Raw genomic sequence first — 136,730 nt, forward strand, 5'->3', positions numbered from 1 at the left:
AGATGATATGCTGTCTATGGCTTCTTTGGCATAGAATGGTGCATGGTTGGATGGTAGGTAAAAAATCAAATATGGGTTTGGGGAACTCCTCGTTTTGGACCCAGAAAGCACAGTCAATAATACAAATTTATACAGACTCTTATCACTACAAAAATTGTCAAAAAAGGGAAATTCCAAATGTAATTTTATCTTCTTTATTCATTGTTCATTAGATTTATTTTTTCTTTTTGAAAAAATAAAATATTTCTGTGGGGAAAAATCTCAAAAGGAAGGGAAAAAGCAGGAAAAACTATGAAAGCTGGTAAAAAATCTGTAGCAAAAAAAAAAAAAAAGGAAGAATTTTGCCTTATTCTCTTCAGGTGCTGACTGAACAACCTACGGGTTTCTCAATGTTTTTCCAGTTTTTAACATTGTTCGATTAAATAATTGTCACAAATAATTCTTGGTCTGTAGATTGTGAGTAATTTGTGGGAGAATTCAATATTTGAAATTTGAACTGGTTTGGTTAGATTTGATTGGACACGTTGATTACATGGTATGCTATACTGTGATCGTGTGGTATGTTTCTGTTCCCTGGTTGGATGAGAGTAACTCTTAAGTCCTGCCTACTTTTCAGAAATTTACAAAAATATTTCATCCCATTCTAAAGCTGGTTATCCAGTAATATAGACAAGCTCTAGCAAAGGGATCCATATTTAAAACAGGTTTAGTTAAAACCACTTTTCAGCAAGCTAACTGAACCAGATCCAACTTCCAGAGCCTTGTGTACACTAGCCCTCCAACCGGTCCTAGAACAGGTCTGAATGTCTGTGTAATGTCAACCCAACTTTAGAGTCAGGTTTTCAGTGTGAATACTCAATTTACAAACTCAGAATTTCCTGTCCATGAACACTTTTGCTTAAAATTTGGTGTTGCCACAAACGTTTGTGCCAGTAAATTCACCCACTAAAATATTTACAGAAAGCAAATACAATAAGGGTATGAACATACTTAAAATTCACACATCTTCATTTTTAAATGAATGTCATATAAAGTTTAATGTAGTGGATATATGTGCAGCTCTACAACACATTTTTTTAGAATGTCCACTGTGACTTAAAAATATAGGGCCAGAGTTTCATTCGCACTAGGGCCCCTTTACACTACTCTAGAAGTGTAAAGGGGCCTAAAAGTGGGTATAAATTTGCACCAGATAGCCACTTTTAGGCTTCTTCATGCTGCCAGAGCAGCATAAAGGGGTCCCGGAGTGAATGGCCCATGAAGTATGGGCATTAATATGGCATACAGGAAGCTTTGTTTTGATTCTTTCAGCTACCTGTCCAGTTACTATCAGCACTTCTCTCTTGTGCTTTCTTTTCCCCAGGTGTCTTCTGCATCTTCCCTTTCTTATCCTCAACCTCCTCCCATCACCTTAGTGTATAAACCTCTCTCTCCATCCCCTTGCTCTCCACGTGTCTCTTTCTTCCCCCAATCCCTGATGGTCTCACATGTCTCTCTTCCATCTCCTACTCATTTCTGAACGTCTGTCTTCTTTCCCTCTATTTCTCTCTATATGAGTTGCTCTGTTTTAGAGCACATCTATGCTTGGGATTTTTGCACTGATGCTAGTGTGATGGCCTTGGCCACCATGTTGGTCAACAGCAGGAATTGAACCAAGGATCTTTAAAGCAGTGTGTCTACAGCTTGAGCTAAAGAGCCAGACTCTCTAGCTGAAAGCTGTAACAGACCCATAGTCTCTGTGGAGTGGGTACAGAGGGGGATGTGTAACACACACTGACCAGTGGGTTACAGCAGCACCTAGTATAGATGTGCTGCACACGTGTAAAAAATGGCTTGCATTGATGCAGCTCACCCTGGTTGCAAACCAGGGTAAACTACACCAGTGCAAACTACCTCTTACACTGGTGCAGCATGTTTACACTAAGGGTTTGCACTGGTGTAAGAGGTAGTCCCAAGTGCAGAGAAGCTCTTAGGGTGTGTCTGTAGTGCAGATAAAGAAGGGATGGTAGCCCAGGGAGGCATATCCGTGCTAGCTTCAATCTAAATCACCTAGGTAACAGCAGTGCAGATATGGTGGCCCCCATTTCAGCACAGGATCGCAGCCTGAGTACAAGTCCTCCAGGGACCCTGGGCACATATTCAGGTTGCTTGCCCATACTGAAGCCCACACTGCTATTGTTACCCATGCTAGCTAGGTTAAAGCTAGCACAGGTATGTGTACCCATGCTAAAATCTCACCTTTCGCTTGCAGTGCAGGCATATTCTTGGACTATATCTACGCTCCGAGCTAGCGTGCTGATTTCTCTGCTCATGTATGCATACACAGTAGCTGTCATCCAACTAGTGTGAGTGTAAGTACCAGTGTAGCCGTGGTAACATGGGTAGCAGCAGCAGAGGCCTGGCTTAGACGTGCCATGTACCCACCCAGTTTCAGGTGGGTTTGTACTCAGCACAGCTCAGTCATGGCTCGACTGCTGCTACCCATGCTACTGTAGCTACAATGCTATTTATACTCACACTAGCTCTCAGTGAGCAGCATCAGAGGACACTCAATCTTAGCCTCTCTGTGCTCCTCACAATACCACGTGTAACGCCGTTGACAGTCAACTGGCTGTTAGCTAAGGCTGTAGAGCAGACTCATTTTCTCTCTCTCTCTCTCTCTCTAAGTGGTCTCGGTGCCACTAGTGGGTTACACACACTCTCAGTCTCAGCACCACTAACAATTATTTTCAACTAGAAAGAATTGATTGTGCAATTCTAGTTAGTTTCAGATTAGTCACACCCACACACACACACGCCCCTGAGAGTACGCTACCGTGCAGAAGCACAGGCATGATTAGGTCGAGTGAGAAGTTCACAGGAGTCCGCTATTTTGATAAGCGGGCAAAATGTGGGGTTCCTGCCAACCTACAGCCAATTTAACTCCCCATATACAAGATTTTACATGGCACTTTGGGAGGTTTGGACAAAAGTTTTCAAAACATATTGGTTTATACTGTATGCAAGGAATTCACTTGGCATGCTGTCAGTGGTAGTTTAAAAGGCATATTGCTGTAGGTTGGTGTTTGTGTGTGTGTGTACTGTTGGAATTTACATAACATTGCTAACTGTGTATACATATATTGCTAGGTTTGTAGAGTAATTTACATGGCACGCTGTCACGGCTTTATCTCTTTAAAAAGTCCTTTGAGTCTTAGGAACAGCATATGGTACAGTCTGCAGAGTATGATGTGATACGGGCAGTTATAATCATACCTGAATAGGAAGCCAAAGTAAATTTGCTTGTAAAACTTATCATTTTCTGAAAATTCTGTCCTCAGACTCCAAGGGCTTTTTTTTAATAACTAATTTTAAAGGCTTTCTTCCCCCTTCCTCTCCCCCCCCCCATACAATTTATTGTATCATTAAAGTACAAAAAACTTCCCATTAAGGCAGCAACTCTGGCAAAGTGTTGTCTGAAATACAAAATAATGGAACAGCAAGAAAATTCATACTGAAAAGCCCCATTGTTCCACGGGGCAAAACATATGTTTAAAGAAAACTTTTCTCTCTCCTCCCCTCTAGAATTTCAGGCAGATTCTCTGTCAACTCCGCATGCTGGTTCTAAGTCAAAGGAATCAAAGTAAGGAGAGTATTTGGTAACATTTTTCAGTACAATTCAGTTAGGTTACAGTATATTTGTACAATACCTAGGCTAGTACTGTGAACATCTAACAACTGGAGATGTATAGTATGTCTTCGGCATCTACAATCTGGCAGGATTTGCTGTATCTGTGCTATTAATAATCTGGAAGTTACTTCTGTCTAAGTAATTGTCTCATAGCCCGCATCGCTTACTATATTAAAAAGAACATTGTCAACCTGTCCAGACATCAATATGATTGTTTCTTAAAGGAAAATGCATTCTGCAGAGCAGCTCTGGAAGTTGTGTGTGTATTTATATGATTTTATTTGACAAAATGTTTGTATAGTTTGGGTGAAACAATAGGCCAAATCCTCTGCTGGTGTAAATCAGCGCAGCTCCATTGTTCGCTTCATTGACTTCAGTGGAGCTATGCTTATTTACGTGATCTGAGGATCCGGCCCATATTTTAGGCCCTCCTCTATAAATGTTAGACCTATTTAATCTCAGAGAGAGGGGGAAATAACAGGGCTGTTTCAAAAGAAGGTACAATTTTGGCTCAGAACAAATTGGACCAAATTAATCTCTGGTGTACTTTACTTATCACTAAGGGTGAATGTGGCCCACTGATGTTATTCTTTTAACTATTAATATTTGAGCAATATTTTCCTATAGTAAAAAAGATGGGCCTGTACGCCTAAGGGTCTGTGTGTAACACTAGCCAAAATAGCAATAATAGTCTGTTTATAGAAAGAGCGTTTATTATATTGCTACATGTAGACACAGTGAAATGTCTCCTTCTGGGGTATCAACACAGATTGTAATTTACAACCTGGAAGAACTGAGGCATCATTCATTTCAAAATTCTGAAAAACTGGGAAAACAGTTCACTGTGATGGGTTGCTCCCCCCCCCCCTTCTGGGGAGCCACCTGATGTACTGGGGTACCACTGAGCCCGCCTGTTCCACCATCCTGGGCTTCCTCACCCTGTCCTGCTAAGCCAGACCCTCAAGCCTCCTCTAACGCACGCACACAGGTAGGGGGACACCCTGCTGCAGAAAGACAGACACTGAGATCAGTATTGCATGGGAAGGCTCTCAGCTAAGGAATTGCACTCAAGTGGAGAGTAAACCCAAAATTGTATTGTCCTACACTGCACAGAGAACTGTACAGTGTAAGCTAATTGAAATTTGCCCTCTCCCTCAATGTGGAGAGAGAGATGCACAGCTTTTTGCCCCCCTCCTCCCAGTTTTGAATTACACAAACTGGGTTTAAAACAAAAACAAGTTTATTAAGTACAAGAGGTAGATCTTAAGTGATTATAAGGGATAGCCAACAGATCAAAGCAGATTACCTTAGTAAATAAACAAAAACCACAAACTGAGCTTAACACACTAGATAGGTAGGATATAAATTAACAAATTCTCACAAGTTGCTTTGACTTTCCCAGATTTTCATACACAGGCTAATGGTCCTTCTAGCCTGCGACCATCATTTTTCACAGTTCAATCCTTGCCCCTCAGGTGTTTCCAGGTGTTTTGTTGCACAGAGAGTGAGGACCCCCCACTAGCCTGGGACTTAGAAGACTTGGGTGCAATTTCCTTCTCTGCAGCAGACTGTGTGTGACCCTGGGCACATTATTTCATTTCTCTGTGCTTCTGTGCCTCCTCTATAAGCTGAGAATGCTAGCACTTCCCTACCTCACAGGATGTTGTGAGGGCAAAAATGTTAAAAGATTGTGAGGCGCTCGGATACTACAGCAATGGGGCCATATAAGTAACTTAGATTGGTCATTCCTGTGGGGTTTTCATCAGTTAATATGTAAATTTCAATGTGTACAGTGCCCAGAATCTTTTAAAATTCTTAACCATAAGACATCTAATATGAAGGCAGTGATGTGTAACAGCCTCGCTGAATCACTAATGCTATGGGGGGAAAAATCCACTGGCTTTCTGCGGGTCACATTCAATCAGTCCCTGGTGGCACTTTGCTCAGCCTTGTTTCTCCTATGCAGGAGGATGCTCATAAAGACCTTGAACACCTTTAAATAACCATTTAGGAGGCAAACTAAATTAACTATCTATCTCACAGGGATGTCAGGTAGAGATGGCTGGATGGGAACCATGTCAGCTCTTTAACACTAGTTCAAAATGATTTCACTGATTGCCAGTCAATTTTAGGTGAAAAGAAAGTGCAGAAAATGACAGGCCAATCCCTCAAACCTCATTGGTTACTAATCATACTGAGGTCCAAGAGACCCACCTCCTTCTCCTCACCAATACACTCAGCCCCTGTGTCGGACTCTGGCACACACACAATGCAGAGTGAGTGCTATACTGAGAAGTGGAGCTGAGCTGCATGATCAGAAGATGAAATGAGCAGAGCATCAATCACTCCAAATTGAGGTTAGGCTTGATGAGCACATGCCAGTCATGCTTAGGTTAGAAATCCCCAGGGAACAGCAGTAATGAAAGTGTCAAGGCTGGAGGCTTGCTCTTATACACTGATCCCCACTAATATTTTTGGGTGCCTGAGGCTGATAGTTGCCCCCATGTTTTCATTCATTTTAAAGTGTGGCTTTCTTCTGAAAAATTCTGTGTGAAGTCAGCTGCCTCTTATGAAACAGATCTGTTGCCTTTGTGAGTCCAAAGTGACTGGTGATTGTGGGTGCCCACCTTGAGACACCTTAAAGGGGTCTGGCTTTCAGAAAGTGCAGCATCCCCACACACACACACATACACATACACATTGAAAATCAGGGCCCTTTAAGGTGTCTCAAGTTGGAGGCACCCAAAATCCAGCGGTGGCGAAAGGGGGTGGCTTGCACAGGTAATAGCCACCCCAAACTTTGCCTTGGCCTCCCAGTAGCCACCCTTCCCCGTGCAAAGGCCAAACATTATGCAGAAGTAAGGGTGTCATGGTATGGTATTGCCATCCTTACATCGCTGCTGCTGGCAGCGGCACTGTCTTCAGAGCTGGGCAGCTGGAGAGCGGCAGCTGCTGGCTGGGAGCCCAGCTGCGACGGCAACACCACCACCACCAGCAGCGCAGAACTGCAGAAGGCAGGGTGGCGTGTGCCCACAAGATGTATAGTGCAGCCCTCCCCCCTGCCCCAAAATTTTCTGTCTAGCCCACCTTAGCCCCGCCACTGGGAAGAGGCTGGCATCGCCGCTGCTGTAATCACTTGTCATTTCTGAAAAATTTGGCTTGTGCGTTACTTCAGTGAACATTTCTGATGCTTTTTCCACTCTGGTCACTAGTAGTGATGTAAAAGCCAGTCTGCTGTGGCCTCTTTGCAGAAAGTCTGTTGATGGATCTTCCGCCACTCACAGAAGAAGATGTGAGGTTGAGGATCTGGGGACCCAGACAGAATGGAGTTATTCAGACAAATCCCTGGCATCCATTGAGAATGGTGAGCTCATCAAACAGCAGCACCATATTTAACATCCAAAACACACTGCTTTCCAAAGAGTGCACTTTGGAAAAATGAAAGTCGGTTTGCTTTCAAAAATGGCTTTGTGGCATCAGGTAAAAAAATGCACAATTCTATTCAGCATGAACTTTGATGCATTTGAAGCATTTTGACAGGAGGATAAATGTCGCTCATTCCTGAGTTGCTAATGTGTGTTGCCCTCCTGTTATTCAGTGCAGTGCATCTACATTTGAACAGCTGGTTTTCTGCAGCCAGGTTTGTTTTGCCTTGTATTTTAGTAGGGTTGTATGCAAAGATTGGCTCAGGTAGCAGTGTTCAGATCCACCTCTAGCTTGGCATTAGACATAGGCTAGAGTTCAGATCTGAGGCTAAATCAGAGCCAGGGTTCCACTTGAGAACTGCTTGTGAGCAGCAGCAGCAGCAGTGCCTTGAGTCATAATGGCCCCCTGCATATAAAGTCAAATCCCCATAGGTTCGGAGAGCCTATTTGCAATGGGTCAAGGCCCCAGCACTGAGTAGGGCTCCCTGAGAGACCTCACAGGAGTCAGAAGGCAGGGTTGCAACAGAAGAAAGGCCTTAGTGGGAGTTGATCCTCGGGGTGCGTATGTGCTTAGCCAGACTGCTGTCAGTTTCACTGCCTCTGTTGGCTGATGGCTCCCTCATGTGGCCAGTCTGCAGGGGTGTGTGGAAACCTAGACAAAACCAACGAGGACACTTGGGATATGTCTACACTGCAATTAAAAACCTGCGGCTGGCCCAGGCCAGCTGCCTCAGGCTCACGGGGCTTGGGCTAAGGGGCTGTTTAATTGAGGTGTAGATGTTCTGGTGTGTGCTGGAGCCTGAGCTCTGGGACCCTCCCCCTTACAGGGACCTAGCGTCTGGGCTGCAGCCTGAGCCCGAACATCTACACTGCAATTAAACAGCCCCAGGAGCCCGAGTCTGCTGGCCTGGGCCAGCCCCGGGTGTCTAATTCCAGTATAGACATACCCTACAGCAGACCTTGCACCTAGAAACACTCTAGTTATGGGGAGCTCCTTTCTGCTCACATTCCCATCCTATCCCCATGACCATTACAGGTCTCTTCAGGCTAATGGGCCCCTTCTCCCTCACTGATAGCTCCTGCTTCATAATGGAGTTGTTGGCTGGGAAAGTTCACTTCATGTGTGAGTGCCTTAAAACTTCTACCATAATGGACTCTGTCAGCTGGTTCAAAAATGGCCCCACTGTTGTCTTGCAGAAGGAGGTGGTTTCTCCTGGATGCCTAGGAACAGGATAGGTCTCTGTGATGGTGTAAAATCACCTTTAAGGGCCTGCTTGTCCTCTTACACTAGTGTAACTCCAGTAGTTTCAGTGGAGTTACTCTGGGACACTGGTGAGAGAGCAAAATCAGGCCCTATGTATCTGCCTTTGAGAGGAATGGCCTCCCTCAAAGGAGGACATTCCCTCTTCTGTTGCAGAGCCTGGGAAAAAAATTCAGACTGCATCGGGCCCCAGCTGAGCGAGGTTGTCTGTCATGCCACTGGAAGCTGATGATGTAGTATTTTCATGGCTATATGACAGAAAATGCATTATCGCCAACCTATCACAGCCCACCTCTGAATCTATTAAATGCTTAGCAACAAAACAAAGGACATTAACTTATTAACGGTAGCTTTTGCCAAAGATGTGCAGGTTGTGCTTCGAAAATGTACGGGACCTCAGAACTGGGATTCATAGAATTATTATGCTCATTTCTCATAGTTTATTAATAATTTAAAACCAATCTTGGTGTTATTGATCTATCATTGAATCTGAGATTTATTTCATATCTCTAGTCACAGAAGCAGTAAATTTAATTTCCCTCCTACTTCCTAAGCTTACTTCATAACTAAAACATGATCTTTAAGCTATATCAGTAATCAGAGAGGAGAAGAGGAGCAGAGAAGATGTGGATGGCAAGGACAGTCCTGAGCCCATACCAAGTCAAGGTGAGGAGCGCTAAGGGTCAGATTCCGATACACTTTCTTATGTTCTGTCTTACTCCACAAATAGCCACAGTAAAGCCAATGTGATCACAGAGAGAGTAAAATGCTACTGAACAGGAGTAAGTATCAGAATTAGGGCCTAAGAACCAGACCCTCAAAGGCATTTAAGCACCTAACTCCTATTGATTTTCCTGGGATTTAGGTGTCTAAAGTACTCCTGGGAGCATTCTGTTCCAAAAAATTAAAAATTCTGTACACAATATTTTAAAATTCTGCAAATTTTATTTGTCAAAATAACACTACATAATCACGCCAGTTTCAATTATTTTGGTAATTTATTTCAAAATACCTGTCAGCAAGTATGTCTGTAACAATACAGACACACACAAAAAATCCCCCCAGGAGTAGAGTGTTAAAGAAACCCCATGACAACCCAGTTCCTGTTTCTCTGTGCCCTTCCCACTTCCCCAGAGCCCAGATGGGGGGGTCAAACACGCAAAACCCCTCCTCACAGAGCCCAGCCACATACACACACCCCAGCCAATACACCCAAACCCCCTTCTTCCCCCAGAGCCCAGCACAGTGATTTAAGTGAGGCCCAGGAAATCCAAAAGGACAGGTTCCTACAGCAATACTAAGGTGGCCATATTGCATATCCAGTGTATTTACTGTGTACATTTGACAACATAAGCAGCAATGTAGTAAGGACTACCTTCAATAATAAACCAGGGATAGACACTACCACTTAAGGTCATACTGGGTCAGACCCAGTATCCTGTCTTCTGACAGTGGCCAATGCCAGGTGCCCCAGAGGGAATAAACAGAACAGGTAATCATCAAGTGATCCATGTCGCCCATTCCCAGCTTCTGGCAAACAGAGGTTAGGGACACTTCAGAGCATGGTTTTCTATCCCTGCCCATCCTGGCTAATAGCCATTGATGGACCTATCCTCCATGAATTTATCTAGTTCTTTTTTGAACCCTGTTATAGTCTTGGCCTTCACAACATCCTCTGGCAAAGAGTTCCACAGGTTGACTGTGTGTTGTGTGAAGAAATACTTCCTTTTGTTTTAAACCTGCTGCCTATTAATTTCATTTGGTGACCTCTAGTTCTTGTGTTATGAGAAGGAGTAAATAACACTTTCTTATTTACTTTCTCCACACCAGTCATGATTTTATAGACCTCTATCATATCCCCCCCTTAGTCGTCTCTTTTCCAAGCTGAAAAGTCCCAGTCTTATTCAACTCTCCTCATATGGAGGCTGTTCCATACCCCTTATTATTTTTGTTGCCCTTTTCTGTACCTTTTCCAATTCCAATATATCTTTCTTGAGATGGGGCAATACGTGAGTATTCAAGATGTGGGCATACCATGGATTTATATAGAGGCAATATGATATTTCATGTCTCATTATCTATCCCTTTCCTAATGATTCCCAACATTCTGTTAGCTTTTTTGACTGCCACTGCACGTTGAGTGGATGTTTTCAGAGAACTATCCACGACTGCAAGATCTCTTTTTTGAGTGGTAACTAATTTAGACCACATCATTTTGTATGTATCCTGTAGCTGAGATTGTTTTCCAATGTGCATTATTTTGCATTTATCAACATCGAATTTCATCTGCCATTTCGTTGCCCACACACCCAGTTTTGGGACAGTTCCTCACATTTGTCACATAAAAAGAATGGCTCAGGTTTGGGAATCTGCCTCACATCCTCAGCCATAAAGACCAATACAAAGAATTCATTTAGTTTCTCCACAATGGCCTTCTCTTCCTTGAGTGCTCCTTTAGCATCTCAATCGTCCAGTGGCCCCACTGGTTGTTTAGCAGGCTTTCTGCTTCTGATGTACTTTAAAAAAAAAATTCTGTTACTTTTTGAGTCTTTGGCTAGCTGTTCTTCACATTCTTTTTTGGCCTAATTATATTTTTACACTTCATTTGCCCGAGTTTATGCTCCTTTCTATTTTCCTCACTAGGATTTAACTTCCACTTTTTAAAGGATGCTTTTTTGCCTCTCGCTGCTTCTTTTACTTTGTTGTTTAGCCACGGTGGCACTTTTTTGGTCCTTTAAATTTTTTTTTTAATTTGGGGCATACATTTAAATTGAGCCTCTATTGTGGTGTCTTTAACAAGTTTCCATGCAGCTTGCAGGGATTTCACTTTTGGCACCGTACCTTTTAATTTCTGTTTAAACAAACGTCCTCATTTTTGTGTAGATCCCCTTTCTGAAATTAAATGCTACCGTGGTGAGCTGCTTTAGTGCTTTTCTGTGCATAGGGATGTTACATTTTGTTATGTTATGGTCACTATTACCAAGCGGTTCCGCTAACACTTAACTATTTGTACAGTGCCTAGCACCATGGGGTCCTCGTCCAGGACTGAGGCCCTACTTGCTATGGCAATGCACATAACATGTATGATGAGGCCAAGTTAACACAGAAATGTCAGCATTTGGGGATGGATTCACCAGCAGGATCCAGCTGCTTTGCATCACCCTAACGCTACAAACTCAGTGTAACCAGCCGATGAAGCTGGGTTTATTACTGCTTTGCCTTTCTAGCATGGTGTAAAGCACTGGCGCATACCAGTGAATTTGGATAGCATGGAAAACATTCTGTGAGGTAAGTATAAAAAAACCTGTGAGCTTAGAACTAAAATGTCCAGAACTATAAATTGGTGATTCTTAATAAAATAAACTCTTTAAAAAATTTAATCTGGAACAAACAATGATTAAACACTGACATTTGTTAATCTCTTAGGGCATCAGAAATTTTAATCAATAACCCATCAGGAGGTAAAGCATGTGACAGGGTGTTGGATGGGCTAGTGGTTGGGGAGGTCCGGGACTAAAAACCAGAGGAATCCTAACTTATAAATCCAGCTCAACAGCGCTCTCGCTGTGGGACACTGATTCATAGATTATTATTTTTTAAGGCCAGAAGGGACCACTATGATCATCTAGTGTGACCTCCTGCAAAACACAGACCACTAAGTGGTTCCTGCATCAAGTCCATAACGTCTGGCTGAGCTGAAACCTGAGAAGGTCAGGTAATGACCAAATTTACCCGAGAGGGAAAACAACAGTAAATTCCCAGACACTGTAGCTTTCCCGGGTAAATAAATTTTACAACATAGAGTCCCTGGTTCATAGATCGTAGGCAGATGTTCAAAAATAGGTGCCTGTGAAACAGGTGTGCCTGCAAAATGGGTGACCACATGCACAAGAACCAGATGCCGTATACAAATGTATATCTGTATATAATGGACTCAGCTTAGGTGTCTATCTTTGAATATTTGGCCCATAATATTGTGTGTCCCAGAGCCCCCCAGAGATAAGTGCCAGATTGAAAAAAGGAAGCCTGTGTAGAGGGAGGGAAGGTTCTTATTAGCTGATCGACAGGCCATAAGGAATTCCTGTAACTCTTCATAGAGGGCAGTTCCGTCTTATTCCTATGACAGGTGCGTGCATGGCCCCCATGACCAGCATATCTGAGCACCTCTCACTCTTTAATGTATTTGTCCTCGCAGCACCCTTGGGCGATAGGGAAGGACTTTTATCCCCCTTTTGAAGATGAGGAACTGAGGCACACGGAGCCTAAGTGACTTGCCCAAGTTCACACAGGAAGTCTGTGTCATAACACACATTCTAAAACCTAGACTTAATTAACTAGATGCTCTCATGTCTTATAGAGCAAGGCTCGCCCAAAGTTCTTCTAGCGTTTTACAGCCAGGCTTGGCTGTGATCGCCCATTCGTGAGTCAAGATCCAGGGGGTCTATTAGCAGCCCCAGATATATCAGAACAATCCATTGTCCTTTTTCATAAGCAGGACACCCCCCTGCTGGTTGTTTTTTTCCTGTATACTCCTTACTTGTAGATTTCCCAATCTCTTAATCAGGGGCGGCTCTATGTATTTTGCCGCCCCAAGCACGGCAGTCAGCCGGTCCCCTGCTTTTGGCATACCCGCCACCGAAACCGCGGGACCGGTGGACCTCCCGCAGGCATGCCACCGAAGGCCCCTGACTGCCGCCCTCATGGCGACCAGCAGGTCACCCCCCACAGCTTGCCGCCCCAGGCATGCGCTGGGTGCGCTGGTGCCTGGAGCCGCCCCTGCTCTTAATCAGCGTGTGGCTCAATATGCAAATAGGCCTACATTATTATGAGCACAATACACAATGGCCAGACAGGGAAATAAGCGTCTGTTACCCACTGCCTCAAAAGGGACTGTCTGAGACATGTCACTGCTTGGTTACCTGCCTTAAGAACATAACTTTTAGTATAGAAGCATAACTCCTTAAATATTATCTGTACATACATTTTGCAATGATTATGGCAACCAGTCATTTATGGCAACCAATTATGAGCAACTGGCTCTCAGTAGAGACCTTACATGCCAAACTTTGGTGAATTAATATGCACCTATCCAAGCCAGGGGATCCCTGTAAAACTCTATGCACCGTCTCTGTCCTCTAACAGTTGGCACCAACAGGTGCCTGGGTCACAATCCGATTTTATACTAACAAAGCTACGTTATCCATTTTTATGCTTAGGGACATAAATGATCCCCAGCTGGGATTGGGAAGTAACTTCCACCCCATGGCATCTAATGATTCATGGTTACCCAGGCAGTGGTGCTGGGGGGTGCTGAAAGCCAGCTAACGAAACTGTAAACCACGTGTGTTCAAAAGCAATGTCAAAAAATGTGATTCCCGCTCACACCACACGGGTTCAGCACAGCTCCGGGATTCTCAAGAATCGCAAAATAATGCCAGCTCCATTCTGATAGCACCAGCAAACTTTTCACAGTGAAACTTGGGGATGCTGCCTGCAGCTCTAGTTCCTGAGCCTATGTTACCCAGGTACAATGTTGGGGATTTTCTCCTTCCCCTGAAGCACCCAATTAAAACATTTTTAGGGCTGGGAAACCAAACTAGATGGATCATCATCCTATTCCAATATAATGTTTCTGTGTGGGACAAGAGTTTTGGCCACACACCACATGAGTCTGGTTAAGGATTAGCCTCATTTAGTTCAGCACTGCCAGTGCACTATCAGACCAACTCAGAACACAAATCTGCTTTTATGTTTCAGGTGTTGTGGTGCTCTTTACTAACGTAGGTGAAGAAATTGAGACACAAGAGTCTGAAGAAGGAAGCGAAGAAAATAACCAAACAAAATCCAAAGACGAAGGTAGAGTGCGCTTGTGGAGACTCCATCATTGGCAATTTTTAAATCAAGATTGGATCTTTTTCTAAAAGAGAGGCTCTAGTTCAAAAGAAATTATGTTGGGGAAGTTCTATGGCCTGTGTTATACAGGAGGTCGGACTGGCCTGGGAATCTATGAATAATCCTGGTCACTGTAAATTAAAGTGGGGTTTTCAATGAGAGTTGGGCATCCAACACCCTTAAACTAGTCTCCTTTGAAAATCCCAGCTTTGTTGCTTTAGAGGAGAGATGGCTAACGCTCCGTAGTAATGGGGGATAAATCACCCTGTCCAGGAATATTGTCGAGGGCAGCAACCAAAGTGAGAGGGGGTTTGGCACCTTGGCAGGAGGGTTCTGGCTCATGGGTGGGGATTTGAATGAGGTAGGTGTTACTTTGGGCTTGCCCATTTGATGATGTAACATTTCGCCCTTTCCCTTCTGACCACGCAGTCATCTTTCAGCTTCCCTCATCTCCCATCTGTACCTGTCCCACCAGCCTCCAGACTCCCAGGCCTTTCCCACAATACAACCACATGAGATGCTCGATGGAATTCAAAGGATAACGTAAAATACTTTTAACTGGAAAGTATAAAGGAACCTATGGAATTCACTGCTGCAGAAGGCTATTGAGGCAACTAAAGTAGCAAGAGTCAAAATGTATTAGACCTTCCAGGCAGACCTGTCTCTGTGAGAAGCATCAAGAGGCACTGCATCCCTGCACAGCATGGACCACCTCTCCAGTCTGCTTGAGAGGGTCAGCCCATGGACAGCTGCTGTCCATTCACAGTCTCAGACTGTGGCTTCCATCTGGGCACTGGATCATGCCACCTCCCCTGATGCTGTTTGAATGTTTGAAGGAGGCAGCCTACCATGCCCTGCCCCAATCTCACCACGAAACACTTAGCAACATGTGGCCTCCCTCCCCAACTTCACCAGTGGGTCCCACATTCCCATCCCATGGGAGGGTGCGGGGGCCCTATTGGAGGGGTAGGACTCTGCAGTTGCCATGAAAGGTGAGAAAAAGCTTGGGCTTGGGGGGGGGGGAAGAAAAATGAAAAGGGGAACTGGGGGGGAGTCAGAGAGTGGACAATAAATCTGAGAGAAGGGGGATGAAAGAAAAACAGTGGGAAGGAAAGACTATGTGGAGAGGGAGGAGGAGGCATAGGACGTGGGGGGAAGAGAGAAAGGAGAATGAAAAGAGAGTAAGAGAAAGGGGGGAATGGTCAGAAGATGGGAAAGACTTGAAAGGGGGGAAATTAATTAGAGGTAAAATTGAGGAGAAAAGAAACAGGCAGCTAGCAAAGCAAACATAGGAAAGCAAAGAACGAGGCAAACAGGCATAGCAAGTTAATTTTTCTCATTGTTTCATAGAAAGTTTGGGACCAGAATGTTACATAAAGCCAAATACGGGTATATTTTTATATCTGTAGACCAGGATGACATCTGTCCCTAGCAGAGCAAGACAGGAGGAAGGCATGGGGTAGCAGCCTGCTTCCCTGTGTGGGGGTTTTCTTGCTTTTGTTCTGTATTGTGCTGATGCTGGTTTCTATATGTAGCTCTGTGGTTGTCAGGTAGGAAACACCCGCGTGAATCTAGGCCCTGGGGTTTTGATGTGCAGCCTTTCTTGGTACTTTAACAGAATGTACTTTGACAGTGGCAAACTATTGTAGGACAGAATTCCAGACAAACCCATCCCTGCGTAGCTTCTCTTCCGCCACCACCCTCCCCCAGACTCCATACACTTTAATAACTGAAATATGTTAGTCTTCAAAAATGGAAGGCATTGGACTCCAAAATTTTATGGAGGAAGCTCCGTAGAAACCTTGCTTAATTTTTTCCTCTCTCTCACCACAGAGTCCGCACTTTTGCTTGGTTGGAATTTATGTATATAGGATTAACATCTGCAATTGCACTATCTAGGTTGCAAATTACACAGGCTATCAATCTTGATGCTTCAGGGCATACAATGATTACCATCTGGGGTGGGGGTGTCAAAAATTAGTTTCTCCCATGCTATCGTATGGTATTGTCTGATTGACCAGCTGCATAAAGGAGAAGGAATGGGTTTGCCTTCATCAGGAGTATCAGTTATATGTCACTATCAGAGGCAAAGTACCTGACTGACTGAACCAATAGCCAGTTCCACTGTGACATTTCCTATGTCTCAGTTCAGTCTCCACAAGTCTAACACTTAAACCACTCCTGAATCTGGCCATATGACATGTAGGTCAGGTGACTACCATTGCCCAAGCAGGTTAGCCACTAAAACACGCCATGCTTGTTCTTTATCTGTAGTTGTGAGAGCTGAAAGTGATGCAGCAGGAGGAGAAGACAGGAAGTCAGATGATGAAGGTATGCCAGGATATGTGGCTATTTGGGCTGTCATGAGACAACTGTCCTCTCTATGCAGTTAAGAGACCAAATCAGGCATAAAAACTTGGAGTTCTTCATTACTGCTTTTCTGTAGAGATGTCCCAACCCTGACTAGTTACAGAGGCCAAATAACTGCTTTCTAATATGGCTGAAAGCCACAGGAAAAGTATGGGCCACATCCTGTAAACAGCTGAGTGCCTCTTGCAAGGAACTGAGACTCCTCTTGTGGTCAATGAGAGTTGGGGTGACCAGCACTTTGCAGGAGGCACTGAGCACTTTGCAAGATCGGGCCGTCAGTGGGAGGGGGCTCGTCATGGCAGGGCTGGAGGATACACGGGGGGGTTGGGTAATCTGGGGGCTAAGGATGCTTTTCATTGTGAGGGAGACAGAAAGCGTTGACAGTTGGGAGGGGGTGGTTTGAGGACAGGTCAGCAGTGGGCAGTGCAATATATTCCAGGGGTACCTCTGATTAAGGAAGGCTCTTAATCCCACAGGAGTTGAAAACAGCAGCCAGGCTGGGCCCGACAGAGATTTTCAGATCTACTGAGACCTCTGGTGGATCTAGTATCTCTATCCACAAAGGCCCAGGTGCATACCAGAAGCTGAGATGGAAAAGAGGGGCTTTGATGGGCAGGAAATGGAATGAGTCACTGGGTCCAGACAAGAGGTCACAGGCTGATGTCCAGCATGGAGGTTGGGGGTGGGGGTGATACTAAAGGACACCTGGCTAGTGGGTACTCACCCATAGTTTTTGACCCTTCCAAATGCTTGTGAATGAGGTCTGAGGTTCAGACAAGTTCTTATTTTCTGTGACCAAGTTTGCCTAGCCTCCGTTTTCAGAACATCTTGGCAGCAGATGATTATCTCAGTAGAATGGAAGCAAAAAGCAAAAACTGACAGAACTCCAAAATAAGAAACATAATTAGCAGCAAAACTTTTAATTTGCCATTCTGAACCATTTCTAAATGAGTTAGTGGCTTATTTATCGGACCTGGCTTGACATTTAGACAGTTCCTTTTAATGCTAATGGGCTTGATTACCGGTATGAATCCTACTGCTCTGCAGAAACTGCTGCTCAGTATTCAGAGCTGCCAAATTCTTCCCACACAATAACACCTTCCTTTCTTCACAGTAAATATGTATTATTCAGTGTACCCATATTACAATAAGGTGCTCACCGGTGTGAGGTGTTTGCTGAGATAATTAAAGCAGCAACCACCAGTTTGCTAGAAATCTAAATTGTGGAAAACACTAGGTACCAATTGTACTGCCTCTTGTCGTAGAGTTTTCTGGCCCTGGACTTCCCCAGTTTCTTTAAATGGCACCACGCACTTCTCCTGGCCCTTCCCCACTCCAGCTCACCCCTCTGCAACCTTAAGTTCAGCTGGGAGACTGAACCAAAGACCATTAAAATCAGTGGAAACCCTCCCCCCGCCCATTGAGTTCAGTGGGCTTGGAATCAGATCTTTGCAGGGTTATCATTATCATGAGTTTATACAACCCCTATCGCAAAGGGGCCTGACCTCGTTGTGACCCTAAGGTGCTATCAGAACAAAAGTGTTGAATAATTAATAATAAAATTCCCCCAGACGGTTAACACTGGCAGGGCTGGTTCAACAAAGGCTCTGATGGTGCATTGGTGACAGCCCATAGGCAGCTAACTGGGCCCTTGCATTTTAAGGTAAAAATTTAGTGTGTGATTTTTCCCTCCCTCACTTGCCCAAAACTGCTCTGCTTGCCAGGTGGGTGAGGAGTGGGGGAGACAACAGGGCTCGTGTCCAGTACTGGTGTTGAGAGGTTAGGGGACTTCTGGGTGGAAGCTTCTTTCTAGCCTAAAAGAGATGGAAACCCTGTGCTGTGTCTCAGTAAAAGCCAAGGAACCAGGGCAGGGCATGGGACTTGTGTTAGCATCTCAGCACTCTCAGTCAGCAGGGAGACGCTGTTACTCCATACCTAGAGTCCTACCAAATTCACGGCCATGAAAAATGCATCACAGACCATAAAAATCTGGTCTCCCCCTGTGAAATCTGGTCTTTTGTGTGCTTTCTATATGAGCTGAGGGGTGAAAACATTATCTACTACCTGATTGCCGTCTATGGCGAGATAACTGGCTCTGTGGATATGGGGAAAGCGGTGGACGTGATATATCTTGACTTTAGGAAAGCTTTTGATACGGTCTCCCACAGTATTCTTGCCAGCAAGTTAAAGAAATATGGATTGGATGAATGGACTATAAGGTGGATAGAAAGCTGGCTAGATTGTCGGGTTCAACGGGTAGTGATCAACGGCTTGATGTCTAGTTGGCAGCCGGTATCAAGTGGAGTGCCCCAGGGGTCTGTCCTGGGGCCGGTTTTGTTCAACATCTTCCATTTGGATGATGGAATAGATTGCACCCTCAGCAAGTTCGCGGATGACACTAAACTGGGGAGAGAGAGAGATACGCTGGAGGGTAGAGATAGGGTCCAGAGTGACCTAGACAAATTGGAGGATTGGGCTAAAAGAAATCTGATGAGGTTCAACAAGGACAAGTCCAGAGTCCATATTAGGTTGCATTAGTAGGAGCATTGCCAGCAGATCGAGGGAAGTGATTATTCCCTTCTATTTGACACTGGTGAGGCCACATCTGGAGTAATTGCATCCAGTTTTGGGCCATCCACTACAGAAAGAATGTGGACAAATTGGAGAGAGTCCAGTGGAAGGCAACAAAAATGATTAGGGGGCTGGGGCACATGACTTATGAGGAGAGGCTGAGGGAACTGGGCTTATTTAGTCTGCAGAAGAGACGAGTGAGGGGGGATTTGATAGCAGCCTTCAACTACCTGAAGGGGGATTCAAAGAGGATGGAGATAGGCTGTTCTCAGTGGTGGCAGATGACAGAACAAGAAGCAATGGTCTCAAGTTGCAATGTGGGAGGTCTAGGTTGGATATTAGGAAAAACTATTTCACTAGGAGGGTGGTGAAGCACTGGAATGGGTTACCTAGGGAGGTGGTGGAATCTCCTTCCTTAGAGGTTTTTTAAGGCCCGGCTTGACAAAGCCCTGGCTAGGATGATTTAGCTGGGGTTGGTCCTGCTTTGAGCAGGGGGTTTGACTATGACCTCCTGTGATCTCTTCCAACCCTAATCTTCTATGATTCTATACAGATTTCAGGGGGAAGACCAACCTTTCTCAAATTGGGGGTCCTGACCCAAAAGTGAGTTGCAGAGGGGTGACAAGGTTATTTTAAGAGGGTCACAGTATTGCCACCCTTACTTCTGCGCTGCCTTCAGAGCTGGGCAACTGGAGAGCGGCGACTATTGGCCAGGCACCCAGCTCTGAAGGCAGCGCCCCGCCAGCAGCAACTCAGAAGTAAGGGTAGCAGTACCGCAAACCTCCCTACAATAACCTTGCGACCACCCCACAACTTCTTTTTGGGTCAGGACCCCTACAATTACAACACCATGAACTTTCAGATTTAAATAGCTGAAATCATGAAATTTACAACTTTTAAACTCCTATGACCATGAAATGGACCATGAATTTGGTAGGGCCCTATCCATACCACATGGTGCTGGAGTATGAGGAGTAACCAGACCACTGGTATGTCAGTTTGGCTCTGCAGGCCTGGGAAGGAACCCCCCCAAGATTCATCAGTATTATGGATTATTAATTTAACAGTGATGCTTAGGAGCCTTTGTCATGGACCAGGACCCCATTGTGCTAGGCTCTGTACAAACACAGAACGAAAAAACTGGTCCCTGCCCTAAAGAGCCAATAATCAAGGTTTGTAGGGGGGTTGTTTGACTTTTGTGTGGGGGGGTTTATATTGCTTTAATCTTTGTCATCCCTTTCCTTCTTCTCTTTCACACCATATCTGAGTTGTATAGAAGGACAACACGTTGGGACAGCAGAATGGCTGTGGCACCTGGAGAGAGGGAGGGGGAAGGTTTGTAACTAACAAGGCATGTACCCAGCAGCACAGGACATCATCCCAGACACATTGTTTGAACTTTGTATATTGGTTTTCTCTGTCTTGTCTATTTGCATAGTAAGGTCTTCAGGAGAGACCCCTGTCTTCCTCTGCGATTATATAGCACCTAGCACACGGGAGACCTGATCTTGATTGGAGCCTTTGGGCTCTTCCATAATAGAAATAATTACTACTACTAATAATAATAATAATAGGTGCAGGAAGGGAAGATCCATTCTGTTTTTCACAAGTCACCACCTGTTTTTTCTCTGTATACGCATTATGCCCTGCAGAGATCCCTTCTTTATGGGATCAATCAGTCTTAAAGAGCACCTGATTCTCCTCCTGCATCCATGTAAATCAGCAGTAACTCCAGTGAAGTCCGTTCAGAATGGCACTGGTGCAAATAAGAACAGAATTGGGTCCCACATTCGTTACATTATTACATTTTTTTAAGATTAAAAATGATAGATTTTAGGAGATAAACGTGTCTGTTTTATAAACGTTGGTGCAAAATGCCAACTGAGGAAGTTCATGGGACCCAGAGAGCCTTATAAACTAGGACAGCCTGGTAAGCATTCTGAATGACAAGGACCTGACAAGCCATGCTGCTTTAACAAGCTTTCCTGATGGCTAACCGACCCCAATGAGATTATCATGATCCGTGGAACATAGATACATGGGCCCAGTAATTTCCCCAGGGGTGTGATTATCTTGTAATAGCCGGATCCCTGATGCTCATTTTTTATACCATGAAGAAAATGAGGTCTGAAGTAGGAATGCTAGTTTGTACCATTCAGATTGGCTACGCAGCCAAGACATTTGGTTTCAAACCAATTCTACAAAAAGAACACAGGTAAATAAGTACAGGTTCCTCCAGTGAAGAAGTTGAGGCTTTGTCCCAAAAGAGGTCCTTGCATGTTGGATGATTAGAGCCTCTCTGTGCATGTTTGTTTTCATTTACTAGCGGAAAAGCTGCTATGCGTAATACAGGTTCAGATAACCTAGTGACGCCAATTTTATTTATGTTCTTTCCGCCTCCTACGCCATCATTCATGTAACCATGAATAATAAGCTGATCAGGAGCCGGTTCTATCTGAATGCTACTTTGCAATGATGGTAAACAGGATGATATAAGCAAGGTTGAGGGCATACATCTTGATTTCCATAAAATGTGCTCATTCAGAAATACGGGCACTGCCAGGCCATGCATCCACTCACAAAGGATGTACATATTAAATGTCTGCATGTAGTGTAATGTGTATGCTCCTGGATTACCAGTAGGTGTGTTTCAGAGTTATTTTTCCTCTGATATAGGTATTTAGGGAGGCCACTGTTTCTGAGAGGGGGATTTGGCTTTTATGGATTTCCTCTGATCCCCTAGGTTTGTTTGAATACTGTCTTTTTAATGCATCACTTGCTGAAGCTACAGGGAGCATGCAGAACATACAGGAGTTTGACACTTTATTCAGAGGAACCAAAGTCTGCTCAGGGGCTCCCATTAATTACCATAGTATAAAAACACCACACTGTTGCCCTCCTCATCAGGGCCGGCTTTAGGCCAATTCAACCAATTCCCCTGAATCGGGCCCCGCCCCTAAGAGGGCCCCGCACCCAAGCCCCGGTACGGCGTACCGGCAAGAGCCGGTGCACCATACCAGGGTGGCCCAGCTTCCCCAGGGGGCTCCCAGGCCCTTTAAATTGCCACCAGAGCCCCACTGCTGGAGCCCTGGGGTAGAGCTGCAGGGCTCTGGGGGCTATTTAAAAAGTCCGGGGCTCCCGTTGCTTCTACCATCCCGGCCCTTTAAATAGACGCTGGAGCCCCGCCGCTTTCCCAGGGCTCCCGCGGCTATTGGAAGGGCTGGGGTGGTGGAAGCAGGGGAGCCCCGGGCCCTTTAAATAGCCCCCGAGCCCCGGGCTGCTGCTGCTACCCCGGTGGGGGAGGGAGGAGGAGGGGGCACTTACCGTACAGGGTGGGCTGTACCCGCACCCTCTGCTCACACCAGCCCCACACCCCCTGCCCTGCCCGCAGCCAGCCCCTGTCTCCAGCCAGCCCCGCACCCCCTGCCCTGCCCGCACCAGCCCCGCACCCCCTGCCCACAGCCAGCCCCTGCCGCGCCCCCTGCCCACAGCCAGCCCCTTGCTGCGCCCCACTGCGGCCCTGACCGAAGCCAGCCAGCCCCACACCCCTCCCGTCCGCACCAGCCCTGCACCCTCTGCCCTGCCTGCAGCCAGCCCCGCACCCCCTGCCCTGTCTCCAGCCAACCCCTGCTGCCCCCCCTGCCTGAAGCCAGCCAGTCCCGCACTCCTCTGTCTCCAGCCCTGCCAACCCATGCCGCACCCCCCTGCGGCCCTGCCTGAAGCCAGCCAGCCCCACACCTCCTTGTCTCCAGCCAGCCCCGCACTCCTTGCCCTGCCTGCAGCCAGACCCTACCTCTAGTCAGCCCCTGCCCTGCCTCCAGCCAGCCCCATGTCCACTGGTGCCCTGCAGTTCCCAGGGCAGTAACCCTGCACACCTGCTTCAATGTGGGGGGCAGGGAGCAGCTGGGACCCACACATGTGAAACGGAGCTCATTTCTAGTTCAGGCCCATCTTTTTAAAAAAGAACTTTAGGTAGGGTTAACATACATCCATATTTTCCCGGACATTTCAGGCTTTTTGGTTCTTAAATCGCCGTCCGGGAGGAATTTTTAAAATTTAAAAAATTCCTCCCGGGAAAATACGGACGTATGGTAACCCTATTGGTACAAAAAATACATACTGTGGCACATCCCTTAAATCAGAACTTTTTATAGGAAACCGGTTGCTAAGAAATGAAAGGCTTTTTTTAACATGGTTTTTTTTTAGTCATCCCTGCCGGGGCCCTGCCGAAAATGTTCGAATTGGGCCCCACACTTCCTAAAGCCGGCCCTGCTCCTCATCTTCAAGGTGTGGTCTCAACAGATTGCAGGGCCCAGTATGAAGTAGTGTACTGTGAGTAAGTGACGCTGTTCTATAGTGGCTGGCCTAGAGTGAAGCTAGGTGACATGTTGCCCATAGCAGTTCCCAGAGTTTTCCTTTGGTAGAGGCCTTTTGGGAGGAGTTAAAGGAAAACGAGTTCTAGTCCCAGCTTCCTCTGTGTCTGTGGGTGGGATGTGTCCATATCATCGTGTCCGCTGTCTCTACCTATGGATTCACTGCAATGGAACTCTCCATCTGGATCTGAGAAGCCATATTTCCTTGATCCGGGATGTTGTATTAAAGATGAAGGTGGTGATAGGCAGTAGTGGAGGGTTTCATGGGCCACACTTGAACTACTCTGCCTTAATGTGGGAAATTTTCTGTCTTGAAATTAGCTGAGAATGCATATAAAGTATCCACCCTCTCTCCAGTTTATAAAAACCTGGCAGAGGGGCACTAGTGAGTGACATTTGGATGTTATCGTAGCTATTTAATAATCTGGGTAAAGTTGCTTCTAACTTATTTTTGTTCTTGACACAGATTTTATAGATCTTATTTTTCTGTGCATCATCATGCTCTTAAAAATTATAATATATAGAAGTTTATAGCCTGCCATAATAAGACATTTGTATTATACTGTAATAACTCATTTTCATCAATTCTTGCAGTCTATTACTATGAAACACTTTTATAATCCCTCTTCTATACTATACACCGAAATTCAGAAGTGTATATAAATTATTACACCCTCTTTGCAAAGTTTCCTTATATGTTACTCGCCAAGGTCAAAATGTTCACACCTGGGTTCCTAAAATTAGGCTTCTAAATCCATGTAACAAGTGACTTTGTTAAGGTGGGGGAGGGATGATTTTTCAAAGGGAGGGTGTTCTCCGCTTTTTGAAAATCAGGCCCTGTTAACGTGCCTGGAATTGGACACCACAGCTGAAAACCTAAGCACTTACATTTAGGTGGCTACATATGGATTTAAATGGGCTGTGCCAAGCACCCACAGACTCTATAGAAATCAACAGAAGCTCCTCAGCACCACTGAAAGTTAAGCCGCTTATGCTGAGCTGCCTAAGAATAGATGTGGGGGCCTAACCGTAGGCAGTCAGGTTTGAAATTTTTGATTCCAGCACCTCTGTGAGTGAATTGACAATTGATGCAAATGTCAAAACATTTCTACACAGTGAGCGAAGGCTAATTCACGTCTTTGTCTTGTTCATACAAAAAGCCCCAGGGCCTGATTCAGAAGAGGCGATTTGTGATGACCTGAAAATAACTACCCTGTTCCTAGATGAGGTGAGGCCCATGGAGAAATTAAAATGAATACACCAGTCATTGATAAAGAGGAAGCTGCATGGCTCAAGGGAGTGGTACTGGACAGTGGAGCCTTTCGCCTGTAGGTCACCATTCCACACCCAACCTGTGCTGGTAGAGACTCACAGCCAACCGGTGTAAATTGGCGAGTTTTTTTCACAACATTTTCCCTGATGCTGTTTGGTGGCCTGTGTGAAGTGGGTGGGTGGATCTCAGTCCAGTCTGTGCTGGATACATGTTCACGTCAAAAAAGCCTCTCTCACTCGGGCAACTTTTTCATCAGTCTCAGCTCAGAGGGGAGCTGACAACTGAATGAGCATTAAAACTGAACGATCCCCTCCCACACAGAGGTTCTGTCCCTTCTGGTTAAGGTTGAGGCATGCTTATTTTTGCTTTCTTTTGTGGGTAGGCTTTGGGGGAAAGGTTGCAGTGTTGTTTGTGAATAAATGGTGTCCTGTGGGGCATCACTTCACCGCCTCTGACAAGTACTAAATTCTCTCAGAACAAAGAGGGACAAAGGAAGGCAGCTCCTCGATGAAAATCGGAGGGAAGCTCGTGGAAAGTTCCTTGCGCCTGACACATAGAAACAGAGGGCCAAATTCATCACTGGTATAACTCCATTGATCTCCATAGAGTTACACCAAAAGTGGGTCTAATCTAAGGACTCTTCAGTAACAGAGAGGATTTTAGTCAGGGCTTGTTTTCCCTGACCCTACTAATACCATGTGGTTATATTTCCAGTCAGGTAGTGTAAGATTTGTCAGGTCTGTGGTGAGATGCCTTTCAGAAAAGACATCTAGCTTCCAGAAAAGTGCTCTCTTGGGATGTTTTGACACTCCTGAAACTGAGAGTAGTGTCCAGGGGAAAGGAAGTTAGCTTTGCTTTCTTGACAATAGACCAAAAATTGCTGAAGAGGCGAATGCTATTCCCTTTAAGAGAGATTTACATTTGACCATCAAAACAACGGGAGTAGTTTGACAAGAAAAGGAAAGAGTAGATGTTACTGACTCAGACAGCAGCTGGCTCTCGAGCCATGGCGACCTAATGAAAAACATGTGGGTGTGTGATGTGTCGAATTGTCTTCCTTATCCTCCTGCTGGTTTTGCAGCTTCTCAAAATGAAGCCAAGTTTAAAAGGAGACCGATGTCAGACCCTCTGGTATTTCAGCCTCTCAAACTCAATCTTATTTTCCTCCTTTGCAGTGTCATGTGCTTAGCCATCACCCAGTTTAAAATAGACAAAAAAGAGGGCTATTTGGTTATCTCTCTGTTTCTACTTCCACCAGCATTTCAATTGGGGCTGGGGGGGGGGGTTGTAATAATAATATATGGAGATATACCTATCTCATAGAACTGGAAGGGACCCCAAAAGGTCATTGAGTCCAGCCCCCTGCCTTCACTAGCAGGACCAAGTACTAATTTTGCCCCAGATCCCTAAGTAGCCCCCTCAAGGATTGAACTCATAACCCTGGTTTAGCAGCCCAATCCTCAAGCCACTGAGCTATCCCTCCTCCTTAGATGGTTACATTGCTCTAGTTCAGAGGTGGCCGAGGAGGGAACCCGAGCAGGCCCACACAGTGCAAGGAAGCCTCATCATTAATATGGAGGTTCTGGTCTCAGCATGCAATGCTCCATCTTAAACAGTAGCCTCTGTGCTATGCAGTTTACTGTAGCTGTGGCCTTCACTCTTCTGTCAGCTTCCCGTTACAGCCCTCCGTTGGGCAAAGTTGGGCTCCCCTGCTGTAATGATAGTGATTCCTTCCAATTTGTGATCTATCAACTCTCTCTTCACCCCTTACATTCAGGATCTTATAGTTCTGACTTGGCTGTTAAAAAGAGCTGTTAGCTTAAAGCTAAACAAAGAAATACGCAGACCAAAAGGGAATGTCCATCTATGATGTGTGTATATATGAAAATCATTTTTGAAAGCTGTCTCCTGTTTATGGCAGTAACTTATTTCAACAAATATTTTGAAAAGATTTTATTACATGGATTTTGTTTGCCTGCAGAGCAGACACATTAGCATTATAGACCATAATGGCAATACTCTAATAATAATAATACTTCATTAACATATTCATCTAAATGTCAAGACTTGTATGATAGATGATGATAACTCTTCCAGAGCCCTGTACAGTCTGACTTGTCAGTTCTAATTTCTTGAAAGACTATTCTTTCTAGGAACAAAGAATGTAGACCATACTTACAGGATGGGGGACATGATCTTGGGAAGCAGTGACTCCGAAAAAGATTTGGGCATCGTTGTGGATAATCAGCTGAGCATGAGGTCCTAGTGTGATGCTGTAACTAAAAAGGCTAATGCACTCCTTGGATGTATAAGCAGAGGAATCTCAAGTAGGAATAGAGAGGTTAATTTACCTCTATATTTGGCACTGATGTGTCCACTGCTGGAATACCATATCCAGTTATGGTGTCCACAAATTCAAGAAGGATGTTGATAATTTGAAGAGGGTCAGAGAAGAGCCAGGAGAATGATAAACGGATTAGAAAACAAGTCTGATAGTGACAGATTCAATTAGCTCAATCTATTTAGCTTAACAAATAGAAGGTTAAAGGACTTGATCATAGTTTATAAGTACCTATAAAATATTTTGGGAACACATATTTAATAATGGGCTCTTCAATTTAGCAGAGAAAGGTATAATGTGATCCAATGGCTGGAAGATGAAGCTAGACAAATTCAGACTGGAAATAGGGTGTAAATTTTTAACAATGAAGGTAAGGAACCATTAGAACAATTTACCTAGTGTTGTGGTGGATTCTCCATCACTGACAATTTTTAAACCAAGACTGGATGTTTTTCTAAAAAAATCTGCTCTAGGAATTGTGTTGGGGAAGTTTTCTGGCCTGTGTCATCCAGGAGATCAGACTAGAGGATCACACTGGTCACTTCTGGTCTTGGAATCTAAGAATCTGTTCTTTGTAGAAATTGCCTTAAAAACTTCAGGAATTTTCTTTTTCTTTTTTTTTTTTTTAAATTTGTTTTTCATTTTTTTTCATCAAAACCTAAAAAAACAAGAAGAAACTTTTTTGAAAAAAAAACAAACAATTTTTTTTTCAAAATTTCCCATGAAACACAATTAACACTTTTCATCCAGCTTTGATGAAAGAGTAAAGATCAGCAATTCACTTGGGAATACAGATTGTCACACATAACCTAGAACTTCCTGCATAGCCTCATGACATCACCTTATTGATAGTGGTAGTTATGGAGAGGTGCAAACTTGACTCTTCTTAGATAAATGTGATTTTCTCATGTGAGCAGCTAGGCTTTAAGTACAATTAATATTTTTAAAAAAAGCTAATGCTCTTCACCATTTTCCTTTGTCCGCTGAGGAAAATCACTTCGCTGAAGTACATGAAAACTGTGAGTTTTGTAAGGCTGTTGCAAAGCCCATCCCAACAGTAGAAGACCTGGACACAGAACCACTGGAAACTGTGAGTAGCTGTGCTACTTAAACAATTAAGCTATCTTTTCCTGGTAATCTTCCAGCAGCAAAGCCAATACATTACCAGGCCCTCGCAGTTCCTGATAACTAGTACCAAACATACGTGATTAGGCCAGGACTGTGGAGGTGAGGGAACCGCTAGGTCTTTTGTAACATATTCAGGATTATACTTTGGTCAAGTAGTACCATGGAAGGAAGAAAATTTGGCATCCCAGCATCCCCAAGAATTCCTGCTGCCATCAGCAGTTGGACACAAGACAGGGTCACCCAAAAATCATTGTGAATTATACCAATGGAGGGAAAATCCACAACAAAAAATGGGAGCAGTTTGGTCCAATGACCAGGGTGCAAGGTCTGAGATTCAGGACTCTTGTGATTTGTTCCTATTTCTACTATGGACTTGAGGTGTGACCATAAGCAAGTCACCTTTTTAATCTGAGCCTGAGTATCCATAAATGTAGGATGATACATTATGGAAAGGGGAGGGAGACAAATGAAGAAAGCTCCTGCTATGTGCTGTAGTGATAATTGTTATGTGGGAAGCAGGGCAACGACCAGACATCAGAGTTGGGGAGGAAGGCAGAAGCAGGGCTAAGGGGGCAGTATGGAGAGGGTTGTGAGGAGCTGGATGACAAGCAGTTCGGAGTGGATAGGAAATTGGATTAAGAAGGCAAGGGGAAGAAAAGAGGAGCACCTTTGGGGCATGGGTGTTGAGGGGGAAATGGGAAGAGATCACTGAAGGAGTGGATGGTCAGAGAAGCAAAGTTGGAGGGAGACCATCTGGCTTCAGGAAGAGCTGTAGCTTGCGATACAGAAGCGTGGGGTTCTTGGAAATGGAGCGGTGGTGAGTCAACAGGCCAGATCCTCAGCTGATGCAATGGTGCTAAGCAGAGAACCTGGTTTACTGGCATTAATAAAGCCATATGAAGTGGGAAAATCCTGCATCACTCATGAGATGATCTTGCCTAATCTCAGACTGCTTGCCTGTTGGGAGGAATGTGAAGCCATGTGTGGAAAAGGTTACACTTTCTGCCAGTTCCCTGTAGGCTGGTCCCACTGTGTTCCCACATCTGGTGTATTTTGTAGCTTTTGTGCTGCAGGACGTACAAGGACGTGTTTGAGTGTGTGATCAAGGAGCTGATGAAAAGCACCTCATTTGATGAAGAGATTGACATTGCTCCTCATCCTCACCTTTCGCAAACAGTGCTAGAGAGTAAAACCAGAAAGAAACTTGAGCAACAGTAAGTGTCTCTGGGAGGGAGTGCATAGACCCCATGCTGATGAGGAAGGTGCCAGAGAGGCCCTAGCGACAGGGCTAGCCCGGCCTTGTCAATCATGTATGGTAGGGGAGAAGGCATTTAAAAAGGAGGAAACTGCAGTCAGCTCAGGATGGGGAGGAACAGGAGTGACCTAAGCAGGAGACTGCTGTGGGGACTCCTGAAGCCACAAAGAGAACCCCCATCTAGGAGATCTTCACCCCGACCCTACAGGGTGCAGCGAACAATCAGGGTAAGCCAGACAGACTAAGCCCGACACAGCAGCCCAGCCAGAGAGATTTCTCAAAACCCACTCTGCAGGTGCTGTATTGTTGGCTGCATTGTGGACTTCTCCCCCTCTCCCCCTCTAAGCCTGTGAGAGGCACTAGAAAGGGGGTACTACCGAGTGCATTGGGGCATTTAACTTTCCTTCTGATCCCCCATCAAAAGTCAGGGCCTCCTTGCAAGAAGTAAGGCACTGGGGTCTGTGCTGGAGCCATCCAGCGTAAATAACTCGGCATGGTCAGGTTCTCCTACCATCTGGGAGAAAAACCTCAGGTGACTCCTTTACCCTCTCTCATTATCCAGAACCCTTTGCAGGAATCAGGAATCCCTCTCCACTACGTTTCTTGATGAATACACTAGAGCATAACTGATGGAGCATTGCATGTAGAATTCCATGTTCTCCTCAGTTTCATATGTGGTCATATACATAGACAAGCAATAAAGCCTTTTCTTTTGGACCCAGAGACAGTGGCTCCTGGAGGGAGTAGAGGGGTCCCATAGTCCTGCTGGACCCCACCTCAGTGTTGCCTCTCAGAGAAGGCCCTGCTGGGCAGACAACAATGTTGGCATGACTTGGGGTGTTCAGGTGGAGTAATTATTTATATATGTAAATGTGCAGGTAGGACATCATGACCTAATGTCACATGTTTTTCTGAAATTGTTTAGGTTGTCGTTAGCCAAAAACAAGTGTGTGATTTTAAAATATATTGTTTGTTGTCCTTAGGTTGCAAGAGAGAGGTTTTGATAAATACAGGGAACTGTATGAGCGGTATATCAAGTTTGGTGCCTGTAAGTACGGTTACCATGGTACTGTTTTAGTCATTGTGTTTGATTTGAATCATATCGGACAGGGATGAAAGAGACCTATTAAGTCACATGTAATCCATCTTCTGGTCAGTGCAGGATTGTTCCCTACAGAACATTTGATAGCATATTGGCCATTTAGTTTAACTACCCTAAGCAATGGGGTTTTCCTCACTCCCGTTGGGAAACTCTCCCACAGGCTCATGGGGTATGTCTACACTGCACCTGGGAGTGCGTTCATAGACAGACTTGTGTTAGCAGGGCTCACCCCGGCATGCTAAACATTGCTGTACAGACACTGCAGCTCAGGCTGGCGCTCAGTCTCTCAGTGCCCGCCCTCCCCCCACGCTTGGAAGCCTGAGGTGCAACATCTACACAGCTATTTTTAGCGCACTAGCACAAGCTCCACTAGCACAAGTCGGTGGACCTGGTCTGGGAGGCTCACTCCCAGACACAGTGTAGACAGACCTATAGAGCTCATTGTCAGGTTTTTCATGATGTCTAGACTAAAGTTTCCTTCCAGTTGGTTTACCCTTAAACAGAAGCTCCACGATATCGATGAGATTAGGGCTAACTCTGAGCTTTGAGAGGCAGAGCTGTACTGAATTCCCTGAACACCTTCATTTTAAAATTGTTTCAGTGACCAAAATTTCATTTAAATTCTCGCAACCCGAAGAAGAGGTCCCAGTTGTTGGTCCAGTGCTGCCTCAGACTCTTGAAGACCTGGGTACAGAGTTCAGAGCAGAGCACTTAAAGGTGTGTGATGATAACCTGATGGCTGTATTGTCTTTTGATGCTAGTACCTATCACTCCACATAGGTAAGTTGTCTGAATGCTCACGAGATTTTGTCTATTCAGCAACATCTCTTGAAAGCGCTGTTATAAGGGCAGCGACACCTGTGACAGAAAATCTCAATGGGACTTAGAAAAGTGGGATGGTGACACGAAACCCTTCACTCAAACGGTGAGAAAAATATGCTGAGCCTCTGCTTTAAAGAGAACACCGCTCTCTGGGAGTTGGCACAACTGTCCAGCCCTCTCACCACTGTGTACTCCACTTTACGTATCTATTCAGGGGCTTGTCCCAGAGCTGGGCCGTAAGGTGAGTACACTGTGAAACCTGTAACTAGCATACAGAGCCCTCCTACCTGCGGAAAGGACAACCCCAAAAGAGAGATTCAGGAGGATGCAGTCTATTCTATGAACTGCCCAGAGACATGGTTTATTATTATTAATTTATTTGTGCTGTACTAGCCCTGAGCGGTCCCAACAGAAATCAGGCCTCCATTGTGCTAGATACTGTATAAACCCATTAAGAGAGAGTCCCTGCTCCGAAAGACCTTACAGTCAAAATAGACAGACAACAATTGGGAGAAAGGAATTATTATTATCCCCATTTTACAGAGTCACAGCAAAATTATGTAACTTGCCCCTGAGACAAGGTGGGTGAGGTAATATCTTCTATTGGCCAATTTCTGTTGGTGAGAGAGACAAGCTTTCAAGATACATAGAGCTCTTCTTCACCTAGACCTGAACAAGAGCTCTGTCCAGCTCGAAAGCTTTAGAGAGCCAACTTCAAATCCTAGCATCGCTCATCAGTGAGCATGGAACTAATGTCTGATTCTTGTCTCCAGTTCTACCCAGGAGGCTATTCACAATGTGACTCCAGTAGTGGTGTCTCTCACTAGCGATCCAGTCAGGGAATAGTATGGATGTTGCATATTAGGACTGAGAAGCACTGGCAGAGATGGATGGGAGGTGGATCAAAGCAGGCACAGTAACTGCTCTTAAGCAGTATGCTTGGTTCAGACCAGTGCTCTCATACTCCCTTCTGAATTCTCGAAATAGGTGGGAGGAGGGAGGGAACAATTTTACATGCAAAGTAGCTAGTTTTTCAGAGTTACAAAGGACTTTTTATTTTGTCCATCCATGGTAAGAGGCCCATCCATTTTACCAAGAGAGAGACAGGTAACAGAGCTCTTCATCTGGCTGGGACCAAATATGTGACATAGACCTTACACAAAACCACCACGGCCAAACAGCAGAGGCGGGAGCCAGAGATATGCAGGATCCATCCTTCAGCATCTCTCTGGTTTCTTGTAGACTGTTTCCCCGCCGTTTCACATTGCTGGTGTCAGTAATATAAACAGCGAGATAACAGCAGACCTGTCTGGACAGAGGTGAATTTGAAGCTGAATTGAGTGTGGTGCTTCATAAGCAGGCACAGCTGAAAGTTATGCAGGGAGCCAGTTCGTTTACACCAGGATGTGCCTCTGGACTGGGATGTGATTTGCTGGAAGTGTTCAACTGCTTTTATAACAGATGTATACTGTGTAGACATATGTATTAGCAAAGGCCAATGATTTACACTGGACTGGAAACCAGGTTATATACAGGAGGGCAGCAATGATATGTTGGCTTTACCCTCCTAACTCCACACCTCTGCTCCTTCATTCACTCCCTGAAAGGGTTTCTTCAGATCCATGTCTCTGAACTACAGCCAATAATCTAGGGCCTTGCTGCTCTTGAGTAGCCCCTTATTCTATGAGGAGTTTCAATCCTATTGTCTCCAGTACGTCACACTCCCTGTCAATACCCGGCCAGAGCTGGGGAAGCTAATGATCCTACCAGTGGACCAAATTCGGTGATGAATCTTGGTCACGTGCCACCTGAAGCACATTGCGCATACACGAAGAAGAAGTGGCAGTACCCAAAGAGTAAGTTACTACTCCATGGGCCTGAGGCTCTCCTGTGTGGTGTCAATCACCCGCAGCTCCCATGGAAGACAATGGGAATAGAAGGCGTTCAGCACCAAACCTGCATTGTGAACAAGGGCTGGGCTGTTATGTTGAAATCTCTCCTGCTTTCCAAAGCAGAAAATGTTACAGTGCCCATACATTTACATGAAAATTACCTTGATTTACATCACAAGCGGTGGGATTTTTTTTATTGTAGATCTAGAAATCCATTACACTACTTTCCCCTGTGAGCTATGTGCATGACAAAACCTCCTATCTCGAACCGTCTACTTTTGCGCTTCATAAAAAGTCTTTGAAAAATGGAAGCGAGAGCAACATTTATTTCTCCCTGCCCACCCCCTCACAACCAGGAGATCATTTTTAGCTAGTTTGCAGAGCCAAAATATACATCCTTGGGTTATAAATTAGGGCTCTTGTTATGGCCAGAATCAGTCACTTCACACAGGAGAAATGCATAAGCCTGGAAGCTACTGAGGTGGACCTCGAATCTCCTGGAGAGAGAGATGGCAGGGAAGGCCTCTTTCTGCATTTCCGAATTAGCTGTTGCTTTAATAATGCTAAAATGCTAGACTGTAAAGTTGCTCCCGCTGCCGCCCCCCCCCCCCCCCCCCCCACACACACACACAAAGCAAACTGTTCAGCATTCTTCTAGGAGAAGCAAATGGCTCTGCTGTTCATTCCTACAAGGAAGCATGGAGCTCAACCTCATGCAGTGCTTGGAGCCAACCCCTAAGTAAAGACATGTTTATATTTTCTCTGCAATCATCTGTCAGTACATTGCAGGGTAAATTAACTTGTGTGTCTGATGGAAAGAAAGCCTCTTGGCAAAATATTATCGGGGAAAGGCTACCAACATAAATTAAAGAGCCGAGCTTTGTATATAAGACGTGTAAAATATAAATATGGAGGGTGTCGTCTCCTGTGAAAGTTAGCAGACTTTTAATTAAAAACAAACAAAACAAACTTCAAGGGTAAAATGGGAGATACAGCATCTATAGATTTATATTATTGGGCCAAATCCTTTGGTCCCAGTTGGAGATGAGCAAATATTGGAGGCAAAATTGTTCGTGAATATCGTATTTGGAATCTAAGCCTCTCTGTCACATTGTTACGGATTTTTAGTTGGGGTGCATGTGCTGCATACACAATCACAAAAAATTCCTGATGGGTATTAGGCCTGGAACGCCTCCCCTCGACCCACGCTTTCTCTCTTCACTAAATCATTTTATTTCTACAGAATTGTCATGCTCGTGACCCTGTAAGAAGATATTATCCTGATGGGCAGAAATTCTTTCTTCTTTTTCCAGATGGGACAGGTCAGGTTTTGTATCCTGCAAAGTTGTATTCCTTTAAATAGTGGGGCCAAATTTCCGAATGATCTAATTGAAGATTTTTCTGGCTAGGAGTTTCCTCCTGTACGAACAGATAAACGATGTCTCAACGTTGTGAGCCAAATCCGCAGCTGGTGTAAAGTAGCTTAGCTTCAGTAAGTGCAGTGGTGTTTCGCTGATTCAAACCATCCAAGAATCTGATCCTTTGCATCTCCCGGGGGTGGTGTTCCACCGAAATCTGCCTTATTGCAGGAGCTGTGGGGGAGTGTGTGTTTGTTTTTGGGGGGAGGGTTTTCCTTAACTATTTCCCAGTTATCCATCAGGTAACATTGCCATCCTGATCGTGTATGTCAAGGAAGTACAGTTTATATACGTCATCCTAGAGGATCACACACACTCAGGGATTCGAGCATTCTTCACAAACCGCGGCTATGCCACATGCTACCATAGGAATGGGCTCATCTGGTGAGCACAAGTACTGTTAGACAGTCTTCCAGCCAGTACTAATGATTGCAGCCAGGAAGCCCGAGCCTAATGATCAGTGATTGGGGACACCACCTTGGCTTTTGGGGTAGTTAAGTCTCAGCGGTGAGGATAGCTAAGCAGGCAGGAGCGGCTGGAGATTTGGCACACTTCCACCAGCTGCAGTGGTGCCAACTCTCCTAGGGAAGGAGCTGAGCCACTTGCTAGCTGGTCATAGAGGAGGAGCGATGTGCCACTGGGACTTGGGGGAGCCCAGCTCTGAGGGTGAACAGGGGGTTGCAGAGTGACCTTTGGACTGCTCCCAGTGCATCCAATAGCTAAGAATGTGGAGGGTGAGTGTAGCTACGTTCTAAAACCTATGGGTGCTCATTTGGCCCGTCCAGCCTTGATTGATTATTGAGTATTGCAGCAGCACCTATGAGCCCCAATCACAGACTAGGGCCCTGTGCTAGGTGTTGTACAAACAGAGGACAAAAGGTGGCCCCTGTCCTGAGGAGCTTGCAATGTGTGCATATGACAGGAGCCAACAATTCATACAACAAACAGGGGAGCACAAGCTAACTCTGAGCCAAAACCGATCAGCATACTCCACTAAAGAGATAGCGACAGTGGACCAAAGGCAGCCCACTACCCTCAGATCTAATCCAGAGGTATGGTACTCCATTGTGAGCTGAGGCCAGGGCCGTTGAGCCCAAGACATGCTGGTATTTGTAGCGAGAGTGTCACACCCCTTCTTTAAAGAGGGCAGGAGCTGCTGTCTGCTCCGGTTTATATACATTAATTGTAGACCAAGGTCTTTGGGCCAGTTGCCAGTAATTCTGAGTGTTCAGCAGAGTTTGATTACCCCAGTTACACGTCTCAGTCTATTGCTACCCCCTTGCTATCAGTTGGCTTAAACCCAGTTATGCCAACATTCCTGGCTTTTACCTCCCAGTCTGTTTTGCCCAGGCTCTGTACATTAGTCTGTGCATCGGAATGGCAGTTGCAAGGGCCGGTATCGTTTGGCTTCATGGCAACCTTGCATTTGGTTTGTCTCTCATATCCAGTGAATGCTCCAGGCCATAAAGAATTACTCAGGTGACCAATTTCTTCCATAGACTAAACCCCAATATCTATAGATAGATTGTTTGCAACAGGAATCCCTGCTTTTTAAGTCATAACATCCTAATTTCCAACTCCCCGCCCCCAGAAAGTTTACCTTAAAAAGCCAGGGAATGAAAGACATCAATGCAGCATATAAATATCAGTTTTTCATTTTAATCTCTTACACTGAGAAGCAAGCGTGTGCTGATTTAAATTTTACAAGTCCTCCCTGTGTTGAAACTAATTATTGGATACATTAAATGTCTTACTGGATATTACAAATCATTGCAAATAGCTTTTGTAATAACACGTCCATAAAGGCCACTACACTCCCAGTATTTGCCTCCAGACACATTGCTCTTTCATCCATCATGAAGCAGGATGATTTTTACAACACTCTAACACAGCAATTCCTAGCAGCAGTAAAATACCACTGACCCCCTAGACTTGATCCTCTGTTTTCCACCTCTCTCTCCTGCTGGCTTTCCATTACTCTTCTTTGGCTCTCTGGTCTGGAAATGCCTGTGCATTTGTTTTAAGAACGCAATGGTGGCTCCTCTTGTTTTCAGAAGTATTCCAGCCGTTTGTTTCCCTTGTTTCATTCCTTCTCTCTGTCTACAGTTGTGATTATAGAACATGTTCCCTCATTTTTAATGTTTTCACCAACTGGAGTCAGATCACATCACCTACACTTGTTCGTATTCCGATGGCAATTGGGCCACGGCAGTACTCATGGAGCAGAAAGAGAAATATTATAGTGCAGCAGCAAATAGCAAATCCCAGAGAGAAGCAAGCATCATAGTCACAAGCCTATTTTCACCATGAGAATGAGTGTATGGAAATGCACTGCCGCTGAGTAATCTTAAAATTTAAGATTGCTTAACCATGTGCTTCTCATTCCATAATCACAACTTACAGTGGACTTAGTTGATCTGCCTCTGCCTTTCTTCAGTTCTTTGAGTTAACACACAATCACTCCAGGTTTCTTTTGGGATTGGTACAAGTTTTTTGGGGGGGAACATTAGGGCCAAGATCCTGAGCTGGTGTAGATGGTGTAGCTGGTTTACACTAGCCAAGGATCTGGTCCTTGATTCATAGCTGTACTGTTGTGAGAGGGGATAGCTTTGCTCGGTGCTTCATTGTAGAGAGAAATTAAGGGCTATATAGAATAAACTACTATTACGGTACATTTTTAAAAAACCCTTGGTTTCAAAATAAAACTAATCCACTTTTGTGCCATCTAATTTTAACATAGACCAGTTCAAACATGTCTTCAATTTGTGCTCCAGAGCAGCTTAGCTGGGGTGTATTATTGTTTTTGCATTTCTTTTAATACTTGACACACAACTTAACATGGCTACTGAGCCATTCACCGGCCATTGCTGTTCTGGTCAGTTTTGTGTAGCAGTGAGGTAAGAACCAATTTCTTTATATTTAAACTAGACAAAAATTCAGACTGACATATAGGCTGAATTATAAAAACTATCCGAACTCCTCATTGGGGGTCATTATCAGCTCTCAGAGCGATCTCCCCGCTTGTCTCTCTGCCCGTGTTGTATCTTGTGAATTTGTGCTGATTTTCTATTTCATTCAGCTCTCTTTATCCAGCAAGTCAGCTCTCTCTCACACACACAAAAATACAGAGAACATGTATTAAGTTTTAATTGAAATGCTGCACATGTATAAGGTACAAATACATACTGATTTGTTGTTTGGCAATGAAAGAGAAATGATCATAGATACAAATATGTAGGTGCTAACTTACGTGACTTGATTCTACAGCCACTCAGGTCAATAGCAGTGTTCCCACTGATTTCACTAGCTCAGGATCAGATCCTTTTAACATATGGGCAAAATTGTAATGAAAATATGAGGCCATCAACTGTTTCATTTATACAGAGGCAACCCTATAGCTGGAAGAGGGTGGGTGTTGCCAGTGGAAATGATGGCAGAGTTTGAGCCACAGCATCAACATTGAGCAAGGGACGTGAGTTACATTAAAGCAAGGAGCATCCAGCGGCACAGCCCCAATTCACATTCATTTCTCCTCGTCCAAGCTGCTGGGATACAGTGTTAGCTCCTCAGAGTGTAATTCTTCAGATATTTAATCTTCTAGGCCAGGGGTTTAATCCTCTCAAGGCCTAGTCTAGTTTCTTTTCCTAGAGGCAGCTGGAGTGAGCAATTGTGATGCTACTTTAATAGTTTTTTGTGGAGTAAGTGTGTGAGGTTGCCGCTCAGCTTTGGCATTTGCGATGTTCAGTTAAATAATCCCCTTTTGAGGCCACTGAAAATTATACTCAGGAAACAGATGTTGGAGAACAGCAGGTGAGAGATGGCCTTCTGCTTGGAAGTGGTTAATCTTATAGCCAGAAATGCTTCCGAGAGGCTATGTAGGGAGCATTCTTCTTCCACAGCTAGCCATAAGCACCCATTGGGAGCAGCACACCTGCACCTACCCTGCTCCAAATGCTTTTAGAAGTATTCCAGTTATCTCTGTTGCATTTTGGATACCAACATCCAGGAGTTCAATGGTGAGTGTGTATAGTGGGGGGCAAAGACTGCAGCCCAGCTCCGTGCCACTTTGTAAAAGAAAAATACCAAAGGGATACGTACCAATGGTGAGAGCTCCCTTCGCTCAGGAATATATATCAGAGGTGGGAAACACTTGTATGGTTTTAGCATCAAATACTTGCTCAGCAGTGGGAGATGCACCACACTGGCTTCCCCTTAATTTGACAGGCCACACTCATGAAGTGTCTGATGGCCGTAGAATAGCTATTTGCTAGGATGAAGCCAGTATGGTCCAAGTGAATCAAGTGGACATCAGCTAAGTTGGATCAGATGCAATGGGGTCAAAAAAAGCTCATCAGCCACAGTCTGGGGCCTATTTTCAAGAACTCGACTCCCATTCAGGTAGCAGATGAAGAGCCCCGCAGGTTGAGCACTGAACTTTTTTTAAAACCTGGCCATAAGTATTATCACAGGAGTCTTTTGAAACTCTGGCCGCAACTGTGGGATAGAGCCCTTGAAAATCTGTTTCCTAGAGCCCCCTCCACCTTCCCCACTTTCCCTTCATTATGGAAACTGTGATAAGTAGGGCTGGTCAGGAACATACCAAAACTGTTTGAGGGAATAGGTCATTTTCAACAAATTTCTGGGTTCAAAATTTTTTTTGAAAATTTGCTTTGAAATTGTCTAAACATCCCATTTTGACATTTCCAAACAAATGTCCATTTTGTTTTCAATCTGAACCAACCTCTCCTTTAGAAATTTAAGCTAATTATACTAACAATTTTAATAAAAAAGTCAAAGTTGAAACCAAACATCACGATTGACCTGACCAGATTTGATTTATTCTTTTTTTGATTGTCAGTTCACAAGAACTTTTGAGCGTGGCTTTTCATCCTGGTTGGCACCGGGAACATTTTTTCAAAAAGCTCAAAAATGTTCCTGGGATGAGAAAACCATTTCCTACTCAGCTCTGCTTACAAGCGCATCCATCACTTGATAGGGTGTAAATGAAGCTTTTGTGTTTGGCTGAGTTCACAAACAAAACATGCTGGGCATGATTCTGATCGCATTCATACTGCAGAACATCAGGAGAAATTACGCTGATGGCAACAATTACACCAGTGAGAGGAGAATGAGTCCTAAGAGGCCAAAGAGAGCCGTTCTTCATTATTTATATTCCCCAGGCAGTGTGCACTTTGTCTTCTGCATGCCTTAACTCAGACTCTTTCTCTAGGCTGAATCTGGATCGCCTCACTGGCTCCTACTTTGATAAGAAAGGAAGAAGACAGAAGCATTGGAGTTGGCATGACTTCAGCCATCATGTTCATGCACCTCCTTTCCAGCCCATCTGCATGAAACTAAACATTTATATCAGGATTAAAATTGTGGCTCAGGAGCAAATTTACTTATCATTTACTAAACAACAAAACTGCATCCATTTCAACATGGGGGCTAGGCTAAAGGTAAGTTCTCAGGACTAAGCATCAGCACTACATATCCATTTCCTATTTACCAATTAATAGGACTAAATTGTCCCAATGGACAGGGCATTAACTTCTTCATAGAAATGGCTCGACTGAGATGTGACATTTTCTGGAGTTCTGTTAGTGTCCTTTGTTAAAAATCCTGACTATTTAGTAAGTTTATTCCACATCTGCAATTGCTGCTGAACAAAGTAAACTGAAAATTGTACACTGGAGCGTTTTTCTCTCAGAAAATGCTGTTTTGGCAAAATTGAAACTTCCTACAGGCCTGATTCTGATGAAATTTCAATTCAGAAAAGAAATAAAAAGCATTTTGATAAGGTTAAAACATTCCATTTTAACATTTTCAGAACAGAATGTTTTGATTTTTTTTTGTTTCAAAATTACTTTTCATTTTGAAATGTATTATAGAAAATAAGTTAATTGAAACAAAAGTTTTGATTTTCTCTAAACAAAATGTTTCAATTAACCTAAAACTAATCCCCCTCCTCCCCCCCCCAGAAATCCTGTTTTGCAGGAAACTTAAAATGGTTTTTGTTGCAATTCAGAACTAATCCTATGAAATGGAAATTCTGGTTCCTGCCCAGCTAGCTCTCCTGCTGAACTTGGCTTAATAATAGGGTAGTGAACTTACAGGCATACATGTGTATACCAGTGCCCTCTGCTGGATGAAAACGAAACTACTCAGCTCTTTACCATTGTTCCTATATTGCTAGCAGCTATGGAAATCTCTTCGCTAAAGTGGCGGGGGTCCCACGGCTTTGAAGTGGGAAGATCCAAGTTCACACCCATAAACAGTAAGCTGGAGACCACAAGTCCCAAGACTTTTCTTCAGCTGCTCTATTGATTACTGCACAGCTGAAAGTCCCACTACACCATCTCCCCACACATCTTATTAAAAATTTAGCTTGTGGGAGAAAGACAAATTGGAGACGGAGGGATTAGTTCCACCTGTGTTCACTCAACTTTACTCAGTTCCTGTTTGAAGGACCCAGGGACACTGTTGGTCCTTCCTTAGACTTTTAATGAGGGTTTGCTTGGCTTTGTAGAAATTACTCCAGAATGTGACATCAAATAAAATCAAAATGCGTTTCTTGTGCATGCCCTGATAACAGGGGTGTCTCAGAACAATGCATTGTGGGATTATTTTCAGTGAACAAAGGATGCACCAGGAGGATCTCACAGTAAACAGGTGTGAAGAGTTTAATTTACTTTCTGTGGCAAATAACCCCTATCTCACTTGGGCTACTAGAGACACAGCTTCAAGGTGTATTTAACTATTTTAGGTTTTTCAGTTTACAGGTGAAGATTTAATATGGTTTAAATAAAAGCTCACTGTAAACACATTGCATGAGACTGATAGTGCAGCATTTTCTGATATTCTGCAATGGGACTCTAAGTATTAATCATGTGGCCTTTTCGGTTGGCTCGGAAGATTAAGTTCTCTTTACATTGACTATTTTGCAGTTGAAAGACACAGCCACACTCCACTTACCTAAACCAACAGAAAGCCAACTGGGGCTACTCCTGCACTCCAAAAGCATTCAGATCAACAACCTCCTAGCCAAAATGAAGAAAGTATTACGAGACTTGCAGCGCACACCATTAAACAAAATTCAGGCATTGCCTCTTGTTCTAGCACAACTGCGTAAACTGCTGCAATGGAGACGTAGAAAGACTCTTACCCAGTAGACACTCTGGGTGTTAGATTTCTCTCTAGTCAAGTAAGATTACATGAGCAGCTCATGGTGAAAACAATAAAACTCATTTTCAAGCATGTCATAAGTGTTTAGCTGTATTCCAATGTAGAGCATCTATGGCACTAAACAGCACATTTGAAAATATGCAGTGGATTGTATATTCCTACGGATAGACCAGTATATGTGCACTAGTTTGATAGAATGAGAAGGTGGCTCTTATAAGTAGGAGAAAGGACAATGGGGTAACCTTAAGTTTGGTGGTAGCCTATGTCAAACAGTACCTGTTGCGTGACCCAGTGAGCATGCCTTGCCCAGCATTTCAGCCCAGAAATTCATTGTGGGATGAATAAGCAGCATGTGTATAGTGCAACAAAACACCCCTCTTGGTTACTAAAGGGGAAGGGTATGAATATGAATGAAAGTAAAAGATTGTGGATGAAGAGCCTTGTGTGGTATGAACTCTCTCCAATTCTTATCACAGTGATCATCCAGGGGGTTAACAGTGAAGTAGCCTGAGCGACAAGGGTCGGTGTTGAACAAGCTGGCTGGTGTGTTTTTATTTGAAGCCTCCACCTGTGTCCTTCAGTGAGACAGGGTGAAGAGAACGGGGCTCTGCCACAGATCCTAACCGAAACTACAAGTTAATCAAAGAAATGGAGCTAAGAATTTTTTTCCTCTGTGAACTGGTTTTCTTAAATGAAACAGTTGAGCACCACTATTATTTCAGTCTGTCCTTGTAAGTCACTCTGTCCAGTCTTCAGGATTCTTTTGCTCTTCTCTGAAAGGCCTTCAGTTTGTCTACAATTTTCTTGAAGTGCCCAGACCTGAATGGAGTATATTCTAGGAGTGGTCTGACTGGTACTGAATGAAAAGGGACTATAAGTTCACTGCTCTCCATAACATATGGTCTCTGTGCATCTAGCCTAAGCTTTTTTCCCCCCTACCATTTCACAGTACCAGCTCATACCTAATTCACTATTATCAAACTTGGCCTCTTTATGTTACTGCATGCCAGATTTCTCTCCCCTTGAATACCTGGGTTTCATATTTCCCCCAGCTACAGTAGCTTGCATTTTAACAGGTTCAGATTCATTTTATTATTTCCTGACAATATTTCTACCTCTCTAGGTCCCTTTATTAGTCATCACTACTTTCTTTAGTCTTCCAGTTAGCTTTCCATCCACATGGCAGCACTCATAACCAAATCAATTTCAATTAGTTTTTCCAACTAAAATTTCAAGATGCTATCAAATGATGTACCAGAATTCAGATCTTAGATGTACTTCATTCACTAGTTCAGTAAATGTATTGAAAGGTGATCATGTTCATGTGGCATGACGTTCTTTATAAACTCATTCTACTTATTCTTTATGGCTGTTTTAATGTTTACATCCAGTGTACCTAGGAAGGCATGACATGTTACAGAATTTTATAAACTTAGAAAAAAAATTACTTATCTAATAAATATTCCTTCCATAAACTGAGTGTGTTTTATGTTGTCCCCACATCATTCCTCCTGTTTGAAACTTCTTGGCTTGGACAAAAAGGGTGCCCCTATGATTTTCACTATTGTATTAGCAATTGGGATGGATGTGGAAACTGGACCGAGACTCAATACAAATAAATAATAGTGTCCAAAAGACTTCTTTGGGTGCCACTTAGTTATTCACTCAATTTAGTTTTGTATGGTATAATTCAAACAGGTGTTAGGACCCTGCCTCTTCATTATGTTTTGTGTGTCCAGGAGAATGATCAAGAAGCAACTGCTATGAGGCACCACTGCGTGACAATTAAACCACTTGAATTCTACAAATGAGATTAGGGAAAACAGGATTTTTTTAAAAATAGTTAATTCAAATGCCACTGTCAAAGCCAAGGGATAAATGGGAAGTTTATATTGCATTTACAAGGAAAAAACCACAACAGTCTGGAAGGAACATTCCTACAGGACTGAACACCAGAAGAACAATACATTCAATACGTAATGACAAAGGACAGACAGATGAGCCAGCAAGTAGCTAGGCAACAAGAAAAGCCATCATATAAAACAAGGGCTGAATAATACTTGTGCGTTCTGCCATCAGCTCCCAAGTTTACTCTTAGCAAAAGCCAATTAGTTAAAATATTACAACCTTGGCTTCTTCCCTATAATAAAATTGCAGTGAAGAGACCATTTAGTCACACAAGATCCTTCATGAGTAAAGAAAATACAAATTTACTTTTATTATGACTATAAAGAGATGAATTTAACACAATTAGCTGCACACTCAGTACTCAGTGATACATCTGTCTGTGCCAGATAAAGTCAGTGCTCTTACTGCTAACAACAAAATAGATCTTGTCTTTCTTAATGAAGCATCGTACATGCCTGCAGGATATTTATTGGTTTGCCATTACAGTTATCTTGTCAGACAAGTCTCAAATACACACAAAGCTTTACTCAGGGACCAAAATAGGAAGCAAAATTTTTATTTTAAAAAAAACATTAAAAACAGCAAATGTCTAGTCAGATCATATAAAGCACTTTAAATTAATCTTTTGAAATTATTTACACTATTGTATACGTAAATATCTGAAACTGTACATGTTTAAACAAATCTTCATTTACCAAACAGGCTGAATAAACTGATTGCTCTTGTCATCTTTTAAATCAGCTGTGCTAGAGCTCTCTGAGTATTTTAGAAGTGAAAAGATTCAAAACACAAGACTAACATAATATTTTACCCTTCAGACCATTTCTGTACAATTAATTCAGTCATAACTCTGTACAGCAATCATGCACTCTTTTGTAAAACACTATAAAAAGACCAAATGTACAAATATTACAAGGCATTGGACATTATTTTACAGCCTATGTTCTTGAACCGGTAAAGGGAAGAGGTATGTTCTCTTCCTTGTTAGTTCCTTAGTTAATTTCAAAAAGTTACATGAGATCCTGTAAGTACCATTTCCGTACCCCAGAGTGTCTGCTATAATGCTGCTCATGGTGGCTTTAAAACTTGCCATTTTAGTATCCAGTCAGCTGATCGGTAACAGCAAAACTGTTAAATCAAGTTACCAAAAATATGTAAAATTTCTACAACATGCAAGCTAGAGAATAAGTAAAAATCTGCCATTTAAATTGCTATCTTGCCTTCCACATAGCTATACAATAAGGTCACTAAAGACACTCTAAAGCCATTTTCAGTGTTTCATCCCGTTTATGGACAAGTGTTTAAGCACTTGACCTTCTGAAATGGAACATAGCAATGTTGTGTATCAATCATTCATTGCACGCTGACCATAATCAGATGTTACACACATATGCATAGTTTACTGATCAGCAGGTACTTCTTTCATGACCCTAACTTACAAAGGTGCTTTTGTATTCACTCACCATCACTTCTCCTTTACACATCTTTACTCCACCGCACCAGTACTGCACAAGTTCCATAGTCACAGCTTTGTCACCAGGAGCTGCTCTTTGAGCCCCTTTCCCTGGCCTACAGCATCTTAGCACTCACTTCTGACAATGCGGCTGCACTGCTCAACCTTAAATCAGAAAAAATAAAAACCCTTAACCTGAAACCTTAAGTACTTAAAAACTTTAATGCTAAGCCTTACCTTTGCCATAAAGCCTTTAGTACATGGGTAGTTCCCCCTCACAAACATTAACAATTATATTGCACAGCTTTCCACTGCAAAAAACCCCATATATTCATTTCATGGTCAGAACTCTAATTTAAAGATTCTTCACTTAGAACACTCCAGAATATCAAAGTACAGGTGTCAGTGCTCACTGCTACTAATCATTACAGGCACCCAAAATACATGGCATCAAATATTGCAGGACATTCTGAAATTCAAGGGAAACAAGACAGTTTTCACAAACTAATATACTTTGAACTATGTTCTTCAAATGTATTGTGGACTAAGAAGATTCTTCAGAGGGTTGAGAAAAATGAGTGTGCCTGTCAAAACGAAGCTGCAGCGACATTTGACACTCAGGTCACCATCCCATTCAAATACAGTGCACACTGATTTTTTTCAACTTTGATTTCCTGTCATTTATCTTCAGTGTGTCCCAGGAAATTACTAGTTCTTTTACTGCAAACACATCTTCTCCATAAAAGGAAAAGACGTAAGGTCTTAAATATATTTAAGTCTTAGCATTTCAATCTCAGACGTGTTTACAGCTGATGGCAAGGCAGAAACTGAGCTTGGATAAAAATCTTCAGCGAGTTTGTTCCCTTAAGTTTTAGGAAAGAAAAAACTGCGGTACTTGAAACAATTTGTAGAACTCAATTCTTCTGTAAATCAGTATTAAGCAGCCCGGGGAGTATTAAAGCTGATGCCTTGACGGATCCCAGGGTAAATCCTTTATTTACTTCTGGCAAATGACTTCATGTCCCCTTCGCTGCCTGGCATACCACTGAAATTTACCTCAAACGGCCTGACTGTTGGGCTATTTAGACATTGACAAAAGTAGGTTCACCTGAAAGGCAAAATGAAAGTATATGTTAGCTATTGTGTTGTTACCATCATCCAAGGTCAGGAGCAGACTTATGCTGGTTGAGCATCTAAACAAACATTCTACAAATCTCCAAGGATTTAGAGGAACCAAGAGAACAATTATAAGAATATTGGTCAAAAAGTGCAATCACCAGTTCTAGCTAACTTACAGACTCCTACTATGCAATCGATGACTTGACAAACTAGCTCTTCCAGCTGTTACAATCTATTGTGTCAACACGGCTTCTAATAAATCTGAGGGGAGGGATAGCTCAGTGGTTTGAGCATTGGCCTGCTAAACCCAGGGTTATGAGCTCAATCCTTGAGGCGGCCATTTAGGGATCTGGGGCAAAAATCTGTCTGGGGATTGGTCCTGCTTTGAGCAGAGGGTTGGACTAGATGACCTCCTGAGGTCCCTTCCAACCCTGATATTCTATGATCTGCATGCAATTTTAAAAGAAAGTTATGTGCAGTAGCCATTTGATAGACAATTAAGTAAATTTAAAATACCCAAGAGGGGTATCTGAATCATTTACATTAGTAATAACCCAGAAAACTTTAGCTTACATAAACCAGAAGGGGAGGAATAAAAGAGATCCAAAAGACTGGTACATCATTGTCCATCACTGAAAAGACAGAAATCTCACTACTGTGAGGAAAAAATCCACCTTATCCCAGTAGATTATTCCTGCTCCATCTTCAGAGGAAGTTAATATTCTTCTCCCCACTTCATGTTCCCTGTCAAAATACCCTGTGGGGAAATTCCTCCTGTCCACATATTTGATTAACAGTTTAACACTGTGTGAACAAGAATCACCAGTTGATCCCCTATACCCAAGATACCACTGATGTCCAATACATTTTTTTTTTTTTTAAAGCTATGGGATCGCTAAGAGAGTGGCTTATGCAGGGCCTCCTGATGCAGAGAGTTTCTTACACTGATTATCTTTGCGGATAAAAGCCCTCCTTAAACCTGAAATTCTGTTTAAGTTTCCATGATTAGCCACATTTTTCCAGTTGTTCTTGAGTTCAAACAGATCCTTGCAATTCCTTCAGAATTTTTACACACCTAGCACATCTGATCACTTCTCCAAAGAGGAAAGGTGCCCGAAGTGGGTGTAGTTCACCAGAACAGTCCTTGCCATGACCTTGTACAATAAAATCCCAACGCTGCATGTCTTAATCACTAATCTCAGTTTTAAAACAGTTTAATAGATATTGGTAAAAACTAAACAATTGCATTTGCTCAGGGTTTAGAGTTCAAATTAATTCTGGATTTTCAAAGAATCAGAAAAGAGGAATATGAATAAAAATTAGGCAAAATGGAAAATCAGGTTAATTTAAAAATGTGAGCTAGTCATGTGAAAATGAGTAATCTGTAAAATAAAGAGCTTCACTTTATACCTGTTCCATTGAAGGACAAGCTATGATCTGGAGATCTTCATTGCTAAATTCTTCCTTTAACAAAGCATGGAGTTTCTGGAACACTTGCTGAATATTATTCTTTATAAAGGAAAGAAAAACATTTAGTGTTGGAATATCACAAGATCTGTCTCAAATATGAAACAAACTGAACATCCTGTGTATCAAACAGCCTCTGAAGTGAATGGAGAAGTGTGTGTGATAGAACTCTGTGCTCTTAAAAGTGGTTCTCCTCTAAAAAGTAACTCTAAAAATGGCATAGAGAGGTTTCCTTGTCTATTGTGTGACTACTCCAGATCATATGTGCTCCAGATCAAAGATGGGGGGGGGGGGGGTTCTTAACACTTAGCCCTGTACACTAAACCTGGCATCTAAGAACCATGCTGGGTTTTCTAGTGTGTGCACATTCACCAGTAACAGGCCCTCTGTTAAACCTGGGCAACCCTCATTGCCTTGATCGGTCTGCACAGGTATAACTTGACTGGACTTACCAAAGGTTGGTGATATACAAGAAGAAAGAATCCAGCAACTCTCTCAATATAGTGTTTGCTGTGCACACTGGCTAGGAGTAAAAGCAATATACACCTCTACCCCAATATAACGCTGTCCTCGGGAGCCAAAAAATCTTACTGCGTTATAGGTGAAACCGCGTTATATCGAACTTGCTTTGATCCGCCGGAGTGCACAGCCCCGTCCCCCCAGAGCACTGCTTTACCGCGTTATATCCAAATTCGTGTTATATTGGGTTGCGTTATATCGGGGTAGAGGTGTACATTTATTTTCTTTACTCTGAACACTTACATCAGGTCTGTGAAATAAGGTTCCATTTTTACACGGTCCCTTTTATGATACACTAGACTGCTTACTTATTACATGCATGATGTCTTTCATATGATTACTGTCTGGATTTCTAATGTACAATAACTCACATAGAAGAGTATGTAACGGACAAGAGCAACAGAAATTCAGAAAATCTTGTCAAAGTTAACAAGAAAAATAAATAATCATCTGATAAAGAAACTTAGAAACAGCTACATTAATTCATTCCTACAAAAAATAAATGAGCTTACAAAGCACACTTTCAGAATCTATTTAACTACGTTAAGGTTGGCCAATCTATGGAAAGTATGCTGATGTATACACTAACAATACTTACCCTAATCGGCTTAAACAAAATGAATTCAGTATCCTTATTGGCCAAGTATAATGACATGCTTCGTAACATTGATGGCAGCTTTGTTTTTATTGTCTTATAAGTGGAAGACACTAAATCATTGACCTTTGCTGGAAATAAAATTCAAAATTATTAGACACAAATATTTGCTCCTGCTGGTTGAAAGTTTATGTTCCAAATGATCCCCTCTATTTTTTCCCTACTTTATGCACATCACCACCCCACACCCTTCTGAACCCCCAAAGTCACAGTCACCACCCTTCAGTGGTAAAAAGCCTCGACAAGACTCCTCCCTTCGAGGTTCCTTATTTAGTTGGAGACAGGGCCGGCTCTAGGATTTTTGCCGCCCAAAGCAAAAACAATTTTGGCTGCCCCCCCCTGTTTTTTAATTACCCCACCCCGGCCCTGCCTCAACTCCGCCCCTTCCCCAAATCCCCAGCACTGCCTCCTCCCCCCAGGCTCTCAAGCCTAGGAGGGAGGGAGGGAGGGGGAGAAGCGGCGCCCGCCGCAGCCACTTGGGATCTCCCCCTCCCTCCCAGGTTTGAGAGCCTGGGAGGGAGGACGAGTAGCAGCGCGCGAATCAGCTGTTTCGCGCGCCGTGGCAGCAGCAGCGGAGGTGAGCTAGGGCGGCCAGGGCACATTTTTAGGGGCGGCATTCTGGCGCCGGCCATGCCGCCCCTAAAAATGTGCCGCCCCAAGCACCAGCTTGTTTTGCTGGTGCCTAGAGCCGGCCCTGGTTGGAGATGTGACTGTTGGGCAATACTCAGACCAAGAAAAGAAAATAGTACTTTGCAAGATTTCCTTAAAGCACTCAGGCCCGGTCTTCATGGAACCAGACAGAGCACCTAGCACTAACCATATGCCTGAGACGGCTATGCAGCCTGCCATCACAGGAATGCTGTGCTGGATTGAAACATGCTTTCTATATTGTTGCTACATATTTTTAATGCCATTTTCAAAGAGGCTTGAAAAAAACATGGGGAAATATTCACAAACTTTGGGGGGAAAAGGGTTACATCCTTTATTTTTTTACTCTTGCAGCTTTTGTATTTTCCTTTCCCTTCTCCAGCCTCCGAGAAATCTGACAGCATGGCAAATAGTATGTAGGACAGTCCCAATGAGCTAAGTGCTTCTTGAAATTTCATTTAAGAGAAACAGGTTCTCATTTGCACACATGCTATGTTCACATTTGCATTTATGTACAGAATCACAAAGCAAAAGACATAAGCTAGAAACTATAGCCAAGAGTTCCAATTAGCAGCAAGATTGTCTGACCTGCAATGAGGCAGCACTGAATTATAAACAAACGTGTCAGGCTTTGCATTTGAGGAACTTAGTGCAACTAAAGGTTCAGATCTATGACACAAAGATTCAGATTTCTAGATCTACTTGTTGTAAATATCACAAAATATTAACTGCTCAAACCCAACAAAGGATCCTAGGAAGTGTTCTCATTTGAGCTCTTAATATGAAGGAATTGGTAGTTGGCTTCCCACTTTGCATATTCTCAAGAGTTGAAAATGTAATGTATTTACAAAACTATAAACAATAAGCCTCAAAGTAATATTCAGTGATCCCTTTGATATAGAAGCAGGAGCTTTACCTTAATCTAATCAAGGTAACTTTCAAGTACACTTTGCATTAAATGGTCATCACATGAAAAGCGCATTTCAACAGTCACATCTTCAACACTGTTTAATGCACCCATGCACTGCACAAATTAAACTCATGTTTTCAAGTTTTTCAGACATTGAAAGTCACCTACAGGATATGGAAGATGAAGCTCTCTGGTATTAGATACTGAAACTAACACAATTGTTGAAAATACTTTGACCAAGATTTTCAAAAACTAAAGCAACCGAGAGCTGTTGTGTGCTTGGCACTTTGAAAATCAGAAAAGTTCCTAAATACGGATTAAGGAACCTAACATTTTAGGCTAATTTTGAAAGTCATGGCCTAGGAGTACAGAAAACAAATTACTTCCTGAAATGGTCTAGCCCAGAATGCGTTTTGTATTGCTTTAATGTTCTCAAAAGTCATAACTAGAAAGGTTGTTTGGGTAAGTGGAATAGTTTTCAAAACAAGTTCTAGAAAAGTGGGAACTAATACAAACTGTCCTTTATCAGCCAATATACTACCCTACAAGAGCCTCAATAAAATGAAAATTGTAAAGCAAAGGAATACCTGGTTGTGCCCAAGGCTGCTGTGAAAGGTTGTATTTGGGACCTCCCTGACTGGCCATTGCTTTCAATGCAGCAACCTAAAACAATTAGATTGAAAGAATGCGAAATTTTTGTTTCCATTGGTATCAAAAAGTGAAATCATATCAAACAAGCCAGTAACATTTAAATAAAGGTCTTAAAATTTCTAGTCTGAGACCGTTTTTTTTCCTTTCTTGTATATTTTGATTGAGGATATAAACAGAAGGAAAGTCAAGTCATGACAAATGCAATTCCAAAAACAGTAGTGTAAGATTTCTGTTCCATATTTATTTATACAATTAATAGGAGGCTAATTTAATCTTGATAATACTTATGCCTGCCATAAATGAAAAGGGAAGCAAAACGAGATACATTAACTATTTCACAAGACTCTGTAGCTACATAAAAGATAACAGAGTAAGCCCTTAAAAGGAAAAGTGTACCTAGCCAATCTTGGCCAAAAAAAATGCAAATGCAGCAGTCAAACCCATGTAGGCATCTTAACATGCTGAGTTGTCAGACTGTCATACTGTACAATATAACAACTCTTCTCACAACTGAAATTAGAAATGGGGCCAGATTTACAAATATATTTAGACGCCTATAGATAGGCACTTTTGTATATCCCACTGGGGGCTTAAGTAAGCTAGGTGCGTAAATTCTATTGAAAATCATAGGAATTACGCACCTAACTCACTTAGGCACGTTTGTAAATCTCACTAGGCACCTACCTCCATCTTTAGGCATCTAAATATTTCATCTAGTCCATGAACCAAGGTAAGATAGGCACTTTTTTAAAAGTAAATTCACTGTTGTAATTTTCTGAACTCCCAAAGGCAAGGAAACAGGATAACTTTGGTGTCACTGCAACCACCAGTCTTGAGGTGTCACGATCCTCATGATAAACCTGTTTATATGCAGTTATACTAAAGAGGTTACAAATATGAGGACTCGTAACAATGCTCAGCATGTCCAATGCTTTTCCTCTTCAAAGCACTTTACAAACATCATTTCTATTGTATGATCTTTCCACACTGACCTTGCAAATAAACAGATAACTTCCAGAGAACAAACTCAGCATTAATACTGGTTCAGAGATGTACACTGAACAGAAAAGAAGCTTTTCTGCATCCTACTTCAAACAGACACATTTACTGCTTAAAGTCTACCGTACAGAAAGTGTTACTATAAAAAAGTCTGAGAAAAGTTACCTTCATGGATCTCTTGCCTCCATCTCAACAGTATACATCAGGAGAAAAAAAGTTATTTAATATAGACTACTTCTATCTGCCAGGCTAAGAACACTATTCTTCCATGAAAAATACTGCCCTAAATGCACTGTGTTACAATCTCTCACACTGCAAATAAAGCTTGTATTGCCATTTTAAGCAAGACTATTATGGTTTATTCCCAGGTATGTTTGCTTGGTTGGTTTTAGTTCGTGTTCATAACTTAAAATGTGACATGGTAATTCTGTTCTTAAAGCTTTCAATACCATATTCATAAAAATTGTGCAAAAACTATGTTAAGAAAATAAAACTGTTGCAAAGTCAATCATGTAGGAGTTAGGAAATTACAAACTATCGTAATGCATTTGAACATGTAACCTTAATTCTGGCATTTCCTTAACTTTTCAGTGCTTGACTTTATACATAAACTGCTAAATGAACATTATGATGTCTGCAATTTCCTGGGTTTTTAAAAAGCAAACTGAAAATAAATCCCATCATGTGGCATCATATTAACACCCACATGGTTCATCAGCAGGGTCGGAACCTTAATATCCACTGCACAGATCTTTGCCACTTGAACTAAGAATAACTGGCAGCAATAGTAGATTGTCATCCTCCATGTGGACAAACACTAGAGGGGGATGAGACCTATTTGCTAGTGTACAGTTACTGACAGCAGAAGAATGGCCAAACTTAAGAATCTTGGGTTCCATTCCAAGTTAGTGGTTACAGACCCTTCTGCCCCAGTCTCCCCACCCTACCACCCCGTTCATCCGAATCCTGTCTCTTCCTCTCCTCCTGTGCCAGGAGCAGCACTTGCAAGGAAAAGTCCTGCTCACCCCACATGTTCACGGGCTTGGGCATTCCGAATACTGACAGAATCTTTCGAGAATGTAACTAATTTAATTAACTGCCACACTCTAAGCCTCTAAGCACATGACATCTGTGATTTTTCAAGAGCTTATACACTCAGTAAAATTTGGCTGGCTTTTCATGAAACAGCAAAACAAAAATCCCCGGCACCAAGGGCACCCCCTTCCCCCCGGCTAAATTTCAAGTCCCTGCTCCAAAGCACTGAATTATGGCCCTGCTCTAAAGCACTGAAGCAATGCAGCTTCTCAATGAAACAGCATGAGAATTATGTTTCCCTAATCTCATTCTCAGCAATGGCGGAATAATTTCTGCTGAGGTTATAAGCAACTGAAAACGGAGTCTTATCATGGGAAGTGTCAGGCAGCCTTAAGTATAGGCTGCTCTACCAGCGCTGTCTATTATAAAATGAACATTAAACAAATTTAAATACAAATTAATCCTGCCATTTCAGGAAAAAATATTTCAGTCAACACAGCGAATACATAGCCTCTTTGTACCTTTGACATGAACTCCTCCGGCTGCTCTATAAACTGTTTGGTTTGCTGCTGAATAAACTGCTCACAAGCTGATTTCAGGTGGTGGTCTACATCTTTCTTAGAGTCAATATAATGTTCTCTGATCTCTGGAGTACCCTTGAACATAAGACAATTATCTTCTTTTTATTTGCCCAGAAATCACCACACATTTAAACGAAATGAGATTTTTTTCCTACGCGGAGTTAATAAAAAGACTCCATATTACCTCCAATAAGAACTGTATCAGTGCGTTGTTGCTGTTTAGCCTAAAAAATCTTGGAACAGTCCTTGGGTTCAGGATTTTAAATGCTGCATCTGTGAAGCAGAAAGTCGACCAGACTGTAAATGTGCAGGATTCAGCCAGAGTAATTTAAACAGAAATACTTCATTTCTTCATTACAATGGCATGGCATGATTACTACTATTTGTTATTAAAGTAACACCCAAGGACCCAATCAGACGAGCGTCCCTCGTACTAGCCCCAATACAACTTCAAAATAAGAGAGTCCACACACTGGGGAGCTTACAATGTCCTCATTGCACATTAAGCAGTGGTGCCCTTTGTTTGGTTTGTCAGAGAAGGTGTGTTGCCCCTTTAAGGATTAGAGAGCCAGCGAGATACGTGCTAAGTAGAGGCTTCTCCAGGTCAGGTCAGCATGGGGATTCAGACTCATTTCCCTCCCCTCCCCAGGTGATCGGAAGAGAAGGGGACTATTTACACCCATATTTGTGCAGTACAAACCCTCTTTTTCACTTGGACCAGGCTGAGCAGCACCCACCCTCCCATCCATGGCAATAGTTGAAATACCAGATTTCATCATGATCTGTGGTGGGCATTACGCTAGTCAAGCCTTTCTTGGGGGGCGGGGAGGGAAGGAGGAGGGCACGGCTGGGAAGGAATTTTTCCCTCACCTCCAGATTGAGGAAAAAGAGGTGGTTATTTTTACCTTCCCCCAACAACTTGGGGGCTTAGTAGGATGAACAAATGAAAGGGGGGTTAGCCTATGATGTCACAACTCATGATTTAAGCTTGGTGCAGATGTCCACTGCAGCTCTTTTGTAGGGAAGGGATACGGTGATCAGATAAAATGGATTGGGAAATTATTTAAAGGAGGTATTCTTTAAAGGAGTAGAAACTGGGGGCTTGGGGCTCCAATGACTGGTATGGAAGGGAGTCAACCCCCCTCCTTTATAGCCCCTTTTAATACTCATTCAAGGTGGGGAGGTTCCAGCAGCAGGTTGGCTGAGGACTAAGATAGGAAAGGGGGAGGGCTGCCAGCAGCCCCCTGGGTATATGTAAGGAATTATGGAAGTACCTGCACTGTACACTTATCTGCCAGCTACTCTCAGACATTTAGGAATAAAATTGCGGGCTAATTAAACCACATCCAGAGTCTCCTGTCCTCTTTCTGGTATAGCCAGATAACCTAACATTTGTTAGTGCCAGCAATGTAAATGGTGCTGTACAAGACAAAACCTGTTCTTATGAAGGTACACTTCAAATAGACAAATACTATACACCAAAATGTACTCAGCCATGCAGAGAATGGTGATAGTTTAGGGACCATCCTGCAAACCCCGATTTATGTGTGAGTAGTCCTACCGACGTCAGTGGGATTATTCACAGAACTAGGGAGTTAGTCACCTGAGTAAAGGTTTATAGCATTAGACCCACACAGCATCCCAAACCAGTTGACTGATGTGTAGGATGCATGGTGTCTGTGTGTTTTTTAATAAGGGGAAGGTGACAAAATTTCAGTACTGACGTGGATTTGTGTTTATGAGGTTTGTGGAAGTAGTGAGAAGAAAAGTAGTAATACTGATACCTGCAGTAAGTGTACCAACATATAAGTGCCAAAGAAAATGAACCCATTTCCAAAGGGGTGTGAGAGATTAAAGGGATACCATCAGCCTGAAATACAGTCAATTTTAAAAAAAATTAATTGGAAATAGTTTCAGGTACTGCCTGTGTCCCAGGGTCCATTTGCCAATTTGTTGTTTTGTATACCCGTATCTTCCTTTTCTTTTTAAAAAGTGTTTCTCTCCTGTGTTGCTGTAAAAAAGGTCCACACAAACAGGAGAAACTGACTATTGCAAGACTAGCTATCTTGGAAGTGCTGTTAAATGCACAAAATAAACAAAAAATATCATATTCCCCTCCATCTCTTTCAGTTATAATAATCTTAGTGTTATAAGTAATACTTATAAGTACCTCTTTTTCAGACTGGAGCATGATTTTTAAGTTGATGATGTCTCGAACTTTAAATCCACATTTGATTTAAGTCAAGTCAATATGCAGAAAGCTTGGTCCAACCGAACCTCTTTTCCTGTTACTTACCACCTTTGTAAGGCACTGGCTGGTACAAAAATTTATTCATTTAAAAAAAAGATACAGAACAAACTTTTATGTCAGCCAGGACAAGACACCATAAGGACATATTTACCCTTTAACCTCCAGCCAACTAGAAACTACTTAATAGGAAGGAGGTCTCATTGATGTTCAAATGCAATAGATGTAATTGTTAGTAACAAGATTCAGTAACTTCAAAGCAAAGGTAACAGTGTATTAGATGACAGAGAAGAAAGGTTATTTCTTCAACTTACTCTTCTGTAATGGAAAGAGATGTTCCAGCTCCTTTTTCTCAGGCTTATCAACAGCACTGAGTCTCTCTCACCCTTCCCTTTTTTCCTTAAGATTTTTTTCCTCTGTGCTTCACAATGCACTCTCAGGAAAACATTAATAACTACTGCCTCTTCTGGATGGCCTCTGCTCTTTATTTTTCCTCCTTACTAGATGTATGTATGCTTCACGAAACAACTCTCACCACGATAAATAGAAAAGTATTGACTAACTTTACAGTATAAGGAATATTTCTCTCGTCAAACTTCTACAGAAAAGACTGGGGCAATTTTAATTTTGGCCTAGGCAAGTAAGTTTCATGTTGTTAAAATCAATCTGCTAAGTAGCAGAAACAAGAAACTGCTCTGTAGAGTACAGCTAAGGATGAAAGATATTTCAGCACAATACAAATGTGAAGTTTATTTAGCAATAGTTTTTTGTTATTGTTGTTTTAAACAGCATGTATGAATTGGACAGGTCAGTGGCTAAAGCACAGATACCGCACTTAATATAAATCAAAAGTATAGTAGAGTTTGTTAGAAGCATTCTGAGCTGCTCTTCTTAGTAGGTAAAACCTGTATTAGAAAGGATTAGAACAAAGCAAGACAATGTAGCAAGCATGCAGATCATTGCAGGTGAACATAAAATAAACCCACAACCTTTGCTAGCATATCAGGGGAGGGCAAGCCCACCCAGCTCTGTCTGCCAGCACTGTGAAGTACCTCTAGTTTTCTTAAGGTCCAGGGAAATTTCCTTAATGGTGAATTCAGTGTGGAAAGGAGCAATTTGTTCACGAAGAATCAAAAGGTGTTTTATTAAGAAAAGCTGTCCATCAACCTGGGTCTAAATTACAATGAGAAAAAGAATGTCAAAAACTTAAAGAAAAATATTAATATAAGAGCATAATAAGTTCTCCCAACTATTTCAGTTACTTGCTTTAATTAATGCTAAAGCCCTAGTTTTGTTTACAAGCCACTCTAGATTCATAGCACCAATAATTATGACCAGTGTCTGACATGCTACATTTCTATATTATTTCTGATAACTCATTCAAAGAAACAGACCATTTGTATGCTCCTTAAAAAACCTTGATTACATGCTTTCTGCATTAGTGTGCAAAGCAAGCATAACTCCCACAATCTGACAAAGGCAGCCCACGCTCTTACATAGAGGATCTTTTGTTTCACATTTTATTATATTCCAAAGACATTGAGTATGTCTATAGCCGTGCAGCTGTAGCGCCATAGGGTAAACACTTCCCACACAAGCAGAAGGGCTTTTTCCGTTGATATAGTTAATCCACCTCTCCAATAGGTGGTAGCTAGGTTGAAGGGAAAATTCTTCCATCAACCTAGCTGCATCTACACTGGGGTTCGGTCAACTTAACTACAGCACTCAAGGCACAAAACTTTTCATAGCCCTGAACAACATAGCTGGCTCGATCTACTTTTTCATTGTAGACCAGGCCTAACATATCGTTTAAAAAAATAAGGAAGTGCAAAGAGTTAAACACAAATACTAGTCTGACAGAGCTATTGCTATTCTGTTTTTATTAGGGCTGTCAAAGTGATTAAAAAAATTAACCGTGATTAATCACGCTGTTAAACAATAATAGAATACCATTTATTTAAATATTTTTGGATGTTTTCTACATTTTCAAATATATTGATTTCAATTACAACACAATACAAAGTGTACAGTGCTCACTCTATATTTATTTTTGATTACAAATACTTGCACCATAAAAAACGAAAGAAATAGTATTTTTCAATTCACTTAATACAAGTACTGTAGTGCAATCTCTATCATGAAAGTTGAACTTACAAATGTAGAATTATGTACAAAAAATAACTGCATTCAAAAATACAACAATGTAAAACTTTAGAGCCTACAAGTCCACTCAGTTTTCCTTCTTGTTCAGCCAATCGGGAAGACAAATAAGTTTGGTTAGAATTTGCAGGAGATAATGCTGCCCACTTCTTGTTTACAATGTCACCTGAAAGTGAGAACAGGCGTTCTCCTGGCACTGTTGTAGCCAGCATCGTAAGATATTTATGTGCCAGATGCGCTAAAGATTCATGTGCCCCTTCACGCTTCAACCACGACTCCAGAGGACATGAGTGCACACTGATGACTGCTTCTGCTTGATAATGATCCAAAGCAGAGTGGACCAACACACGTTCATTTTCATCATCTGAGTCAGATGCCACCAGCAGAAGGTTGATTTTATTTTTTGATGGTTCGGGTTCTGTAGTTTCCACATTGAAGTGTGGCTATTTTAAGACTTCTGAAAGCATGCTCCACACCTCGTCCCTCTCAGATTTTCGATGGCACTTCAGATTCTTAAAGCTTTGCTCGAGTGCTGTACCTATTTTTAGAAATATCACATTGGTACCTTCTTTGCCTTTTGTCAAATCTGAAGTGAAAGTGTTCTTAGAATGAACATGTGCTGTGTCATCATCCGAGACTGCTATTACATGAAATATATGGCAAAATGCGAGTAAAACAGAACAGGAGACATACAATTCTCCCCCAAGGAGTTCAGTCACAAATTTAATTAATGCATTATTTTTTTAATGAGCATCATCAGCATGGAAGCATGTCCTCTGGAATGGGGGCCAAAGCATGAAGGGGCATACGAATGTTTAACATAACTGGCACGTAAATACTTTGCAACACCGGCTACAAAAGTGCCATACGAACGCCTGTTCTCATTTTCAGGTGATATATTAAAGGAGAAGCAGGCAGCATTATCTTCCGTAAATGTAAACAAACTTGTTTGTCTTAGCAATTGGCTGAACAAGAAATAGGCCTGAGTAGACTTGTAGGCTCTACAGTTTTACATTGTTGTGTTTTACGTACCAAAAAAACTCTACATTTCTAAGTTACACTTTCATGATAAAGAGATGGCACTATAGTACTTGTATGAGGTGAATTGAAAAATACTATTTCTTTTATCACTTTTACACTGCAAATATTTGTAATCAAAAACAATATAAAGTGAGCACTGTACACTTTGTATTCTGTGTTGTAATAGAAATCAATATATTTGAAACTGCAGAAAAGCATCCAAAAATATTTAATAAATTTCAATTGGTATTCTATTAACAGTGTGATTAATCACGATTAATTTTTTTAAGCACAATTAATTTTTTTGAGTTAATCGCATGAGTTAACTGCGATTGACAGCCCTAGTTTTTATCATTACATGTAAAGCTTAGTTAATTTCTAAGCAGTAAAACAAAGATACAGAGAGTACAAGGCCAGAGTTCACTATACTGTAGGAACTTTAACTCTTGCATTCTTTGTTATTTCAGCTGTGCACTTTTAATGCTGCATACATTTTTAAATCTTGAAGCTCATGCCTTATTAAGGTAAAGGAAATGGGACCCAGATTACACCTCTGCTGTTGCTATTGCTAGGTGGGAGAGATTTTTCGCCAAGATTAAGTTAAAGCAGCAACATTTGTTTACACTGCAGGCTGTACTTTGGCATTAAAAAAAGAAAATATTTTAAAAGAAAAAACAAACAATGATCAAAACTGGTGAAAAGTAAATCAGATGAACATTTTTAATAAACCAAGACTTTACTAACAATACAGTATAGGAATTTGCTTTTTTTTTTTTTTTTTTTTTTTAAATTAATGCATGACTTAATCTGACAGTGCTCTAGTGAGTGTTAAATTAGCATGCCCCAGGAGTGATGTGCCTTAAACCCCGATAGCAGGAAGCAGCGTGCCTGCACAGAACTCACTGCAGGATCAAGGCCTCAGTCTCTACAACACTTTCTATCAAGGCTGATCCAATATTGTCAGAATACCAAATAACTGCAGAACTCTGAACAAGCTGCATATGGAAAGATAAATTTATAGAAATTTTAAGGAAACTTTTCCCATATCATTGGATTCCCCTAAATCTATCAATAATTTTCATGAATTATGCTTTTAAAATGACACTCGAAAAAAAGTAGGTGTATTTCAAACCAATTCCTGATCTGTGCAATTACCACCAGCTTAGGTAACTGAAACAAAGGGACATTTTTTTTTTTTTTTTTTTTTTTTTTTAAATAAATTCTAAATACTTCTGCCATTTATACAATCCACTAAATTTGGTCTATTATTATAGCCCACAGAATTTTATTTTTGTTTGTAGCAATTTATCTTTCTGGGTTTTATGAATTAGCAACAACGCTCCAATATTTGTGTTCAATAAACTTCAGAGAAACATTTACATTAAAACATATTTTCAGTGAAATTTAAGAAAAAATGTTCACAAATATTTTTATTATATAGAACACCAACTAAACTGATAGCATCCCATTAAAAAGGAATGATAGATAAGAGCACCTCCTTTGATCATACAGACTAATATTTGCAAGGAACAGTCTTATCAACTAGCCCACTTGGGAACTTAATACTCAGTATAACACATGCAAGTCCAGTAAACAAGATATAAGACACACAGAAATATTAGGTGCAGAGATAATTAGAGGAATCCTACTTTAGTCTATTGTTTCGCTGAGTCATACGAGTTACACTAGTCTATAACCTTTATCTCTACGATTTTTAAGTTTAGTTTTTCAGCATGGTTTGTGTATGCATCATTTTCTCTGCTTTACCACATCTTATATCACACTGAAATGCAAGCAATTCTTACGGATCTCTGGGGACAGAGATAGACAATGTATTTTGATGAGATTTCAACAGAATTCTGGACAACTCTTTAAGGGCCTTCATTATATATGAAAGAATCTTTCTTTCCTAATGAACACTACTACATTCTAGAAAGATAACTTTGTCTGACCTTATTTTTGGAAATTGAATCCGCAGCTCCCAGCAGTGAGTGAATACAGGCAGATAAAGCCTCTTGTGATAATCCTTGGAACACTGCCCTCTGGAGGGAGGAAAAAAATGTTTGCCAACCTTCTACGTAGCTTAAAGAACATACAGGACTTCTGATTCTGAAGTCAATGGTTCCGCTCACAATGCATAAAGTTAAGCACATACATAAGTGTACAGGGTTGGAGCCACATTAGCAGGGAACCCACAAATATAAAAGATTTTCATAACAAGTAAACAGACTGGATATGGTGGGTGCACAATTAAGAAACTAAAATAAGGAATATACTACATATACTACAAATTTTAACAGAGTCTGTAACCAGTTAGTGACATGACTGCTCTGAATATGGTTTGTGTCCTTATACACCACATGGTTAATACTCTATTAGTAACCATGGCACCTAAACAGTGTTTTGCCCCTGCCAGTTGCCTAGGCTAGAACATGCCTGTCTTCCTGTAACTATTCAGCACACTACTTTTGCAGTGTAGATGTCACCACCTGATTGAGCTGGAAAACCAATTTGGCTAGTCCTCCTTTCTCACAGCTCTCTTGGGTAGTAGGGCATCTCATATTGCATTGCTCCACATGCTGATGGTGCCACTCTGTGTGCATACCTCCGTGCACTCTACCCCTGCTTAGGTAATATAGGATAGTTACCCAGATTTTCCCAGAATACACTGATACAGAGTAAGGTGTGGACACACAAGACACTCCGTTGTGTCATGGAAAAAAGTTGTGTGAACTTGGCTCCACTGTGTTTGCTGTAAACAGTTAAATGAGAGTGTCACAAAAACTGGTTACAACACCACTTTTGTAGATGTAGCATAGCCAGGGCTTTAGATACTCAACAATATATGTAAAGCGTTAGATTTTCAAAAGGTTCACTTAAAACTTCAGTCTGTTTCAGTTTTCAGTCTGTATGCTGATCAATGATCCCTGCTTCTTCATACACACACTCCCTTATAATTGGGCTATGTAAATAATTCCAAACTGCATTTTCTTTCTTTCAAACAGAGGGCTCCAACCAAAAACATTACTATTTTTACTGAGATTAACATCAAAATGTTAAATTAATTAATTATTATATTTTTCCATATTCCATTTGACACCTCCCACACTTTCACAAGTTATGCCTCTCAAATAAGAACTTCTTCAAAAGTGTTAAGGTAGCCCTTTTGCTGTGTCTCCTATCAACTGAGTAAAAACAAAAATCAACATACAGCAAAAATGCACGTGTTCCCTGGGTTTCTCAGAGATTTACCAGCCTTTTCGTAGTTATGTTAAATGGCAATCTAATTATGGAACTTTCCCTTTAAGAGTAGGTTATATGAATAAGTGTTATTTGAATCTCTATGAACAGGGTGTTTATTGTATCTGCTGTTATTAGCTGTGTTTTACACAGATTCATGCTACCGTATACTTTCATATACTTTAAGGCAGGGGTTCTCAGGAAAAAAATTTGGTGGCCGCTCTCACACTTTTTCCTAAAATACTTAATTATTTAGGAAAAACAAATAAATATGCACATAAACACATCCAAATCATTGTAATTTATTTATTGCTAACTAGTAAGTCTGTTGTGAAAAGTGATATTAACAAATGTACAAGTATCACTTTTCACAGCAGACTTACTCAGCCCTGCCAAGCCTGGGGACAAATGAAGCCCTGGATGGGGGCTCAGGGGAGGCAGCAGGGAGCTGTAGCCTGAAGCCCCACAGCTGGAACCTGGGCCCTGCCGCTGAGCAGCTACAGCCCGGGGCTGGAGCCCGAAGCCCCCTGCCAGAGCCTGCTGCCCCGCCACTCCAGGGCTGAAGCCCAAAGCCTGAGCCCCACTGCCCCAGGGAAGGTGGGGAATTCACTGGCTGCCTGCTCCTTCAACATTGTACCCCAGGTGTTTCCAGAGGGGGGCAGGGCCCAACCGCTGCTGGCGGCCCCAGCAATCAACACCAAGGCAGTGCATCCAGGAGCAACAGGGAGTCAGAGGGGCTGCTATATTGCGCCCTCCCCCCCACCCCCAATCACAACCCAGGAGGCCATGACCATAAGAAAAGCCCCTGGTGGCCGCATTTGAGAAACGCTGCTTAAAGTAGTCTTATTTTATGTAAATTTGTCAGTTTCTTGCAGTTGTACTTTTAAAGTTACTAAAAATGTGGTGCAAAAGATTAAAAACATTTTCTACGGTAACTATAGATTATTCAATTTTAAGGCCAGAAGGGACCATTAGGATCATCTAGTCTGATCGTATGCATATCACAGGCCACAGAATTTCACCCAATAATTTCTACATCAATCCCATAACTTCATTGAGCTGGAGCATTTTTTGGGGGGGGGTCTGTGAGGTATGTGACTTTTTAAACATCACCTGTTGAAAAATCTTAGTAAGATGGAAAATGAAATTTTGGACCTGATTTGGTGCTTCATTTCTAAATTTACATGTGCAAAATCACTTGTCTTTGAACAATCTGCAATTTGCCAATTCACATATTTTATATGAAGAGACCAGCAAAAAAGGCAACAGATAACAAAAGATAAATATCAATGTTTTCCAGTTATTTTTAGACAAAAATATCTAGAATTTGTAGTATATTCTTTTTTTTCTATTTTAACTTAAAACGGTACAGTAAGATAAAAGAAGAGGTGAAGTTTGTGCATACATCTATACATCTGTACAGTTTAGAGAGACACACTAGAGTCCTTCTGACTGTGGGATACCACATTCCATGTAGATCTGCTGGTGAAATCATAGTCTGCGGTCTGGGATTAAGGGATTCTGCTGTACCTATTTAAAGGTAGAAAACACACATTAAAAAGTTATTACTCTTTCCTTCCATCTGAAAACAATACGTAGTGAGTGTTATTTAATGCTGACCTCCATAGGAATGTTACACATTACAAAATTACTTTGTTTTCAACCTCCTCAGAGGGAAGAAACCTGACTTCCAGTATATACATGCACAGAGTATGTGGGCAGCTGGGTAGCGTTTGAATTCATCTTGAAAATGTACTGGGTAATCTTGAATTGGTGTATATACTCTGAAACATGTATTTAAGGAGAGGGCATACGTGGTTATCAGAAAAACAAAACACTAGCCTGCCCTCCTAAATTAAAAAATTGCTAAAAGACATTTGAAAATAACTTTGCTACCACACTCATTCTTCAGGCCATCGGGTCCAGTCAGTGACCCATCCCTGAGACTGCATATCTTCCTTCACCCAATGACAACCATCTAATCCTTCACCCCTGGCCGATTTAACATGTACTGACTGCCCAAAGGAGATCTAGTTCATCCTTTGTTAAATGTATTACTTTTATATGCATTTCTCTGGAAGTCACTGTAGTATCCTACCTGCTAAAAGGATGTGATGCATAACTACTGAAGAGAGTTATGGGGGAGAAAAGAGTGGAGAAAATATAGGAGGGTTGCCCACAGGGCTTTAACAGGAACCCAAAGGCCACCCAGAGGGAGGGGAGAAAAGGAACAATATTGAATGAGTTTACTTTGCTATTCTTTCCTTGCTATACAGTAGATAACCTGAGGAGATTTAGCACAGTTGAAATATAGAACCCATGTTAATATGACAACATTGTCAGCTGTTAGGACAGAGAACAATGATTTTGTCATGTGGATTTTATTAGAAGTCACAGCCCTGTTACAAGAGCACCCTTCATGACAGAGGAGGTGCAAATTCCTAATAATTGGTGGTGGAGAGCCTCACAGAACTCATCTTTCCCCTAGATTTTGGGGCAACTACTAGTTAACCTCAGTGACAACCATTTTAAAAAATAAAAACTAAAGGAAGTCAACAGAACCAGTCATGGAACAAAAGGCTGCAATGTCCTGGTGTGGGGATAGTCTAACAATCTCTTACATTTGTGTAGTTCCTACCATTCGTTCAAATCTAGACTTGTGTGTTCTAGCTGGTTCTAGTCTAGGTCTTTGGTGTGTCAGCCTGGTATGTCCACAGTAGGAAACCATGATAAATCCATGGAATAGTGAAGACAACTGCCAGAGCTAGAAAGATACAACTGGGAAGCAGAATATTAATAAGTGAGTAAACTGTAGTAAGATGGAGGGGAAAAAAGTCATCCAGGGATTCCAGGCACATTTAAAGGCATGTAAGCAGAACTCAGGTGGCGTTCTGGTGTTAACAAAATCAAATCTCATGGAATTAATTACTTTATAAATGTATAAAAACATGGATCCCAAAATGAGGTTTTAAAATTCATAGACTAAATAATGAATTATTGCAATAACTAGACTACAAGTTATTGAAATCAGTTAAGAAAAACATTAAAAAGGATGCAATCACTGCCTGAGTCTATGTTTTGAACAGGAAAACATTCTTGAACTACAACTTCCAAAGCACTCACGTAACACACATGCCAGAATCATATAAAACCCATTCTTCTCCTGTGAGCTCAGCTCTTTATTATACTTCATATAAAAAAATGCTACGCCCCTTGACAACAGGAGTAAATATTTCACAGAATGAATGCGTCTGTAGTACAGACGTGCCACAAATCACCACCACAGGATTAAGGCAGGTAATAAACACACTGAAAATCCAGTTCCTGAGGTTTTCTGGGAAGACAATTTTTAAAAGTTTAAATAAAAATTCTTGAGTCAAAGTTCCTTTTATGCAAGCTCTTCCCAAAATTCTCCAAATACTTTAAAATATTTTTTTATTAAAGTAAATATAATGTTCTCATTATTTGCTTATCTTAATGCCCATTATGTCTATGTTACTACTTCATTTGATAATATAAAATATATTCCCAGGCATACCAGATTTAATTAGGGTGCAGGACTCTGGATCTTCTAGCCGCACATCTGAAAATGAAGCATCAGAAGGCAACTTCTTCTGTTCATCTTTTAAACTTTGTGCAATTTGCTGCAGGGGAAGATATGGCATGCAACTATTACATTAAACAGATTTTTTTTTTTGTAAGAAGAATCTGTAACTTATGTTTCCAATGTAGAAAAAAGTTGTATTAATATGCCCAGCCTACCTGGATTTTCATGGCAAAACCAGATAACTGAACAAATGTTGCTGCTGCTAAATGGAGCTGGTCAGGAATTTTTTCCACAAAACTTTTTTTTTTTTTGGGTCAGAAAATGCCAATCCATCAAAACCTAAACTGTTTGTGGGAAAGGGCTGATTCTAAATTTTCCATTTTGAAAAAAATTTGAAAATTCAGAGACGTGCTCAGCAAATGGAGTAACTTTGATTTAACACTATTATATAAGGACTGCAAGATATTCATTTTTTCTGCTGCTATTTGCTGTGCTGGGTTCAGCTGCAACCTTAAAACAGAGATCAAGATTGTCTAAATGTGTCATTTTGACACTTTCCAAATGAAAAAGTTCTTTTGTAAGTCTAAACGATTTTTCATGTCAAAATCTAAGTTAACAACAAATGTTTTTAAAAAAAATTTAAAAGGTCAAAATCTAACTGAAGTGTTAGATTTTGGGCTCGTGAAAATCTGAGTCTGGCTTTTTGTCTTGATTCAGGACGAGAAAATTTTTCTAAATCTCAAAAATTCTACCACAATGGGAAAACTATTTCCCACCTGGCACATCTGTTCATACAGGAACAGAGAAATGTTTAGTACTGAGATCAGATTCAGAAACTTTACACCAAATTTCGTGGGTAAGAACCTCACTTCTTCAGACTTGCATCTGAAGAAGTGAGGTTCTTACCCACGAAAGCTTATGCTCCCAATACTTCTGTTAGTCTCAAAGGTGCCACAGGACCCTCTGTTGCTTTTTACAGATTCAGACTAACACGGCTACCCCTCTGATACTTTACACCGAATGGCTCTACTCAAAAAAAGTGACTAATAAAACCTAACAATGGGGTTCCAAAGTTCATCTGTCTCAACTCTGTATGAAAAGATTCTCATAAAAGTCTTGTTACTTATAAGCTGCCTGCCAGACCTACAAACTAAACCTAGACTCAGTCAAGCTGGATTTGTTTCTTCTCACACTCCACCACCAGTAATCAAGGTTCTGTAGGTCAGTTTAGGCCCTCTGTTACACCTGGGGAGCACTAAAGCCTTCTAATATTGGCTCAGTGACCCCTGTGTAATCTTATTGCCTTTAAACGGTTTGCACCAGTGTAAACAATTGAATCCCAAGTAAACAGCTCTGCTGATGAGCCAGAAGGAACAGACATTGGGCTCACTTTGTTAGCTGTGTTACCTTTGTTAGGGCTAACAGAAGTAAAAGGCAAAGATATGTCCCTAAAGTGAATATAATTACATACAAACGCATAACAGTTCTATCCAGTAAAGAGGTGCCATTTTGACAGTCACTTGCCACATTTTAAGTCATTTTTCCTTGATTTAATAAAAACAGCATCTCCAGTGTGTAAAAAATACTCAAATTAATACCAAAAAGACAGTAGTCAATGTAAAGTGATACATGTTTTAATATGAGGGTGGTTTCGTTAAGCAAAGTTACCGTAATTGTTACTGTTGGGCCAAAATACATAAATATATTCATGTACCGCAAAATAAACATTCTTTATATTTTTAAAATGTGAAAAGCAACACAACAACATGGAGAATGAAAAATCTATTCATAAACGCGTTGGGCAAATAGAGTAACTCTGACTTAACATTGTATTAAATGAAGATTGTGAGATATACATTTTTTCCACTGCTGTTTACTGTGCTGGATTCAGGTAGGACCTTAAAATAGAGATTAACATTTACATTTAACAGACTGCAAGTTCTGAGGTGTGGAGAATCTATTTGTTTACATTGTCTGGAAGGTGCCACAGAATCATAGAAATATAGCGCTGAAAGGGACCCCGAGAAGTCATCTAGTCCATCCCCTGGCAGAGACAGGGCCTATTATACATAGACCTTCCCTGACAGGCTTGTCTAATCTGTTCTTAAAAACCTCCACTGACAGGGATTCTACAACCTCCCTTTGTAACATGTTTCAGTGCTTAACTAGTCTTATAGTTAGAAAGCTTTTCCTAATATCCAACCTAAATCTCCTTTGCTGCAGATCAGGCTAATCACTTCTTGTCCTACCTTCAGTGGACATGGAGAACAATTGATCATGGTCCTCTCTATAACAGTCTAATGTATCTGAAGACTTATCGGGTACCCCTTAGTCTTTTCTTCTCAAGACTGAACATCCCCAGTTTTTTAACCTTTCCTCATAGGTCAGGCTTTCTAAGACTTTTATAATTTTTGTTACTCTACTCTTGACTTTCAATTTGTCCATATCTTTCTTAAAGTGTGCCTAGGGTGACCAGATGTCCCGATTTTATAGGGACAGTCCCGATATTTGGGGCTTTTTCTTATATAGGCTCCTATTATCTCCTACCCCCATCCCGATTTTTCACACTTGCTGTCTGGTCACCCTAAGTGTGCCATCCAAAAGTGGACACAATACTCCAGCTTAGGCCTCACCAGTAGAGCAGAACAAATACCTCCAGGTCTTACATACAACACTCCTGTTAATACACTCCAGAATGATATTTGTCTTTTCTTGTAACAGAATCACATTGTTGGCTCATATTCAATTTGTGATCCATCATAACAGACACTCACCCCCAATCCTTTTATGCAGTACTACTACCTTCCAGTTACTCCTCACCTTGTATTTGGATGTTTTATTTTTCCTTTTTAAGTGTAGAACTTTGCACTTGTCTATATTGAATTTTACCGCATTGATTTCAGACCAAGTCTCTAATTTATCAATTTTGAATTCTCATCTTGTCCTCCAAAGTGCTTGCAAGCCCTCTCAGCTTGATGTCATGTGCAGATTTTATATGCATACTCTCCATCCCATTATTCAAGTCATTCATGAAAATGTTGAATAGTACTGGAAACGGGACAGACTCCACCGGGACCCCATTACACATACCCTCCCACCATGATAGTGAACCATTAATAACTACTGAGTATGTTTTTTCAAACAGTTGTGCATGCATTTTATAGTAATTTCATCTAGACCACATGTCCCTACTTTGCTTATGAGAATGTCATATGGACTGTGTCCTTACTGCTTCTTGTAACCCTATTAGCCTGTAGGTGCTTATAAATTAATTGTTTGATGATTTGTTCCAGTATCTTTCCAGGTATCTACACTAGGCTGACTGGTCTATAATTTCCCAGGTTCTCTTTGTTTCTCTTTTTAAAGATAAGTACTATACTTCCCCTTCTCAAGTCCTCTGGGACCTCGCCGTCCTCCATGAGTTCTCGAAAATAATCCCTAATGCCTAATGGTTCCAAGATTGCTTCATCTAGCTCCTTAAGAACCCTAGGGTGAACTTCATGAAGTCCTGCCAACATGAATACAAATAACTTATCTAAATATTCTTTAACCTATTTTGGCTTGTGTTTCTTCACCCCTTCTGTTAAAATTAATTGTGTTAAGCAGAACTCTGGTACTGTAGAAAAATATATCATTAATGATACAGTGTCAACTAAAAATGGAGGTTGTGGAGAACGAAGTAAGTGAAACTTTTTTTTTATTTAAGCCTTCAGATTTGTACGTGGAAAAAGGGCAAAAGTGAGGATAGCAAAACTTGATTTTTGTTTAGCATTTTTTAACTAAATAAATTTTTTTAAGGTGCTTTGTTTATCAATATTTTAACTGAACACTTTCCAGTTTGCCAATATTCACCCATTACAGAGATTTGGACAATTGGCCCACTTAGGAACCAGCTGTTCAAATTTGACCCATGGAACCTGATTCAACATTTCAATAGATTCCATGCAGATCACAATTTATGGGATGGGTTTGTTCTGCTTTAGTTAAGTTTGGGCACTGCTTTCTGTTTAAAGGTGGACAATTCTCAGTACTCTAAAATCCACATGCTGATTTGGATTGTTTACTCCTATAAATGTTATCAGCGGGTGGCATCAGAGAAGTATCTTTAGCTCATTCTTCACAAGAATTCAGCAAAAGACTCTCCAGACTCTGCTTAGCACTTTGAAGTCATGTTACAGTGCTGCACGTTAGCACTTCAAACTATTTGTCAGACTGGCAGCAGCCATTTGAAAATGGAAAGAGGACGTTTGAGCAAAGAGCTTAAAACATGCTCTTTCACTGCGTTACATTTGAATAATTCGTTTACTCAGACTTAACCATTGCTCTCCAAATATTCAAAGTTTGAGGTTTAAAAGTGATCAGAATCACAATGACAAACACATCAGGACATGTAAGAAGTGGAAACTTTATACTATCAGTGGAATTAAGTGTAAACCTCTTCTTCTCTATAAATGATCAGCCACGGAATCTTAATTAGCGTATTATCAGTAAGACAGACCTTGGCTACACTAGAAAGTTGTCCTGTTTTAGTTATACTGCTATAGTTAGAGTGGTAAAAATAGCCTCCCTGCCAAGCGTGAGGGCAGTCATATCAATATAAAGGTATTTTATACAGGTATAGCTATCCATGAATAGGAAGAGAAATAACTATATTGGTTTAAAAGTCACCTTTATTCCTGCATACCTTTATAAGTGCATCCACTAGGGTTTACAGTATAATAATTTCGGTTAAAAAAAAAGACAGCTAACTGAAATCATTATATCGGTAAAACTTGAGTGTAGATTAGGCTTGAATGGATGCATCACATTTAACAATGGTTTTTTAAAAAAGACATTATACTTTATGGGAAGGCATGATGATACTACATGTATAAGGCTAATATATTCACAAATATGAATATCGTAACTACTTTTATACAATCCTGGGCATTTTGTGTTTACTACTTATGCTTGAACAATAATATTGTAAGAAGTTTTATACTAGTGAGAAAACATTCAAGATTATAGGAACACGGATAGGGCATTGAACAGGACACTTCTTATAAAGCTTTGTCAGTTTCAAGGACAGAATTGTAAAAAAAATTACATACAGTTTTAATAAATTTATTTCTCCTGTCCAAGGCAAGCATTTGTACAACTTAAACCTACAGCAACATGCGCCAACCCAGTGATTACAAAAAACTGCCTCTTTGAGGATGTTTCAGTAGCAGTAAGTCTGACAATGCCATCTGTGCTGTTCGGTCAGTTGGAAAATAAAATGGACTAAAAGTTACAATCTTACAAACACAATGGCCAAGTAAGGCAAGGTTCCAGTCAAATCCTTTAACATTCTGAGCTCTCATTGCCAAATTAGCATTAGCAATCACTCTTTTTACTATGATTACCCCTTTCATGAAATATCAGTTTTTAATATGCCTTAAATTATGTATTAAGTTCACTGTTTTCTTTATATCCAAAAGATTTTTTTAAATCCTTCTTTGACAAAATATTGACACTATGAGTCATTTACCTGAGATCTTGTATTAATTATACTAATTTATTTTAAATTATAAGTATAATTATCTTTTTAATTCTTTCCAGCAGGACTAGTATGAAGAGCATGAACTTATCCTGCAGGGAGCTGGGAATGGCTGTTATGAATAGCTAGAGAAAGTAGCTACTTGAAAGAGAAAGTTATTGGGAACTACTACTGACCTAACAACTTCATCTTTGAAGCTTTTTTTTTAAGCCAGTATCTTGACCAGCAACTTTGAAAACAAAATATCAGCCAACTGTGTTCGTCCATAGAATTTATCCTACAATTCAGTACATTTAACTCCAACTTTCCATTGACAAAAACAAAAATCAAGAACATTAAAATAAACAAACAACAGAAATTGTTTAAAGAGGAGAAAGTCAGAAGCACCACAATGCACACTAACGCGGTGGTGAAAACTGTGGCCAGATTCACTTAACTTGATCTACGATATATTATACTATCTGATTTCAGAGCCAAAGATTAATCAATAGATGCCACCCTGATGGTGTCAATGCTTTTAAATACACATATAAACAGAAAAATCCTGTTTGCCGTGCTCTTCATTATATAATTGCATATGATGTATAACTAGGAAAACAAATTAAACAAACAGATACTATACCTCCATCATTTCCAATTTATCCGGATATGCAAGATCCCCAGGAGCAGGCTTGTAGCCTATGATGTCTGTCTGAATGTAGATGAATGTCCTGTAGACAAGACGTTCTTGTACATCCTCTAACATCTGCTGGACACCAGCAGCAAATGCACCCAGTTGTTCTGCTGACAAAAGAACATCAATACAATTGCTCATTAATTACATCTAGAAAAGTAATGTTTAAAAAGAACTTTTGAGTTTCATACTTCGTCACAAATTAATTTACTTGCTGCAAAGAAAGCCAGGCCCAAATAACATTTGAAGAGCTGCATGCTGAGTGGTTTGTTACAAACCATGAATTCTTGTGCTCTTAACTACAGCGCTGCCAGTGACTTGCTATGTGGTGTGGGGCCAGTCACTTTCAGCTCTCTCTGCCTAAGATTTCCCCATACACAAACTGGGAATACGACAGAACATAACATACCATATTATAGTTTAAGTATGCTGATGTTTTGGGAGATGCTAAAAATATGTCAAAATGAAGTTTTTGCCTATATACTAAGAATTTGCCCTAGAGTAGTTTTGTCATATACACAGTAAAGTATTACCACGTGGACTGAAAAGTCATACTGCAGGACAAAGAGCTACATGTAATTTAGCCTACCTACCTCAATAAGACATTTGTATGTACTTAATGATCCAAGTAGAAGCAGCTTAAATCAAAATATCAGCTCTATGTTTAAATGGTAAAACCAGTAAGTAAAAGTTAGCCCAGAGGCTACTCTGCAAAGTTATTGTGTTTTGGTGTTTTGTTTTAGATAGTGTGAGGGATCAGGGTCACAATTATGCTCTTAGGAAAGTAAATTAACTTATCTTCACAACCCCAGAGATGGATAGCCACTCTGCTTTATATACCAAGGATCAAAAGGATCAAATCTTTCATGGAGTTATTGCTAGAGACATGAGAGTTACTCTAATGAAAGGTTACATAACACTTTAGAAATGCTTAAGATGTCCTACAAAGGGGGAAGGGAGGGCATTGAACTTGTGCCCTTTTTGCTTGCACATAAAGAAGGCCAGTCAAAAGGCATTTCCCTTTATACTTTTTTTTTTTTTTTTTTTTTTTTTTTTTTTTTTAACATTAGAAATAAAAATATTTCTACCCCGGAAGATACTATGGTGACTGGAAAATTAGCAAAATTAAGAAAATTCAAGATACGGAAAGCTGACCAATTGAACTAGGAAGGATTTCTTAGTCTGTTTAAACTGTACTTAATTTGTGCTGTAGTGAAAAAAAAAATCTATTACAGATTCAACACCTGCCCTTTCAGCATAGGTGAGACAGCTCACAATACACACATCTAAGGTTCCCAAATCAGGAAAAAAACGGATTTGACATTACTGATATTTCTAAGGTAAAACAGTCAGATGAGCTGAAATGTCTGCATTTTTTTCATATGCAATTATATGCTACAAGGCAATGGAAATCTGAAAAGGTCCTGAAGGCATATGACTAGATTTCATAAGTTTCACAGTGAGCCACAAATGAAGAACTAGTCCCTAACAGGAATGGCTTGATATTTACCAGAGGTGGTTTTTACCAGGTAAAATCATGATTTTTACCACCCCAATTTAAGGCATTTTCTATTCTGAAAACGGTTTCATTATTTCACACCTAAAACAAAGTGTAAATTACATAAGACAATAGGATTCATAGCTTAATTTAGGATTATACAAATAAAAAGTAAAACTGCAGTGGGTGTAATACTAATATATATATAAAATTATAATGCTGAGCATCAGAATGTCTGTACACATTTTGGGCTCAGTATCTTCTCAAGGAAGCTATACATGTCATGATTCATTTCAGTTTTCAATATTACACAAAAGTCAAAAACATTCCATTATATGAAAACAACAACAATGCAGAGTTCTAGGCTTGAAGCATTAAGCAATCACAAGCATGCAGAGTTGCAGACTACCAGTCCAGGTCCATCTGACCTTGCAGCAGCCTACAGCAGAAGACCAACTTTGATGTTGTGGATAGATTGAGCCCATTCCTCAGTTTTGAATGGATATATCCAAAGTTGAAAAGATTCATTCTATGCTTGCTGGACATCGATGCAATTATTTTTCCCAGTTTAAACTGGGTTTAAGTGGAATTTACCAGCACCGTGTCCTAATCTAGCTTTTTTCCCCAGGAAATTGCCAACCCTGGTTCCTACATGAATAAGAAGACTTAAAAAAAAAAAAAAAAAAAAAACTGGAATCCCTGACTAGATATAAAGTATAACGTACACCATTCCTTTCATTGCACTCTATGGCACTAGTCCTGTACCCCACAAGTGCACAAATTCATTGATCTGCGTAATTCCATTGACATCAACATGGTTAGTTGTGAGAGTAAAGTTATACACATGTATAAGCATTTGCAGGATCAAGGCCTGTTAGTAAAATCAAAATGTAGCAAGAATCTCTAGAATACCCCTTGTATACTCATTTCAATGAAGAAATGTTTTTAAATAAATTGTTTACCATAATGTAACCAAAAAAAGGACAAAGTTCATTTAAAATAATCATGTGTCACCTTTGACATGTTTTGCACATAAGAAACATCTACATCCGGTCTCCTATGAAGTTTAGTAGTTTCTAACACTGATTAACACCACAATCACTCATTTCCACCTATGTATTACCATTGTTCTGTACATGGTCTTCAAGCATCTCATTTTTGAGAATTCCACAGAGTTCAGACAAAGTTTCTAAGTGAATAACATGGATGATCAATGGCCTGAAGACATCATATAATGAGACACACAATTTCTCCAAAAGTTCACTAGAAGAAAGATAAAATGTATATTATAAAAAACATTTCCAGGATACCGAAATACGACACTAAGATCATGTTACAGAAAGGACTAGTTCCTGTATCCCAGCACCAATAAACTGTTTTCAGCATAACATATCCCAATTTTAATCCAACTGAAGTTACCATTCATAACAGAATTATATAAAATCTACATTGAAGATAGCTAATCTCAGACCCAATTTACAACAGTCTGGCGTCCCTTCTCCTTAGAACTGATGTGTTGCTATTGAGAGCACAGTTCTATAATTAACCCCTACTTAAAGAGTATTGCATTGTAGCAAACTAGGAAATACTAATATTTAGGCTAAAATAAGTTTACATTGTCATTTTTCAGTGCTCCCTCTCCTATCATAGAAGATTTGTGTTTTAACAAGAGCTGTCTCACTCTCTCAGATGAGCTTCTCCTAGATTTCAGTGAAGTCCCAGTAATGTACTTATGAAAAGCAGAACATTTAAATCATGCCTGCTAATGAATAGAAAATAAATTAAAGAAGATTTAAAGTATTCACTTTCATATCTTTGCAAGTTTACTCCAATATGAAAGTCCTCCTAAACTAAGTAAACCATGTTTTTTGAGGCGGAATTACTGACAATTGTAGTAGGCATCTTGAATTTTTTTCATAAGACTGTGACCAAGAAACTGAATAGCTGATGAAAATGTATTTTTAAAATGTACATATTTTGGTATGGGTACCTTTAGTCATCCTGTAAGAGCTCTCAAAATATAACAGCATAATCAGGGCCACTTGCCAAGGTAAATTAAGAGCGGAAACTGAGAAAAGGGGAGAAATTTCAAAAGCCCACCACCACACAAAAAATCTAACAGCAAAAATTCAGGCCAAAAATGTCAAGCCTGGGTGCCTAAAGGAAGGTTTATAAATCCATATTCAGGCACCAAAATGAGTGACTCTCAGAGAATCAGCATCTTTGGGAAATAGGGCCACTTTTATTAGATGCCCGAATATAGATTGTTGGGCATCTAAAGACTCGAATATTTACCTAAGAATTATACAATTTGTAGGGAACATAGGAACCAGGGAGGAAAGTCTCTTATCACTAATGAGCAATACCTGCCTTTCATCCAGATTCAAAACTACAATTGTGAAAAAATGTAATTAGATTTTTGGACTATGTATAGTGTTGGTTTGAGTTTCTGAACTGTAACTTAAGGGCTTGCCTAAATACAGTTTTTTGCACTGAATTAATCATGAACATCCACATTAGAGTTTGTGGTGATTTAACTAAATCAGTTTTTAAACCAATTTAGTTAAGTCAGTGCAAATCTGTGAGACCACCAGACCTAAGCATTCAACTTAGCGCAAAGTGACCCTCAAACAACTGTTCTTTAAGATGAAAAAGAAAAGAATAAGCATCTTAATTGTAGTGTTCCTAATCTGAATAGTCAATATTTGCATATTCCCAATGATGCCTGGGGTTGAACTGAAGGGCAAATGAGACAGGTGTACTGGTACTCTTCCTGGCTCTGTCCACTCAAGATGTGAAAATTGGGCAATACTCAGCAGATGTTCAAAATACGATCATTTGTGCTCTGCTGGGCTTCATAACTTGGCTCCTCCTTTATGGGGATTAGATATCCCTGGGACCCTCCTCACTGGACCATGGATCCCCAATTAGGCTCCAAAGGGCTCCTTGGGTATAGTATCCCAAGTGAGACTCAGATGCGCTGCTGGCCTTTGGGAGCTTGGCTTCCCTTTAATAGGACTCTGATGCCCTCTGCTTCTCCCCTCTAGCTTTTGGCTTCAAGGGGCCGACTGGAAAAAATGAATGGAAGTATTTCCCTCAAGCTCCACCCACCCACAACGTGACACTAAAATGATGTCAGTCAAAGTAGATTGTGTAGATTTTCATAATATCAATGTCCCTCTTTCACATGTGCTTTGATTATCACTGACTTAGTTAATTTTGACATTTAAATAATTACTGTTACGCATCAGTGTTAACTCCTCAATGAGAGGAATCAGAGACAGTTTATGCCCAAGTGCACAGACACTACAATGATAGGCACAATATAAGAACCTGAAATAAAGTAGAATAACGACTTCTAGACGGGAACTCTTTCAAATCACATGCATCAGTTCACACTAGGTTCAAGAGTTTAAGACTATCTTCAGAATCATAAGGGCTAGAGACTTCAAAACAATTAAATTAAAGCTTTGATTCTGGAGCACAAAACAGGAACCATCAGGAAAAAGTATTAGTCTATGCAAACCACCTAAACACTGCCTAATCTGACCTCTGATGATACTTAATGTATAACACTACATTAAGCATGGTATGCAATTAAATAAGAACAGTATGTACTACCTACTCCAATTTTGGTGTTGGTTTTGTGAAAAATTCATTGTAAAGCTGGTGTTCGTCCTGGCACACATGGACCATAAAGGCACAGCCACTTCGTACCTGCATTTAATAAATACAAATACTTAATTAACAAATTGTATCTTTCTTGCATTTACATTGAAAGGGATGTTAGTGATTGCTGCTACAGATAAGACTAATTTGGAGTTAACTCTCTCAGCTGTTCAAAATTACACTATGTTGAAAAGGAGGTACTAGATCTCTAACACAGATTTTGCCAAACAAGTGAAAGCTCCTTTGGAAACTTTTTGTTTCTGCATGCACTGGGCAAAGTTTAAAAGAGAATCACTTTTTGTCACTGTCGCTTTGTGAGGAGCAGCACAGATTTTACAAGGGAAAAAAACCCCATAAACTTTACTGAAAACTGGACAAAGTTTCACACTAATAAAATTTCTGGAAATCTGTCATTTTAGCCAAGACTGGTTGGATCTGGAAAGGAATTTGAGTTTTGCTAAAGAAATCTGAAAACATACCAAAAAAAGCCACCACTAAGAGTCTTACCAGCGCACAATGATCTCTGTTGTTCTGACTGGTTAATTCCGTTACAGTACTAGTAATACTAGGGCCTAGCAAGTGTTCCCGCTGAGCAAGGTAACACTGATGGATTTCATTCAGAAGTTGCTGGTACCTAGACAAAAACAAAAACAAAAAACCCCCCAAAGAACTGTGTACAAGAGATTTAGATTTCCAGGTCACCATTGCCACTATTCTAACTTTTCTGCTACATAGTTTCAAAACAAAACAAAGTTATTAGTTGTTTGTTTGTTTTTCCAAAAGCAGTATTTATTTAACTCAATATTTTAAACTGAGGTAAAATATTCCAAGCTTCCAGAATTTCAAACACTTGAAAATATATGTATTACATTATACTCACTCTGGCATCTTCTCAGATCTTTGCTCTATCTGCTCAATAAGAGTCTATATTGAAAAAGAAGGGGGGAAAACCATGAACTCCAAGCATATTAAAGGTGGATAAAAATTATTTTTTAATTAAAAAAAATCATTCTTAAATTTAAGCATTTTTCTTTTAAAAAATACATCTATTTAAAATTACTTTTGAAATTATGACAACCTACATTAAGGCTTAAGATCACTATAACCTATTAAAATCAATTAAATAAAAAATATTAGAGCAATATGTTTGTTGCTGAAGTTTTAAAGAAAGTCAAACCACTGAACTGGTGGAAGACACTGGCTAAGCACTTGGAACAAGAGTTTGTTGAAGTGCTAAACCAGCTTTTGACACAGCAGTAGGCTCTTCTGCAGATGGAGAGAGAATATTTTCTTCCTTCTGGTTTATTCAACTCATTGGTTTCAATATTTAGTTTGTTCAAAGTTGAGAAAAATTAAGAATTGGAAAAACAAAAACAGGAAAGCTTGTTTCCCTCTCCAAATCTATTGAAAATGAGGTGAGAGGTTGAGATCCACTAATTCTAAAGTCTTGAAAGATGTGGTGACCAGAAAAAATCAGATTAATTCACTAGCTACTAATCATATTTCCCTTGTTTAATAATTCAGTTTTAAATGCAAAACATGCTTTGATACTTTGATACACAAGAAAAAAAAGTATCAGAACATTAAAAGATGATTTTATTTAACTAATAACAAACAATTTTAAAATGCTGTTGGTATATTTTTAATTTAATTCCAATTTCCATCCAAAACACAGCTTGACACAAATAATGGATAAAAAATTAATGTTCATCATCTAGTAAATAAGAAATGCATCATTCACCATTTTCTAACATAGGAAGGTAGATCTGAACACTATCCTTAAAACAGAAATAAACTGCAGTCCACATATTAACATTAACAATGAATTTAAAACTCATTTTATGGCTTCACTATCAGCTATTAATTACCAAGCTACTTACTCTAACTTTGGGAGCAGCAGCTCTGAATTTTACGTAAAATAGTGTGAAGGCATTGTCAGAATTTGGCACAGATGAAGGATCCTGAAAAGAGAAAAAACAAATTGATAAATAAGATTCCTCTATATTTAGCTCATGGTATTAACTGGTTGAGACATTTAAGCTTTTGAGGAACTGTTTTGTGAAATTTTTGCACTTTTATGACCTTTTTATGCTTTTCTATTCAGTGTGCCAAAGGCTGGCACTCTCTCAAAGCTCAGATAAACCCAGTTGGGAGAACAATATTCAAGACCAGAGCAGCAAGGGTTAGAATATTTATTGCACACTTTCATTTTTACTTCTCTCCCTTCTTCTCCACTAAAAAACAGTCACAATGCCATTTCCTCTGAAACCTGCCAATGCTGTTCCACTGATTAACCAGCAATGATAAATGGAAACCTAACGTCTATCCTGGAAAACCTGGAACTGAAAGGTTGAGTTAACATTCAACTCCCTCCCACCCAAGCCTGAACTGGGCTGCCAGAGTCTCAGGCATTTGCCTGGCCCTCCATGGCTCAGCTCAGTGCAGAGCAAGAGCTTTTACCTGCTCTAGTAATAGACCAGAATGGAGAGCAGAACAAATGGCGAGCAGAAAAAAGAGCCTGGCACTTTTGAATACCTTCTGGATAATTTAGGCACCAGCTCACCTCCCTCTCCTCCTCTCAGGCCACTCCACACGCGTGGAGCAGCATTCGGCCTGTGACATGGAGAGGGCAAAAAGTATCCCCACCTCTAACTCTTCTTTACCCATCCCCTGGAGCACAATGGCTGCGCTCCCACAAATAGAGACCACCACACTGGTTCCATGTCCCAGTCCCATTGGGAGGCAGAGAGAAGACTTTCAGAAGGAAAGCAGAAGAGACTACAAATAGCAGGCTAGCCCCCAATAAATTTCTTCTCATAGAAACATATGAATTGCCTTACTGGATTGGACCTGTGGTCCATCTAATCTACTATCCTATCTCAGAAGCCAACACTAGATGCTTCAGAGGAAAGTGCAAAAAAACCCCACTGTAGAAGGATATAGGGTAATCTGCCCTCTCCTCCCCCATGAAGGTCTCATTCATAATCCCCAGTAGCTAGAGATTGGCTTAAACCTTGAAACACGAAGTTTTGCCTCTCTTCCAGTACCCTTTTTGTTAGCATTAACTAGTATAACTCTGAACATTCTTGTTATTCATATAACTGTCCAATCCCTCTTTTAATCTAGCTAAATCCTTAGACTTGCAGGGTCCCAGAGTCCAAGCGCCAGCCCAAGCCTGAACACCTACCCTGCAATTTTACAGCCCCACAGCTCACCAGGCCAGCCATGGGTGCTGTACTGTGGTGTAGATGTATCCTTAGGGTACGTCTATGCTGCTAAAAAAAGGCCCACAGCAGTGAGTCTCAGAGCCCAGATAAACCAACTCGGGCTCACTGAGCTCACGTTACAGGGCTAAAAACAAGTGTCGACATTCAGGCTCGGGCTGGAGCCCGGGCTCTGAAACCCAACAAGGGAGGTTGGTCTCAGAGCCTGGGTTCCAGCCTGAGGGCAGGCTCCAAGACCCACACCCCCGATGGGTTTCAGAGCCCAGGCTCCAGCCCAACCGTCTACACTGCTGTTTTTAGCCCCACAGCACAAGCCCAACTCAGTTGACCCAGGCTGTGAGACTCACTGCATGGGTCTGGGGTTGTTTTTGCATTGTAGACAGATCCTTAGTTTGCAGGGGATATAGGAGGGAGAGACTGCAGAGAGAGATTAGGAAAGCAGTGAGACTGAGGAAGTGGGGAACAAGAGAAATTCTTGGGATGCAGAGATGAGAAAGGAAGAAGCTGGAAAAATTGGGGAAAAAGGGAGACAGAGCAATGCAGCCAAAGAGAGAAAGTGAAAGAAAATGGAGACACTGAAAGGAAGACAACAGAAGGAAATGAAAAAGGAAAGCATGTAAAATAAAAGCAATGGAGACATAGTAAGTTACCTCTGTAAATGGATACAGTGTAACAGAAGTCTGAATGGCAATATGTTAGTGTGCACACATTCAAGTTCTGAGAAGGGATATGGACTCATTTCCCCTACCTCTAAATCTTCTGACTCGTGCTACAAAACTCTCACAGGAATTATTTATTCCCACCAGATTTCAGCCAAAGATACATAGTCAAATATGTAATCTTCCTACTCAGATTTTATCATCTCTGCAAGCTTTTTAGGGGAGATTTGCATAGGCAAAGGGTAGTTAGGTGTTCAACTCCCATTGAAAGTCAATGGAAGCTGGTCACCTAACTCCCCTTTGTTCCTTTTAAAAATTCATCTTTATAGCCTATTGACAAGATATCGCTTCGATTACTTGCACCTGTCATTGCAGCTCTGCAGCTATCCCAGAGCAGTGTAAACTAATGTGCTCTACAAACTAATCAAAAGAAAGTACACCTCTACCCCGATATAACGCGACTCGATATAACACGAATTCGGCTATAAAGTGGTAAAGCAGTGCTCGGGGGGAGGGGGGAATAACTGCGCACTCCAGTGGATCAAAGCAAGTTCGATATAACCGGGTTTCACCTATAACGCGGTAAGATTTTTTTTGCTCCCGAGGACAGCGTTATATCGAGGTAGAGGTGTATTTAAAATCACCAAAAAATGCTTGTCTAATACAACAGTGTAATATTAACATCAGTCAAATTAATATTAAAAGAAGTTGCAGGTATTTTTGGTTCTGTCTAGGGCACTGGTTCTCAAACTTTTGCATTGGTGACCCCTTTCACACAGCAAGCCTATGAGTGCGACCCCCTTAGAAGTTAAAAAAAAACACTTTTTTTTAATATTTAACACTATTATAAATGCTGGAGGCGAAACGGGGCTTGGGGTGGAGGCTGCAGCTCTCAACCCCCCCCCGCCCCAAGTAATAACTTTGTGACCCCCGAGGAGTCACAACCCCCAGTTTGAGATCCCCTGGTCTAGGGTTACTAGAAATACATCAGACTAATCAAGTCAGTACCTGCTTACCCAACTTACCCTTTTTATCAACTGGCTTGTGAGGTTCTGTAGTGTGTTCACAGTGTACGTTTTCATAAGGTGCATAGCTTTAGAAAGACATTGTTTAAACTTAACCAAATACACGGGATAATCTTTAAAATTAGGCTGCAAAGAACAAAGAAAAGCATTTTAAATGTGGCAGTAATGGTAGACATAAAAACAATACTTTTAAAAGAAAAAAGTAATAGGTAAAAAGTATCCAATGCAAGCTAACTGTTGTAGGTTTATAAACTTAAGCATAAGTAGACTAAATGTATGCAGATGAGATACATTTTAAGGAGCAGAGAGTGTCATCCCTTGCCTTTTTTCCCCTCTGTAAAAATAAACACATTTATAAAAATCCAAAATAACTAGAATATGTATCTCTAAAGTGTTAAGATTTAATTAAAAAATACAAAATGTTAAGTTACTTACATGTGATGAAATATATGTAATACAATCATCAAGCTTAGCCAGCATAGGTATAAATCCTTCACTGTTCACAGACAACGTGGGGGAATTTAATTTCTTTAAAAAATAAAACACATCAATCAGAAGAAATAACTAATTTTGGTCACAGAACTGAGTTGATTAATATTGTCTACTTGACTTTCTAAGATTATAAGAAATAAAACAACACTTACTGTGTTAATATTTTCTAGTTCATTAAAATAAGAGAGTTTCTGTTGGATATTTTCAGCCAGGTCAACGAGTTCTGACTGTTCAAACAGAGCACATAAAAGATTGTAAGTAACTTAATGAACAAGTTAGGTTTCAAATAAGACATGTTTAAAAAATTAGATCAGATTTTGCTAGCTACATAACAGACCACAGAAAAATTTGCAAAAGGCAGAAATCTTGTCATGTTCTAAACTCTGAATTAAAGAAAGAAATGTTACCACTAAACACTGTTCTCAAGTGTATTGTCTTTACAGACGCACAATCTAGGGGTCTTGCAGTATTCTGAAGGAGCCCTAGAATCTTTTCAAGTAGTAAAGCTATTATACGCTATTCTGAAGCACTTCAGGATCCCAACATTCTTTAAAAATATACCATGCATACATTCCTAACTTCAGTTCCTTTATCCCTCAAAAGCATCCAAAAAAAAAAGACTCAGAAGAAGTCATTGTAGATCGGCAGAAGCAGTAGATTTGGAGAATATCATTTACTTTTATATAATCTTGCTTCCTTCAATATCAGAATTGTTTACTGATTTCCAAACAGTTGCACTTGTGCAAAGCCACAGAATGCAATGGGGTGTTTACACAAGGGTCACTGAGGGCATAAATTTGAACAATGGGTGGATGGTGCTCATTGAGAGCATATTTTGCTCTGCAGAACCCTATTACTGGTGGTGATGTGGGATAAGGAATGAAAGCAGTTTGACTAACATCTCAGACTTAGTTTGCAGTGCTGACAAAAAAAAAATTGTATACAGTGTTGTTGCAGCAGTGGTGTAGCCATGTTGGCGGGTGAGGTAATATCTTTTATTGGACCAACTTCTGCTGGTGAGACAGACTGTTTTTCAAAGTCTGTGTAAGCTTAAAAGCTTGTCTCTCTCACCAACAGAAGTTGGTCCAATAAAAGATATTACCTGACCCCGTCTCTTTAAATATTATATATGTTTACTCTTATACTGAGCACTTGCTCTTGAAGTCAGCTGGATATCAAACAAACACGGAACCCCTCATAATGCTGTTTATGTAGCATCACTTTTCAGAGTAGTATCAGTTTAGCTATAACAACCTTTGACAATTTTGGTTAATGTTTCATGACCATTTTGTCTGAGAGGAACATGGTGTAAGACGAGAATCAGCTATAACAGCCTACAACTCATTTAGTTTTCTGGCTGCTTTCAAACAGAGAAAGTTTAAGCAACATTTCCAGAAATGGTCAAACAGTAATTTCATCAGTCTGCAGACAACTAAATTGAAACTTGAATGACTTGTGGGTTTATGAATAAGCGAGAACAGTTTACGAGACCTTTTAAAAATCTTTTACTAAAGGGGTGCAAAAAAAAAAAAAAAAGGCAGCCCCCAGCTGGGAAATGGTAGGCAGAAATAGCTGCTAAATAAACCTGTATAAATGACAAACCTTAAGCCACATTTTTCACAGGTAAAACAATCCAAAAAAGAGGAATGAAAAAAGTATTAGGTGGCTACTGAAGAAAATATTTCCACATTAAAACATATGACTTTCTAGTGAATGGTTTACTCAATTCCAACATGATCTTTCTAATTTCAGAAAAGTGTTTTCACTAGGGACTCTCGTCTACAACTCCCAGGGATCATAGTGAAGAGACTAGAGAACGCTGCTCCTGTTCTGTTTCTTCCTCTGAACCAAGGACCCCCTGAAAAAGCCCCCCACACTCATCCCCCCTGCCGAGCCCCATCCCTCACTCCCACACTCCCCTCCGCTGAGCCCTAACCACCTTCAACTGGACCCCTCTGCAGAGTCCCATTGCCCCTGCACCCAGAACTGCCCCAACAAGACCCTGTACATCCACATGCCCCCACACCCAGGCCCTCTCCTCCCCCCTCCCTCTCTTTTCCCCTCCCTCCCCCCCCGCTCCCCCCCACTGAGCCACCTGAACCTAGATTGCCCCACACAGAACCCTCTCACCACACACCTGGATCCACCCTCACTAAGCCCCTCCATACTTGGATCCTGCTGGGCTGAGCCTGCCTACCCACACCTGGTGTACCTGGTCTGGAAAGGTAGAGCCCTGGTGTGTTTCTGAGGCAGGTCTGACCCTTGTGATGTGTCAGGGTCGGGTGCAGCCTCACCACCGAGTCTGTGTCCCAGGGTAAGGGGGGGCTGTAGGGTGATCTTCCACCTCCATGCAGCCAGTGGGCTGTGCTCCCCACTGCTATGCTGGAGCCTCTACAATTCCCTCAGGAGTAAATCATGCACTGCCATTACTGCCCACAAGATGCCTGGTCTGTAAACAGAGGACTTTATTTTTTGGTAGGGTACCTTTAAATTTAAAAATCTTCAGTAACTACCGTATCACAAATTACCTGCTCTTTCAAAAGCTGCTCACAGGCTTCATGCAGTGTTCCTGTCTTGGTGGACACAAAGAGATACTGTTTCTGCAAAGACTCCAAATGTTGAAGAGCACTGTTCACGTCATTCAGTATAGCATCACATTGCTCCTGAAATCCAGACAAATAATCCCTCATCTGTCTAGAAAAGAGAACCACAATGAAAAAGGGTAATGCTTTTCTTTATATATTTAAATACATAACCAATACATAGCACTATTTACTCCATTTTCCTGAGGACACAGAAACCTCGCTAGAAAAGAGTAGATCACTTGCAGGAAGTAAATGTATAGAACAAAAAACAATGTATAATAAAATCTTAAATCACAAACTGACCTGATATTTAAGCTCACGGGTCATAGATTCTATTTTAAAACCGATAAAGACATCAATTTTCAAGCACTATTAAGCATACATTTAAACAATGTTAAGTGTCCAATTTAAATCAAAAAGGAACTTCAAAATTAATGATTCTTGGGCCTCAACTATTGTGCTCTATTTTAGCACATATACAACAGTATGTAAAATCACAAACTCTCCTCAGACTCCTGTAATCCCCAGAATAGTAAGGGCAGAGAACTAATTAACACTCTTCTCTAGACTTCTCCAACTAAAACAGACACAGCATAGCCATCTAATAGACCACTTTTCCATCTGTGAGCTACAAACACTACTGCCAGGCATCAGAAACACATCGTAAGAGAGAGAACAGGGGCGCTACTCTCCAACTTTGCAACAGGTTCACAGGGATGGGCTCCGAATAAGCCCAAGCCTTACCATTTTCCGGATACAACACAAAACTCTTCCCACAATAAAGGCCAGAGAACAAGCAGACAAAAAAACCCCAAGAGACAGGGAAAAGAGCAGGTTACTTTATAGTAAAATTTAAGGCATGCTCTTAATTTTGGATGTGACAACTCAACATTGTGGCACTAGCCACAGTAGAAATATCTAAGTCCATGAGCCACTCAGAAGTGTTCAGACACAACTCCTTATGAATAGTTGATAAACAGCTAAAGTCAGTTGAAAGTAGTCCTTCCTAGACTGAAGAAAGAAAGTCAGTCAGGTGAATATAGATACAAATTAAACGTAACTGGGAAAAGTGTCATAGGATGCTGAAAAATTAGACGCATGTATATTAGTGGACAGGATAAAATCTTACATATCATATGCTGCAATATGTCTAAGGGGGAAATAATACATACATAAAAGCAAAATTGCACTTCTAGTTTAAAAGCTGTTGCTGGATGCAGAGGATAAAAATATACAGTGATAAAATTCAACAAATGGAAGGAGGATCATACCTGTACTTAGCACCTTCATCTTGATCCATCTGGGCCTGCAGCTGAGCAAACCATGAGAAGAACTAGAACAAAGATATTTAGATTGTCAACAACCCAGACATTACAAGGAACCAATAAGAGAAACCATCATATCTGCAGTTCCAGAGCAATCAACAGGATACAGATGATGAATTGCATCACAACATGAGCATCTTTCATTATTAAAGGAAAAAAACCCTTAAATACTCAACAATGATTCAGATAGTCCAGAATCTAGCAGAGCACAATTCTACCACCTAACTAAAAGAAAAAGGTAGAATGCCATCTCCATGAGTTTCTAGGAGCACAACATTAGCACTGTCTATCTCATTGCAAACATTATGGGGTTGACATGCGACATTCTGCAGGCAGCACCACTACTCTTTGGAGATGCTTTAGCCTCTCAATACAGGGAAAAATCTACTATTGCACAACCAAGATGTTAAAGTTTTTTTTCTTCAATTTTTTTGAATGTCTCTTAAATGCTAACAAAAGAATTTTCTAAAAACATAAGAAAGGCACACAGTACTAAAAGCTGCACAAATTCACTGGGAAGAATTTTAGCACTGAAGAGATGCCTCTAGGATTGTAAAGCAATTTGGTGTGATTTACCTGCTGTGCAGTTTCAATTCTTTCATCTTCCATTGCCAAAGTGGTGAAGCCTTTCAAGAGGATATCCTCTGTTGATTCAGGTATTGCTGCGGCCAACGCGACACTTAGTGACTGTGATGTTAAACTGCATAAATCTTCAATTGGAAGCTGTACATAAAAATCCCATCAGTTTAAATTACTTTTTAAAAATTAATGTTTAATTTTAAATTAATATGCAATAGTGTAAACAATATCTCAGTCACACCAAACTTATTTCTTAAGTTCCCATTTGTTTAATTTTGAAGGACTAATCAGTGTGGACATTTTATAAATTATTTCAATAATACAATTAAACAGCAGAGTATCAATATTCAAAAATATTTAAAATATTCACTTAATTATCACAGGACAAAAAAATTAAATGAATACTTTCTACTAAACAAGAAAAACTGAAAATGAATTAATACAACCCTCTTGGATATGATCTCCTATACTACTGAAAAACTTTACAAATCTCCAGTTTAACTAGCTAAACAGCAAGACAAATTAATATTTGTGGACTTAATATCAGAAGACATGGGGCAGGTCTACACTATGGGGAAAAGTCGATCTAAGCTATGCAATTTGAGTTACGTTAGTAGCTCAAGTAACTCAAGTCGACGCAGCTTATATCTACTTACCGCGGGGTACGCATAGCGCTGGGTCGACAGGAGAAACTCTCCCGTCAACTCCCTTTACTCTTCTCGTTCTGGTGGAGTACCGGAGTCGATAGGAGAGCGATCAGCAGTCGATTTAGCAGGTCTTCACTAGACCCACTAAATCGATCCCCGGTGGATGGACAACTCAACCTTGTGGCACTAACATCATGTAGCCCATGATGATTCATATTTCCAAGTGCAAGGCAAAATAACAAAGGTCTGCAGTATCTGCACAGCACAAAAACCTTTTGATTGGCATACAAGCTAAACAAAGGTTTCAGAGTAGCAGCCGTGTTAGTCTGTATCCGCAAAAAGAACAGGAGTACTTGTGGCACCTTAGAGACTAACAAATTTATTAGAGCATAAGCTTTCGTGGGCTACAGCCCACTTCTTCGGATGCATATAGAATGGAACATATATTGAGGAGATATATATACACACATAGAGAGAGCATGAACAGGTGGGAGTTGTCTTACCAACTCTGAGAAGCTAACTTTCATTAGATTTTTCTGCCATATGACCAAAGGAAATTCCAAACCCAGTATTGCCACAACCTGAAATTCCAATAATTTCAGAATAACGTTTTAAATAATACTTCCAAATAGATACTCCAGATGATTATACAGGAAGATTTCTTTAGAAGATCATTCTTCTTTTTCAGAATTTCAGCTTATTAAATATATTTTACTAAACATAAAAAAATCAAAGTAATTTGGAACAATTTAATTTAAGTATTTTTAGACTGGAGACTGCCTTGAAATTAGATGCTGTATGTTATCCTTGAATAAAATTTTACAGCTAACGAGGATGTTCTCACTATTCTAACATAACATCCTCTTCTTTGACACATTTGCACAATTAAAGCTTACAACAACCAAGAACATAACAAAAGAGCACTGTACACAATTAAAAAAAATCATATTACAACTCTACACAGAACAAGGTATCTGTGCCAACAAAAGTCACTGTCTGAAAATATTAACCAGGTAAAAAGCCCGGTCTAGGTTTTAAAAGTCTGATAACTAATGAATTCAACAGAACTTCATATCTTTTTGATTTTTGTTAGGGTTTTTTGAGGGGTTTTTTTGCAAGAAGCAGTTTTAGTAGTCATAAAAGTAGAGACTGATAATGCCACATTCCTCAGACAGCTTTGTCAATGCACCTTAATTTTGACATTCAACACCCCTACTATCTAGCGGTCTTAGCAGGACCTGCCCGACCTGCCCAGAGCCCAAGAGGGTTGAGTCATTTTCAGACCTGATCGCAACACTGCCACTCCGAACCTTTGTCAGCACGCCACTGCTTGGGGCTCAGCCTGGTGGGTGCTCCCCATAACGAATGCCCATAATCCATCTCCAGCCACCTCCTACCTGTGGGGTTGGCACAGTGGCAGCTGTATGGCCCGCTCCTGCCGGTTACCACCAGCTGTTGCACTGTGGATTGAAAGGCACTGCAACCCATTGACACAAACACACCTCAGCACATACAGTCCAACAAGGTTGTGGTGGCTGGTAGGAGCAGGGCCCGCAGCTGATGAGGACCCCCCAAACAAGACACAGTGAACAGGGACAACCCGACCAAACAGATTCAGGTTGTTTTCTGATCCGACATAAACCTGACCTTTGTAGTGGGGTCTCGTAGGGATTGGGTCAGGTCTCTGCCACCATTTAATCCTAATCCTTGCTTGGGCAGGGTTTGCCATGCCTCCTAAACAATCTGGTAGTTTTGTTATATGGACAAACTCGGTTTAAGGATGGGGAAGCCATTGACTTGAGGTGGAATTTTAACTTAGATTTCCAGAAGTGAAAGGCTAGTGGATAGGACACAGGACTGAGAGCTAAGGACCTGACTTCTATTCTGACTAGCTGCGTGACCTCAAGCAAGTCAGCTAGAGCCCAATTTTCAGAGATGTTGAAGACCCACAATTCCAATTTATTTCAATGGGAGCTAAGAGTGCTCAGCATTTGTGAAAATCAAGCCTATTACTTCTCTGCTCCTCAGTTTTCCCACCTTCTTTTGTAAGACAAATTTAGATCTATGATAGAACAGCATTATAAAAGTGCTAAGTATTATCATGTGCAGAAACTCTTTCGGTCACTATGCTGTCCAAGAATGAGCAACCCTTCAATAAACATCTGGACTATTAGTCTGCTGACAGCTTATTGCGTTTCAATTAAATACAACTTAAGGAATAGGGAAGTTGGTCATTCATAAATAAGAATTTGTTGTAAAATTCAGCTAGAACATAATGGAGCTAGATGGAAATACTTCAATTAACTCACCTAGCATTTCTGAGTAGCATTTTTGTTCCCTTTTTAAATTCACTATTTTCTTCATAGATCTGTCCATACAATAGCATTAAAAAAATACTAGGATTTGTAACCGGTACTATGATTCTATTCAACTATAAAATCTTCTCTCATTCAAAGGGGAAATTTGAAGAGAGTAACAACATGTTGTTCAGTTTCTAGCTACTTCATGTATACCCAAATTGCCCATCTTAAATATATTAAGGAAACTCCACTAGCACATATCTGCTATGTATGTTTTTCCTTCTAGCAAACAAATGAGAAAACTGATTGTGAGACTCCGATTTTCACACAAAGAAATTAAATATGCTCAGGGTGTTGAATAAACTGACCTATACTAACAACAGCTATTGACAAGATACAGACAGGCCTGTCTTCTTAGCAGAAATATGTATTCGGAATGCTAACAACACTATTTATCAAAGTAATCTTAACAGCTTCAAACAATTATATGCAACGAGCAGTATTACAATTTGCAGGTAAGACAAACAAGAGTGATATTGTGCAGAGCTACTAAAACGAAAACCAATACTACCCTAATGTGTTATTGACTACCTTCTGGTTAAAATAATTTAATTCCATTGCTTCGTGTCAAAAATCAATAGGGCATAAACTTTTATGAAGGTAAAAAATGGAAATACTTCATTTTTTAACTGATAGGCTCTACACCAGCACATTTGCTGTCTAAATAATGCGTTCATAACTCAAGTATTCCATATTTGTTGCAGTTCACAACTCCTCAGACATCACATGAGAGCAGAATCAACTTATGTTTTATTAGCGTTTAACATTTTGTGACATTATGGAAGGTTGAGTTCACATAGTTGTATTTTAATGAATATTCTCCCTTTCAGTGCTGATTTTAAATTATGTGGCAAAAAAGCATCCTAAAGCCCTTTACAAAATGAAAGCCATACGCAAAGTTTGTATCTGTTTGGATTATTATATTGAAAACATTGGGTTTATTTAGGAGAAAAGAATACCAAGGAGGAACATAATCTTCAAGAACAGAAAAGACTTATCAAGAGGAGGGTGATAAACTGTTCTTATCCACTGAGAAAGGACAAGCAGTAATGGGCTTAAATTGCAGCAAGGGTGATTTAGGTTTTCATGAGGAAAATCTTCTAACTGTAAGAGTAGTTAAGCAGTGGAACAAATTAGCTAGAAGGTTATGGAATGTCCATCGTTAAAGAATTTTAAGAACAGGTTACACAAACACCTTTCAGGGATGGGCTAGATTCAGGGGTGGCCAAACTTTCAGATCCTCTGAGTTGCATATGATAACCTTCAGAAGTTTGAGAGTCAGGCACACCTGTCAGTGCTCGGGACTTCAGCAAGAGCGGGGCTGACGTCCTGAGTCCCGGCAAGTGTCTCCCATGGGGCAGAAGCCCCTAACCCCACCACTCCTCTGCACTGCAGAAGCCCCAAGCTTCCCTCCCTCCCCCCCATCTGGTAGGAGGAGAATGGTGTGGCTTCACGAGCCACACTTTAACTGTAAAAGAGACGCATGTGGCTCGCGATCAGCAGTTTGGCCATCCCTAGAAGATAATAGTTAGTCCTGCCTCAGTGCAAGGGACTGGACTAGATGACCTATTGAGGTCCCTATGATTCTAGAATTACTAGAATGGAGCCATCTCTGAGATGGAACAGCGCCCTGCATCATTTTAGTACAGGAAGTGGATAGTGAATCCAGGTAAAACCAGAGCAGCACATTAAGGTAGCTGAAATGTAGTTATTTGCATCGAGAATAGGGCAGGTACTGGAGCTCACTCTTAGGGAAGATGCCAGAGAGGCCCTCTTAACCACATAACTCCTCAAGACTTCGCTCATTTCATCTCCAGGACAGCACTGCGAGCTAGGCTGCGCTGCCTCACCAGTGCCCTGCGGGCCCCCTCCTGTACCACCAGCGAGGTCCCTGCCTGCCAAACCCGGGTCCTCCTCCCACCGGGGGGCAGCTCCGCACAGGATCGATGCGCCCTGGGGCAAAGCACCACCCAGACCAAGGGCTCGTCCTGGGCAGCAGGAGGTGGCCCGATACGCTCCCAGCGGGCCCCGGGTAGCAGCCTCCAGCCAGCCCAGACCAGTGCCGTAACAAGGGCAAGGCAAGTAAGGCACTTGCCTCGGGCGCACAAAGCTGAGGGGCACAGAAAAAGACAAATTACGTTTTTTAATTATTATTTTATGAAAAATTATAATTACATAATATGCACACTGCATCATGACAAATGTACAATGTAAATGGAAAATAAATAGAATACACCCAACAGTAATTATAAATCATTGGTTCTCAAACTGGGGGTCGCAACCCGGTTATGTAAGGGGGAGCGAGCCCCGACCCCGGCGCACGGCTGCAAGTTGCGAGCCCCGACCGAGACGCATGGCTGCGAGCCCTGACCACTGTGTGGAGCTGCGGGGCTACGAGCCCCGACCGCTGCGCCGGGCTGTGAGCTCCGACCCCGACAGGGACGCGCGGCTGCGAGCCCCGACCCCTGCGCCGGGCTGTGAGCCCCGACCCTGGTGTGCAGCTGCGAGCCCCGACCCCGGGCTGTGAGCCCCGACCCCTGCGCCGGGCTGTGAGCCCCGACCCCGACCCTAGTGTGCAGCTGCGAGCCCCGACCCCGACCCCTGCACCGGGCTGCGAGCCCCGACCCCTGCACCGGGCTGCGAGCCCCGACCCCTGCGAATAGCTGCAAGCCCTGACCCCGACCCCATCGTGCGGCTGTGAGCCCCGACACCTGCACCGGGCTGTGAGCCCCGACCCGGACCCCAGTGTGCGGCTGCGAGGCGAGCCCCGACCCGGACCGTTCATGATGCACTATGATACACACCTTATATGCATGAGTTGATTTTGTACGCAGATCTTATGATTAAAATAAATAAATGTTCTATTATCATTATTATTCTTGTTATTTACATTTGTTTTTTTTACAAAGTAACTACTATGACATTATATGGAGGGGGGAGGGCGCAATTTTATATTCTTGCCTCGGGCCCAGACCACGATTCCCAGCCTGGCTACGTGGCAGCTGCTCCCGTCAAGGGAACGGGGAGGTCCCAGCGTCCGCCAGACGCCCCCCGACCTCCGGCCCCGCCACAGTCTCCGGCCTCGGCCGCTCCGCGCCACCTGCTGCCCCTCCCCGCTCACCTCGGCCGGGACGGGCGGGTTCTCGGCCGCCGCTTTGAGCTCCAGCACCGAGTCCGTCTGTCGGTCGGTGAGAGGCGCCATGGGCCGGGGCCTGCGGTCCCACAGGCCGAGCCTGTCGCGGATCTCCCTGTCGCCCAGCTCCGGGGGCGGCTCCGCCATCCTCACGGCCAGCAGCAGCCGGAGCGGGCAGGAGGGGCCACTTCCGGGATCCGGGAGCGTCCGACGCAGCGAGGGGCAGAGAGAGGAGCGGAACCATCTGAACCCGGAAACGCTTCCGGAGGGAACGAGGCACGCGGGAGGGTTCCACGCGCACACAACCAAGGGGAGGAGCTGATCGGGGACGGCAACTTCCGGTGCAGGGAAGGGACTCTTCGAATCCGATAGGGCGGAAGCGCGTTCGCCCCCATGACGTCATTGCGATGCGTAGATGGGCACGGGGCGGGGCCTGCTTGCCCGGCCCGTTATGACCAATGAGCGCAGCAGTCTGCAGCTGTTGCCCGTGAGAAAAGGCGGGAGCGGGAGCAGCGCCGCTTGCCGGCTCCAGGCACCGCAGCCCGCTGCTCAGCTGGGCTGGGAGCCCCGAGCGCTAATCCCGCTCTGTAATAACAACACTGCAGCCGGGTCAGTGGCACTGCTTGGCCAATTGTGTTCGTCCCCGCAATCCTCCTGCAGCAAAAGGCCCTGGAAGCTACAACCCAAGCACCGCACTGACTTAAAAATAAAGCTTAGTTCTACCCTGATGACAATTAAAACGATGAATCATGAAGTGAATGTAACTATGGCCAAGGCATATGCCCGAGTCTTCAGCCAGCCTGGAACAAGAGTGCTGATTGGCCAGAGACTGAGCACTCAGACCCATCTAGTCAGCTTCAAGGGGTATTAACTCTAAAACCAGCTAATGAGGGAAAACGGGGGCACCATCACTACCCCAACTGAGGCCACTGGGTGGGACCCCTTCATGGCTAGGGCACGTGATACCTGCAGGTGTCCTCACACAATTGTGTAGGACCTGCCTCTTCCCTTCACTCAGATAAGGAGGAAGGTATTTGAATCATCATGCTTTGACACCTAGAATTATGTATCTTCTCTTGGAAATTAAAATTGGTTGTCTTTATTCATTGTATAGTCTCTCAAGGAGCCCTGCAATATTTGTTTTTCCTCAATTTGGTTTATTCACTATTGGACCTTACTATTCAATATTGCCACAAGGCACATTAAACTCCATCATCTTTACTTGTATTTACACTTCTCATAGAATCATAGAATATCAGGGTTGGAAGGGACCTCAGGAGGTCATCTAGTCCAACCCCCTGCTCAAAGCAGGACCTAATTCCCAACTAAATCATCCCAGCCAGGGCTTTGTCAAGGCTGACCTTAAAAACCTCTAAGGAAGGAGATTCCACCACCTTCCTAGGTAACCCTTCCAGTGCTTCACCACCCTCCAAGTGAAAAAGTTTTTCCTAATAGCCAACCTAAACCTCCCCCACTGCAACTTGAGACCTTTACTCCTGGTTCTATCACAGGGGTCGGCAACCTTTCAGAAGTGGTGTGCCGAGTCTTCATTTATTCACTCTGATTTAAAGTTTTGCGTGCCAGTAATACATTTTAACGTTTTTAGAAGGTCTCTTTCTATAAGTCTATAATATATAACTAAACTATTGTTGTATGTAAAGTAAATAAAGTTTTTTAAATGTTTAAGAAGCGTCATTTAAAATTAAATTAAAATGCAGAGCCCCCCGGACCGGTGGCCAGGACCCAGGCAGTGTGAGTGCCACTGAAAATGAGCTTGTGTGCTGCCTTCGGCACACGTGCCATAGGTTGCCTACCCTGTTCTATCATCTGGTACCACTGAGAACAGTCTAGATCCATCCTCTTTGGAACCCCCGTTCAGGTAATTGAAAGCAGCTATCAAATCCCCGCTCACTCCTCTCTTCTGTAGACTAAATAATCCCAGTTCCCTCAGCCTCTCCTCATAAATCATGTGCTCCAGCCCCCTAATCATTTTTATTGCCCTCCGCTGGACTCTCCAATTTTTCCAAATCCTTCTTGTAGTTTGGGGCCCAAAACTGGACACAGTACTCCAGATGAGGCCTCACCAATGCCGAATAGAGGGGAATGATCACGTCCCTCGATCTGCTGACAATGCCCCTACTTATACAGCCCAAAATGCCGTTAGCCTTCTTGGCAACAACACACTGTTGACTCATATCCAACTTCTCGTCCACCGTAACCCCTAGGTCCTTTTCTACAGAACTGCTGCCTAGCCACTCGGTCCCTAGTCTGTAGCAGTGCATGGGATTCTTCCTTCCTAAGTGCAGGACTCTGCACTTGTCCTTGTTGAACCTCATCAGATTTCTTTTGGCCCAATCCTCTAATTTGTCTAGGTCCCTCTGTATCTTGTATCACCTCCTCCCATACTGTGCTGCCCAGTGCAGTAGTCTGGGAGCTGACCTTGTTTGTGAAGACAGGCGAAAAAAGCATTGAGTACATTAGCTTTTTCCACATCCTCTGTCACTAGGTTGCCTCCCCCATTCAGTAAGGGGCCCACAATTTCCCTGACCTTCTTCCTGTTGCTAACATACCTGTAGAAACTGTTCCTGTTACTCTTAACATCCCTTGCTAGCTGCAACTCCAAGTGTGATTTGGCCTTCCTGATTTCACTCCTGCATGCCTGAACAATATTTTTATACTCCTCCCTGGTCATTTGTCCGATCTTCCACGTCTTGTAAGCTTCTTTTTTGTGTTTTAGATCAGCAAGGATTTCACTGTTAAGCCAAGCTGGTCACCTGCCATATTTACTATTCTTTCTACACATTGGGATGGTTTGTTCCTGCAACCTCAATAAGGATTCTTTAAAATACAGCCAGCTCTCCTGGACTCCTTTCCCCCTCATGTTATTCTCCCAGGGGATCCCGCCCATCAGTTCCCTGAGGGAGTCAGTCTGGTTTTCTGAAGTCCAGGGTCCGTATTCTGCTGCTCTCCTTTCTTCCTTGTGTCAGGATCCTGAACTCGACCAGCTCATGATCACTGCCTCCTAGATTCCCATCCACTTTTGCTTCCCCTACTAATTCTTCCCTGTTTGTGAGCAGCAAGTCGAGAACTTCTCTGCCCCTAGTTGGTTCCTCCAGCACTTGCACCAGGAAATTGTCCCCTACACTTTCCAAAAACCTCCTGGATTGTCTGTGCACCGCTGTATTGCTCTCCCAGCAGATATCAGGGTGATTGAAGTCCGCCATGAGAACCAGGGCCTGTGATCTAGTAACTTCTGTTAGTTGCCTGAAGAAAGTCTCATCCACCTCCCCCTGGTCTGGTGGTCTATAGTAGATTCCCACCACAACAACACCCTTGTTGCTCACACTTCTACACGTAATCCAGAGACTCAGGTTTTTCTGCAGTTTCACTAATGGAAGAGCTTCAGACTTGCTCTATGTTAATTGTAGCTTTATTTGCTTGTGCAGTAATAAAAGATGCTACATTTTGAACATTAAAACCAACATGAAACAATCTTGCAATTATTTCCCAGTTTATCTTTCAGCTTTGAAACTAGCCTCCTAACTCATTTTTATAGTACTTTTTATACTAAGCACCTTTCTTGCATTAAAAATTGACTTTTTAATTTTACTTTTCTATATTACTTTATGAAGAAAATAGACCACTTATCCAGTTAGTTGATTAATTTGGACTTTCTGAAAAGTCAGTGTAACGCATGTGCCTAATAGGGAGATAGCTCTTTAAGAGACCCTTTGTGGGGGAGGTAGGAGTGAGTTGTGTCTGTATCATTGTTGCTAGGCAGATTAATCACTCCACATCCCAAAGCTTCTGGAATTGGGAGTGGTAGTTTTGGGTATGCTCCAATAGGTTCCCTGTTGCCGGGGTCAGACTCCATGAGGGCAAGCAGTCAGGCAGCTGCTTTTCAGAGGGCCATGTGTGCTGTGTGAGTTAGGAGCTGAGCCCAGAAGCATTGTGCAGCAGGATTTTCTTTAACCAATCATTCAGTTAAGTGTATAGATTTAATCAGTTAGCTGACTGGCAAGTAGTGATTTCAGCAGAGGAAGAGTCTGCATAGATTCCAACTGAAGATTCCTACAAGCAAGTGGAGGGAAAATGTTATTTTAGAATCAGCAGACTATAGATTTGCTGATCAAAGACTAACTGACTTAGGTGAACAAAACCTAAGCTTTTGGGAACTTTTTCTTCTATGTTTCTGTGAGGAGTGAACTCTTCAGATTTTAATTTGTTTGTTTTTTTATGTTTATGTATAACTGAAGGTAATGGCTGTGGATTATAAAACAGCCATGTCATGTTGCTACACCTGCACATATTACTGCAAGCAGTACAAAAAGCTATGTAACACTTCAGTGTAATGGCAATTATAACTACAGCTAACTATAAACATAAGATCTTGATATAAAAAGGCATGGTTAGTACTGTTTTAGAAAACAAATTATACTTTAAATTTCATCTCTAAGTAATGTATTTCAAAATGATCAAGTCTCTAAACATTCCTAAATTGTTTGAGATGTGGTGCTGTGATCAAATTTAATCCAGATTGAAAACTGAAGAGGCTTTTTAAAAATACTAATTATTATCTGTAATAAATCACACTATACTCAGGCTTTGTCTACTTCTATTGTGATGGAATATGCTGCAGAATTGACTCCTTGGTATGGAGTTGTACTCCATTATCTGAGCTCTTGCTCTTAAAAAAGAAATGTTTCTAGCCCTTGTAGGTATAGAGATAACCTTGAAAATGTAACCCCAGTACAAACTGATGCAGTGGTGCCTGCCAGAGCCTGGAAAGAACTTGAAAATAAGTGAGGTGGATCTGCATTATCTATCATAAGAGGCTCTGCACTCTGATTCCACAGCTAGAGTTGGACTTTTCTAAAATACAGACTTGGCATTTTTGCTATGGCATTCACCATTTTGCAGTAGCTGGGCACACTATAATTGTTTTTTGCCTTTCCTGTCCTGCATCTTGTGCTCTAGCTTTCCCTACAAGGTGTGGTTAATCTGATTACAGTGCATACTTCCTCCTGCTCTTTTCCATGGAACCAAGCAACAAAGGTGCAGGGAATGGGAGCTAGAGTTTAGTTTGCAGCCAGGGAGCAACAGGAACCAGAAGTGCAGGCTGGCAGTTTAGGCTGTCTGAAGGAGATACTTCTTTGGAATATACAATAGGAATGAGGTTCTGGGGCCAGTTGCTTGGACAGTGTCCAAGGAGTATGGCAAAAAACCCTCATCTTCAAAGATGGTCCAAAAATTTGCTACATTTTACACTCCACTAAGAGTGACAGCTGTGTGGAGGTGCAAAATTCATGATAGAATTAACATTGCTACAGAATGTGCTCTGATTGTGCCTGACCTCTAGGTGCTTAAAAAGGTAGTATTTCAGACAGATGCTGGATGAAGTATTTTATTACAGCTTGAGTCCCTCAAGCACAATGCAAGTTGCTACTAGTCCCTAACTTTTGATTTTGCCCACCTGCCCCAACTTTGAGAGCCCAATTTATAAATATCCCAAATAACTGGCATTTGATACCTTAGGGCAGTGATTTTCAAACTTTTTTCTGGCAACCCAGTTGAAGAATATTGTTGATGCCCGTGACCCAACAGAGCTGGGGATGAGGGGCTCAGGGCTAGGGCAGAGGGTTGAGCTGCAGGGTGTGGGAGGGGGCTCTGGGGTGGGGTGCAGGCTCTGGGGTGGAGCCAGGGATGTGGGTTTTGGCATGCAAAGGGGGTTTGGGGGAGCTGAGGCAGGGGATTAGGGCACAGGGTTGGGGTGTGGGCTCACCTCAGGGGACTCATAGTCAGCAGTGCAGTGGGGGTGATAAGGCAGCCTTCCTGCCTGTCCTGGCACCGCAGACCACATTGTGCCCAAGAAGCAGCCAGCAACAGGTCCGGCTCCTAGCAGAGGCATGGCCCTCCTACCCCCAGCTCCCACGGGCCAGGAGTGCGGCCAATGTGAGTGCGGAGCTGGTGCTCAGAGCCCCATAGCCTGCTCACCTAGGAGCTGGACTTTCTGCTGGCCGCTTCTGGGGCACAGCGCGGTGTCAGAACAGGTAGGGACTTTTAACGCCCCGGTTGGTGGTGCTGATCAGAGCCATCGCGACCCAGTGCCTTACATTCCATGACCCAGTACTGGGTCGTGACCCGCAGTTTGAAAACCACTGCCTTAGGGGGAAGAAAGGAACATGCTGTGCCACTGAAGAGAAGCCAGCTCAGGGCAGTTCTAGAGCTACAAGAATAGGCTTCTCTTACTGAACTCCTTCAGAATTGACATCAAGCCTCTCAGGTCACATCCCCTTTCTCTACCACCCTAATTGGTAGGTCTCTGCTCCCCTCAAAGTCTGCAGCAGGTTTGTGGTCCTCCCAGCCTCTCCAAAATATGGGAGGAAGGAGACAAAGATGGCATTTACCTTCAGCTGCTGGAGCCTCCCAGCAAAGGAGGGGGGATACTAAAGTCCAGCTTTTTAAAGGTATTTAGGTGCCTAAATATGCAGATTGGCATCCAAGTACATTTAAAAATATGGCCCTACATGCCTTTCTTCTGTCTCAGCCAGTACAGCAGCATCTCCCTACTTCAAGCAGAGTTAGGGCATTTAAAAAAAAAAAAAACTAAGACCAAAAAAATGGTTAAACTTTCACGATATTAGTAGGTTGGCAGAATTAAATCACCGTGTTTTACTTAGATCTAGGGGTGAAGAGGATTTACAAACAGTCTTGATTGTTAATTGGGCAATAAGCATTGTTGAAATGGGAAAATCAAGTCGAGTGAGTTTAGAAAATTTATTTTAGCTCCCCACAGGCCAAAGCATCTTACATTCTCCCCCCACATGTATTTATTATTTAATAAGACACGTTTTCCCATGCAGATAAGGCATGTGAATACAAAGCATAAAAACATTCAGTTTCCCTGTAACATTCCATATGAATAAATAACTTCACTAGCACAATAAATCTATGAGCAGCAGTAACATATTGGGCTGAATGAAACATATGTTCAATATTTCAGAACACACTGATATGATCTAATATGAAAACAAAGTGATGCAATTCTATAAGTCGATGATTTTGGGCACAATAAAGATAGTTGCTTTGGTGATTTTCTTAATATTTGCATATCCCTTTCAATGTGATAAGTTGCAGCATGAAGGGTTAGTAATGTCATTTGACAGGTGGTGCATATTACTGCAAATGAGACAATATACTTGCATATACACTGCCCACAAACTCAACTTTATGGTATAGTGGATTGGGGTAACCTGCCCATTCTGCATATCAAGCAGCATTGAGAATTCAGTCATACCAGAAAAATAACAGAACATTTCTGCAAGAGGCTCATACTATTAATACGAATGTGTAGGTGAAAGTACAATTACAACTGATAATTTCAAACATTTAACTTAGCTTAAATGTCTTTTTTCCCCCCAGACTTTTCCTTAAGAGAAGTTGTTTAAGAGCCCTGGCACTGCTGGGCAAGGCTATTTTGATGCCTTCATGCCATTAGGATTGTAAGCTAGTGTTTTCAATATCTGTGGCATGGGATCTCACTCTGGGAAATTGCAAACATTCCTTTTCTCTATAGTTAGATGAGAATGTGGTCCCAAGACTTTTCTGTTGTAACATGGAGTCATGGTTTGGAAAAGGTTGGGGAACACTAATTCTTCCTTAACATCAGGGCAGCATAAGAGACACTGAGAACTGTGAGGACTTCTAAACACTTGTAGTTACGGTCAGGATTTCCATTTTACCCACAGCAACCCTTTGCAAACAAAGGCATTCCAATTGGGATCAAAGATTCTGGTGTTAAGCAGCGGGGGGTACCGAACATCCAAAGGACAGTCTGACCCTTTCTACCATCATGGAGCCCTTGGGTCTACAAGCCTGTCAAACTGGAAGTGAATTAGCTCGTCAGACTTCCCACATGATTTTTGTTACTATTAGCCTATTGAGACTGTCTGAAATGTACATTTTTAGTTACAGGAACCCCATTTTAATGTAGCTAAATGATGAATTACAACATACAGTTTGCAGTACCAGCAGAAAATTCTCTGACCATCCTAATTACACTCTAACCAAATGCCTCAGAACGATCCCTAGGTTCCATTTGTAAGCAAATGTCCCTCAACATAGCAACAATGCATTTTACTCATTCTAAAAACTGTTTAAGTTCTAAAAAGTTTAAATGATATATCCTTAATTTTGTTTTACATTCTGTACAAAAAATATTTTACAAAGATTTCTACACAAAAGTAGAAGAATTGCAGTAATACAGACAGCACACACGACCATACCTATGCATCATAATTTTTGCCTTAAAAATATTCAAACACTTTGAAAAGTAATGCTTTTACCTTAACGCTTGGTATTTTCAGAAGAAAAGTGCCTTGTGCATTTAAAAAATACCTACTTTGTGCATCTTGAAACCAACCATTTAAACACTGAAATATTAAGAGTTAAATCCACACTAGAACATGAACTGGTTTAAGTGGAATGTATGAATATGCAGGTATTGTAACGAATGTTTCAAGATGGAATCTCCATACACCACAACTAACTGTACACTTAATAATCCTACACTGCAAGCCGCAGTGGATCCAGAATAGGCATTCACTCCCATACTTTTGTAACTGAATAAATTGCATTCATACAGTAATCCTGATACTAATTTTCTTTAGTTTATGGCAGAAAGTTTTGTTGCACAATTCAAAGAAAAAGTAGAACCTACACAGAATTCGACTCATACTGCTCTTAAAAGAAGTTCTATTAAAGTAACTTCAACTGAACTCATTTTGCTAAATGAAAGTATCAACATTGATGAGCACAATTCTCCTAGAATTCTTGTTTAGCAAGGTAGCAATACATTAGATTGCCTCTTTTGGATGTATGCTCTCTGTATGTAAACATCTGCATTTATTGAGCTTTCAGTGGTTCAACAGCCTCAATGTGTAGCATGCATCTTTCAGGTGATGTGTGACAGCCACTAACTGCTTAAAGCAGATCCTCTTCATAAGAATCAAACAAGTATTGAAAAATTAATTCCCTCTTGCACAGGAGGCAGATAGGAGAGTGAATGCTCTATTTTTACTACATTTTTAAAAGTCTATAGATATTAATTTCTTGATGAAACATGTTAGAATCCCTTCTATTGAAGACCAAGAATAAGGTATTTTAAAAAATGCCAGACTTTTCTCAAACATGCAAAATGGTGACAGTAACAAGTTACGTTAAACTGAAGCTTCATTGCTCCCAGCGCAAGTTACATATACATTTAAATGATAGAAGGCAACAGAAATGTGCTCTGAATCCAGAAGTTCATTTAACAAATACTTTTACAAAGACCTGGAGTCACTAGGAATAAAATTTTCCGTGTCTGCTCTTGAACTCCAAGGCATCGAAAATTTCAGAACTATTTATGACCACATTAATATATCAAGTTTCATGAGCATGGACGAAAGAGTGAGGCTCTTCCATAACCTACTTACCTCTGGACAAACAGATGTAGCTCTTTTCCTATTAAAATTTCATCCAGAAGTACAACATTTCAGCAGAAAAACCTTTGGAGTTGTACCATACATTATGTCTAACAGCATTTAAACAGTTGATAGAGGAGTATTGCCAACTTTAGGTTCTATTTCAATAATTGGTGCATAGCATTTGGCATATCAGTTAAGCATCCTCAGTTCTGAGATCATTTTATGTATAGTCTTGATTTACAATGTTCTTCTGATGCTCTTACTGCATTTTGCCAGCAAGTCCTATGCTCCGATGAGAAAACACTGAAGAGCATTTTTAAAAAGATGCCTTGAGTTCAAATACCATGTCAGCACAGTTTACTGATTTATTACACAATCTAGCATCTTTCAGAAATCCAATTTCTTCAGCTGTTCATATGTCAAAAAGAACTGGTGCAATTAGTCAAGGAAAACAATTGCAGATATCTGCATTTTTTGTTTTAACACATTTGTGATGCATAATACCTACCACATTCATTTAACTACCGACTGCAGGCCTATGGAACTTTGGTCTCCCATTAAATGCCTCCTAACACAACCACCAGTCCACCACAAGACAAGTCACTCCTCTCCATCAGTTGCTATAATGTTCCCTATAGTCCTGGGCACAGAGAACTCTAGGGAACATTGTAGCAAACTGCTAATGGGGAAACTTGTTTCAGTGCATGTTACTCTCATCAACAGGATCCTCCTCCTAGTACAGCCTAATCCTTCCCCAGATTCTATCCCAAGCACCTTAAATATGCAAGTTAGAATTGGGGAAAGGTCAAAGAGGCCATAATAGGAAAGGAACCCAGAGTCTTTTTGCCTCTTATCTTCTTAGTGGGTGAAACTATGAAGGTGTGTAGATTCTTGTTTGTGGGAAGAGAGAAAGGAATATTACAGCTGCCTCTTAGCGTCTCACAAAACAATGAGAACTTAAGGATAAATAGATGGCAAATGGTCTACTGTACAAGTTGCATAATAGGGTAGAAAATGGTGGGTGAAAAGATCTTGTGACCATCTGCAAACAGTTTTTTTAATGCAGAAAATAAACTCAAACAGCAAAACCCCCCAAATTGTTAATTGACCTGGTCACTAGTATGTCAACTAAACACTGCAATCTAAAAACAAACAAATGGGAAATTGGGAGCTAAAGGAAAATGTGTTTTGAAAAAAAGATTATATTCAGAGGTTCAACTTTGTATAAATCTTATGGAATATTAATACAATAGGTGCTGGTAATACTCCATTTATAAAGAGATGGAGAATAAATTTACTTTTATGCTGACAAGTTACACCAAATGTTTTATATGAAGCACAATTCACTAGTCAATTGTCTCTCTACTCAATGCCCACTGCTCATCACAAAAAAGAGTTTAATAAAAATTTTCAAACACTTCTGAAAAGGATACGATAATATTCCAAGGACCGAGTCTCAACCAGTTTGGCCAGAATCCTTTATATAAAGCAAAAAAGCCTTCATACCTCCATGTCTGAAACAAATATTTTAAAACCACATATGAATGAGAAAAGAGTGACAACTTTCATTGAAAGATTATAGCCAAAGAACAGCTAATACTTAACATAATGAACGCCATTACAAAGTGCTCTGTGCTACCACAGGAGGAAGACACTTGGTTCAATTCACAGTAATAGTCTCTTACCTCATAGCAACTCAGACTGGGAATGTTGCAGAATTACTGCCCATCCAGTTTTTGGACAAAGACAAGAATCATGACTACCTCTCCAAAACCTTTCAGGGGGAGTTTGGCATTTAAATCTGCTGATCAGTGACCTTCTTGTGGAATCAGCAATAGGACAGCAGGAGTTTCCAACATCAGACTGAGTAAGTTAAGATCTTACTTTAACCACAACAATTTTCACTGCTCTATATTTAAATTAAATAATCCACATTGACAGCAATATTATAGAACTAATTTAACTTTACTAGTAAAGAGGTATTACAAACTAAATTTAAGCCCAGTGAGGGTTATTTTTATCCAGTAACGGAACATGAAATATTAGACATAATATTAAGAATCAGACCTAGTCAAAAAAAGTTTAAGATTGTTTTTTGAAAATCTTCCCCCACATTTTTGAAGTTTTAAAAGTTTCAGCTGCTCTCAAGTAACGTTTAACATATAACTTTCATTTCAACTCAAACAGAGCAGATTAATATGGGACTATAGGCAAAAACTCGAGTCTCCTTGAAGAAATAATTTCCATTTTCAAAGACAATTTTATGTCGTGTTATTTTAAAAAGGGATCTTTCATTTACACTGGGCCCACAATTTTCCCTTCCCAGTCATCCACTACATACAAAGAATATTAGGTTTTATGAATTATGGGGAAAGATTAGTATATTTTTAAAACAGCTTGCATTGCAAAGTTTTTGGAGGGAGATTTAACTTCCCATGCGGCATTGTGAACCCAAACAGCAAGTTGGTTCCCCATTGCTCTGTTTAAACTTCCTCAGTGAAGATTAGGAAACCCACACCTGAAATCTGTGACACAGGGTATGTCCACACCACAAATTAAGGACTAAATGTAGCAGGGCTAGGCATACCCACACTGGCTTTGATTTAGCTAGTGAGGGTAACAGTTAAGATGTGACAGTATGGGCTAGCCATCCCAACACAAGCCCACTGCGGATCCTAGGTATGTACTCCAGCAGCTAGCCCGCACCAAGGTCCGTGCTACCATATCTTCATTGCCACTGTTACCAGTACTAAATTAAAGTTATAGCATAGATAGGCATACCAACACTCATTGCCCCTTAATTTGCAGCACAAACATATCCATGTTTCCTGTTGCTATTTGGGCTACATAAAGGTGATTTTTTTTTTTAGCATGAACCTTTACAAATACATTTTAAAAACACAAAGCAACATGTAATGACAAGACATCAGACCCTAAGAACAGCCATATTTACTCAGAGCAATGGCCCATCCAACCAAGCATCCTGTCTCTGACAATGGCCAGTGCTAGACTCTTCAGAAGGAATGAAGACAACAGGGCAATTTTAAGTGATCCAGCCTGTAGTTCAGTCCCAGGCTCTGGCAGTTGCATGCTTAGGGACACCCAGAGCATGTGGTTACATCCCTGATCATCTTGGCTAACAGCCATTGATGGACCTACCTTCCATGACCTTATCTAATTCTTTTTGAACCCACTTTTACTTTTAGCCTTCACAACATCCTCTGGCAACGAGTTCCACAGGTTGACTGTGCATTGTGTGAAGTACTTATGTTTGTTTTAATTCTGCTGCCTATGAATTTCATTGGGAGACCCCTAGTTTTTGTTTTATGTGAAGGGGTAAATCACACTTCCCTATTCACTTTCTCCATATCATTCATGATTTTAGACCTCTATCATAGCCCCCTTAGTTGTCTCTTTTCTAAGCTGAACAGTCCCAGTCTTTTTAAGGTCTCCTTGTATGGAAAAACCGTTCCATACTCCTAATTATTTTTATTACATTATAATTGGAAGCGGTGTGGCGAAAAGAATCTTTTTGAAGTACTGTAACACAACCAGACCTGTATGCAATACTCAGTGTGGACATACTATGCATTTATATAGTGGCATTCTGGATATTTTCTGTCTTCTTATCCCTTTCTTAAAAGTTCCTAACATTGTTAGCTTTTTTTGACTGTTGCTGTATATTAAGCAGGTGTTTTCAGGGAACTATCCACTAGGACTCCAAGATCTCTTCCTTGAATGGTTAACAGCTAATTTAATGTGCATCATTGTGTGTGGACAATTGGGATTTTTTTTTTCAATGTGTATTACTTTGCAGTTATCAACATTGAATTATATCTGCCATTTTGTTTCCCAGTCACTCAATTCAGTGAGATACCTTTGTAATTCTTAGTCAGCTTTAGACTTTACTATCTTGAGTAATTTTATATTATCTGTAAATTTTGCCACCTCGCTGTTTACCCCTTTTTTCAGATCAGTTATGAATATGTTGAATAGGACTGGTCTCAGTACAGACTCCTGGGGGACACTGCTATTTACCTCTCTCCATTCTGAAAATTTACCATTTATTCCCACCCTTTGTTTCTTATTTTTTAACCAGTTACTGATCCATGAAAGTACCTTCCCTCTTATCCCATGACTCCTTACACTTTGCTTAAAAGCCTTTGGTGAGGAAAAAGTCCAAGTATATATCATATCTTTCGAATCACCATTATCCACATGCTTGTTGATCCCCTCAAAGTATTCTAATAGATTGGTGAGGCATGACTTCCCTTTACAAAAGCCATGTTGATTCTTCTCCAACATATTTTGTTCATTTGTGTGTCTGATAATTTTGTTCTTTCCTAGCTGCAACCAATTTGCCTGGTACTGAAGTTAGGCTTACCAGCCTGTAATTCCCCAAGATCACCTCTGAAGTCTTTATATATATATAAAAAAAAAAATAGGCATTACATTTGCTGCCCTCTTGTCTGGTAGAGAGGCTGATTTAAGCAATAGGTTATATAGCACAGTAGTAGTTATGCAATTTCATATTTGAGTTCTTTCAGGACTCTTGGCATCTGACAATGTAACTTGGCTGGAATTGTTAGGTAAATTTAAGGATTTCCTACAGTCCACAGTTAGGAGTGTTTCTGAAGCATGGATATCAGTCTCCTTCCACAATTTCACTTTGCTTTTTGGCTAAACATTCTATTTCTAACTTTAAATAATTCAGAGGTATCAAAAGTTTGAACTAGTGTCTCAAATCCTAGGTTCTGTTCCTCGTTAATGAAAGGCAGGGGTGTGCTTGATCTGTGACAGAAAGGAGCTCTCTATCAGACCTATCTAATATGCTGAGATATTACAATGAGTAACATTTAGCCCTATGCTGCTTCCTCTACGCTGGCATGTCAGATACAGAGGGGCCAGGGTTCTGATTTTGTCTCTAACAGTGATTTAGCCACAGGTGGGAGTTACCTAAAAACCTGCAACTGAAACAAATGGCCAAGTTGTATTTACTTCATGTTAGTTTCCAAGACAGCCTCCCCAAGAGACCTTGCAGGAGGTAATGACCCATAATCCTCTTACAGCAAAATAGTGTTCAGCACCTTTAGCCACCAATCACCAAAATCAGTCTTTTCTACTGGCCCTAGCAGCTTCTTCTGGTACCATTTCCCTCCTTCACCAGCAGGTGGCCCTGTGTTAAATATTTTCCCCAAGTAGCCTGTAAGACAGTGGTCTCCAATCTTTTCACACACAAGATCACTTTTTAAATTTAAGATCAACTGACGATCTACCCCACCCCTTCCCCGAGGCCCTGCCCTGCTCACTCCATTCCCCGCTCTCAGCGCTCGCTCTTCCCCACCCTCACTCACTTTCACCAGGCTGGGGTAGGGGGTTGGGAGGGGGTGCAGGCTCTGGGCTGGAGCCAAGGGGTTCAGAGTGTGGGAGGGGGCTCCAGGCTGGTGCAGGGGCCGTAGAGACATGCCAGCAGCCAGCTGCTTCCGGGAGCAATGTGGGGCCATGGCAGGCAAGCAGGCCTGCCTGAGCCCTGCTTCACCACTGGACTTTTAGCAGCCCGGAGATTGTGATCAACTGGCAGAGGCTCCAGGATCGACCAGTCTATCACGATCGACAGGTTAGTGACCACTGCTGTAAGAAGTGGGTTAAGAAGATACAGTAGCCACCGCAGGGGGAAGCTGCCAGTCTTAAGCCATAGACTACGGGCACTACAGTGGCAATGCTTCAGCACCGTAGCTGTGCTGCTGTAGCATAGACACTTCTATAGCGACAGAAGCTGTCAACCTTGGGAGGTCCCTATATTCAGGAAACTTGAAAAATTCTCATTTCTCCTTGTCCCCAATATTTCAATAAGTATTTTCGTGATAAGATTTTCATTACCTTTTTAAAGTGTGCTCATATCAGAAGAATTCCCTGTTAGTATACCTGACCTAAATACCAGAAGGAACAAATTCATATATGTTCCTCCATGCTGCAGACAGACCTCCTTGCTTTCCATCAACACAGAATAATTTTTACACAGCAGAAGGTGGGAGAGGTGGGGCATGATTTGAGTCCAAAACTTTGAAAGATGCACATGGCACAGCAAGTTCAAAAGTTAAAATGGATTATTCCCAGAGTTCTCTCTAAAATAATTCCTACACCACAGAAGTGGCTTTCTAGAACAGCTAACAATTTCTATCCACAATGCAGAAAACCCTCTAATTCATGTTTGATATCACAAGATTGTATAAAAGTTACCACTAGTTGCTATACACTTTGTACTTACTTGTAACAAGCAATCCAAAGTACCCTTGTACCCTGAATGTGTTCCATCTTGAAATCTCTGATTCATCATCCGTGTCCTCACAACATCAACTGGATTTGATGCAAGTGCTCCAGCTAATCCACAGGTGAAGCTTGAGCTAATGAAAGATAAACCATTATAAAAATATGACCTACTACCAGCAACTTAGAAGTATACAGAAACACCCCTTCTCTTATGGAAAATTAAAAATATCTATGCTATAGCTAAAAGTTGTGTTTGCATTTCTATTAATAAACTACTTTTTCAGTTAGTTTACCTGAAAAAAATATATCACAAGCTAAGACTTGTTTTATACATACATACATATATATATTAAATTAAATTAATGGAGATATCCTATCTCCTAGAACCGGAAGGGACCTTGAAAGGTCATCGAGTCTAGCCCCCTGCCTTCACTAGCAGGACCAAGTACTGAGTTTTGCCCCAGTCCCCTAAGTGGCCCCCTCAAGGATTGAACTCACAACCCTGGGTTTAGCAGGCCAATGCTCAAACCACTGAGCTACACACACACACACACACACACACACACACACACGTTTCACACTTTAAAAATCCATCCTGATATTTTCAGATTAGTAAACACATTTTAGTTTCAGCCTTTATATACACACCTAATGTAGGTATTTTGAACAATAAAAATATCTACACATGTCAAAAAAATACATAAATAGCACAAAAACTATTAGCTTCCATGGCATGAAATGGCATTTGAAATAATACTACAAGTAAACATTTAAATACACTAGAAGTATATTTACATCTCAACTGATAGTGAGAAAAAAACAAAATGTGAGATCCAATTATGTTCTCTGAAGAGTCCAACATTAAGGGATTAATGTGTAACCTCTGAAAGGGGATTTAATCATACAAATAAATCTTTGTAAACTTAACTCTTATGCCTGTTCAAACTTACAGAAAGTGAGTATACACAGTGTCTCCCATGAGTCCAGACATAATTATGTGCTTCTTGGTGAGATCATAGACCGGCAGCTCCACTCCCACAACAATAGCAGCTCTCTGAGCTGTTAGGGACACCCCCTGGCAAAACACATGTATAATGTTTGAGATTTTTAAAACTGCATCATTTTTATGTCTGGTTGAAGATAACTCAGAAATACCATTACATTTTAGATTAAATGCACCTAGGAAATATTCATAAAAGAAGTTTTGTATACTGAGAAAATACACTCTATAAAGATTGTTTTTAAAAAAATAAAGTGGTGTATGGTATAAAGGTGTGTAAATGTACTGCTTGTAAAAGATCCCAGACAGACCACCCTAGTGACTGGAGATAATTTGCAAACAGATAACGCACAGCGGCAATCCAAGCTTCCCCATACTGCCCTACCAAGATCTCAGCCATGACCTACAGCAGATGTTCTCAAACTGAAGTCTATGGACTGCTGCTGGTAGTCTGCCGAGAGCTGGTAGGCTGGTGCTGGCTCATCTTACAGTCAGCTGAGAGAAACCAAGAATATTGAGGGGGGAAGATGAAATGGAAAGCAAAAGTAGACGGACTGCATTTTTCAAAGACTAACCACTAACTGTTCTCAACAGGTGGAAAAGCAAATATTTTTCATGCATAGAATTTCAGTAGTGGCCACAGAAATTTTCTGTAATCATGAATGGCTTACGAGGCAGTCCATGACACGCTAACATACAAGTTCATTAAATATTATTTAATGCCAAGTACAGTTTATTTTAAACACTGTCGTGCTTTTCATCAGCGGATCATAACATGTTTTACAGAGGGCTTCCCACACCATTTAAATGGCTAATACCCAATTCCTCCAAACTGCAGAAATTATTCAAATTTTGCAGACGGGAAAAGATGTTCACAGCTTAAGTAACTACTTCAAGTTCACATGGTTCTCGGTAGAACTTGGAATAAAATCCCATTCTCCAGACCCATGCCTTAACCCACGGGATCACAAGAAACGGACCACTGAACAACTCCTCTACCACCCTGGGCTAAGTTTGAACCAGAAAACTATAAATCAAATCAAGAGACTATTCAAATTACCAATCCCCAGAACCATCTGGTCCCTGCTTTCACAGACATTCACCTAACGATGTGAGCTGCCCCATACTGAAGCTATTTAACAAAACCAGCCCTGCTCTTGAACCAGGCTATAATATATTTAAAGATGTCTTTCAATTTTAAGTCAGCGAGTAAAGGTATATACAGTTAAAATAAATTCTATATACAGTTAAAAGAGACCTAGATAAATTCATGGAGGTTAAGTCCATTAATGGCTATTAGCCAGGATGGGTAAGGAATGGTGTCCCTAGCCTGTCTATCGGTCAGAGGATGGAGATGGATGGCAGGAGAGAGATCACTTGATCATTACCGGTTAGGTTCACTCCCTCTGGGGCACCTGGCATTGGCCACTGTTGGCAGATAGGATACTGGGCTGGATGGACCTTTGGTCTGACCCAGTATGGCCATTCTTATGTTCTTATTGTCGCAATACTCCTTGTAAGTGTTATAACTTGAGGTTAATTCGTTAGTTAATGGAAGAGTTCTATTCCCTGGGCCAAGGAAATATTTTACCGTCACCAATATAAGTAACAGTTTTCAGCTAGAGAGAGGATAACTTTTGTCAATAACTTATAGCAGAGCTAAGGTTGAGAAGCCCCATTTAAAGGCTAATTCCAAGTGTTCTAATATCCACATACTTATTCAGATTGCCTTGAAATTAGCTGTCCTTCAAAGGGTGAGCTGAGTTAAGTATCCAAATTTGGGGTTATTTGAGCAAAGGAGTCCCTTAAAAAAAAAAAAAAAACCAACAACCGACAGTTTAATGTTAACACATTCTACTAATGTGTTTTGTGCAGATATGGGGCTTAAATCATTGCTCTGATCATACCCCAGATTTATCCCAGGTAGTGCATGGCAAGCACTACCTCTTTGGGGAAGTAATATTGAAAATGTTGATCAAAAAAGAGTTAAACTTTGTAAAGAGGTCTGCACTCAATGTTCATGTGCCAAATAGATTACAAAGTACACGTGCAGAAAATCTAGCCAAGAGGTTTCTAGTCAGCCAGTTTCCACATGACTTGGGTGGCTCATGGGGACATGATACGGTCATTGAACTTGAGCTACACACAGCAATAAGTTTGAAACCTACACTTGGCAGAAATCTTTGAAACATCTATTTGCATATTTTGTACAATCCCCTTGTACCAGGGTATTTTTTTGGGGTGGAGGGGATAGATACTGAGTACAGCAGGTAATTCAGAAGGTGCTCAAACTATTTCTTAGGAGAAAATAAGTTACACATGCAAACAATTGCTGGGAGGATTAGAGGCAGAGGAGTAGGGGAGGGGCTGAGTAAGGGAAGGGGAGAGGAAGAGGTTGGGGGCTCAAGTCAGAGAGAGTGGGAGCCTGTCAGCTCCCCATTTTCCCCTCCTGTGTGCCAGGATCTGGGAAAGTTCTACCCGTTTGGGGATAGAAGCCCCCTCTGCTCTCCTTGTGAGCTAGGATCAAGGTAAAGCACATTGAAACCTCTAAAAACCAGGAAATGAGTCAAGGTGACTCCCCTGCATGGGGTAGACCAGATAGGTTTGGGGAAAGCTGGGGAAACCTGCCTGAAGCAGGGGCAAAGGGGGCCCAGTCTATCTAACCAAGGAAGTGTGCAATCCTCCAGTAAGCTGCTGCCCATCACATGTATGCAGCAGAGGGTGCCACATCATATTTATGCAGCAAGGAACAACCTTCTATATGCTAATGGCTAAATGGGACTGGAAAGGGAGGGTGAGCTAGATGCTGGCTTGGGGCTAGATGTCGCAGGGAATGGTGGGGAAAGAGTGGTGAAGGACAGAGACACCAGTCTTCTCTCACTTGCTTAGTTACTGAAAATGCCATGTAATAGACAGTTTGTCCCAAACTCCTGATAGTTTTGAGTCCTCTCACCAGTCCTGTCAGCAGTTATACCCTCCAAAACATTTCAAAGCATGACCACTGTCCCCATTCCACTATAACAAAGTGCACAGGAAGGTGGAAGCGTAAATAGGAATCACATAACCATGTGGCCTAGTAGAGAGCACAGAACTGGGACTTAGACCTGGGATCTACACCTCTACCCCGATACAATGCTGTCCTCGGGAGCCAAAAAAATCTTACCGCGTTATAGATGAAACCGCGTTATATTGAACTTGCTTTGATCCACCGGAGTGCGCATCCCCGCCCCCCCGGAGCACTGCTTTACCGCGTTATATCCAAATTTGTGTTATATCGGGTCACGTTATATCGAGGTAGAGGTGTGTTTCTGGCTATGCCACTGACCCGCTGGGTGAATAATATAATGATGTTAACCTCCTTTGTAAAGTTTCGTGATCTACTGATGAAAAATGCTATGAGCTAGACATCACCACTAGCCATGGTAGCATCTCAACTGCAAACCTATGAAATAACTACAACTGCGTAAATGACCACTAACTCCTACAAAAAAATATTACTCAAACTAGGAAGCTCACTGACCAGAAATGTCATTAACCTGGAGTTAACTTTGCTCAGTGATGTCTTGAACCCTTCCAAAATGTCAAGTTTAGTGACATTCAAACCTCTGAAAACCAGGAATTGAAGAGGTAATGGTCATGCCAACGTAACCTGAACTCTGCCCTAGTATGTCCATAAACTCTCACTCTTGTACACTACACTCCTTTTGTAAAATGGAGATACTACTCCAAAGAGGTGATGAGTCTATCTACATACATTAATACTTCTCAACTGCTTTTGAAATCCTTGAATGGCAAGCAATATAGCAGTAAAAAATAGACACATATATACAACTTTAGGTACATGTTACACCAATATTTTGGTCGACATTGCAGAACTACATGCAACAATATGTACAATAGTAAATGGATTTTTTTTTTTATGCACTATTGCAAGAACGACCTCAGAAAAGTTAGTGTAATAGTTGAAGAACTTACTTTCCATAGTCCTCTAGTGCCTTCTTTTTGGTAAATTTGTATGAAATTGCCCATCATTCCTCCTTGAATCACACTGCCTTGGGCCTGCATTCTGATCTAAGGCAGCCCAAAACAAAAAGCAGTTATCAGTTTTCAAACACTAAAAACAATAATTTAGTCGAGTTTCTCAACCTTACGAAGAGGCGCTGCAAAATAACACAGTTTAAAACATTTTCAAAATATGATCTCTGCTTCTCAACTATACAAGTATGGACTGACTGCATCATGGTAATACCAGCTATCTGTAGATATGTATCAGCTATCCTTCGACTACAGCTGCTATATTTGGAACAGTTGAATTTGAACTAGTACTTGGTGTAGCTTTTAAATTAGTTACCACAAATCACTGCTATTTTTGAATTGGTGCATTAACATGTAGATTAGATTGACAGAAGACTTCTGCATGGTGTCCGTTACAGCGTTCTCCCTTGAACTCACCAGCTACATCTTAACACAAAAGGTCAATATGATGAGAGCAACAGAGGGTCCTGTGGCACCTTTAAATATGATGAGAGTTTCAGCTCGGAAGAACTATGTACTTGACTTTCGATTTGAAATTAAAGACTGATTTTTCAAGGACAAATTGCTGGATTCATGGCAAGTGTGACAAGCAAATGAGTATTCACCCCTAATTTTGGGAGTTAATAGTGTCACCCAGCCCAGCATACATACCATCACTACGGAATGGAGCCTGTCACAAGTTCAGGACAACTGCAGCTGTATTCTCCCTCTATGGTCCAGAAAGGGCACCCCCCCCCCAGGCTTCCAGCTCCACAACCATTGCCTCTTCAGTGGAGACATGCATCTCTGTCCCTTCTGACTGGGGTATTTACAGGCTGCATACATTCCTGACCATGTGATTTTCCCAGCAAAAGAGAGACTGTCTAAGCAGGCACGATTCAAGTCTCTCCTCTGAGACAATACAGTGTGATTGTCAGTTATGAGTTACCACACTGCTATTTCTAAGCAAGCAGATTTATTCTTAAGCTAGAAAGCATTACAGAGAAAACACCAGAAACATTAAAACCTGCATACATGCTAATAAGCTTGCCAGAGATCACCCCCACGATACAACAAGGACTCTGATTGGTGATTAGTCCTTCAAACCCCACCCACGTAGCAGTGCGCCCTATGGTCGTAAGTTCATCACACCTTCAACTCAGAACAAGTGCTCAGTCTTATGTGGCCTCAGTAGGCCACATTCTTTTCAACTCTTCCCTAAAGATTGGGGCCCACCTTGGACCAGAAGTCCTGTCCATTTGCAGATTAGAATGGCCGTGAACCTGTTTAAAACCAGGCTCTTTATCCAAAAATCTTTTCTTTGTCCATTGGTTCCTGGAGAAACCAGTTTGACCTAGGTTATACGAAGCTCTGCAGAGGTAGCTTCAAAGGGCCAATAACCAGAAGAATTATGTTAGCATCACCCTTCTTCTAAAAAAAAGTTATACACAATCTCATAACACAAACAATTGCATTTTTAATACAATGAACTCCAGTGACATTTAACTTAATTCATTAAAGTCTGTCCAGGGTATTGTCCTCTGTCACATAGTACACTATTATTCCAGAATGGAGCCGATAAAGGCTTACCTGTGTTGATACTTCCACTAACCCTGCTATGAAATGGGAGGTTGTAAACAATTTGTTTTCAGTCTATTTTATTTGAGAGGAAGGAGGACTAAAATTAGGCACTATGTAAAAAGCAAGATTTTTCCCCCCTCAATTCTCAGGAAACTATAGCATGTGCAGAAGCAGCCAAGTAATCTCAGGCCATGATCTTGTAAGTTAAATAAGATCAACCTTACCAGTACTTGGACAGGAGATACCCACAAATTTTAAAACTGTTGCTGAAAACGTGGTGTGGGTGATTTCACTAGGTGGCACTCTGCTCAAGTCATTAATGCACCATGCAGGGGCATTGTTTCAAAGGGGCACTGTGCTACTAGTTTTTCATAGGAGACAATGGAGATCCTAACCTACTGGATTTTTTTTCCTAGAACCCTAATACTTCTTCCAACCTAGAGATTTCTGGATGTCCGTGATGGGTAAGTGGTCCTTTACATACTTCCAAATGAACAGCATTGTAAGCAGTGTAGGTCAACTCACACAGATTTTTTAAATTTAGAGTACAGCTTCAGCACATGTCAAGTTTGGGGCAAGGGGAGGGCAAGAGCAACTTTAGTAGTTCATTGTGCTCTGAAGCAAGAAAAAAAAAAAGTAAGTAATCAAGTGGTTCTCCTTGCCTCCAAGGACACTGATTTCATCTAATTGCATGCCTCCAGCTGACCAGCATGCCTGGAGGGAAATTTCTATAGTTCAGTTCTTCCCCTGGAACCTTTCTGAACTATTAAGTAATTTGCAAAAAGTGAGTATATTTAAAGCAACACAACACAGCATGCAATGATCATCAGTAGACTGTTCTCATCTCAAGAATACAAAGGAACCTATGCCGAAAATAGAAACTTGATAAAAAATACCACTTACCTTCAAAACATCTGTAGGGTTGGCAATAGATGATGAAATCACCCCCGAAAGAATGCCACATAATACATTTATCACCAGGGTTTCATCTATTCCAGAAGCAAAAACAAATTCTCAGCCACAGGCTTTTACACTGTGATAAGACATCAAGTGCAAGTCAATGCTTTACCTTCTTTAATGAAAGTCAGTTGAAAGTAAGGAGCTATACCCTCAAAGTCAATTTTTTTTTTTTTGTAAAGATAGCTCAATTTTTATTGGAATTTCATCTGCAGAACCATTTTTACAATGAATAAATATGAAGCTGATGCATACATACATTTCATTGATACAATACAATGTATGTATGCATCATATGACCGATATGGAAACAATACAAACAACTCTAGATGAACTATATTAACAAGCAGTGGTAACAAAGCTGAAAAACCCACTCACCTTCTGGTTGCTCAACAAACATTCTCTTCAAGCTTTGGTAGGTGCCTATTTTTATTGTTCCATATGAAGCCTGGCGTAACATTGCAGGGGCAATCCTATAAAAATAGGAAGAAGCAGATAACTTGTATCTTCAAAGCTTCCTGAAGTCTCAGTAACCACAAATAAGGTTTATTCAACAAATTTTTAGAGTAGAATAGGCTGAACTCAGGTTATGCACAAAAAGTGAAAGGTTTGTTCATTTAAACCAGATTATTTCAGAACCAGTACAGATAGGGGGAAGGCTTTCAGTAAAGATTATATTCAAGTATGAAAGAAATGAAGGTAAGGTGGTACTACCAATCCTTTTAAAAGGGTGGAGGAAAAAACCTGACCACAGTGACTGCCATAATGAATACTGGTACTAATTTAGCAATCATTTCCTACTTGGCCACTAGCTGAAAATCTAAAAATCGATGTATACAGAACAAAAGATATTCTTTGAATAATGTTTTAAAACAGTATTTAAGATTTCCTGTAACTTGATGTGGTACTTTGAAAGTATCGCTTGACATTAACAGTGGGAGTTTAAAACTTGATGTCACTAAAGTATAAAAGCTACATTTGAATACAAATATGCACAGCACATGTATGTTTCAATTTTATGTCAGCTACAATGAGAGAATACCAGTTTTTCACTTTTGTGTAGGAAAACAAATCTCTTAAAAATATGGTCACCACTGATTTCATAAGAAACAGGATTTTTTTTAATCTAATGACCTATAAACAGCACAACAATGAAAGCCAAATGGATTTTTACTGCTATTGTTATAGTTGACGCATTGCATGTGCAACGATATACTATGACATAAGATGATTTTGCTACTACAAGTTTACTACACCTAAGCTCTAATACACACGTATCACACTCATTCTTCATTTCTATGAAAGTTCATGCTTGTATTAATCATCAGTTCAGTAGAGATGTTAACCCTACAAATGGACTCCCAAGGACACCACACAAATGAAGTTGGGATTTAAATTTACTTTTGCCATCACTAATATGAAATGATATACCTGACTTACATTAGTGGATGGAGGGTTTATCGTACAATATAGTAGTAAAAATGACTTCTCAATAACTTACATGGAAGTTATATGGTATCTTATTGGTCTATTTGGATGAATTTTCCAAAAATATAATGCATTGTGAAATACAGTTATAACAGTACACCTACAATCTCAAAGCAAACTATGAAAAACCTCCCTTCTACTACAGTGGGTAAGTTTTATTAAAAAATAAGATGCCATTCACACGTAGCAATTACCATGATGTAAAAATATTGTACTTTGAAATTATGCACTATTTTCTGAACCATTTCTATTCAAATACTTTGTCCGATGTGGCCTGCCTCTCCCTCACGATCTTTTTTAAGTGGGGCTAACTAAAAAAAAAAAAATCATATTTATAAAACCCAATACTATTGTATGCGATCATATTTTTTCATAAACTGTCCCAAAATTCACAAATGCAAACTGGTTACATAAAGTATATTTTATTTTACCCAGAATATAGTGCTTTCAACCCTTCTTCTCTCCATATCCTCACTAGTGCATGCACCATTCCTCTGTAACGAATCTCTTTAAATTTGGCATCATTAGTTTGACCTTGAACCTGGAGACGTGTTTTGGTCAGATCAATTGGGAAAGTACCTTAAAGTCAGGGGAGGAAAACATATATTAATTTAACATGAAACATTTGTCTAGCCAAAGCAAATACATAATAAACAAAAATGTTAACATAATGTAGAACCTCAGTTTTTTCTAAAGACAAGAGAAAATGTATAATTAGTTGCAGGCTAACAGAGCTTGTCATTTGTACTCAAATGAAGAACCATAATAGATGGCTTTATAGAGAGCTCTACAGTAGCAGCCTGTGCTTTAATATCAAGTTATAGAGAGACAAAACAGGAACTTCAGTTTCTTATGTGGTTTGTAGCAGAAGGCCTGGACCTACAAATCCCCTTGATCATGTGATTAGTTCCCACTGACATCAGTGCAACTATGGACATGAACAAGAATTACTTATATAAGAAAAGGTCTTCAGAATTTGGCTCTAAATGGGTGCAGCTTAAAAGCAGACTCTCAAAGTTCATTTTCTGTGAGATTATACATCAATAGCTATACTGTGTTACTTGTCGTTAGTGAAAAATTTGATTCAGCCGATTTAGACTGTGTGCGCTAAATTATACTCATGATGTTAAGTGAATTGAAAGGCTATCATGATTTTACTTTGCTGTTAGATGTTTCAAGCTGTACACAAGGGCAAAAATTTTGGGAATCAGAAACTGTACAGGCACTTATTGTCTACAAATTTAAGAAAATTATTTCTTCCAAAAAAGGAATTGCTCCTGATAATATGTTACACAAATTCTCTCAAGGCCTGAGGAAGAAATGGCTGCTTCTTCACATCTACCCCCATAATCTCTGGGCACGTCTTCACTACCCGCCGAATCAGCGGGTAGCAATCGATCTATTGGGGATCGACTTATCGCGTCTAGTGAAGACGCGATAAAATCGATCCCCGATGGCTCTTCCATCGACTCCGGAAATCCACCGCAGCAAGAGGCGGAAGCGGAGTCGACGGCGGCGCAGCAGCGGTTGACTCGCCGCCGTCCTCACAGCCAGGTAAGTCGACCTAAAATACGCCACTTCAGCTACACTATTCACGTAGCTGAAGTTGCGTCGACCCCCCCCCCATAGTGTAGACCTAGCCTCTATTTGCGTTTTAACCCCTGTTATGAGATCACTACCATATTTTATCATAATACTCTATTGGACAGCTATAAATAACCATGAAAACTCTCATATAAATAAGCGTAGATGCAGTACTCTAGTTCACCATTTACTTGACTGCTGTTATTTCTATTTTCTATATCTCTACCATCTGTAAAATTCTGTTCAAAAATTCAACAGACTAAACTGAAATTGCTTGTCACATGAGACCTAAAGCCAATAAGATCAGTACTATTTCCAATACCACATTTCCAGATCTCAATGCCACAAATTCACACACAAAAATCCAGCATTCAAGACTTCCCCCTTTAATAAAAATTTAAGGGGCACTTAAGGATATCTTGGAGCAAACAATTCCTCAATTCCTTTTTCTTTAAAAAACCAAGTTAACATGACAAACTTTTATTTGGCAATATGAAAGAACACTTGAGAATCATCAATTGGGTTGGTGACTATTTTTCTCCTTTACTTCAAAAATACACATTTTAGACAAAAAGCAACAATAGCCCTTCAAAATTTAAGTTCTTCTGGACGCACTTTTAAATATAAGTTAGTAATCTATTGCAGTAGCTATTTTATTTTTCACACTAGATAAATTTGTGAGTTGAAACTGAACCTCCTAATGTAGAATAAGTCATGCAAACAGTTAGAAGATTAACTACTTACCACATTCTGCAGTGATTGAAGCTAAGCCTCCATAAACAAATGGCTTCCAGTTCAGTGCCGACATTCTTCTGGATTCTTCTTTCTATAAGAGGCAGCAACAGCTTTTAATAGGTATTTGAAAGATACAAAATATTAGTATTTTTAGGAGAACTATATTGCCCAATATTCTGAACTTGTTACTAATATTCCTCCCTCAAATGCATTTTTTTTTTTTACTACAGCAGCAAGAGATCTAGACTATAATGTGTGTCACTGTACAGTAAACTGATACAGCAAAGCACTGTATTACATATTAGGAAGCTTGGCACGCTTATAACAGAACATTTTAAAATAAACTCAAATGCATTATCAATTAAAACATTAACCTTCAGAAAAATTAAAAGAATAAATGTGATATTTAATTGACTTTCTGGTTACCAGAAAGTTAACAATGCTGTCACACATCTAGATTTGAATCAGGATATTCAACAAGTGTTTTGACTACCAATACCTTGATTGTAAAAGGCTATAACAAATACTTATCAGGGATCATTTTAGGAGCATATAACTCAATACTATTATGATTGACTATTAAGATCAAAAAAGTGCCTCCCCACCCATGTTCCTACAATTCTAGCTGAGCTAATATTAATCTATGGCTTCATATCCAGTGTGATTTTTAAGTTAGTCATTACTGAATTTTTTGGGTCTGTTCTTTTGCAATTAAAAAGTTAACTGTACAATCAAAAAGCAGGTTAGCATTGGCTTACTACCATATTTGCATACAAATATCTAGATATTTGCATTTTCGTTTCACTGAATGTCCTTGTTCTTTTATTATGAGAAATGTTGGGTACAATACATGACCTATCTTCTCTATAGACAACATTCATTTTATAAATCTGATGGCGAGGCAACATGTAGCCACTAATGTTGGTATCTTCTATATTTGCCAAAGCAAAAAAGTAAAAACAAAAAAAACGAAGCCTTCTTAATCTTGGGCCTTATGTTCAGAAGTGCGGAGAATCCAGAACTCCAAATGAAGTTACTGGAAGCAGCAGACCCTCAGCAAATCTGAAGGCAGACCCAAAGTAACTCAATTTCCCTCCGATCACAGTATTTTATGCAGGAATTATTTGTAATGCCTGTTTTCCAACTGTCACAGTACAAGAAAAAGCCACTAGACACAGATTTCAAATATTTTACCCAATGCCCAAATCCACATTGGAATTCATCCTGTTCTCACCACTATCGCAGTAGTTTTTAATAGAGCTGACAACACACGTTAGTACTTTTCCAAAGACGACAAGTGTTTTTTGTGGTACAAAATTAAGCCATCTTTGTTCCCCATACTTGTCAGCCTATAGCTGTGGCTCTCAAACTTCTGTACTGGTGACCCCTTTCACATAGCAAGCCTCTGAGTGTGACCCCCTTATAAATTAAAACCACTTTTTTATATATTTAACACCGTTATAAATGCTGGATGTAAAGCAGGGTTTGGGGTGGAGGCTGACAGCTCGCGACCCCCCCCATGTAATAACCTTGTGACCCCGAGGGGTCCCGACCCCCAGTTTGAGAACCCCTGGCCTATTGCCTGCCCTAGTCCTCTCCCTTGAAGAACTGGGAAGGCACTGGAGGAGATGAGCAAGGCCGAGCAGCAGCAGCTTTCTTGACGCATGCCATGAAGCAGGGCACCGAGGCAAGGACACATCCCTCTGAGGCAGTTTTCTCTTTCACCCAAGAAAGCCGAGCTGAAGCTTTTAATGAGGGGGGAGGGGGCGCGCAACAGGAATGTCAGTCACTCCGCTTTCCACGCCAACATGTAAAGACAAATGTGACCCCTGCGCGGGCGCCTGCCGTCACGGGGCTGCCGGGCTCAGGAGAGGGAATAAGGCCGGCCAGAGGCGCGCACCGGGCACTGTCCAGCACCCGGGTCTCCGGCCAGTGGCCATTACGCGCTACGGCTGCGCCCCAGTGACCCCCCCCCAGGAATGGGACTTAACGAGCCGCCCCCGGGAAAAAGCCCCTCGGCGCCGCCAGCCGCGCGGTCGCACTGGACGTTCTGCAGACCCGGGCGCCAGCGCGAGCAGACGCCGGCGCAGCGGCCCCCGCGAGCGGCCGGGAGCGATGCCCACAGCAGGGCCCCGCCGCGGGGCGACGCTCCAGAGCCCAGCCGGCCACACGCGACCAGAGCCCCCCCCCACCGCGCTTACCGGCGGCGGCGCCTCGCTCCCGCCCCGCTGGGTCCCGGCCAACTCGCCGCCCCGCCAAGGACTCGGGACCGAACGGCGCGGCAGCGCTTTGCCCCGGAGATTTATAACCACCGGCCCAGCCCTCGCCCTGCGTAGGCCGGCCCGCGCGCCACCGCCAACCCCCGAGCCTCCGCGAGCCACGCCCCGTCCTCCCATTGGTGGAGCGGGGCTGCCCGTCAGTGCCGGCTCACGCGGAGTCGGGGGAAGGGGCGAAGCGCGGCCGAGCTGAGGCGGCGTCTGCCCCTGGGGTAACTTTAGATCTACACGCCCCCCGCACAGGCCTGTCTACACTCAGCCAGGTGCACACTAGGCTCTTCTGAGGGGTACCACTGCCCCTGGGTCTCCACGCAAATGACGCCCTTCTTCAGGAGAGCTGGGTTCTATGGCACTGGTGGGAGACCTCTGTGTGTGGCTCAGTTTCCCCATCTGTAGAATGGGGATAATGGTTCTGACCTTTGTAAAACATGTTAAGATTTACTGATGAAAAGCACTGGGCTACTGGCTGAATCCTCAGAGTGACTGAACATGCTTCTATATGTGAACTGACTGCACATACACCATCCCCACAGAAAGACTGGTGCATGCTCCCTCCTTTCCCCCAGGTTACACAGGAGCAAAACCAGATCTTCCCTGTGATGGCTGCTCTGGAGTAGGGTGGGGCAAGCAGGCACTGGAACTGAGAGAAGGGAACCTGTCTTTTCTGTGCTCTCAATGACCCTACTGCTGGGACCCACTCGATGTGGAGGAGGAAGCTTCCTGATTCAAATGCAGAAGGGACTAAAGCTGGGGGGAATAGGGGGAGGAGTACACTGAGACAAGCCTGCTGCTGAGACTGGGACTGGAGCAGTAGAGAGGAAAAAACTGGGACTGGCTGGTCAAGAAGGCTGTGACTGGGAGCCTGGAAGGGACTGAGATCAGATGAGGAGCTGTGGAGCTTGGGACTACCTGGACAAGGACACTGGGAGTAGGAACCATGTGGACTGAATGAGTCAAGGTTCCTATGGAAAAAAATTAGTATGTAATCATATACAGTATTTAAAGATTGTATCCTAATGCATATGCACAAGAGGGCTGAAATAAGGTTGCATAGCCAACCTTAATTCTGGCATTTGACTGCTTGACTTTGCAACCTCAATAATGTCCTTGTAGTGTAGTTTTTTGGGTGTATTATTTCTTAAGGGTCAGCAATGTACTTGGCCCTGCACAAGAGTGAAAACTAAAACAGACCTGGCTGAGTAAAGAAATGTACGATTGAAAACCTTACAGCTTGTGTCAAGAATCCCTGGAGCAGAGGTCAAATGAAATTCATTCCTATATTACCTTGGACAAAAATTAACCTCCCATGTCACTGTTGCAAGAGGTCTATTTCAAGATGTTACTAGACTGGCATTTTACCCTGCGCAATTAAGATTTGTTTTCTGATACTATTCCACATGATGGAAGCAGGTCTGTCAGGTATTTAAACTCTACCCTGTTGAGGAGCAGATCTCGCTCCTCCTTCCACCTCCAGCTCCATCCCCACCACCAACTATAGGGACATAGATTCTGTTCCACATATTAAAGTTGGATGACCATGATCCCTGCAGCCCCCCCCGAACTGCACTGTACATAAGGATGTGTGTTCTGTTTCTTTAAATCTGTCACAGGAAGTCAGGCATGTGTGGGCTGGGGAAGGTTCTACACAGATGCTCTACACACAGTGAAGCTGTGAGCGAGAGAGAGAGAGAAGCTTTAAGGATCAATTTTTTTTTTTTTTTTTTTAATTCTAGTAAAGAACCTTTCAGTGTTAGAACAGAGCAACTCTTTATATGATTCTTTACCACTGTCACATGACACTGATTCCAAATAAATATGCTTCTTGCATATGGCCACTGACATTATGGCATGCAACATATTCGCTATATATGGCATTAAGCAACAGTACATATAGTGCCTTCATCCTGAAGGATCCCAACATGTTTTACAAATAGGAATTACTTTAGCACAACTCAAAAGCAGCAACAACTGGGGAGGAATTCAGAAGTTATTTAGAAACACTGCACAGCAGTTTAGGACAGGAAGTTAAGTAGCTTATTATAGCCAACTGAATCTGCTGGCATAATGTAGGGAGGCAGGCTGTAATTACTTGAACTGGAATTTGGTAAGGACACAGGTTAACAGCTCACCTCTCATGGAAAGGTGAAAGTGATATTTAATGACTCCAAGTGGTAGGGAGATTGGTTTTACATCTCCAAAAAAAGGGGCTTTTACAGCATTCAGAGGAAGTTACATTACATTAAATTGTACTCCATGTGAATCTATAATAATAACAATCTTCCAGAAGAAACCCCAAGCAATCAGAACCCTCCAGCTGTAGTCTGTAAACAAATATGTTGCATACAGAGGAACTCTTCCAACTATGGTGATAGGTCATCCAACCTTTACCCCATTTTAGGCCATGCCTGTACTACAAAATTATGTCAATCTAAGTTACATTGGCAGCTGCCGCAGCTATTACATGGCTCATACCCATCCACATCCACACTACGGTCCTTGTGTCAATGGTGCGCATCCTCACCAGGAGGATTTGTATTGATGCAGAGAGCAGTGCACCATGGATAGCTGTCCCACTGTGCAACTCGCCCCCATTCTGCAAAATGTAAGCATGTGGGACTCACCCCTGCAGCACCTCCTGCTGGTTGTCTCTGGGAATTAGCTCTGCCAGCCTTGGAGTGCCTCTGCAGGCCGGTGGCCCGCTGTCGCTTGGCCCCCCATGTCCCTCCCAGACCCAGTGCTCTGTTATCTGGAGTGCTGCCCCCTGGCAGTAACGCCTTTCTCTCAGGGTCTCCCCTCCCCAGGGAACCCCCACCCACTATCCCCACCTTGCCTCAGTATAAGGCTACTGCCAGTCACCATCTAGCCCCCACGCCCTGGGGCAGACTGCAGTATCAGCCACTCATCACCGGCAAGGTTGGGTTTGGACCTGCTGCCTTTGCCTACCCCTGGGCTGTCCTCTGCAACCCCCAGTACCCATTGGCCTTCTGCTAGGCCACAGCCTGGGGCTTTCCAAGCTGGAGCCTCCCCAGCTCCTCTGCCTTTCCCCAGCCCTGCTCCACTCAGGTACTCTGCTCAGATCCCAAGCAGCCAGGCCCATCTCCCTCTACCGCTAGAGAAAGACTGATAAGGGTCTGTCTTTCCTGGCTTTTATAGGGCCAGCTGGGTCTGTTTGGGGCGTGGCCACAGCTGAGGCTGCCTCCCAATCAGCCCAGCCTAAGGGTCCCAGCCCCAGCCCTCTCCAAGGGCTGGCTTTTAACCCCTTTCAGGCCAGGAGTGGGTGACCACCCCGCTACAACAGAGTGTTTTGGAAATTTTTGCAGTGCCTCATGGGGCTAAAAAGAGTTACTCAGGGGTGATTGGAGCATGGGTTCATGGGCGCTGGGGGGAGAGGGAGGAGTGGGGGTGGGGAGAGGCAGAGCAAGGGTGGGGCATGCTCAGGGGAGGGGGCAGAAAGAGGCGGGGTGGGGGTGCAGCCTCAGGGAGAGGGTGGAGCAGTGGCAGGAAGACGTGGAGCAAGGGTGGGGCCTTGGGGGAAGGGGCGGAGTGGGGCAGGGCCAAGTGGGGGTGGAGCACCCCTGGGGAAAGCTGAAAGTTGGCACCTGTGATTCAAAGTTGTTGTTGACATCCATGGAGCAGCTGCAAACAGTGGAGCACCAGTTCTGGACCCAAGAAACAAGCAGTGACTGGTGTGATCACATTGTTATGCAGGTTTGGGATGACTATCAGTGGCTGTAGAACTTTTGGATGTGCAAGACCACATTCCTGGATCGGTGCGCAGAGCTCATCCCCAACCGTCCAGTGTAGCAATACCAAAATGAGATCCACACTGACCGTTGAGACGTGAATAGCAATTGCACTGTAGCAACTTGCAACACCAGATTGCTACCGGTCCGTCAGGAATCAATTTGGAGTTGGGATATTCACCACAGGTTTGGGTGACCATATGTCCCATTTTGGCCAGGACAGTCCCTTTTTTAAGCCCTGTCCCGGCTGTCCTGACTTTTGGCAAAAGTGGGCATTTGTCCCATTTGCTCTTGCTAACCTGATCGGTTGGCAAGAGCAAACGGGACAAATGCCCACTTTTGCCAAAAAAGTGGGGTGCAGTGAGGAGGAACATGTGGGGGGGGGCAAGTGGAGATGCCAGCCCCGTGGGGGGGAGGCAGGGCTCTGGTGGGGGGGAAGAGGAAGGAAGGGTTTCAGCGTGCAGGGGGCAGGTAGGGTTTGAGCGACCAGCTAGAGCCTAGAGCGTGGGACCAGCAGAGTTTAAGTGACCAGCGACAGCCTCGTGGGGGGGGGAGTGGGGAGCACTTGAGCAACCAGTGACAGTCCCATTCGGGGAGGGTCTCGGGTGAGCAGCTGGGGCCAGCTATGCAGGGTCGGGGGCTTGGGCAAGTGGCTGGAGCCAGATCCGCGGGGAGGGGGCTTGGGCAAGTGGCTGAGGGATGGGACTCAGGCCAGCCCCACATAGTGTCCCTTTGGGAAATATGGTAACCCTACTGTGATGCAAGTGTATACAAACATTAATCACCTCCTGCTACAAAGGACTGTAATTCTGGGCAAGACTTAGTGGATAGTTTTGCAGCAGTGGGCTTCCCGAACTGTGTGTGGGGGGGGGGGGGGATAGATGGCATGCATACCCCTATTTTAGCACCAGACCATCTTGCCACAGAGTTCATGAACAGAAAGGGCTACTTTTCTATGGTAATGCAAGCACTGGTGAATCACCAAGGATGCCTTACTGACATCAATGTGGGCTGTTCAGGGAAGGTGCATGATGTGTGCATCTTTAAGAACACAGGACTGTTCAGAAAGCTGCAAACAGGGACTTTCTTTCCCAACCGGTGGATTAGCATTGGGGATGGTGAAATGCCAATAGTGATCCTGGGAGACCCTGCCTACACCTGGCTCCCCTGGCTCATGAAGCCATACACTGGCCACCATGACAGTACCAAGGAGTTCAACTACAGGCTCAGCAGGTGTAGAATGGCAGTTGAATGTGCCTTTGGTCATTTGAAGAGTCGCTGGTGATGTTTAACTCAAGAGATTGGACCTTAGTGAAAAAAACATCCCAATGGTTAAAGCTGCCTGCTGTATCCTGCATAATATCTGTGAATCATAGAACTGGAAGGGACCTCGAGAGGTCATTTAGTCCAGTCCCCTGCATTCAAGGCAGGACTAAGTATTATTTAGATCATCCCTGACAGGTGTTGGTCCAACCTGCTCTTAAAAATCCCCAATGACGGAGATTCCACAACCTCCCTAGGCAATTTATTCCAGTGCTTAAGAACTCTGACAGTTAGGAAGTTTTTCCTAATGTCCAACCTAAACCTCCTTTGCTGCAATTTAAGCCCATTGCTTCTTGTCCTATCCTTAGAGGTTAAGAAGAACAATTTTTCTCCCTCCTCCTTGTAACAACCTTTTATGTACTTGAAAACTGTTATCATGTCTCCTCTCAGTCTTCTATGAGGAAAGATTGAAAAAATTGGATTTGTTCAGTCTGGAGAAGAGGTCATGTTTTCTAGACCTTTAATCATTTTTATTGCTCTTCTCTGGACTTTCTCCAATTTGTCCACATCTTTCCTGAAATGTGGCACCCAGAACTAGACACAATACTCCAGTTGAGGCCTAATCAGCGCGGAGGACAGCGGAAGGATTACTTCTCATGTCTTGCTTACAATACTCCTGCTAATGCATCCCAGAATGATGTTTGTTGTTGACTCATATTTAGCCTGTGATCCACTATGACCCCCAGATCCCTTTCCGCAGTACTCCTTCCTAGGCAGTCATTTCCCATTTTGTATGTGTGCAACTGATTGTTCCTTCCAAAGTGGAGTACTTTGCATTTTTCCTTATTGAATTTCATCCTATTTTCTTCAGACCATTTCTCCAGTTTGTCCAATAATTTTGAATTTTAATCCTATCCTCCAAAGCACTTGCAACCCCTCCCAGCTTGGTATCGTCCGCAAACTTTATAAGTGTACCATTATCAAAATCATTGATGAAGATATGGGACAGAACTGAACCCAGAACCAATCCCTGCGGGACCCCACTCATTATGCCCTTCCAGCATGACTGTGAACCACTGATAACTACTCTCTGGGAATGATTCTCCAGCCAGTTATGCACCCACTTTATAGTAGCTCCATCTAGGTCGGGGTCGGCCACCTCTGGCATGCGGCTCGCCAGGGTAAGCACCCTGGCGGGCCGGGCCAGTTTGTTTATCTGCTGCGTCGGCAGGTTCGGCCGATCCCATCTCCCACTGGCCATGGTTCGCCGTCCCAGGCCAATGGGGGCTGCAGGAAGCAGCACGGGCCGAGGGATGTGCCAGCTGCGGCTTCCCGCCACCCCCATTGGCCTGGGATGGCGAACCGCGGCCAGTGGGAGCCGCGATCGGCCAAACCTGCCGACGCGGCAGGTAAACAAACTGGCCCATCCCGCCAGGGTGCTTACCCTGGTGAGCCGCGTGCCAGAGGTTGCCGACCCCTGATCTAGGTTGTATTTCCCTAGTTTATCTATGAGAAGGTCATGCAAGACAGTATCAAAAGCCTTACTAAAGTCAAGATATACCACATCTACCGCTTCCCCCTTATCCACAAGGCTTGTTACCCTGTCAAAGAAAGCTGTCAGGTTGGTTTGACACGATTTGTTCTTGACAAGTCCATGCTGACTGTTATTTATCACCTTATTATCTTCTAGGTGTTTGCAAATTGATTGCTTAATTATTTGCTCCATTATCTTTCCGGGTACAGAAGTTAAGCTGACTGGTCTGTGAAGCAAAGGGGGAAAAGTTTCTACCAGCGTGCAGGGTAGAAGTGGAGCGGCTGTCTGCTGAATTTGAACACCTAGATACAAGGGCTATAAGAAGAGCTCAATGTGGAGCTATACGGCTCATGGAGGCTTTGAAAGACCATTTTAATAGTGAGACAGAGTAGTGTGTGTTGCTGTAGTGTTCTCTACTCGGTCTTGCTCTTTTGCAGCACGGTATGAATCTTGTAGTGAATGCTTTGTGTTTAGGAATATAACATTGCCAAGGCACCTATTAATATTATCTGAGAAGGATATTATGGGTTCTGAGACAAAATGAAGTAACAGAAAATTGGTGGTTGTCAGACATGCTCAGCACCAGCCAGCATATGTTGTGAATTAATAAAGATGAATTATGTTTCAAAAAATAGAATTGTATTCTGTAACCATGCAATAAAAGAAATGTATAACATAATAAAACTTAATAAATTAAGGGAACAGAACTTACAAAGGGGAAAGAACTGTCATTTCTATTTCAGATATACCTACACCAACCATGTCTTTCACAGGTCAGTGCATGTGCTGCTGTGATTGTATTTAATGTCCCCTGGGGTGCAGTGGTAGGGGTAGTGGATTGCAGAGTACCTCCTTGAAAGCTTCATTGAGATCTCTACGGAGGATTCACAGGACATCCTGGTTTACATAAACAAACTGCTCTGGGTAACCCCCTGCCTAACTCTAGCGGAGAATGAAAAGCAGATAGCAACTCTACCACTATTGGTTGTTTTACTACCTCTTCTAGCACAAGTAAAAAAGAGTAAATCAGTAGATATGCTACTTTGGGGGGTAACATCCCTGTAATTTCAAAGCAAACTGCACATTTACCAGAGGTTCCTTCCCCTGCATCAGGCTCACCTGTGCTTAGCTGTAGGACTGAGCTGGAGTCAAAAATATATCCTGGCTCGCTGCGCAGCTGGATCCCCTGGTCACCTGTCCCCCATAATACTCCTCCTCTTCCTCGTCCAACACCTCCTCCTCGCTGTTTGTGGCAGGGGCTTCTGACTCGGGCTCCTTCAAGTATCCCCGGGGTTCTTGGGGGTGAGGATGGGGTCTCCTCCAAGGATGGCATGCAGCTCTTTGTAAAAGCAGCAGGTCTGTGGCTCTGCACCAGATCAATTGTTGGCCTCTTGGCCTTCTGGTGTGCCTGCCATAGCTCCTTGGCTTTCACACAGTATTGCTGCTGGTCCCTCTTGCAGCCCTTCTCCTCCATGCCCCAAGCAATCTGCTTGTAGATGTCGACATTTCTACAGCTGGATCGGAGCTGGGAGATCCACCACCTTCTGTGTACTCCAGACAGGAGTGTGTCTGCAGTGTGTAGCTGGCATTTTAAAAAATTCATGGGGCTTTAAAGGGGAGGGCAGTTCCCTCACCACGTGGGCAGCAGAGTTCAAAACGGTGACCAGAGCAGTCAGGATGGAGCATTATGGGAAAGCTCCTGGAGGCCAGCAACAGTTGATGTAAGTAATGCAGTGTCTACAGTGACACTGCGTTGACCTGACTACATCGACCTTGACTCTACGCTGCTCAGGGAGGTGGTGTTATTAAGTCAGCGTAGCAAGGCAGTTACATCGACGAGAGCGAAATTTAAGTGTTGGCATATCCATAGCTAGGTTGACATAAGCTGCCTTGCGTTGACTTAACTGTGTAGTGTAGACCAGGCCTTAGCAAAAGCAGCACTTCCTCTACCACAAAGCACTAGAAGTTTAAAACTAAAAACTCACCAAAAACACACTCCACTCATACATACTAGTTCTCTCAGGCTTTAGCTATGTTAACCTCCAGAACAATGGGGTAAATAACTTCAGCAAAAATCTAACAGCACTCAAAATGCTGGCCAAAAAACAAAGAATACAATATAAGCTCTGAGAAGAACAGATAAAAGTAACCATCTGCAGACTACTTTGCCACAGCGAAATATGCAAAACCCAAGCGGAACCTCTTCAGATATTGAAATAGAAAATAGAAACTGGGAGACACAAAGCACAATGGAAACCCAGAGAGGAAAACCGTAAAATCAGTAGGGACACAGGTGAGATTGAAGCCAAGAGATATTTTCCTTCCCAAAATGCCTTGCGATGCTTGCAATAGCATTAGCAATATACACTGCTGATCTGCCTTCCCCAGGGGACCCCTTGGGCCATTGGGGTGTGACACTGATATCTAAAGATACTTCCTGATATTATCAGATTTAGTAAAAGACTGAACTGTACATAACTCCAGGGAGAAAGGAAAGAGACAGCAGAAATAGCATCATGTTACAAACCCATCTCCAAGGAAATGGAATATATTGCCAAATGGATACAGGCTAAAATCCTGCATATTTATTATTATGAAGCTCTAGTCTGGGCTGATGTTTGATGTGTTGAGTTACTTCCTGACAGACACTCAATGTAACTGCATAGCTTTTTATGCCAATACATATTTTGATTATTTGATCTCACCCATGAGACTTTTGTGTTGGAGAAGTTTTTATCAAGTACTGGTTTTGTAGGTATATCATTAGAATAAGCATGGTGCTCAGAAAATGTTCTTTTGTATTGTTTATAGAGAGAAAGGTATGATAGTGTTGTGTTCAGAGCGCAGGAGTGAGAGTCAAAAGTCCTGGGTTCTTTTTGAGTTAGCCTCAGTCAATGTAAATCTGTAATCTAACCAAACCCTTTCTGTCAGTGTCTCAGCTTTCCTACATAGATTTAGGCTAATCACTTCCCTCGGTTTCCTCATCTCTAAATACCGATATTAATTCCTCCCTAGTTCACAGGGTGCTGGATTTATGAGGTTTAATGAATGAATGTATGAAAAGACTTTAAGAGTCTCAGATGGAGGGTGCTATAGAAGTACTATGTACTACTGAATAATACTTTTCAACAATGACAAGAGATTTGAAAAGTAGGCTGTTATCTTTTGACTGTCTGCCAAATATTCATAACAATTGCATCACAGAAGCTTTCATCCAACATGGTATTTCAGATAAATGTGTAGCAGTTGGAGGAGAAAAAGCCAACGTCAGTCTTGGCAGACTGTAAACAAAGAAAAGCAGTCATGTGTTTCTGCATTTGCTAACTTTATTAAAGGCTAGAGAGCATGTGATAGGTAGTGGGCGCTCTCATGACATGCTGCGTAATACAAAATGATTTTATGCAATATTTTAACAATATATTCAGAAGTCAATGTTACTCAGAAAAGTTTATGTGGCAGATATTCTCAGCCTTTTGGCAAATCTAAGGACACCTGATTTCTTCTTACTCAGCAGTACTCAATAGTGTGTGGCATAATACAAAGCTTCTGCTGGGTAAGATACATATTTGTGATTGACAGTCCACTTCCCCATTAAAGCAGTGTTACAGGTGGGGAAGTTCTGTAATTGGGGTAATGCTGCTCTTACAGTGAAGTGAAATGTTAAGAATGTAGGGGTCATAACACAAAGCTACGTTGTCCACAACATAGGACTTGACAAGATCCAAAAAATGAACATATGTTTGTGAAACACTCGAAAATTCAAAGTTGTTTTCATTTAAAAGTGCTCAAAATGCACCAATTTTTGATTTTTCCCCAGATTTTTTTTCCAAATTGTTAAAGATCCTCCACATGATTATCAATTGATTTTGTTTGCTGAAAACCTGGTTTGAATAATATTTTTGATAATGATTTGTGATTAAAAATGTATTTAAAAAATACAAAAAAAAGTTTGTTTTTGAAAACAAGGTTATTTTTCAACAGAAAAAACTTTTCTTTCAAAAAAATATTGACCTACTCTACATCTGACAACATCACTGTCACAAAACTAACCCAGTGCTTGGCCAACATGAGCTCATGGATGAGGAACAGCTACCTGAAGTTCAAACCTGAGCAAGACATGGTATGCTGGATAGCTGAAGAAAACACTTGGCGGAGTTTGCCACCACAATACAGTCACCTGTGATCGAAGATGCACACCTATTATTGGGGAAGTCATCCAGCAGTTTAGGATTGCTCCTGGATTCCTCAATGATGCCAGACTCACATAGCAGCATCCCAAGTAGCACTTTATAGTATCTATGTGGCTGCCTAAGTGACTGCACTTCATCATGGTGGATGATGACCAGGCCTCAGTAATACATGCCTTTGTTACCTCCTTACTGGACTACAGCAATGGAATCTACCTGGGTGTGAAACTGTCAGAGCTCAGGAAATTAAACTAGTACAGAATGCCACAACACACCTCCTCAGTGACATGGGCTACCATGAGCACATCAAAACTGACCAACCTTCTCAAAACTCTTTACACTTTCCACAGAATAGTATGTCAAATTCAAGGTTTCAGTCCTCATCTGCAAGACGCCCAATGGTCTGATCCTGGAATTTCTAAAAAAAAAGAAAAATCACATAAAGGTCTGGGACAAGGACCATTGTTGACAATTCTACTTCTGTGGAACAATGGGATATCTACAGAAAGGATAAAGTTCATTTGTGCAGGAGATACAGCTTTCTCTGGGGCCAGTCCAAGGCTATGTAATGAACTCCTGCAGGATCAAAGAATGAGTACAAACTAGGGCTGTCAAGCGATTAAAACAATTAATTGCAATTAATTGCGCGATTAAAAAAATCAATTGCAATTAATCGTTCACTTAATTGCACTGTTAGACAATAGAATACACTTATTTAAATATTTTTGGATGTTTTCTACATTTTCAAATATATTGATTTCAATTACAACACAGAATACAAAGTCTACAATGCTCAGTTTATATATTTTTATTACAAATATTTGCACTGTAATGAACAAAAGAAATACTATTTTTCAATTCCCCCAGTGCAAGTACTGTAGTGCAATCGCTTTATCATGAAAGTTTAATTTACAAATGTAGAATTATGTTTAAAAAAACCTGCATTCAAAAATAAAACAATGTAAAACTTTAGAACCTACAAGTCCACTCAGTCCTACTTCTTGTTCAGCCAATCGGGAAGACAAACAAGTTTGTTTACATTTATGGGACATAATGCTGCCTGCTTATTATGTACAATGTCACCTGAAAGTGAGAACAGGCGTTCACATGGCACTGTTGTAGCCAGCATCACAAGTTATTTATGTGCTAAATGCCCTAAAGATTTTATGTCCATTCATGCTTCAATCACCATTCCAGAGGACATGCGTCCATGCTGATGACAGGTTCTGCTTGAAAACAATCCAAAATAGTGCAGGCCAAAGCATGTTCATTTTAATCATCTGAGTCAGATGCCACCAGCAGAAGGTTGATTTTCTTTTTTGGTGGTTTGGGTTCTGTAGTTTCCGCATCAGAGTGTTGCTCTTTTAAGACCTCTGAAAGCATGCTCCACACCTCGTTCCTCTCAGATTTTGGAAGGCACTTCAGATTCTTAAACCTTGGGTCGAGTGCTGTAGCTATCTTTAGAAATCTCACACTGATATCTTCTTTGCACTAATCACTTTGTCAAATCTGCAGCAAAAGTGTTCTTAAAGCTAACAACATGTGCTGGGTCATCATCTGAAATTGCTATAACATGAAATATATGGCAGAATGCGGGTAAAACAGAACGGAATACATACAATTCTCCCACAAGGATTTCAGTCATAAATTTAATTAACGCATTATTTTTTTAACGAGCGTTATCAGCATGGAAGCATGTCCTCTGGAATGGTGGCTGAAGCATGAAGGGGCATACGAACGTTTAGTATATCTGGCATGTAAATACCTTGCAATGCCGGCTACAAATGTGCGAACGCCTGTTCTCACTTACAGGTGACATTGTATATAATAAGCAGGCAGCATTATGTCCTGTAAATGTAAACAAACTTGTTTGTCTTCCCGATTGGCTGAGCAAGAAGTAGGACTGATTGGACTTTTAGTTTTTAATTGTTTTAAATTGTTTTGTTTTTGAGTGCAGTTATGTAACAAAAAAATCTACATTTGTAAGTTGCACTTTCATGATAAAGAGATTGCACTACAGTACTTGTATGAGGTGAATTGAAAAATACTATTTCTTTTGTTATCATTTTTAGAGTGCAAATATTAGTAATCAAAAATAATAATATAAAGTGAGCACCGTACACCTTGTATTCTGTGTTGTAATTGAAATCAATATATTTGAAAATGTAGAAGAACATCCAAAAATATTTAATATATTTCACTTGCTATTCTATTGCTTAACAGTGTGATTAAAACTGATTAATCGCTATTAATTTTTTTCAGTTAATTGCATGAGTTAACTGCAATTAATCGACAGCCCTAGTACAAACCTCACCGCTTTCCATTCTGAGTATAAAGCAAGGGTAGGAAACAACAGGGGGAAGAGAGACGAGAAAACCAATGAGGAGAGACAGAGAAACTAATGAAAGAAAATGATGCGAGTGAGGGAGAGGACAGAAAAACAGACATGTAATTGCAGCAGCTCCTTCTGCAACTAGACTGGCCGATACGACAAAACAAGAATCTTTTTAAATGAAAAGAAATCTCTTCAGTAGTGAGTCTCCTTTTAAGAGGCAGGAGAGCTGTTGGTTCCATAGTAGCTGATGTGAGAATGAAGGCATTTGGAAAAACCTGTTCCATTCTGACCATCTCTGGGGCTTGGACAGAAGAACAGGCACAGGCAGCCAGAGGAAACTGCTGCAGTTGAGAATTACTTCCACTAACACAGTGGTTCTCAACCTTTTTTTACTCAAGAACCCCTAAACTTAAATAGATGAACCTGCGGACCACCACCAGTGTTGACAGGGGGGCGCGGCACACCGGAAGCAGTGGTGTGTTTCCTTGGCTAGCTGTGCCTGTTCATGGAGTCAATGGCTGTGAGGCAACCTCTTCTGATGGCAGGGAGAGATCTCTCCTCTGCAGTGATGCTGCAATTTTTGGTTGTGTCCCACCTTCCCACCAGTGTTCCCTCTAATTTTTCCCACGTGTGCAGAATGGATGTTGTTATGTGCACCAATACGGAGGTGATGTGTGACTGTGGGGCTGAGGGGTTCGGAGTATGGGAGGGGGCTCAGGGCTGGGGCAGAGGGTTGGGGTGCAGGGATGTGAGGGCTCTGGCTGGGGGTGC

The 136,730-nt window shown here is 41.7% G+C and overlaps 3 protein-coding genes across 5 annotated transcripts; 1 reads left to right on the top strand and 2 right to left on the bottom strand.

Moving 5' to 3' along the window:
* Positions 1 to 1,841: 1,841 nt before the first annotated feature.
* On the top strand, positions 1,842 to 41,965 carry LOC112111199 (glutamate-rich protein 6B). Its single transcript, XM_029911734.1, has 15 exons — positions 1,842 to 1,869; positions 3,565 to 3,622; positions 6,922 to 7,034; positions 8,942 to 9,022; positions 14,114 to 14,212; positions 16,523 to 16,579; positions 24,723 to 24,790; positions 28,165 to 28,266; positions 29,364 to 29,518; positions 30,543 to 30,607; positions 31,263 to 31,378; positions 34,619 to 34,707; positions 35,025 to 35,177; positions 40,024 to 40,252; positions 41,741 to 41,965. The coding sequence occupies exons 1-15, from the start codon at positions 1,842 to 1,844 to the stop codon at positions 41,963 to 41,965; spliced, it is 1,638 nt and encodes a 545-aa protein (XP_029767594.1).
* Positions 41,966 to 46,189: 4,224 nt separating this feature from the next.
* LOC112111213 (conserved oligomeric Golgi complex subunit 3) lies at positions 46,190 to 93,752 on the bottom strand. 3 transcript variants are annotated; one of them, XM_024206533.2, is made up of 23 exons: positions 93,514 to 93,752; positions 87,383 to 87,529; positions 86,753 to 86,814; positions 85,425 to 85,590; positions 83,049 to 83,123; positions 82,840 to 82,932; positions 82,405 to 82,530; positions 79,377 to 79,457; positions 78,377 to 78,420; positions 78,004 to 78,130; positions 77,453 to 77,544; positions 74,951 to 75,090; positions 72,279 to 72,439; positions 66,130 to 66,235; positions 63,997 to 64,121; positions 61,304 to 61,393; positions 57,224 to 57,344; positions 54,108 to 54,196; positions 53,864 to 53,998; positions 51,245 to 51,320; positions 49,043 to 49,170; positions 47,869 to 47,967; positions 46,190 to 46,447 (listed from the first exon to the last, which is right to left on the bottom strand). In XM_024206533.2, the coding sequence occupies exons 1-23, from the start codon at positions 93,670 to 93,672 to the stop codon at positions 46,418 to 46,420; spliced, it is 2,472 nt and encodes an 823-aa protein (XP_024062301.1). In that variant the 5' UTR covers positions 93,673 to 93,752; the 3' UTR covers positions 46,190 to 46,417. The 3 variants fall into 3 exon arrangements, with proteins under 3 accessions (XP_024062301.1, XP_029767906.1, XP_029767914.1); XM_029912046.1 differs by lacking the exons at positions 46,190 to 46,447; positions 47,869 to 47,967 and having other exon boundaries at positions 48,955 to 49,170; positions 72,279 to 72,436; XM_029912054.1 differs by lacking the exons at positions 46,190 to 46,447; positions 47,869 to 47,967; positions 87,383 to 87,529; positions 93,514 to 93,752 and having other exon boundaries at positions 48,960 to 49,170; positions 85,425 to 85,586.
* Positions 93,753 to 102,261: 8,509 nt separating this feature from the next.
* Positions 102,262 to 122,922, bottom strand: LOC112111207 (kidney mitochondrial carrier protein 1). The gene is made up of 10 exons (XM_024206529.2): positions 122,823 to 122,922; positions 120,631 to 120,712; positions 118,734 to 118,881; positions 117,193 to 117,287; positions 116,761 to 116,846; positions 114,238 to 114,333; positions 110,213 to 110,337; positions 109,261 to 109,396; positions 104,426 to 104,506; positions 102,262 to 103,421 (listed from the first exon to the last, which is right to left on the bottom strand). Exons 2-10 carry the CDS (start codon positions 120,692 to 120,694, stop codon positions 103,380 to 103,382), a joined length of 873 nt encoding a protein of 290 aa, XP_024062297.1. The 5' UTR covers positions 120,695 to 120,712; positions 122,823 to 122,922; the 3' UTR covers positions 102,262 to 103,379.
* Positions 122,923 to 136,730: the final 13,808 nt, after the last annotated feature.

Source organism: Terrapene carolina, unplaced genomic scaffold (genome assembly GCF_002925995.2).
Source record: "Terrapene carolina triunguis isolate 2854851 unplaced genomic scaffold, T_m_triunguis-2.0 Scaffold18, whole genome shotgun sequence".
Classification (NCBI taxonomy): Eukaryota; Metazoa; Chordata; order Testudines; family Emydidae; genus Terrapene; species Terrapene triunguis.

Bases quoted from the DNA above. Each gene is read 5' to 3' on its own strand.
- LOC112111207 (XM_024206529.2), bottom strand. From the start codon at position 120,694: ATGTCGGCACTGAACTGGAAGCCATTTGTTTATGGAGGCTTAGCTTCA. The intron at 114,334-116,760 runs GTAAGTGGTATT...GGGCTGCCTTAG, and splicing joins ACCCTACAGATGTTTTGAAG to ATCAGAATGCAGGCCCAAGG. The intron at 109,397-110,212 runs GTAAGTTTGAAC...ATCTTTCATTAG, and splicing joins ACTGTGTATACTCACTTTCT to CTCAAGCTTCACCTGTGGAT.
- LOC112111199 (XM_029911734.1), top strand. From the start codon at position 1,842: ATGCAGCTCACCCTGGTTGCAAACCAGG. The intron at 3,623-6,921 runs GTAAGGAGAGTA...GCCTCTTTGCAG, and splicing joins TCTAAGTCAAAGGAATCAAA to AAAGTCTGTTGATGGATCTT. The intron at 34,708-35,024 runs GTATCCTGCAAA...ACTATTTCCCAG, and splicing joins GATGGGACAGGTCAGGTTTT to TTATCCATCAGGTAACATTG.
- LOC112111213 (XM_024206533.2), bottom strand. From the start codon at position 93,672: ATGGCGGAGCCGCCCCCGGAGCTGGGCGACAGGGAGATCCGCGACAGG. The intron at 85,591-86,752 runs GTATGATCCTCC...TCTCTTTTCTAG, and splicing joins GATGAAGGTGCTAAGTACAG to ACAGATGAGGGATTATTTGT. The intron at 66,236-72,278 runs GTATAGTATCTG...CTTCCCCTGCAG, and splicing joins ATAAATTGGAAATGATGGAG to CAAATTGCACAAAGTTTAAA.